The following is a 144,179-nucleotide window of genomic DNA, read 5'->3' as shown; positions in this document are numbered from 1 at the left end:
TTTGTGAAGCGTTGCTCTATCTTAAAATATATAGCACTCCCTCTCTAGAAACATCCTCTTGTGTTTTTAGTACAGGGATGGATGTATTTGAGTGCCCACTGGGCAAAAATTTGGAAACTGGTTGAATCGACATTTCAACCAATAATGTCAATGTGATGACGTTGAATCAACGTGGAAAACCGATTGGATTTTTTAAAAAAGTTATCAATGTAAGGGAATTTAGACTTTTTTTTCACAAAACTTTTCACCTAAATCCAATGACATGGAAATGTTTTGTTGATATGACATTGAATTCACGTTACTTGACAACTCAACCAAATGTAAATCAACGGTAGACGTTGAACGGTTGTCTGTGCCCAGTGTGGCACATTCTTTTTTGGTAACACAAAACTGCAACTCATTACTATCTATAGTACATAGTCAGGTAAGAATTTAGCAGACATTACTCTTTTGAATAAAGATTATTACAACAGGAAGTTGCACTTTAAATTATGAACTTGAATGTAATGTTACCACATTACCTGAAAAGAAATCAAGAAAAAGAGGGATTTACTTTTCAACCTTTCACATTTCATTAATACAATCCACAAAGTCTATCAGCAAATATGTCTCATGCAAGCTAAAACAGAAGATTAAAATGGTATTAAAATCATACTCAGCACCATTACCCCTCATACTCAATCTAAAAAACAATATTTATCATTCACAGTATGATTTCATCACACTTATTAACTGCATCTACACTTCTATCTTCTTCATAAGCTGGATGTGACAAATACAATTGGATTTTAAACCACCCAAAGAACAATTACTGAAGTGTTATGAAGATAATGATGAAGATAAAGATGAAGATAAAGATAATGATGTACCTGTCCAGTGGATGCACATCAACCGGTCTTATAACAGGACATACTATATCCACCTCTATCACTCCAGTATCCCTGCACACTGTAAATATGGTACTGGAACTGACTGACCCTGTAAGCTTACTGACTTTCTCATGTTCTTCTTATTTCTCATGTGTTTTTATTCAACCTTATGTTATTTTCAGTATTACATTATTATTGATTACTGCATTTTGGGGTATAGGGTTAGCAAGAAAGGAATTTTAACTGTACATGTGCAAGTGACATTAAAACCTGAAACACTTAAAGTGGAACTGACGGCATTTAGGCAACATGAAATCTCATTCAAATCTGTTCATATACAACCCCAGGAAGAATTGTACCCTTTTGTTTTTGTTTCCCCCTGACATATAGAGTGGGAAAGTGGCTGTGGGTTTAGACAATTAATAGACACTGCAGTAAATAAAACCGAATAAAAACATCTGTCTTGTCCAGGCCCGGAGTCTGGGCAGACCGGTGCGCCATAGCCAATCAAAGCTACAGTAGGCCGATATGCAAATAAAACATTTGCCACACAGGCCTGCCATCATTCACTTTGAACTGGACTGTGTGTTTAGAGGCAGTAGCAACAGTGCGACTTTAGATCATTAGAACACATTCGCCAAAAGCCACAAAATACACCTGAATGGATTTCTGCAAATATGTAAATACCCCGGGAGTCCTCTTACATTTGAGAACTTCACAGTCCTATTGATCAAACATCCATGAAAAGGTAGGCTATGTTTAACTCAGTTGCCCAAGAACATCTACAACAACAAGATCACAACTAATGCTGGCCAGAGCTGGAGGAGCTCAAATTTAACGCGGGGACATTAAATAAACACTCTCAAACATTTTCAGATAGTTGGCTGTCAAAATAGCACTAATCAACGATGGAGAACAGTAGCCTGCTCGCCCTTCTGCAGCTTGCCTGCCAATACCTGCTTGTCCCAGCCCAACTGAATGGGAGCTTGCCTGCCTGCTTGCCCATTTGATCAATGCCAAATACATTTGATTGACAACTAATAGATATGCTATCTGTGGACAACGGCCATTCAAGTTCAGAATAGCTAGCTAGCAATGGGATTCACAGCTGTAGCCATTGAAAAAAGTCAGTCACTCCAATGACATGCCATCCTTACAGCAGCTAGCAAGCCAATTAACGTTAAGGATCTGTATTTTTAGCCTGCTAAATAAATAGCTAGCTACATAAATAGATACGCTAGCCCAGGGGTGTCAAACTCAGTGTTGTTAAGGTTAGGGTTTAAGTTAGGGTTACATTTCAAATCAGATTTTATGGCTTTGTGGCTGTGCTAGCTAGTGACCACTCTGCAGAGCTGCCTCCAGAACAAGATTCATGACAAAAAAAGTGTAACATGCATTGCGGGGCCAGGGTCCCAAGAAGTATTGTCCCAAGAAAGAGGAGAAAACAAAAATGGTCTACTTTTCCTCCTTTTGTGATGTATTTATTTGTGTTATGCAGGTGAGTGAGGACCCAAAAGCGATATAACGGAAACAGAGTCTTTTAATGTCCAAACAGGGAAAACATAAATCCTCAATCATTACAGGGGAAGTCCAAACAGGGAAAACACAAAGCCTCTAGTTTAACAGGAGAGTCCCCCTTCTAGTTGTTGAGGAGAGTTGCAGGGCTAGCGGCAACAGACTGCAGGTCCCTTCGGGTAGGCGCGGGCCGTAGAGGATAGAGACACCTGCTCACACGTAGTATCTGAAGACGAGGCAGAATACAACTGGACGGAACAAAAGCAAAGCAAACAGCAAACAAGAATCCGACAAGGACAGAAGCAGAAACAGAGAGAGAAATAGAGACTTAATCAGAGGGCAAAATAGGGGACAGGTGTGAAAGAGTAAACGAGGTCGTTAGGAGAATGAGGAACAGCTGGGAGCAGGAACGGAACGATAGAGAGAGAGAGGAATAGAGAGAGAGAAAGAAACCTAATAAGACCAGCAGGGGGAAATGAAGAGAAGAGAAAGCACAGGGACAAGACATGACAATACAATACATGACAGTACCCCCCCACTCACCGAGCGCCTCCTGGCGCACTCGAGGAGGAAACCTGGCGGCAACGGAGGAAATCATCGATCAGCGAACGGTCCAGCACGTCCCGAGATGGAACCCAACTCCTCTCCTCAGGACCGTAACGGGAAACGATGAAGAGGGAATCTAGTGCAATTACTATTATAAAAATGAGACACGGGTAGAGAACTGTAAGAGTTTGAGCAATCAGGACCAAACAGGCCAGGAGAGTAACAACTAGGGACAGACTGAGACACAGCAAGGCTAAGACCAGGAACAGGAGAGATGCGGTGGCTGGGGACAGACTGAGACACAGCAAGGGCAGGAAAGATGCGGTGGCAGGGGACAGACTGAGACACAGCAAGGGCAGGAGAGATGCGGTGGCTGGGGACAGACTGAGACACAGCAAGGCCAGGAGCAGGACCAGGAGAGATGCGGTGTCTGGGGACAGACTTAGACACAGCAAGGCCAGGAGCAGAAGCAGGAAGAGAGTTACCGGACTTAGTCTGTGCGCAGTCCGAACAAGCAGCCACGAAACGACGCGTATCACGCTCCTGAGTGGGCCACCAAAAACGCTGGCGAAAAGAAGCAAGTGTACCCCGAACGCCGAGGTGGCCGGCTGACTTGGCAGAGTGAGCCCACTGAAGAACGGCCAGACAAGTAGGAACGGGAACGAAAAGAAGGTTCCTAGGACAAGCGCGCGGAGAAGGAGTGTGAGTGAGTGCTTGCTTAACCTGCCTCTCAATTCCCCAGACAGTCAACCCGACAACACGCCCCTCAGGGAATCTCCCCTCGGGGTCGGTGGAGGCTACTGAAGAACTGAAGAGACGGGATAAAGCATCAGGCTTGGTGTTCCTTGAGCCCGGACGATAAGAAATAACGAACTCGAAATGAGCGAAATACAGCGCCCAACGAGCCTGACGTGCATTAAGTCGTTTGGCAGAACGGATGTACTCAAGGTTCTTATGGTCAGTCCAAACGACAAAAGGAACGGTCGCCCCCTCCAACCACTGTCGCCATTCGCCTAGGGCTAAGCGGATGGCGAGCAGTTCGCGGTTAGCCACATCATAGTTACGTTCCGACGGCGACAGGCGATGAGAAAAATACACGCAAGGGTGGACCTTATCGTCAGAATGGGAGCGCTGGGACAGAATGGCTCCCACGCCCACCTCTGACGCGTCTACCTCGACAATGAACTGTTTAGTGACGTCAGGTGTAACAAGGATAGGAGCGGATGTAAAACGCTTCTTGAGGAGATCAAAAGCTCCCTGGGTGGAAACGGACCACTTAAAGCACGTCTTGACAGAAGTTGTCATGTTTTGTCATTGATTATCATGTCTTGTCTCTGTGCTTCCCTTCTATTCGTTTCCCTCTGCTGGTCTTATTAGGTTCTTTCCCTCTTTCTATCCCTCTCCCCCTCTCTCGCTCTCTCTCTCTATCGTTCCGTTCCTGCTCCCAGCTGTTCCTCATTCTCCTAACTACCTCATTTACTCTTTTCACACCTGTCCCCTATTTTGCCCTCTGATTAGAGTCCCTATTTCTCCCTCTGTTTTCCGCTTCTGTCCTTGTCGGATCCTTGTATGATGTTCGCTGTTCTGTGTCCTTGTTCCGCCCTGTCGTGTTTTACCTTCTTCAGATGCTGCGTGTGAGCAGGTGTCAATGTCAGCTACGGCCGGTGCCTTCCCGAAGCGACCTGCAGTCTGTGGTCACGTCTCCAGTCATTCCTCTCTACTGACGAGTGGATTTCAGTTTTCCTGTTTTTGCTTTCACCTAGATAATATCCAGGATTATCGCTTTTGTCTAAGACTGGAATAAAGACTCTGTTTTCGTTAAGTCGCTTTTGGGTCCTCATTCACCTGCATAACAGAAGTAAGGGCTGTGAGAGGAGCTGCCACTCGACCGAAATTACGAATGAAACGCAGATAGAAATTCGCGAAACCGAGAAAGCGCTGCAGTTCGACACGTGACTTAGGGACGGGCCAATCGCTGACAGCATGGACCCTAGCGGGATCTATCTGAATGCCTTCAGCGGAAATAACAGAACCGAGAAAAGTGACGGAGGAGACATGAAAAGCGCACTTCTCAGCCTTCACATAAAGACAATTCTCTAAAAGGCGCTGGAGGACACGTCGAACGTGCTGAACATGAATCTGGAGTGACGGTGAAAAAATTAGGATCTCGTCAAGGTAAACAAAAACAAAGATGTTCAGCATGTCACTCAGTACATCATTCACTAATGCCTGAAAGACAGCTGGAGCATTAGCGAGACCGAACGGCAGAACCCGGTATTCAAAATGCCCTAACGGAGTGTTAAACGCCGTTTTCCACTCGTCCCCCTCCCTGATGCGCACGAGATGGTAAGCTTTACGAAGGTCCAACTTAGTAAAGAACCTGGCTCCCTGCAGAATCTCGAAAACTGAAGACATAAGGGGAAGCGGATAACGATTCTTAACCGTTATGTCATTCAGCCCTCGATAATCCACGCAGGGGCGCAGGGTCCCGTCCTCTTCCTTTAAAAAAAAGAACCCCGCTTCGGCGGGAGAGGAGGAAGGGACCACGGTACCAGTGTCAAGAGCTACAGACAAATAATCTTCGAGAGCCTTACGTTCGGTAGCCGACAGAGAGTCTAGTCTACCCCGTGGGGGAGTAGTACCCGGAAGGAGATCAATACAACAATCATACGACCGGTGAGGAGGAAGGGAGGTGGCCCTGGACCGACTGAAGACCGTGCGCAGATCATGATATTCCTCCTACTACCCCTGTCAAATCACCAGGCTCCTCCTGTGAAGAGGGGGCAGAAGAAACAGGAGGAATAGCAGACACTAAACACTTAACATGACAAGAGACGTTCCAGGAGAGGATAGAATTACTAGACCAATTAATAGAAGGATTATGACACACTAGCCAGGGATGGCCCAAAACAACAGGTGTAAAAGGTGAACAAAAAATCAAAAAAGAAATGGTTTCACTATGATTACCAGAGACAGTGAGGGTTAAAGGTAGCGTTTCACGCTGAATCCTGGGGAGAGGACTACCATCCAATGCGAACATAGCCGTGGGCTCCCCCTAACTGAGCTGTGAGGGGAACGGCACCTCAGTACCTCCAGGCTCTGATCAGGCCCTACACCCAAATAAGGGCACTGCGTTCATCCACCTCTGGCCTGCTCGCCTCCCTACCACTGAGGAAGTACAGTTCCCGCTCAGCTCAGTCAAAACTGTTCGCTGCTCTGGCTCCCCAATGGTGGAACAAACTCCCTCACGACGCCAGGACAGCGGAGTCAATCACCACCTTCCGGAGACACCTGAAACCCCACCTCTTTAAGGAATACCTAGGATAGGATAAAGTAATCCTTCTCACCCCCCCTCCCCCCCCTTAAAATATTTAGATGCACTATTGTAAAGTGGTTGTTCCACTGGATGTCATAAGGTGAATGCACCAATTTGTAAGTCGCTCTGGATAAGAGCGTCTGCTAAATGACTTAAATATAAATGTAATGTAACTGCCTGAGAGGAATGTCATGTTCCCGAGCCCAGGCTTCGTCCATAAAACAGCCCTCCGCCCCAGAGTCTATTAATGCACTGCAGGAAGCTGCCGAACCGGTCCAGCGTAGATGGACCGACAAGGTAGTACAGGAACTTGACGGAGAGACCAGAGTAGTAGCGCTCGCCAGTAGCCCTCCGCTTACTGATGAGCTCTGGCCTTTTACTGGACATGAAATGACAAAATGACCAGCGGAACCGCAATAGAGACAGAGGCGGTTGGTGATTCTCCGTTCCCTCTCCTTAGTCGAGATGCGAATACCCCCCAGCTGCATGGGCTCAACACCTGAGCCAGTGGGGGGAGATGGTAGAGATGCGGAGAGGGGGGACACTGTTAACGCGAGCTCTCTTCCATGAGCTCGGTGACGAAGATCTACCCGTCGTTCTATGCGAATGGCGAGTTCAATCAAAGAATCCACGCTGGAAGGAACCTCCCGGGAGAGAATCTCATCCTTAACCTCAGCGTGGAGACCCTCCAGAAAACGAGCGAGCAATGCCGGCTCGTTCCAGTCACTGGAGGCAGCAAGAGTGCGAAACTCTATAGAGTAATCCGTTATGGATCGATTACCTTGACATAGGGAAGACAGGGCCCAGGAAGCTTCTTTCCCAAAAACAGAACGATCAAAAACCCGTATCATCTCCTCCTTAAAGTTCTGATACTGGTTAGTACACTCAGCCCTTGCCTCCCAGATAGCCGTGCCCCACTCACGAGCCCGTCCAGTAAGGAGAGATATGACGTAGGCGATACGAGCAGTACCCCTGGAGTACGTGTTGGGCTGGAGAGAGAACACAATATCACACTGGGTAAGGAACGAGCGACATTCAGTGGGCTCCCCAGAGTAACACGGTGGGTTATTAATTCTGGGCTCCGGAGACCCGGATTGAGGCGGAGATTGTGAATATCCTCCGAGAGGCCGGAGACTTGGACGGCCAGGGTCTCAACGGCATGTCGAGCAGCAGACAATTCCTGTTCGTGTCTGCCTAGCATCGCTCCCTGGAACTCGACGGCTGAGTGGAGAGAATCCGAAATCGCTGGGTCCATTCTTGGTCGGATTCTTCTGTTATGCAGGTGAGTGAGGACCCAAAAGCGATATAACCGAAATAGAGTCTTTTAATGTCCAAACAGGGAAAACATAAATCCTCAATCATTATAGGGGAAGTCCAAACAGGGAAAACACAAAGCCTCTAGTTTAACAGGAGAGTCCCCCTTCTAGTTGTTGAGGAGAGTTGCAGGGCTAGCGGCAACAGACTGCAGGTCCCTTCGGGTAGGCGCGGGCCGTAGAGGATAGAGACACCTGCTCACACGTAGTATCTGAAGACGAGGCAGAATACAACTGGACGGAACAAAAGCAAAGCAAACAGCAAACAAGAATCCGACAAGGACAGAAGCAGAAACAGAGAGAGAAATAGAGACTTAATCAGAGGGCAAAATAGGGGACAGGTGTGAAAGAGTAAACGAGGTCGTTAGGAGAATGAGGAACAGCTGGGAGCAGGAACGGAACGATAGAGAGAGAGAGGAATAGAGAGAGAGAAAGAAACCTAATAAGACCATCAGGGGGAAACGAAGAGAAGAGAAAGCACAGGGACAAGACATGACAATACAATACATGACATTTGTCCCAGAGGACAATTGGTTTTGCGGCAGAGGAGCATATAAAACAACATGAGACGTAAAAAAAGTACAGTACATTGAGCTTATTAGTCATAGGGCTGACAGCCATCAATACAAACACATACAGGTCTAGTGATCGACATTAGCAGCAGCACAAACGTTTAAAATAAGTACTAAGTAGTATTACAGTTACTGTTAGTAAAGTTATGTTGCCGTATTCCTTATACAGCATTGGCAACTGCAGGACCAGCATCTGTTCCTGTCCTCTCCACGTCCCTATCCATCTCCCACCTACACCCCCACATAGCCTCCCTTCTTATCCGCGTGACACCGTATTGGTGAGGCACCCTGTCCACAGGCTACATGATGCCAGGGCCAATGGCCAGTGATGTGCTGTGGCCTGCTCTCTTCCTCACCCTTTTGGGGTGTCAGATAGTGGAGAGAAGTTTCTACCTGTCCTGGCATAACAGCCTTGGAAGTCCTTGCAGAAATCTGTTGCGAAACGTCAGGATACAGACCTAGCCTACTTGTGTATTTATTTATTCCTTTTGGTTTACCTCCTGTTGACATTTAATTCGATTTGCACTCAGAGGCTTTGTTCTTTGTCTTTTGTTTCCTTTCCTTCTTCTAGGAGAATAAACGTCAGATCACAAAAATGTTAAGGTTTCTGCCAGGATGTATAATTCCAGAGCCTATGGCAGTTACACCAACACAAATCCAAAAATCGTCAAAGTACAGTACAAAGATGCCTCAGTGTGAGAAGACCACCTGCTTTGACATAATCTCTTCCTGTTGTCTCCTGAAGCTGGCTGCACGTTACATGAGAATCTCTTGGGTTGACAGCACCCGCATTCCTGACAAGCACAATGACACACCCAGGCCCTACCAGCAGTGAGGGAGGCATGTTGTGAACCCTGTCCCATGGATCCATGGACTGATCTCCGCCAGCTGCAAATGCAGACAGACTGGTAGAATAAAGAAACACCTAGTTCCTGTTGGGTACCGGCTCAGCATTCGGTCTTTATGTAGGCCTTCTCTGTTTTCCTAGATGCAGCTTGTTGGCAGTGAGACGAACACCTGGTAGACTGGCCCTGTTGGGTACCGGCTCAGCATTCGGCCTGTATGTAGGCCTTCTCTGTTTTTCTAGATGCAGCTTGTTGGCAGTGAGACGAACACCTGGTAGACTGGCCCTGTTGGGTTTGGACAAATTGTTTCACTTATACCTTGCTGTTGCATAGAATTTGTTATGGAAGAACACAGTACCTATTTGAAGTACAATTTGGACAGTTACTGTTATGAATAGACAGCTTTACATTTCAGTATGTTTATGCAACATGCCGACAAGACGATCTTGCACTACCGGTCAAAAGTTTTAGAACACCTACTCATTTAGGCGTTTGTCTTTATTTTTTATACGATTTTCTACATTGTAGAGTAATAGTGAAGACATCAAAACTATGAAATAACACATATGGAATCATGTAGAAACCAAAAAAGTGTTAAACAAATCTAAATATATTTTATATTTTACATTCTTCAAATAGCCACCCTTTGCCATGATGACAGCGTTGTACACTCTTGGCATTCTGTCAACCAGTTTCACCTGGAATGCTTTTCCAACAGTCTTGAAGGAGTTCCCACATACGCTGTTTAGTGCAAACAGGCAACTAAACATAGAATAACAACCCACAAATTATCCAAGGAATATGGCTACCTAAATATGGTCCCCAATCAGAGACAGCGATAAACAGCTGCCTCTGATTGAGAACCAATCTAGGCAACCATAGACATATACAGTAGGGCAAAAAAGTATTTAGTCAGCCACCAATTGTGCAAGTTCTTGCAATACTTATTTTCCACCATAATTTGCAAATAAATTCATTAAAAATCCTACAATGTGATTTTTTCTCATTTTGTCTGTCATAGTTGAAGTGTACCTATGCTGAAGATTACAGGCCTCTCTCATATTTTTAAGTGGGAGAACTTGCACAATTGGTGGCTGACTAAATACTTTTTTGCCCCACTGTAAACACCTAGACTAGAAAACCCCCATAAACATACAAAAAACCCTAGACAAAGATAACTAAGGTCACGGCGTGACAGTCCCCCCCCCCCCCAAAAAAAGTGCGGACTCACGGCCACAAACCTAAACCTATATGGGAGGGTCTGGGTGGGCATCTAACCTTGGTGGCGGCTTTGGTTCTGGACGCCCCCTTCTTTACTCTGAGTCCGCTTTTGTATCACTGACCCATGGATCATCGTCGGAGGCTCTGGACTGCAGATCCTCGCTGTAGGCCCCGGGCTGGGGACCCTCGCTGCGTGGATCATCGCCGGATGTTCTGGACTGGGGACAGTCGCTGGAGACCCCGGACTGGGGACCGTCGCTGGAGACCCCGGACTGGGGACCGTCGCTGAAGACCCCGGACTGGGGACCGTCGCTGGAGACCCCGGACTGGGGCTTAGTCGCTGTAAACCCCGGACTGGGGACCGTCGCTGGAGACCCCGGACTGGGGATTAGTCGCTGTAAACCCCGGACTGGGGATTAGTCGCTGTAAACCCCGGACTGGGGATTAGTCGCTGTAAACCCCGGACTGGGATTAGTCGCTGTAAACCCCGGACTGGGATTAGTCGCTGTAAACCCCGGACTGGGGATTAGTCGCTGTAAACCCCGGACTGGGGATTAGTCGCTGTAAACCCCGGACTGTGGCCCGTCGCTGGAGATTCCGTGGCTGGTTAGATGCTTGTTTAAAAAAAAATTGGTTGCTACCTGATTTTATGGTTTTGACGTCTTCACTATTATTCTACAATGTAGAAAATAGTAAAAATAAAGAAAAACCATTGAATGAGTAGGTGTTCTAAAACTTTTGACCTGTCGTGCATCTCTCAGATTATGTGGATGTTGAATATCCTATACTGTGCCAGTGGAAGACTTGGCAGAGACTCAGACCTCATTCATTGATCCAACAGGATGACATCAGTAACTGTCACCAAACTTATACTGTAGCACACCATGAAAGCTTGTGATGTGTTAAATTGAAGAGTACATGAAATACAGTGTCTTCAGAAAGTATTCAAAACCATTGACTTATTCCACATTTTGTTGTTACAGCCTGAATTCAAAATGGAAAAAACTCTCACCCATCTACACACAATACCCCATAATGACAAAGTGTAAACATGTTTTTAGAAATTTTAGCAAATCCATTGAAAATACAGAAATAATTCATTTGCATAAGTATTCACACCCCTGACTCAATACATGTCATACAATGTGTATGTCTAATCCTAGATTCTGATTGGTTAAAACCGCATTCCAGCCCATGTCTATTCCACATGTTGCCACTGGCTAAATCTATGGCTTTGAAATGCTTAACTGTGTTCAATCGGATTGTGCAATCTAGTGTTTCATCAGCAAAGCCAGACAATTCACAGTGCATTTGGGAAATATTCAGACGCTTGCACTTTTTCCACATGTTGTTATGTTACAGCCTTATTCTAAAATTGATTAAATAATTTCCCCCCTCACCAATCTACACACAATACCACATAATGACAATACATTTTCGCAAATGTATAAAAATGTTTTGAAAAGAAATACGTTATTTACATAAGTATTCAGACCATTTGCTATGAGACTCGAAATTGAGATCAGGTGCATCCTTGAGATGTTTCTACAACTTGATTGGAGTCCACCTGTGGTAAATTCAATTGATTGGACCTGATTGAAAAGGCACATCTGTCTATATAAGGTCCCACAGTTGACAGTGCATGTCAAAGCAAAAACCAAGCCATGAGTTCGAAGGAATTGTCCTTAGTGCTCCGAGACAGGATTGTGTCGAGGCACAGATCTGGGGAAGGGTACCGAAAAATTGTCTGCAGCATTGAATGTCCCCAAGAACACCTTGGTCTCCATCATTCTTAAATTGAAGTAGATTGGAACCACCAACACTCTTCCTAGAGTGAGCCGCCTTGCCAAACTGTGTAAGCGGGGGAGAAGGGCCTTGGTCAGGGAGAACCCAATGGTCACTCTGACAGAGCTGCAGAGTTCCTCTGTGGAGATGGAAAAACATTCCAGAAGGACAAACATCTCTGCAGCTCTCCACCTAATCAGGCCGTTATGGTCGTGGCCAGACAGAAGCCACTCCTCAGTAAAAGGCACATTACAGCCCGCTTGGGTTTAGGTACCTTTTGACAGTTTGCCTAAAGGACTCTCAGTTCATGAGAAATAAAATTATCTGGTGAAACCAATATTAAACTCTTTGGCCTGAATGCCACGTCTGGAGGAAACCTAGCACCATCCCTATGGTGAAGAATGGTGGTGGCAGCATCCTGCTGTGGGGATGTTTTTCAGCAGCAGAGACTGGGAGACTAGTCAGGATCGAGGGAAAGATGAATGGAAAAAATTACAGAGAGATCCTTGATGAAAACCTGCTCCAGAGGGCTCAGGACCTCAAACTAGAGCGAAGGTTTACCTTCCAACAGGACAACAACCCTAAGCACATAGCCAAGACAATGCAGGAGTGGCTTTGGGACAAGCCTCTGAATGTCCTTGAGTGGCCCAGCCAGAGCCTGGATAAGAACCCAATCAAACATCTCTGGAGAGAGAGCTGTGTAGCCACGCTACCCATTTAACCTGACAGAGCTTGAGAGGATCGCCAGAGCAGATCCTTCAATACAAGTGTGCCAGGCTTGTAGCGCCATACCCAAGAAGAATCAAGGCTGTAATCGCTGCGAAAGGTATATCAACAAAGTACTGAGTACAGGGTCTGAAAACTTACGGAAATGTAATATTTCCGTTTTTGTTTTGCAACAACAAAATTAACGTTTTTGCCTTGTCATTATGGGTTACTGTGTGTACATTGATGAGAAAAACATTTTAATCAATTTTAGAATAAGGCTGTAATGTTACAAGATATGGTAAAACTGAAGGTGCCTGGGGAATAGTGGGTTAATTGCCTTGCTCAGGGTCAGAACAACTGATTTTGTACCTTATCAGCTAGGGGATTCAATCTGGCAACCTTTTGGTTTCTGGCCCAACGCTCCTATCCGCCAGGCTACCTGCCGCGTACAATACCAATGACATACAATGACCATGGCTCTTGTGGCTGAATGGAAGCAAGTCCCTGCAGTGTTCCAACATTTAGAGGAAAGCCTTCCCAGAAGAGTGGAGGCTATTATAGCAGCAAAGGGGGGACAAACTCCATATTAATGTGAATGACTTGTTCGGCGAGCAGGTGTCTACATACTTTTGGCCGTGTAGTGTAGGTTATTCCTCTCTGCTAAACACACGTGTTTCCACTGACCCTTCCTGTCCAAACAGGGATGTCATGTGCTTGAAGGAAATGTGTTAGATGTGTGCTACATGTTACATACTTTTGGTCATGTAGTGTACTAGATACACACTATAAAAAGCATCTAGACATTATCTCCCATTGATTTTAGACCAGCATTTGGTTTTCAACAGTGGAGATTTGTAATAACCTTGCTGTCTGTCTCGCCGACATTTGCAACATTGTTTCAATATTGAAATTCGATCTCCAGCTGTCCTATGGAAATGAATGTGTCAGGAGTCGGGATGAGACAGGCAGGCTGGCAGCTTTTCTCAGCTAGTCGAAATCATTTGTATGGATATATATAAAGAAATGTCAATAGAAAACACAAAATGCAGCTAGTTTGCTGTCATTCCAGCTTCAGTTTGAAGTGACTGTGTGAGCTGTGTAGAGTTGGCCATCTCTTCTGAACAGTGGCCTGGCAAAAGAGCGCATTTTCTATAGCAGGCGAAATTGCACATTATTATTATGGGTCTTTCCCCCAAAAATCACTAGGAAACAGCTTCAACAAACGCAAGTGCAGCTACTTTTTTTTTTTTGACCTGACTGTGTTAGCCAAGGTTGGCTAGCTAGCAAGCAAGTGATAAGAACGTTGCCAGCCATCATGGCAACGGAACATGTAAAACTAATAACTGGGTCGTCCATTGTTTTTGAACAATAAGATTTAACAACCCTTAGAACGAACGACCAGCCAGCTTCGGTAGCAACCATAGATTTGTGTCGGGACTATATCTTGTGGAACGATGAAATAGTATGAATAAATTAATCAAAATAATGTTTTTTTTCTGAAAATATGTCAATCATTATTTGAATATGTTGGTAATCTGTTAAAAGTGATAATTTATCATTTCCTCGAAGCCGGTGTTTCGTCTCGGGCCTAACAACACCCATGCCAATATGTCCTCCAAACACCGCCTTCTCGAGCATTATATCTTAATTAAAATCACCTTTGGCAGTGATTACAGCTGTGAGCCTTTTAGGGGTACGTCTCTAAGAGCTTTGCACACCTGGATTGTACAATATCTGCATAATATTCTTTAAAATAATTATTTAAGCTCTGTCAAGTTGGTTGTTGATCATTGTTGGACAGCCATTGTCATGTATTGTCATAAATTCAAGCCAATTTTCAAGCCAATTTCAAAACTGTTACTAGGCTACTCAGGAACATTCAATGTCGTCTTGGGAAGCAAATCCAGAGTAGATTTGGCCTTGTGTTTTAAGTTATTGTCCTGCTGAAAGATGAATTTATCTCCCAGTGTCTGTTGGAAAGCAGACTGAACAAGGTTTTCCTCTACGATTTTGCCTGTGCATGGGTATGGGTATGCTTGAAAATTTGAAAAGTGGTACAGGGCACAGGGCGAGACCCAGATGCAGACACAGGAGGCAGATGGTTTGAGTCTCTGAATTTTATTAGTATCCAAGCGGCAGGCAAGAGAATGGTCCTGGACAGGCAAAAAGATCATAACAAGGTCAGAGTCTAGGAGTTCAGGGCGGGCAGTATTTTTTTTTTTTTGTTTTACCTTTATTTAACCAGGCAAGTCAGTTAAGAACACATTCTTATTTTCAATGACGGCCTGGGAACAGTTGGTTAACTGCCTGTTCAGGAGCAGAACAACAGATTTGTACCTTGTCAGCTCGGGGTTTGAACTCACAACCTTCTGGTTACTAGTCCAATGCTCTAACCACTAGGCTACGCTGCCACCCTAGTATGGTCAGGCAGTCGGGTTCAGAGTCAGGTCAGGCCTGGGTCAAAACTTGGAGGACTAGCAAAAGAGAGAATAGAAAAGCAGGAGCATGGGAAATACACTCTGTTTGACTTGACTTGACAAGACGAACTATCACAGATAGACAGGAAACACAGGGATAAATACACCAGGGGAAATAAGCGACACCAGGATGTCAGGATTTGGCCAGGGTTGTTCCGGTTTTTGGTCACTAGATGCCCCCATTGTGCCTTTTGATCTTTTGTTTTCCCTTGATCCCCATTATTATTTACACCTGTGCCTCGTTTCCCCTGATTGTATTTAAACCCTTTGTTTTCCTCAGTTCTTTGCTCTGTGTTTGTATGTTAGCACCCAGCCCTAGTACTCTGTGAACTCTTGTTGATCCCGGTGGACGCTCTTGTGGAATTCTGTTTTTTTTGTTCTTGTTTGTTTGTTTTTGAGTATCTTCTGAGGCTTTTTGTGCTATACCTTCCACCTTGTGGATTTACCTTTTTTGTCTTGGAGGATTACCTTTGTTCTTGTGGAATTACATGTTTTCCTGAAGAACTTCACTTTTTACTTCATTAAATACACCGTCTCAAGTACTGCTGTGTCTGCCTCATCTTCTGGGTTCTGCCGACTATTTGTGGCTCAGTTGGTTAAGTGACTGTTTCTCACTCAGGAGACCCGGGTTTGTAACCGGGTCCTGACACAGGAGGGGGTGGAGACAATCACAAGGACATGTGAAACAGATCAGGGCGTGACAAGTGATGTGTTGTGTTGGATTTCCCTCAAACATAACACTTTGTATTCAGGACATCAAGTCAGTTTCTTTGCAGTTTTACTTTAGTGGCTTATTGCAAACAGGATGCATGTTTTGGAATATTTCTATTCTGTACAGGCTTCCTTCTTTTCACTCTGTCATTTAGGTTAGTATTGTGGAGTAACTACAATGTTGTTGATCCATCCTCAGTTTTCTCCTATCACAGCCATTAAACTCTGTAACGGTTTTAAATTCACCATTGGCCTCATAGTGAAATCTCAAAAAGGTTTGCTTCCTCTCCAGCAACTGAGCAAGAAAGGACATCTGTATCTTTGTAGTGACTGGGTGTATTGATACACCATCCAAAGTGTACTTAACTTCACCATGTTTAAAAGAATATTCAATGTCTGCTTTTTTTAACCCATCTACCAATAGGTGCCCTCCTTTGCGAGGCATTGGAAAACCTCCCTGGTCTTTTGTGGTTGAATCTGTGTTTGAAATTCACTTCTCGATGAGGGACCTTACATGTTGTTGTATCTGTGGGGTACAGAAATGGGGAAGTCAGAATCAGAATCATAAAACACGGGACGAGATGTTAAAAACTGTCCATTGTGCCAATAGATGGAATGCACTCGCATGAGATTTGCCGTGATGTTGACAGAGTGTCATGGGAGGTTTATTTCTTAGACTGGGGTAAGATGTCAATTTTTGGGACACATCCTCAGTAGTGTGCCTTCGAATCAGTGGGTGTTTCGGCCTTTAATCACTAAACACCCTCATCAAAGGTGGCCAGCTAAAGGGTGATCAAGCCTTAGCTTGTGTCCCATGCCCAATTAAGATGTCCCACAGGACTGTGCAAGGCAGGGGCGTCCTCTTCTCTGAGCCAGCCATACAGCTGACCGCATACCTCATATGCCCCCCTCAAGTTGGAGGGATCTGAATTGAGTTCTCAGGTGGGGGTGAGGGGTCATGAAGTTATAGCCCAGCAAGGGTCCTTCCGTTTGATCCAGATCCACTGGCTACCTCTTTCAGCTGCTTGAGAAACTGCTCTGACGGTCTGCCGCAGAGCCTGTCCATGGATTCCAAGTTCTTTCAGCAACCTGATGATGGAAGAAGCCACGAATCCTCTGCATCCCACTTCAACTGGCCAGACTTTTGCATTCCAGCCACGCTGAGTTGCGTCTGCTGCCAACTCTGTGTAACACAGTTTCTTACGTTCGTAGGCCTCTTCAACAGAGTTTTCCCACGGGACTGTGAGCTCTATGATGTACACAGCCTTTCGTGAAGGGGACCAGAGTACCATGTCTGGCCTAAGGTTGGTAGAAGCAATCTCAGGTGGAAAAATGAGTTGCTGGCCAATATCGACAAGCATCTTCCAGTCCCGGGCCATAGCTAGGTGTCCAGTTTCTGGCTTTGTAGGAGGATACTTGGGCCTTTTCTGTCCCTCCCGGATGAATGTTGTTGTTTTGACGGGATTGCTTGTTTTTGGAGGTAATGAATTGGTTGCACTCCTCTTGGTCTCAAGTGCTGCAGCCAGGCTCTTGAGGACCTGATTGTGCCTCCAGGTGTAGCGGCCTTGTGAGAGGCTGGTCTTGCAACCTGTCATTATATGCCTGAGAGTCGCTGGAGCTGGGCAGAGGGGGCAGGTCGAGTCCTCGCCATACCATTGATGTAGATTTTTTGGTGATGGAAGCACATCATAAACAGCTCTTATGATGAAGCTGATGTTGCTTGCCTCCATTTGCCAAAGCTCACTCCAGTTGATCTTTCTCCTCTCCAGGCCTTCCCACCGCGTCCATTGCCCTTGTTTAGCAAGAGAGACAGCCTTTGCACTTCTTGCAGTCTCCTCCTGTCTTCGCACCTCCTCGACCACCAGCTTCCTGCGTTCAGATGTTGTTGCCTTATGGAACGTTGGTTTGCTTGCTGCCAGGCCAAAGCCTCCTCTTCCATGCTGGATATTCCCCACAATGTCTTGGTGTCTCAGGGCTGATGTTGCTTGCTGCACAGCATTGGATGATGTCCATTTCCGTCCAGTTTGTAGGGGAGGTGCAGCCTTGCTAATGGTCTGGTCTTTGGAGTCCTTCAATGTCATCTGAAGTCTTACTTTAGAGCACTTGTACTCCTCCGTTAGACTTGTAAGAGGTAGTTCAAGGACCCCTTTGCCATAGAGGCCGATGTTACTCAGGCATCGTGGGACACCCAGCCATTTCTTCACGTATGAGGTAATGGTTCGCTCCATCTTCTCCACTGTTGTTATTGGGACCTCATAGACGGTGAGTGGCCACATTACCCGGGGAGAAGTCCAAACTGTAGGCACCAGAGCTTGAGCCTCCCAGGCAGTAGGGTCTTGTTGATGTTCTCAAGACCGTCGGCGATGTCCTGCCTTACTTGCTGCACTTGATCTTTATCCCGGAGGCTTTCGTTGTACCATCTACCCAGGCTCTTGATGGGTTGCTCAGACACCGTTGGTATCGGGTCATCTCCAATGCAGAACCTCACATCTTTAAGCTGTCCCTTGACTATGGAGATGCTTCGAGATTTGCTTGGCTTGATTTTCATCCGTGCCCACTTGATGTTATCCTGCAGTTTTGCAAGTAGCCGCCTGGTGCATGCTGCAGTGGTGGTCAGTGTAGTCATGTCATCCATGTATGCTCGGATAGGTGGGAGACGGAGCCCTTCCTTAGTTCTCTCACCACCGACCACCCATCTCGATGCCCTGATGATGACTTCCATGGCCATAGTGAAGGCCAGAGGAGAAATTGTACAGCCTGCCATTATGCCTACTTCCAAGCGCTGCCATGTTGTTGTGAAGTCAGGTGTTGTGAAACACAATTGCAGGTCTTGGAAATAGGCCTTTACCAGTGTAGTGATGGGTTCTGGTACGTGGAAAATGTTGAAGGATTCCCAGAGGAGTTCATGGGGAACTGAGCCAAAGGCATTGGCCAAGTCGAGGAAGATGACATAGAGGTCTCTCTTGTCCTTCTTAGCTGTTTGGATCTGGTGCCAAATCATACTAGTATGTTCCAGGCAACCAGAGAAACCAGGAATGCCTGCTTTCTGTACAGATGTATCAATGTACTTGTTCCTTTCCAGATAAGTGGACAGCCTCTGTGCTATTATACTGAAAAAGATCTTCCCTTCGACGTTGAGAAGGGAGATTGGTCGGAATTGACTGATGTCTGTCGCATCCTTCTCTTTCGGGATTAGCACACCACCAGCCCTTCGCCATGCCTTTGGTATTATTTCCTTCTGCCACACTATCCTCATGAGCCTCCAAAGAAAGCGTAGAACATCCGGGGCGTTCTTGTAGAGCTTGTATGGTACTCCATTAGGCCCAGGAGCCGAGGCCGCTCTTGCTCTTCGGACAACGTTCTCTACTTCCCTCCATTTTGGAGGGTCAGTGTCCAGATTGAATTCTGGTGGTTGAATAGGTGGGATGTCATGTGGGATGATTATCTGCTCATGCCTTTTCATGTCCTGGTGGACCTTTTCCAGATCTTCTTCCAGTTCAGGCTTTGTAGTTTTTAGGATTCCGCACTTTTCCTTTGCGAAGAGATCTTTGACAAACTTAAAGGGGTTTTTATAGAACCGTGTTCTTGAGTGTTCCTTCTTCCTACGAAGTTTCCTTAAGTTTTCCGCTCTTCGCAAGGTTGCCAGCCGACATTTAATGTCTGCTTGGAGTAGCATGAGACCTTCTCTCTCTGCATCAGAGGCCTTCTTCCACTGCTTCCTCAGCTGCCTTCTCTCTCTGACAAGTATCTCGATCTCCTGCTGTCTCCTAGATTTGGCTGGTGCGGGAGGTGTCTTGCCACTTCTCCTTTCGTTTACGCCAAAGCGCTCTTCTCCGTAGTGGTAGATAATGTCTCCCATCCTTTCAAGCTTTTTCTCTGCTTTTCCTACCTGTTGTTCCAAGATTTTTGTCAGGTCGTTGTTGATTGTTTCCCACTCTCTCTTTTCAACGGCTTTGGGCCACTTCACACTCGGTCTGTGCCCTTTGATCTTTTCCTCTTTTAGAGGTCTCTGTGGTTGGGTGAGTTCATCCACCGGCATTTCTGTGCTTGTGTTATCCTCCTCAGTTACAGGGGTGCTGATGCTCTGCGAACTTTGGTTTGCGTCCGTCGCTGTGCTTCATTCGACTGATTTGACTGGCTGCTTCGTAAGAAGTACTGGTCAATGCGAGGTCCCTGTCTCTGCTTCTCTAACAAGCACCTTTTCCTCCCTTGATGGATCCTTAACCCCCTTGCCGATGTTACTCTCTCCCAACCACAGCTGCACACCTGAAGTGTGTGTCCTGCTGCTGTTATGGTTGTCTCATGTGCTGTGTTCCTACTCGTAGTCGTTTCCGTTCCTGGGTCCGTAACCGTGTGATCAGTCGTTGAGCCATCTTGCGCCCCAGCTCTCGCAGGCTCTAGGGGTATGTTCCTTTGTTGACTTTCAGTAGCACTTAGCGGGTGTCTCCAACATACTGAAACAGCGTCGGAGACTGCCAACATGGGTAGCTAACCCATGACAGCCCCAGTGGGGTCTATTCCCTCCGGTCAGCTGTCATAACAAAATCATGTTTAACTGTCACGTTCTGACCTTAGTTCCTTTGTTTGGTCTTTTGTTTTAGTATGGTCAGGGTGTGAGTTGGGTGGGTTATCTATGTTCGTTTTTCTATGATTTTCTATTTCTGTGTTTGGCCTGGTATGGTTCTCAATCAGAGGCAGCTGTCAATCGTTGTCCCTGATTGAGAACCATATTTAGGTAGCCTGTTTTCGTTTGTGTTTTGTGGGTGGTTATTTTCAGTCTTTGTGTGTCTGCAGACAGAACTGTTTCGGTTGTTATTCAGTGTTCAGTTTTTTCATTAAATAAGATGAACACTTACCACGCTGCCCTTTGGTCCTCACCTTCTTTCCAAGACAGCCGTTACAGAACCACCCACCAAAAAAGGACCAAGCAGCATGGTATCGGGCAGCAGCGATCTCAGGACTCCTGGGCATGGGAGAACGTTTTGGACGGCAAGGGTTGCTACACATGGGAGGAGATCCTGGCTGGAAGGGATCGCCTCCCATGGGAACAGGTGGAGGCAGCCAGGAGAGCGGAGGCAGCAGGTAATGGGAGCCAGCGCTTCGAGGGAACACTGCTGGCAAGGAAGACCGAGAGGCAAAAATGTATTTGGGGAGGCACACGGAGTGTGGCTAAGTCAGGTAGGAGACCTGAGCCAACTCCCCGTGCTTATCAGAGAGTGAGAGGGACCGGGCAGGCACCGTGTTATGCCGTGAGGCGCACAGTGTCCCCGGTGCATGTGCAGCGCAACTGGTCTCCAGTGCGTCTCCTCGGGCCAGTGTACAATATGGCTCCAGCCGTACGCATTGTGTCCCCGGTTTGCCAGCACAGCCCAGTGCGGGCTATTCTACCTCGCCGCACTGGCCTGGCTACGGGGAGCATTCAACCAGGTAAGGTTTGGCAGGCAGGCTCGGTGCTCAAGAGCTCCAGCGTGCCTTCACGGTCCGGTCTATCCGGTGCCACCTCCACGCACCAGCCCTCCGGTGGCAGCCCCCTGCACCAGGCTGTCTCTCAGTCTTCTCCCTACAGAGTCTCCCGTCTGTCCTGGGCTGCCAGAGTCTCCCGTCTGTCCTGGGCTGCCAGAGTCTCCCGTCTGTCCTGGGCTGCCAGAGTCTCCCGTCTGTCAGCCAAGAGGTGCCAGAGCCGCCTGTCACGCTGGCATTGCCGGAATCGCCCTTCACTCCGGCGCTGCCGGAATCTCCCGTCTATTCGGGACCCGTGGCTAGGGTCCCCAGTCCGAGGTCGGCGGCGAAGTTCGCCGCTCTTAAGAGGCCACGGAGGCGGTTAAGGAGGCGGAGAAAGACTATGGTGGGGTCCACGTCCCACGCCAGAGCCGCCACTGCGGACAGACACCCACCCAGAACCTCCCCTATAGGTTAAGGTTTTGCGGCCGGAGGGGGGTTGTTTTGTCTTTTGTTTTAGTATGGTCAAGGCGTGCGTTGGGTTGTCTATGTTAGTTTGTCTATGATTTTTTTATTTCTGTGTTTGGCCTGGTATGGTTCTCAATCAGAGGTAGCTGTCAATCGTTGTCCCTGATTGAGTACCATATTTAGGTAGCCTGTTTTCCATTGTGTTTTGTGGGTAGTTATTTTCTGTTTAGTGTTGTGTTGCACCTTACAGGACTGTCCGTTGGTTGTTTATTGTTTTGTTTTCAGTGTTCATTAAAATATTTAAAATATGAACACTTACCATGCTGCACCTTGGTCCTTCTCTCCTTCCCCAGACCACAAGCGTTACATTAACACTACTATTGCACACAGAGTGAGTCTATGCAACTTATTATGTGAGTTATTTATTCAAGACATTTCAGCATTTCATTCTTTATTAATTTGTAAAAATGAACGTAATTCCACTTTGACATTATGGGGGGGGTATTGTGGGTAGGTCAGTGAAACAACATCTCAATTCAATCCATTTTAAATTCAGGCTGTAACACAACAAAATGTGGAAAAAGTCAAGAGGTGTGAATACTTTCTGAAGGATGTGTGGGATAAATCAATAGGAATAAAACTAGGTGTATTAAAAAAGGATCAGGACCCTTCAACCCAGTGGAGAAATGTTAGAGCTCTGTCCTCAGCCTCCCATCCCCCAACGTTCCAAAACATCATTAAAAAAGTGTCTGGCAAGTCAATGGGCAGTCAACCGTGAAGGTCTGCCTCAGGCAACAAATTAAGGTAAGCTGTGAACTTTAAAGATCACATAATTTAACTAATTGTCCATTTGCCCATTAATATTGCAAGGGGAAGTCAAAAGTCATCTTTGGCAAATTGGAATGCAAAACAGTTTCTCCTTTTTTAATTTGGGTGTTCCTCCTGCAGTTTATGTATATTTATTAACCTTTCTCCCATCTACAAATGGGAACGATGAACTCAGTTGACCTTTCATGTTATAGTTACCTTTTACAGAGGCAACCATTCTAGGGCAAAAGAAATATGCAAACAGCTAGAGAGGGGTGGCAGCCATATATAAAGGTCAAGTGTGAATGTCTGACCAATCAAAAGTTGAATAAGGTTTGTGGCGTCAGGGTGATGTTAATGATGGGATGTCAAATGAAGGCTACTCGTCAGAGTACTACCTGCTTAGTACCCACCTCACACTGTTGTTTCAGGGGATAAAAGATAGGAAAGATACTGCTGTCCTAAGGCAGCCCCCCTGCACCTCTCTGGGGGTTGGGGTTAAATGCAGAAGACGCATTTCAGTTGAATGCATTCAGTTGTACAACTGACTAGGTACCCCCTTTCCCTTCTATTTGGAAGGATGTTAAAAGTATTGCAGAGCAACAATGGCTGTACTGACAACCTGTCATCCATCTTTTTGGGTGCCCTTCTTTTAAATCACTCTTGCGCCAAGGTAATATCGACTTTCAAAGTGATGTATGATCAGTAAATACTGTGGAGGTTTGATAGAAGAGAACGTTTTATGGATTTAGATTCATAGAATGCATGGCCTGGTGAATAATTTATTTCCTCTTTCCTCTGGGATATGACAACCCGTCAAGCTTGTGTAACTAGGCCAACATGTCTGACTACACAGTGAAATACCCTTCCAGAGCACTGGAAAATCTATCCAATGAATTAGACTATATCTTACTTGCCATATGAATTCATTCAAAACTTTGAGTTTTACATTTTGTTTGTGGTTTTGTTCTTTGAAGAACACAAAACTGCTATGAAATGATATATCCAACACTATGCTTCAATGGAGTGTTCAATTAAAGAATCATCATCATCATCATCATCATCATCATCTCTCCGACAGCAAGATGTGCCTGTCATATTGTCACAGGAAATTGAGGGAACCTTCTGTGTCTCTCTGCTTGTTAGTGTGGCGTTAGTGCTTCCCAGTCGAAACCATTTGCGCATATATTATGATGAAATTTTGTGACGTTTTTTGTGACGTCGATTTGGTCTTCGGCAAAAAATTAATTCTGCTGTTTGTGCACACAAATGTTTTTCTGGAGGCAAGTCATATTGCCAAAGTCTACGCCCCGTCATTGGTGATTGGTCAACAGTACTACTCCTAGTAGGATTGGGAACTATGGACAGGATTCTTCAATTAACTGTTTATTGTCATACATTTTTATTCATTTATTATTTTTTTAAACTTGAGAGATGACTAGCTTTCCTGTACATTTGTTAATTGAAATACTGCACCAATCATCTTAGTTAAATGTAAAATTGTGCGACTAAGACCCCCTAAACGTAAAAATGAATAACAGATTTCTTGATTTATCTTAGACTAATAACATTTTGGGGAAGTGTTACTGGCTATGTTGCTACGGCGTCTCAAGAGGGACAAACAGTAAAATTGCCATTTTTAAACAAAGGTCTTCTACAGGAGTATGCTAGGCACAGACATATTATGCAGACGTCTTTGGTCTTCCACAGCATGTAGAATTATTCTGTTATTATTCTGTTTCTCGACATCAATTCACTTCACAAATGCTCAAATTGGAAGTCATATGTTGCACCCGCCCACAATTGCTAATAATCCATCCGCAACCGCTCGACTCTACAGAGCATTCGGAAAACATTCAGAACTTGACTTTTTCCACATTTTGTGATGTTACAGCTTTATTCTAAAATTGTTTTTCCCTCATTCTATTCTAAAAATGTTTTTCCCTCATCAACCTACTTTTAAATGTTTGCAAATATATTCAAAATAAAAACACTTAAATATCACATTTACATAAGTATTCAGACCCTTTAATCAATAGTTTGTTAAGGCCCCTTTTTTTCAGTGATTACAGCCTTGAGTCATCTTGGGTATGACCCTACAAGCTTGGCACACCTGTATTTGGGGAGTTTCTCTCATTCTTCTCTGCAGATCCTCTCAAGATCTGTCAGGTTGGATGGGGAGCGTCGCTACACAGCTATTTTCAGGTCTTTCCAGACTTATTCGATCGGGTTCAAGTCCGGGCTCTGGCTGGGCCACTCAAGGACATTCAGAGAAGCCACTCCCGTGTTGTCTTGGCTGTGTGCTTAGGGTCGTTATTGTGTTGGAAGGCAAACCTTCTCCTCAGTCTGAGGTCCTGAGCACTCTGCAGCAGGTTTTCATCAAGGATCTCTCTGTACTTTGCTCCGTTCATATTTCCCTCGATCCTGACTAGTGTCCCAGTCCCTGCTGCTGAAAAACATCCCCACAGCATGATGCTACCAACACCATTCTTTACCGTATGGATGGTGGCAGGTTTCCTCCAGACGTGATGCTTGGCATTCAGGTCAAAGAGTTCATCAGACCAGAACATCTTGTTATTCATGGTCTGAGAGTCCTTTAGGTGCTTTTTGGTCAACTCCAAGTGGGCTGTCGTATGGTTGTTCTTCTGGACGGTTCTCCCATCTCCACAGAAGAACTCTGCAGCTCTGTCAAAGTGACCATCAGGTTCTTGGTCACCTCCGTGACCAAGGCCCTTCTCCCCCGATTGCTCAGTTTGACCGGGCGGCCAGCTCTAGGAAGAGTCTCGGTGCTTCCAAAATTATTCCGTTTAAGAATGATGGAGGCCACTGTGTTCTTTGGGACCTTCAATCCTCCCAGATCTGTGCCTCGACACTATCCTGTCTAGGAGGTCTACAAACAATTCCTTCAACCTCATGGCTGGGTTTTTACTCTGACATGCACTGTCAACTGTGGGACCTTATATAGACAGGTGTGCCTTTCCAAATCATGTCCAATCAATTGAATTTACCACAGGTGGACCCCAATCAATATGAAGAAATATCCCAAGGATGATCAATGGAAACAGGATGTACCTGAGGTCAATTTTGAGTGTTATAGCAAAGGGTCTGAATAATTATGTAAATAATGTATTTCTGTTTTTTATTTGCAAACATTTCTAAAAACCTGTTTTCACTTTGTCATTATGGGGTATTGTATGTAGATTGATGAGGAAAATTTTGAATTTAATCCATTTTAGAGTAACAAAATGTGGAAAAGGGAAGGGGTCTTAATACTTTCTGAACTTTCTGTATGTGATAAAGTGGAAATCTGAGGCCTTGCACCCGACCCTAACCCGCAAAGATAGAAAATGTACTGTCAGAGATGGCGGAGCAATTATTTATATTTTAACAGGCCTTTTTAGATAGACTTATGTTACTTTCATACAATTTGGTGCATCTTTTGTTAGTAAACTTGTTTATAATTAGATACATGCAGCTTTTCTTCTGTCATTACTTGTTGCCCTATAGGTAAGCAATAATGCACGAGGCGGTGTGGTATATACTACGGCTAAGGTATATTCTACGTAATGCGGAGTACCTGCATACAGCCCTTAGTCATGGTATATTGGACATATACTGCAAACCCCCGAGGTGCCTTATTGCTATTATAAACTGGTTACCAAAGTAATTAGAGCAGTACAAATACACGTCTGTCAGCCAATCAGAATTCAGTGCTTGAATGCTGATTGACTAAATAAACATTTCCTCAGAATAATGTCATACATCGATAGAATGAATGCTTCAATCTAGTAAACATCGGTAAAGTTTCCTTTCATATCTGCTTTTCTCCCACAGCAAATACTTTTTATCAAATAAGATTTATCATGCAAAATGTCAATATTACATCGGTTTGAAGGAAATTTAAAGCTGTAAATACTACCCAACATGTTTCTGATACCATTTGAATTCAGCTTGGATGCACATTTTATGTGGTTGAAATACTATCAGCTTTTATGATGCTAATAACGATACAGACGGTCCCTAACTTCACAATCATTATTTTAAGATGCTGAAAGAAAGAAATCATATTTCTCCACTCCTGTTCCCCAGTCAAAATGTACATTGTGTATTATTTTATTGCAAGAAATGCTTCATTCAGCAGGAGTAAATATATTAGGCTATGTGAAAGTTTATAGACCTACTGTCATGTTTGGTCTTATATTGTCTTGTCATTATGCTTTCCCTTCTGTTCGTTTCCCCCTGCTGGTCTTATTAGGTTCGTTCCCTTTTTCTCTCTCCCTCCCTCTCTCTCCTCTCTCTATCGTTCCGTTCCTGCTCCCAGCTGTTCCTATTCTCCTACTCAATCATCTAGTCTTTTCACACCTGTTCCCTATCTTGTCCTCTGATTAGAGTCCCTATTTCTCCCCTTGTTTTCCGTTTCTGTCCTGTCGGATCCTTGTATGATGTTCGCCGTGCTGTGTCTTTGTCTCGCCCTGTCGTGTCTTGTTTCCCTCAGATGCTGCGTGTGAGCAGGTGTCTGAGTCTGCTACGGTCGGTGCCTTCCCGAGGCAACCTACAGTTAATGGTCGAGTCTCCAGTCTGTCCTCGTCACTACGAGTGGAATTAAGTTTTTTATGTTTTGTTTTCTGCTCTGATTGTCCAGGAGTATTGCTTATATCCTTTACTGGAATAAAGACTCTGTTTTCGCCAAGTCGCTTTTGGGTCCTCATTCACCTGCATAACAGAAGGATCCGACCAAGAATGGACACAGCGACTACTGATTCTCGTAACACTGCCGTCGAGATCCAGGGAGCCATGCTCGGCAGACACAAGCAGGAATTGTCTGCTGCTCGTCATGCCGTTGAGAACCTGGCCGCTCAGGTTTCCGACCTCTCTGGACAGTTCCAGAGTCTTCGTCTCGTGCCACCTGCTACTTCCTGGTCTGCCGAGTCTCCGGAACCTAGGGTTAATAACCCACCTTGTTACTCCGGGCAGCTCACTGAGTGCCGCTCCTTTCTCACCCAGTGTGATATTGTGTTCTCTCTCCAACCCAACACATACTCTAGAGAGAGAGCTCGTGTTGCTTACGTCATATCACTCCTTACTGGCCGGGCTCGAGAGTGGGGCACAGCTATCTGGGAGGCAAGGGCTGATTGTTCTAACAATTACCTGAACTTTAAAGAGGAGATGATTCGGGTTTTTGATCGTTCAGTTTTTGGTAGGGAGGCTTCTAGGGCCCTGGCTTCCCTATGTCAAGGTGATCGATCCATAACGGATTACTCTATAGAGTTTCGCACTCTTGCTGTCTCTAGTGACTGGAACGAGCCGGCGCTGCTCGCTCGTTTTCTGGAGGGACTCCACGCAGAGGTTAAAGATGAGATTCTCTCCCGGGAGGTTCCTTCCAGTGTGGACTCTTTGATTGCACTCGCCATCCGCATAGAATGACGGGTAGATCTTCGTCACCAAGCTCGTGGAAGAGAGCTCGCGTTAACGGTGTTTCCCCTCTCCGCATCGCAACCATCTCCCTCCTCCGGCTCAGAGACTGAGCCCATGCAGCTGGGAGGTATTCGCATCTCGACTAAGGAGAGGGAACGGAGGATCACCAACCGCCTGTGCCTCTATTGCGGACTTGCTGGACATTTTGTCAATTCATGTCCAGTAAAAGCCAGAGCTCATCAGTAAGCGGAGGGCTACTGGTGAGCGCTACTACTCAGGTCTCTCCATCAAGATCCTGTACTACTATGTCGGTCCATCTACGCTGGACCGGTTCGGGTGCTACATGCAGTGCCTTGATAGACTCTGGGGCTGAGGGTTGTTTTATGGACGAAGCATGGGCTCGGAGACATGACATTCCTCTCAGACAGTTAGGGAAGCCTACGCCCATGTTCGCCTTAGATGGTAGTCATCTCCCCAGTATCAGATATGAGACACTACCTTTAACCCTCACAGTATCTGGTAACCACAGTGAGACTATTTCCTTTTTGATTTTTCGTTCACCTTTTACACCTGTTGTTTTGGGTCATCCCTGGCTAGTATGTCATAATCCTTCTATTAATTGGTCTAGTAATTCTATCCTATCCTGGAACGTTTCTTGTCATGTGAAGTGTTTAATGTCTGCTATCCCTCCTGTTTCTTCTGTCCCCTCTTCTCAGGAGGAACCTGGTGATTTGACAGGAGTGCCGGAGGAACATCATGATCTGCGCACGGTCTTCAGTCGGTCCAGAGCCAACTCCCTTCCTCCTCACCGGTCGTATGATTGTAGTATTGATCTCCTTCCGGGGACCACTCCTCCTCGGGGTAGACTATACTCTCTGTCGGCTCCCGAACGTAAGGCTCTCGAGGATTATTTGTCTGTGTCTCTTGACGCCGGCACCGTAGTGCCTTCTTCCTCCCCTGCCGGGGCGGGGTTTTTTCTTTTGTCCAACGTTGTGAGCGCACCTGGAGGAGGGTGAGGTCTGCACTTTGCCGTTACAGGGCACAGACTGTGAGAGCCGCCAATAAACGTAGGATTAAGAGTCCTAGGTATTGTTGCGGCCAGAGAGTGTGGCTTTCCACTCGTAACCTTCCCCTTACGACAGCTTCCCGTAAGTTGACTCCGCGGTTCATTGGTCCGTTCCGTGTCTCCCAGGTCGTCAATCCTGTCGCTGTGCGACTGCTTCTTCCGCGACATCTTCGTCGCGTCCATCCTGTCTTCCATGTCTCCTGTGTCAAGCCCTTTCTTCGCACCCCCGTTCGTCTTCCCCCCCCCCCCCGTCCTTGTCGAGGGCGCACCTATTTAGAAGGTACGTAGGATCATGGACATGCGTTCTCGGGGACGGGGTCACCAATACTTAGTGGATTGGGAGGGTTACGGTCCTGAGGAGAGGAGTTGGGTTCCATCTCGGGACGTGCTGGACCATTCGCTGATTGATGATTTCCTCCGTTGCCGCCAGGATTCCTCCTCGAGTGCGCCAGGAGGCGCTCGGTGAGTGGGGGGGTACTGTCATGTTTGGTCTTATATTGTCTTGTCATTATGCTTTCCCTTCTGTTCGTTTCCCCCTGCTGGACTTATTAGGTTCGTTCCCTTTTTCTCTCTCCCTCCCTCTCTCTCCTCTCTCTATCGTTCCGTTCCTGCTCCCAGCTGTTCCTATTCTCCTACTCAATCATCTAGTCTTTTCACACCTGTTCCCTATCTTGTCCTCTGATTAGAGTCCTTATTTCTCCCCTTGTTTTCCGTTTCTGTCCTGTCGGATCCTTGTATGATGTTCGCCGTGCTGTGTCTTTGTCTCGCCCTGTCGTGTCTTGTTTCCCTCAGATGCTGCGTGTGAGCAGGTGTCTGAGTCTGCTACGGTCGGTGCCTTCCCGAGGCAACCTACAGTTAATGGTCGAGTCTCCAGTCTGTCCTCGTCACTACGAGTGGAATTAAGTTTTTTATGTTTTGTTTTCTGCTCTGATTGTCCAGGAGTATTGCTTATATCCTTTACTGGAATAAAGACTCTGTTTTCGCCAAGTCGCTTTTGGGTCCTCATTCACCTGCATAACACCTACAGTCAGTTTCCAAATGTCAGTCTACTATTCCATTAATCCATCTGAACAGTAGTTTACAGTTCCCTTGCCATGCCATTTTAAAGTCCCCTTTTGAGGCTGTCGATTTTGTGTAGTGCTTCATAATCATCACACATAACATTGCCGAAATTGCTATCATCCTCTTTTACCACTCACCAAATCTTTCCCAAACATTAGGCTACTGTTCTGGCCCCCCTTTCCATAGCCGCAGGAAATAGGTGTGCTGAGGGTGCTGCAGCACCCCTGATAAAATGAAATCAAAAATGTATTTAAAAAATTCCACAAAATTATTGAACTAGGCCTTTATTACTCCTGTATGAGCGAATAAAAATAATCATTAGCAGAGTAAAGAAAAACACTCCTCAGCACCCATTTTGCAACTTTTCTCTTCAAGAATTAAACTTTTTGCCACAGAGGATCAGCGCTGACCTTTTTCAAAAGATGTTGGGAATTGCTGTATATTTGCGAGTTTACATTTAGGCCCTAAAGCTTAGGCTTATGCTACGCAATAACGCAAAATCAAAATAATGGAAGGAAAAACTTGATGTAGCCTATATGAATTGTACAAGAATTGTACATCTGCATTGTTTTTTCTTTATTCAACCCACCTGCCACCCGCCCGCCCTTCATCCACACAAAATTTAATGACCCTAACCCCCCCCCAACCCCCATATGTTAATAATGTTGACTACTGTGCTAGTGATATTTAAAAACTAACAGATCACCAAGCATGTTTGCTCAGCCCTGAAATAAGTTATTATTCACAAGTACAATTTTGATCATTCAATTAGACATTCGCTACTTTAAATGTCAAAAATCTTGCTGCGATCTATAATCTATGCAAAGTGAATTCAACTAGTTCTAGCTGTCAAATAGTTTTTAAAAAGAGTACACTATTACTCTTGATGCCGCTGGGAGTGCTTCATTTCAGACACATGTGCCTGATGGTTTCAACATGGTTCTCCGTTGGGCTTCTCCTTTCATTTCCTCCCCTGTAACAGAGTAGGCATCTGGATAAAATGTCACTTTTCTCCTCTTGCTTTTCTGCAGACAAAAAGTGTTGTTCCTGCACAGGAAATTCTTTCCTACCGTGACAGGAGAAACCTTGGCAGCTGTCAGACATCGTCGAGGAGGGAAAATTGAATATCTAAAATCTCCTTGGAGCACGGAGATGGGAAATTAATGTGATGGTGGCATCCTGTTGGGAGGTATGACGACATGTTTTCTCACAGTTGGACTTTCAGTGGTTCAAAACTCCTCGCGTCATGTGGATCTTTTCCTATGATAATCAAATCATAATTTCTGCAATGACGATTACTCAGAGGAGGCAGATGCAGAGCGATAACCAACACACGTGTACTCCCAAAAAGGGATAATTTATTTGGGAATGAATTAGTATGACTGAGACAGCTATACTGGGGCGGCAGGGTAGCCTAGTGGTTAGAGCGTTGGACTAGGAACCGAAAGGTTGCAAGTTCAAATCCCTGAGCTGACAAGGTACAAATCTGTTGTTCTGCCCCTGAACAGGCAGTTAACCCATTGTTCCTAGGCCATCATTGAAATTAAGAATTTGTTCTTAACTGACTTGCCTAGTAAAAAAAATAAAAATAAATACTCACTTCATAAAAATAAATACACTATTTGTGCGTGGGTATCTTTTCTGCATTAGTCTTTTTACCCAGCACCTTGACCCTGAAAATATAAAAAACTATCGGCCTATATCGAATCTTCCATTCCTCTCAAAATTTTTAGAAAAGGCTGTTGCGCAGCAACTTACTGCCTTCCTGAAGGCAAACAATGTATACGAAATGCTTCAGTTTGGTTTTAGACCCCATCATAGCACTGAGACGGCACTTGTGAAGGTGGTAAATGACATTTTAATGGCATCGGACCGAGGCTCTGCATCTGTCCTCATGCTCCTGGACCTTAGTGCTGCTTTTGATACCATCGATCACCACATTCTTTTGGAGAGATTGGAAACCCAAATTGGTCTACACGGACAAGTTCTGGCCTGGTTTAGATCTTATTTGTCGGAAAGATATCAGTTTGTCTCTGTGAATGGTTTGTCCTCTGACAAATCAACTGTAAATTTCGGTGTTCCTCAAGGTTACGTTTTAGGACCACTATTGTTTTCACTATATATTTTACCTCTTGGGGATGTTATTCGAAAACATAATGTTAACTTTCACTGCTATGCGGATGACACACAGCTGTACATTTCAATGAAACATGGCGAAGCCCCAAAATTGCCCTTGAAGCATGTGTTTCAGACATAAGGAAGTGGATAGCTGCAAACGTTCTACTTTTAAACTCAGACAAAACAGAGATGCTTGTTCTAGGTCCCAAGAAACAAAGAGATCTTCTGTTGAATCTGACAATTAATCTTAATTGCCTCGGCGTTACTCTGGACCCTGATCTCTCTTTTGAAGAACATATCAAGACCATTTCAAGGACAGCTTTTTTCCATCGACGTAACATTGCAAATATCAGAAACTTTCTGTCCAAAAATGATGCAGAAAAATTAATCCATGCTTTTATCACTTCTAGGTTAGACTACTGCTATGCTCTACTTTCCAGCTACCCGGATAAAGCACTAAATAAACTTCAGTTGGTGCTAAATACGGCTGCTAGAATCCTGACTAGAACCAAAAAAATGTATCATATTACTCCAGTGCTAGCCTCTCTACACTGGCTTCCTGTCAAAGCAAGGGCTGATTTCAAGGTTTTACTGCTAACCTACAAAGCATTACATGGGCTTGCTCCTACCTATCTCTCTGATTTGGTCCTGCCGTACATACCTACACGTACGCTATGGTCACAAGACGGTCACAAGACGCCTCTAACCCTATTACAGGGGCTGAGTCACTGGCTTACTGGGGCTCTCTCATGCCATCCCTGGAAGGGGTGCGTCACCTGAGTGGGTTGATTCACTGATGTGGTCATCCTGTCTGGGTTGCCCCCCCCCCTTGGGTTGTGCCATGGCGGAGATCTTTGTGGGCTATACTCAGCCTTGTCTCAGGATGGTAAGTTGGTGGTTGAAGATGTCCCTCTAGTGGTGTGGGGGCTGTGCTTTGGCAAAGTGGGTGGGGTTATATCCTTCCTGTTTGGCCCTGTCCGGGGGTGTCCATAGTGTCTCCTGACCCCTCCTGTCTCAGCCTCCAGTATTTATGCTGCAGTAGTTTATGTGTCAAGGGCTAGGGTCAGTTTGTTATGTCTGGAGTACTTCTCCTGTCCTATTCAGTGTCCTGTGTGAATCTAAGTGTGCGTTCTCTAATTCTCTCCTTCTCTCTTTCTTTCTCTCTCTCGGAGGACCTGAGCCCTAGGACCATGCCCCAGGACTACCTGACATGATGACTCCTTGCTGTCCCCAGTCCACCTGGCCGTGCTGCTGCTCCAGTTTCAACTGTTCTGCCTTATTATTATTCGACCATGCTGGTCATTTATGAACATTTTAACATCTTGGCCATGTTCTGTTATAATCTCCACCCAGCACAGCCAGAAGAGGACTGGCCACCCCACATATGCTCTCTCTAATTCTCTCTTTCTCTCTCTCGGAGGACCTGAGCCCTAGGACCATGCCCCAGGACTACCTGACATGATGACTCCTTGCTGTCCCCAGTCCACCTGACCGTGCTGCTACTCCAGTTTCAACTGTTCTGCCTTATTATTATACGACCATGCTGGTCATTTATGAACATTTGAATATCTTGGCTGTATCACCGCCTGGTACGGCAACTGCTCCGCCCTCAACCGTAAGGCTCTCCAGAGGGTAGTGAGGACTGCACAACGCATCACCGGGGCAAACTACCTGCCCTCCAGGACACCTACACCACCCGATGTTACAGGAAGGCCATAAAGATCATCAAGGACATCAACCACCCGAACCACTGCCTGTTCACCCCGCTATCATCCAGAAGGCGAGGTCAGTACAGGTGCATCAAAGCTGGGACCGAGAGACTGAAAAACAGCTTCTATCTCAAGGCCATCAGACTGTTAAACAGCCACCACTAACATTGAGTGGCTGCTGCCAACACACTGTCATTGACAACTGACCCAACTCCAACCACTTTAATAATGGGAATTGATGGGAGATGATGTAAATATATCACTAGCCACTTTAAACAATGCTACCTTATATAATGTTACTTACCCTACATTATTCATCCCATATGCATATGTATATACTGTTCTCTACATCATCGACTGCATCTTTATGTAATACATGTATCACTAGCCACTTTAACTATGCCACTTTGTTTACTTTGTCTACACACTCATCTCATATGTATATACTGTACTCGATACCATCTACTGTATGCTGCTCTGTACCATCACTCATTCATATATCCTTATGTACATATTCCTTATCCCCTTACACTGTGTATAAGACAGTAGTTTTGGAATTGTTAGTTAGATTACTTGTTGGTTATCACTGCATTGTCAGAACTAGAAGCACAAGCATTTCGCTACACTCGCATTAACATCTGCTAACCATGTGTATGTGACAAATACAATTTGATTTGATTTGATTTGATTTGATTTGGTCATGTTCTGTTATAATCTCCACCCGGCACAGCCAGAAGAGGCTTGGCCACCCCATATAGCCTGGTTCCTCTCTAGGTTTCTTCCTAGGTTTTGGCCTTTCTAGGGAGTTTTTCCTAGCCACCGTGCTTCTACACCTGCATTGCTTGCTGTTTGGGGTTTTAGGCTGGGTTTCTGTACAGCACTTTGAGACATCAGCTGATGTACAAAGGGCTATATAAATACATTTGATTTGATTTGATTTGAAAAATAATGGATGTGAGCATACCTCCTGAGAGGAAGTTACTAAACATTTTGCATTACACCTTCATAAGTTCATAAGTTCTTCTGTGCCTATTACAGTGTAATATTTGTGTGTTAAGATTATTGGGATTTATACAACGGGTGGGTCTAATCCTGAATGATGATTGGTTAAAACCGCATTCCAGACGATGTCCATTCCACAAGTTACTGCTAAATCTATGACGTTAAAATGTCCATTTACTCTGTTCCATCTGACTGCGCAATCCACTATCTCATCAGCACAGCCAGGAAATATATATACTTGATCTCCACTATAAAAAGCATCTAGACATTCTCACATTTCTTTTAGACTCATGTTTATTTTTCAACAGCAGAGATTTGTATAAACCTTTGTCTGTCTCTCTGACATTTGCAACATTGTTTCAATATTCAAATTCGATCTCCAGCTGTCCCATAGTAATGACCGTGTTGGGATTTGGGACGAGACAGGCAGCTTTTCTCAGCCAGTCGAAATCATGAATCAGCATCATTTTGGAGGTGATTCTGCAACTATGGGCACTTCGATGTCTTCGAGGTACATTTTTGGGATTTTATTACATTTACACTACAATCACCCCAGACTTAACACCTCTTTCAAATATTTGAGCTACTTTTCAGATGCATTTCAATTTCACTGTTTTTGCCTTTGTCCCTGACAGACTTGAGGTTGTACTGTTTTTCTATGAGAAAACATGAATAATTGCACATATGTTATCTACTTGAGAAAGTCAATTAAATAAAATACCCTTTATATTATTCTTTACACAATATATACCTGTCCTTCGGCAGTGGTGTCATTTCCACCACTGAGGACAAATTCCTCATGAATAAAGTTCACCAATATGGCTGCAGTGGACAGCTGTTCCATATAATGTCCAGAAGTTAAATAAAAATATTGCTTGTGTAGAGAATATTTGTATTGTCAGTCATTTCCAAACAGGCTATAATCTTTCAATAAAGTAGAATTTGGAAAATATGTATTTAGTGTAAACTATACGCTAGTTGTAATTCTAGCCAACGCATGCTAAACAACCTGTCATTTTTCTCTAAAAACTGTAGAACCGTCCTTTCCATCACAAACTTAACTGTGGCGGAAATGACAAAAACCCATTATGTTACTCTTAGTTTTTTTTTATTTACTTTAGGCTTATTTAATCATGTTTTAAATTATTTGAATCTAGACAATTCTCCAAGGTGTGCCCACAAGTTGAAGTAGTATTTCTTCGCATCTGTCCCTAATGCACCTCCTGATACCCCTTCGTCTGCATGTGTAATGAGATGTCGAATACTTGTTGGGAAGGAAGAAAAAGTAAAGGTCATTTAAAAACAGTTCACATGACAAATGTCAAACTTGATAATGCTTTATTGAAAAAAGTCATTGTGATTAAAACTTTAGGGCTGAGATCCTGCTAACGGGATCGATATGACAGCCAGTGAATGTGCAGGGGGCCAAATTCAAACTGAAATCCCATAATTAAAATTCCTCAAACATAGAAGTATTTCACACCATTTTAAAGATGCACTACATGTGAATCCCACCACAGTGTCAGATTTCAAATAGGCTTTACAGCGAAAGCTCCAAACGATTATGTTAGGTCAGAGCCAAGTCACAGAAACACAGCCATTTTTCCAGCCAAAGAGAGGAGTCACAAAAATCAGAACAAGTGAGTGATTCATTCTAACCTGATGATCTTCATCAGATGACACTCATAGGGCTTCATGTTACACAATACATGTATGTTTAGTTTGAAGTTCATATTTATATTTTAAAAACTCAGTATACATTGGCACGTTTTCAGTAGTTCCAAAAATATCAGGCGATTTTGCAGAGAGCCACATCAATTTACAGAAATTCTCATAATAAATGTTGATGAAAATACAAGTGTTATGCATGGAACTTTAGATACACTTCACCTTAATGTCAGATTTTTAAAAGCTTTACGGAAAAAGCAAACCATGCAATAATCAGAGTACGGTTCTCAGAGACCAAACCAGCCAAAGAAATATCCGTTATACTGTGCAGTCAACAGAAGTCAGAAATAACATACAGTGGGGCTTTCTCGGGATATGCTGTCGGAGTCGGTACAGCCACCTGGATTCTCAGTGCATCGTGCCGGCAGGAATAAACATCTCTCTGGGAAGAAGGGCAGAGGTGTATGTTTCATGATTAACAATGTATGGTGGTGTAATTGTAACAACAAACAGGAATTCAAGTCCTTTTGTTCACCTGACCTAGAATTCCTCACAATCAAATGCCGCCTGTATTATCTCCCAAGATAATTATTTTTGGTTATTATCACAGCCGTTTATATCCCCCTCAAGCCGATACCACGACGGCCACGACTCAAACAGGAAGTACCCATGTTAAGGATTATTCAAAGCTGGTCAGACCAATCGGAATCCACGCTTAAAGATTGTTTTGATCACACGGACTGGGATATGTTCCGGGTAGCCTCAGAGAATTGTATCGACGTGTATGCAGAGTTGGTGAGTGAGTTTATAAGGAAGTGTTAACCTCTCTTGGGTATGCGGGATGCTAGCGTCCCACCTGGCCAACATCCAGTGAGATTGCAGAGCGCCAAATTCAAATACAGAAATAATCATAAAAATTCAGAAAAGATACAACTATTTTACATAATTTTTAAACCTAACTTCTTATGAATCCAACCACGGTGTCAGATTTCAAAAATGCTTTATGGCGAAAGCATACCTTACAATTATTTGAGAACATAGCCCAACAGACAAATCATTACAAACTGTAACGAGTCAAGTAGAATAGTTACACAAGTCAGAAATAGAAAGAAAATTAATCACTTACCTTTGATGATCTTCATATGTTTGCACTCAGAAGACATTCATTTATTCAATAAATGTTCATTTTTTTCGATAAAGTCTTTCTTTATATCCGAAACCCTCAGTTTTTCTTCAGTATTCCACAGGCTCAAACGCAGTCACAACAGGCAGACAAAATCCAAATTGTATCCATAAAGTTCATAGAAGCATGTCAAACGATGTTTATTTTCAATCCTCAGGTTGTTTTTACCCTAAATAATCGATAATATTTCAACTGGACAATTACGTCATCAATATAAAAAGGTAAACAAGAAAGGCACTCTCTCGGTCGCGCGCATGAAAAAGCTCTGACACGGCAGGGTCCACTCTGTCAGACTGCTCTTACTCCCTCATTTTTTCAGAATACAAGCATGAAACAATTTCTAAAGACTGTTAACATCCAATGGAAGGCATAGGAATTGCAATTTGAGTCCTAAGTCAATGCATACTGTACTGTTATTGAATAGAAAACGACAAACAAACACAAAAACCCTACTTCCTGAATGGATTTTTCTCAGGGTTTCGCCTGTCAAATCAGTTCTGTGATACTCACAGACATTAATTTAACAGTTTTGGAAACCTTCGAGTGTGTTTTCTACCCAAATATACTAATCATATGCATATCCTAACTTCTGGGCCTGAGTAAAAGGCAGTTTAATTTGGGCATGCTTTTCATCCAAAATTCAAAATGCTGCCCCCTACCCTAGAGAAGTTAAGGAGATGTTGTACCCACTGTGACTAAAACCTACCCTAACCAGAAACAGTGGATAGATTGCAGCATTTGCGCAAAACTGAAAGCACGTACCACACCATTTAACCATAGCAAGACGACTGGGATTATGGCAGAATACAAACAGAGTAATCATTCCCTCCGCAAGGCAATCAAACAAGCAAAATGTCAGTATAGAGACAAAGTGGAGTCGCAATTCAGCGGCTCAGACACAAGTACAGTGGGGCAAAAAAAGTATTTAGTCAGCCACCAATTGTGCAAGTTCTCCCACTTAAAAAGATGAGGCCTGTCATTTTCATCATAGGTACACTGTCATGCAGGTGAAAGAGGACCCAAAAGCGACTTGGCGAAAACAGAGTCTTTAATCCAGTAAAGTAAATACAATCAAAAAACACAACTTTCACTCGAAATGACGAGGACAAACTGGAGACTCGATCTTGAACAGCAGGTGAACAGCAGGTTGCCTCGGGAAGGCACTTGAACCAAACAGACTCAGACACCTGCTCACCACGCAGCATCTGAGGAAAACACGACACGACAGGGCGATACACAAGCACAGCACGGTGAATTCTAGACAAGGAACCGACAGGGCAGAAACGAATAACAAGGAGAGAAATAGGGACTCTAATCAGGGAAAAGGATCGGGAACAGGTGTGGGAAGACTAAATGATTGATTAGGGGAATAGGAACAGCTGGGAGCAGGAACGGAACGATAGAGAGAAGAGAGAGCGGGAGAGTGAGAGAGGGGGAGAGAGAGGGATAGAAAGAGGGAAAGAACCTAATAAGACCAGCAGAGGGAAACGAATAGAAGGAGAAGAACAGGGACAAGGCATGATAATCAATGACAAAACATGACAGTACCCCCCCACTCACCGAGCGCCTCCTGGCGCACTCGAGGAGGAATCCTGGCGGCAACGGAGGAAATCATCAATGAGTGAACGGTCCAGCACGTCCCGAGACGGAACCCAACTCCTCTCCTCAGGACCGTAACCCTCCCAATCCACTAAGTATTGGTGACCCCGTCCCGAGAACGCATGTCCATGATCTTATGTACCTTGTAAATAGGTGCGCTCTCGACAAGGACGGGAGGGGGAGGGAAGACGAACGGGAGTGCGAAGAAAGGGCTTGACACAGGAGACATGGAAGACAGGATGGACGCGACGAAGATGTCGTGGAAGAAGCAGTCGCACAGCGACAGGATTGACGACCTGGGAGACACGGAACGGACCAATGAACCGCGGAGTCAACTTACGAGAAGCTGTCGTAAGAGGAAGGTTGCGAGTGGAAAGCCACACTCTCTGGCCGCAACAATACCTTGGACTCTTAATCCTGCGTTTATTGGCGGCTCTCACAGTCTGTGCCCTGTAACGGCAAAGTGCAGACCTCACCCTCCTCCAGGTGCGCTCACAACGTTGGACAAACGCTTGAGCGGAGGGAACGCTGGACTCGGCAAGCTGGGATGAGAACAGAGGAGGCTGGTAACCCAGACTACTCTGAAACGGAGATAACCCGGTAGCAGACGAAGGAAGCGAATTGTGAGCGTATTCTGCCCAGGGGAGCTGTTCTGCCCAAGACGCAGGGTTTCTGAAAGAAAGGCTGCGTAGTATGCGACCAATCGTCTGATTGGCCCCTCTGCTTGACCGTTAGACTGGGGATGAAACCCGGAAGAGAGACTGACGGACGCACCAATCAAACGACAGAACTCCCTCCAAAACTGTGACGTGAATTGCGGGCCTCTGTCTGAAACGGCGTCTAACGGGAGGCCATGAATTCTGAATACATTCTCGATAATGATTTGTGCCGTCTCCTTAGCGGAAGGAAGTTTAGCGAGGGGAATGAAATGTGCCGCCTTAGAGAACCTATCGACAACCGTAAGAATCACAGTCTTCCCCGCAGACAAAGGCAGACCGGTAATGAAGTCTAGGGCGATGTGAGACCATGGTCGAGAAGGAATGGGGAGCGGTCTGAGACGACCGGCAGGAGGAGAGTTACCCGACTTAGTCTGCGCGCAGTCCGAACAAGCAGCCACGAAACGGCGCGTGTCACGCTCCTGAGTCGGCCACCAAAAGCGCTGGCGAATAGACGCAAGAGTGCCTCGAACACCGGGATGACCAGCTAACTTGGCAGAGTGAGCCCACTGAAGAACAGCCAGACGAGTGGAAACAGGTACGAAAAGGAGGTTACTAGGACAAGCGCGCAGCGACGCAGTGTGCGTGAGTGCTTGCTTAACCTGTCTTTCAATTCCCCAGACTGTTAACCCGACAACACGCCCATAAGGAAGAATCCCCTCGGGATCAGTAGAAGCCACAGAAGAACTAAACAGACGGGATAAGGCATCAGGCTTGGTGTTCTTGCTACCCGGACGGTAAGAAATCACAAACTCGAAACGAGCGAAAAACAACGCCCAACGAGCTTGACGGGCATTAAGTCGTTTGGCAGAACGGATGTACTCAAGGTTCTTATGGTCTGTCCAAACGACAAAAGGAACGGTCGCCCCCTCCAACCACTGTCGCCATTCGCCTAGGGCTAAGCGGATGGCGAGCAGTTCACGGTTACCCACATCATAGTTGCGCTCAGATGGCGACAGGCGATGAGAAAAATAAGCGCAAGGATGAACCTTATCGTCAGACTGGAAGCGCTGGGATAGAATGGCTCCCACGCCTACCTCTGAAGCGTCAACCTCGACAATGAATTGTCTAGTGACGTCAGGAGTAACGAGGATAGGAGCGGACGTAAAACGTTCTTTTAGAAGATCAAAAGCTCCCTGGGCGGAACCGGACCACTTAAAACACGTCTTGACAGAAGTAAGAGCTGTGAGAGGGGCAGCAACTTGACCGAAATTACGAATGAAACGCCGATAGAAATTAGCGAAACCTAAAAAGCGCTGCAACTCGACACGTGACCTTGGAACGGGCCAATCACTGACAGCTTGGACCTTAGCGGAATCCATCTGAATGCCTTCAGCGGAAATAACGGAACCGAGAAAAGTAACGGAGGAGACATGAAAAGAGCACTTCTCAGCCTTTACGTAGAGACAATTCTCTAAAAGGCGCTGTAGAACACGTCGAACGTGCTGAACATGAATCTCGAGTGACGGAGAAAAAAATCAGGATATCGTCAAGATAGACAAAAACAAAGATGTTCAGCATGTCTCTCAGAACATCATTAACTAATGCCTGAAAAACAGCTGGCGCATTGGCGAGACCAAACGGCAGAACCCGGTACTCAAAATGCCCTAACGGAGTGTTAAACGCCGTTTTCCACTCGTCCCCCTCTCTGATGCGCACGAGATGGTAAGCGTTACGAAGGTCCAACTTAGTAAAGCACCTGGCTCCCTGCAGAATCTCGAAGGCTGATGACATAAGGGGAAGCGGATAACGATTCTTAACCGTTATGTCATTCAGCCCTCGATAATCCACGCAGGGGCGCAGAGTACCGTCCTTCTTCTTAACAAAAAGAACCCCGCCCCGGCCGGAGAGGAAGAAGGCACTATGGTACCGGCGTCAAGAGACACAGACAAATAATCCTCGAGAGCCTTACGTTCGGGAGCCGACAGAGAGTATAGTCTACCCCGAGGAGGAGTGGTCCCCGGAAGGAGATCAATACTACAATCATACGACCGGTGAGGAGGAAGGGAGTTGGCTCGGGACCGACTGAAGACCGTGCGCAGATCATGATATTCCTCCGGCACTCCTGTCAAATCGCCAGGTTCCTCCTGAGAAGTAGGGACAGAAGAAACGGGAGGGATGGCAGACATTAAACACTTCACATGACAAGAAACGTTCCAGGATAGGATAGAATTACTAGACCAATTAATAGAAGGATTATGACATACTAGCCAGGGATGACCCAAAACAACAGGTGTAAACGGTGAACGAAAAATCAAAAAAGAAATAGTCTCACTGTGGTTACCAGATACTGTGAGGGTTAAAGGTAGTGTCTCAAATCTGATACTGGGAAGATGACTACCATCTAAGGCGAACATGGGCGTAGGCTTCTCTAACTCTCTGAAAGGAATGTCATGTTTCCGAACCCATGCTTCGTCCATGAAACAACCCTCAGCCCCAGAGTCTATCAAGGCACTACATGTAGCACCCGAACCGGTCCAGCGTAGATGGACCGACAAAGTAGTACAGGATTTTGATGGAGAGACTTGAGTAGTTGCGCTCACCTGTAGCCCTCCGCTTACAGATGAGCTCTGGCTTTTACTGGACATGAATTAACAAAATGTCCAGCAACTCCGCAATAGAGGCACAGGCGGTTGGTGATCCTCCGTTCCCTCTCCTTAGTCGAGATGCGAATCCCTCCCAGCTGCATGGGCTCAGTCTCTGAGCCAGAGGAGGGAGATGGTTGCGATGCGGAGCAGGGAAACACCGTTGATGCGAGCTCTCTTCCACGAGCCCGGTGACGAAGATCTACCCGTCGTTCTATGCGGATGGCGAGAGCAATCAAAGAGTCCACATCTGAAGGAACCTCCCGGGAGAGAATCTCATCCTTAACCACTGCGTGGAGTCCCTCCAGAAAACGAGCGAGCAGCGCCGGCTCGTTCCACTCACTAGAGGCAGCAAGAGTGCGAAACTCAATAGAATAATCCGTTATGGACCGTTCACCTTGGCATAGGGAAGCCAGGGCCCTAGAAGCCTCCCTACCAAAAACTGAACGGTCAAAAACCCGAATCATCTCCTCTTTAAAGTTCTGGTACTTGTTAGAGCAATCAGCCCTTGCCTCCCAGATAGCTGTGCCCCATTCTCGAGCCCGGCCAGTAAGGAGTGAAATGACGTAAGCAACCCGAGCTCTCTCTCTAGAGTATGTGTTGGGTTGGAGAGAGAACACAATCTCACACTGCGTGAGAAAGGAGCGGCACTCAGTGGGCTGCCCGGAGTAGCAAGGTGGGTTATTAACCCTAGGTTCAGGAGGCTCGGCAGGCCAGGAAGTAACAGGTGGCACGAGACGAAGACTCTGGAACTGTCCAGAGAGGTCGGAAACCTGAGCGGCCAGGTTCTCCACGGCATGGCGAGCAGCAGACAATTCCTGCTCGTGTCTGCCGAGCATGGCTCCTTGGATCTCGACGGCAGTGTAACGAGCGTCTGAAGTCGCTGGGTCCATTCCTTGGTCGGTTCCTTCTGTCATGCAGGTGAAAGAGGACCCAAAAGCGACTTGGCGAAAACAGAGTCTTTAATCCAGTAAAGTAAATACAATCAAAAAACACAACTTTCACTCGAAATGACGAGGACAAACTGGAGACTCGATCTTGAACAGCAGGTGAACAGCAGGTTGCCTCGGGAAGGCACTTGAACCAAACAGACTCAGACACCTGCTCACCACGCAGCATCTGAGGAAAACACGACACGACAGGGCGATACACAAACACAGCACGGTGAATTCTAGACAAGGAACCGACAGGGCAGAAACGAATAACAAGGAGAGAAATAGGGACTCTAATCAGGGAAAAGGATCGGGAACAGGTGTGGGAAGACTAAATGATTGATTAGGGGAATAGGAACAGCTGGGAGCAGGAACGGAACGATAGAGAGAAGAGAGAGCGGGAGAGTGAGAGAGGGAGGGGGAGAGAGAGGGATAGAAAGAGGGAAAGAACCTAATAAGACCAGCAGAGGGAAACGAATAGAAGGAGAAGAACAGGGACAAGGCATGATAATCAATGACAAAACATGACATACACTTCAACTATGACAGACAAAATGAGAAAAATCCAGAAAATCACATTTTACAATTTTTTATGAATTTATTTGCAAATTATGGTGGAAAATAAGTATTTGGTCACCTACAAACAAGCAAGATTTCTGGCTCTCACAGACCTGTAACTTCTTTAAGAGGCTCCTCTGTCCTCCACTCATTGCCTGTATTAATGGCACCCGTTTGAACTTGTTATCAGTATAAAAGACTTGTCCACAACCTCAAACAGTCACACTCCAAACTCCACTATGGCCAAGACCAAAGAGCTGTCAAAGGACACCAGAAACAAAATTGTAGACCTGCACCAGGCTGGGAAGACTGAATCTGCAATAGGTAAGCAGCTTGGTTTGAAGAAATCAACTGTGGAAGCAATTATTAGGACATGAAAGACATACAGGACCACTGTTAATCTCCCTCGATCTGGGGCTCCACGCAAGATTTCACCCCGTGGGGTCAAAATGATCACAAGAAAGTTGAGCAAAAATCCCAGAACCACACGGGGGGACCTAGTGAATGACCTGCAGAGAGCTGGGACCAAAGTAACAAAGCCTACCATCAGTAACACACTATGCAGCCAGGGACTCAAATCCTGCAGTGCCAGATGTGTCCCCCTGCTTAAGCCAGTACATGTCCAGGCCCTTCTGAAGTTTGCTAGAGAGCATTTGGATGATCCAGAAGAAGATTGGGAGAATGTCATATGGACAGATTAAACCAAAATATAACTTTTTGGTAAAAGCTCAACTCGTCGTGTTTGGCTGCAACTCAGCATTCTTTGTCCTCCAAAGAACACCATACCTACTGTGAAGCATGGGGGTGGAAACATCATGCTTTGGGGCTGTTTTTCTGCAAAGGGACCAGGTTGACTGATCCGTGTAAAGGAAAGAATGGGGCCATGTATCGTGAGATTTTGAGAGAAAACATCCTTCCATCAGCAAGGGCATTGAAGATGAAACGTGGCTGGGTCTTTCAGCATAACAATGATCCCAAACACACCGCCCGGGCAACGAAGGAGTGGCTTCGTAAGAAGCATTTCAAGGTCCTGGAGTGGCCTAGCCACTCTCCAGATCTCAACCCCATAGAAAATCTTTGGAGGGAGTTGAAAGTCCGTGTTGGCCAGCAACAACCCCAAAACATCACTGCTCTAGAGGAGATCTCCATGGAAAAATGGGCCAAAATACCAGCAACAGTGTGTGAAAACCTTGTGAAGACTTACAGAAAATGTTTGACCTCTGTCATTGCCAACAAAGGGTATAAAACAAAGTATTGAGATAAACTTTTGCTATTGACCAAATACTTATTTTCCACCATAATTTGCAAATAAATTCATTAAAAATCCTACAATGTGATTTCCTGGATTTTTTTTCTCATTTTGTCTGTCATAGTTGAAGTGTACCAATAATGAAAATTACTGGCCTCTCATCTTTTTAAGTGGGAGAAGTTGCATAATTGGTGGCTGAGCAAATGCTTTTTTGCCCCACTATAAAGATTCACTTACCTTTGATGATCTTCATCAGAACTTACTCCCAGGAATCCCAGTTCCACAATAAATGTTTGTTTTGTTTGATAATGTCCTTCACTTTTGTACAAATAGCTACTTTTGTTAGCACGTTTTGTAAACAAATCCAACCTCACAAAGCACGTTCACGTTACAGTCCGTAGAAACATGTCAAACAATATATAGGATCAATCTAGGATGTTAACATAAATCTTCAATAATGTTCCTACCGGAGAATTCCTTTGGCTGTAGAAAAGCAATGGAACGCGAGCTACCTCTCACGTGACGAGCATCACGAGCTTCTAAGACTGTTTCTAAAAACTGTTGACATCTAGTGGAAGCCTTAGGAAGTGCAACATGACCATTATCCCACTGTTTCTTCAATAGGGAGTTGAAAAACAACCAACCTCAGATTTACCACTTCCTGGTTGGATTTCTTCTCAGGTTTTTGCCTGCCATACGAGTTCTGTTATATTCAGACATTATTCAAACAGTTTTAGAAACATCAGAGTGTTTTCTATCCAAATATACTAATATGCATATATTACCAAATGGGACTGAGTAGCAGGCCATTTACTCTGGGCAGCTTATTCATCCAAGCTATGCAATACTGCCCCCAGCCATAAGAAGTTAAGAAAATGGAGACAAGATTCCCCAAAGACAAACACAAGGAGTGGGCCGGTCCAGGTGGAAAAGATGGAAGTCACGGATGTTGGGTTCCGGTGGACTGGGAGGGGTACGGTCCGCTCTTCTGGACCGCACCTCTCCTAGTCCACCAGGTACTGGAGCTAACCCCCACAACGCCGGGAGTCCAGTAGGGATCTGACGGCATAGGCAGGACCTCCCGTGACATCCAGGGGGTGGTAAAAGAGTGTCGTGGGGGACAGCCTCAGCCAGGGGACCAGGAACCACTTGCCTGAGAAGGGAGACATGAAAGGAAGGTGAGATGCAGTAATCACTGGGGAGCTGTAATCTATACATCACCTCATTGACCCTCCGGAGAACCTTGAATGGTTCCACAAACCGGGGGCTCAGCAGGCGGAGTGGGAGATTCTTGGCAGAGAGCCAGACACGAAAGCAGGATGGAACACAGGAGTCTGCGGATTGTGGTCTGCCTGCTTCTGGCGGTGGGCAGCACGCTGGAGTCTCATATGAGCATCGCGCCACAATTCTGCGCGCCTGAACCACTCATCCACCGCAGGAGCGTCGGTCTGGCCCAGGGTCCACGGAGCCAACTTCTCCTCCTCTCTTCCAGACGGCCGTAGCCCACTCCAACACCCACCCAGTCAGCAGAGAAATAACAGTGGCAATCATTGACCTCTGTGGTCAGGGCTCCCATCTGATGCACAAAACAGAGGGAGCACTGGAGTAGGAAGCCACAGCATTCAGATGGGGTTCCGTCATATTTATCCAGAAGGGACAAACGGGCATCACTGGCCTGGGCGGACTGCTGATGCACTGGCTCGACTGGTGGCAGAGTATCCTCCGCTAGTGGAAGGCAACGCCTCTCAGGCATGTGCAAGACATTGAAGAACCTCTTCCATAGCCGTCCCCAGTTGCGCCAGCTGGTCGTGGTGCTTACGAAGTAGGTATCCCTGTTCGTCGACTATCTGGAAGATGTTCTGACTTCCTGCTGTTTCCATTTGTTGAGGCAGTATTCTGTAACGACGATGCTGTGAGACGGGAAGCAAGTGCAAGTAGTAAGTAGCAAGTCTAATAATGAAAGGTAACAGAGAACACTGTAAGACACAAGTGTGGTGTACAGACATGGAACAACATTAAGACCTAAGGGAGTGCCAGACCTAAGGGAGTGCCAGATATAGGGGAGGTAATGAGAGAAGAAATGGAGTCCAGGTGAGCCTAATCATGAGGAGCAGGTGTGCATAATGATTGATGCCAGGTGCGCATAATGATGGTTGCCAGGGCAGGTGATTAGTAAACTGGCGACGTCGAAAGCCGGAGGGGAGGAGCTGGAGTAGATGTGACCGCACAAGACACTTCTGAGATCAGGGATGTGAACAGATAGAACCTTTGTGCAGATGGAACCTGGACCCAAGGTTTGGAAATTGTGGTATGATTTATTGAGGGTGGTGGTGGCTTGTTCTGACAGCTCGTTCATCCTTCAGCCCTGTTTAGGGGGAGAGAGAGAGAGAGAGAGAGAGAGAGAGAGAGAGAGAGAGAGAGAGAGAGAGAGATGGTACCAGGAGGCTTGCATGTGTGCCTTCCACATAAATGTTTAAAGATCTGCTCACTCCACTGTCCCCCTGGGCGACTAAAGCACTGCAGGCTGTCCTCCTCCGTGGCTCTGTTGATCACACTCTCTACTGTAAGGTTTTAAAGTGCACTGGAAACTGAGCGTATTCAAATGCAATGTAAAAGTATTTTTAGTTTGCTATGCATGCATCAGGTTTGCTCTGCACCAGGTGATCTCAGACTCACACAGAAACAGGATCAGCTCCAATTCTGAGGCGCCAATTCAAAGCCAGGAAAACCGCTGGTTCACAAGAATGTTACTTAACACTGTATCGGACATGAACTGTATTAGAACTGACGCCCTACAAGCGGTTGCTCTTGCAAATATTGTAATTGCAAATCGACACCTGTCCTGAAAACACTTTGCAAACATTCCAAGTGAACTCCCAGTGCATTGACAGAATTGGGGCTTAATATAGACAAACAAGACATTCATTTTGAAATGTATTTTTACAGCCTTGTTTACAGTTGCCACTGGGCTGAGTGAGCCCCCTCTTAAAATGGTATTTCACATTTAATCAGTCGGATGAATAGCTTGATTTATTCATCAGTGTTGACATGAACAGTACTGTAGATACTGTAGCGTAAGATACACTGGGATTCACACACCCTGCAGTGTTAATTACATGTAAGTGTTTAACACTCGATTATAATGAAGATAATTATGGATGAGTTGAATATTTATGTTTTTTTTTTTTTATGGGTTATCGTGCAAATATACCAAGACTGTGAGAGCATCATAAATTCAGATTAGATTACCAATCAAGCTTGATTTACGTACCTGTGTTGAGACAAGTACGTAAGTAAATTACAGTCTTATATTTTGTTCCCCTGAGTGTTCAACTTAATTATCAAAGTATGAATCTGCAAATAAAATTGAACAGTATGTATGTGAAACAAGAATCAATCAAAGCAGCATGATGAACCCCCCCCAGAAATAAGACTGAATCCCATTAGCTATTATTGAGGTTTGATATTATTTCGTGCTGACGATCAAAAAGAGCAGGAAATGTGGAGTTTGGAGTTTGGCAGCACTGTGGTAAATACAGAGTGCTTATCTCATCGGTTTCTTTTTCCAGGGCGCACAATGCTCTCTTTCTCTGGAGGCAACAGGTGAAGACTGCTGAGGCCATAGTAAAACTATGAAATCATACCAGAATGGAAATTACTTAGCCCCGATGTCACAGAGGAGCAGAGTAGTATGCTAGAATAACGAGACTGGAAGCAGTACCTTTCGCACAGGCCTATGTTGGTTATTTGTGGGTGTAGAGCTCACGAGAGCTATCATAATGCATTAGCCTCTGGCCTCTGTGAAAGGGGGTATACTTTGGAAGTGGTGTCGCAGTGTGTTTTGTGTACACTGCTACTATAGCTGGAACGTGTTGAGTGTTGGGCAGACTTTCACATATTCAGGAACATTGTACAGGGGAACGGCATGCACCATTGTATATGGTGAAGGCCAGTAATTCCCTGCTTTGGAAGGCAACCAAGTTAAACTCAGCCTGCATTCTGTATCGTGTCTTAATTTACACAATTGGCATGTTGCATGCTGTAGGCTAAATGGCACTAAAACAAACTGAAACAACCCTAGCACTGTATGTAATCAGGAGTCCAGCTCAGGGTACAACTTCCGGTGAAACATTTATGTATATATAACTGTCTTATATCGGCTGAAAGCTTAAATTCTGGTTAACTAGCTGCACTGTCCAATTTACAGTAGCTATTGTGTCACATTTTATGAATCACGTGTCCTCATTTTGAGTGTCATCTTGAGAATGGAATTACAAAATGAGTGACAATTAAGTTTTATAAGAATTAGGTTCTTAGACTAGATAAGAATTAGGAATTAGACTCTGGTTCAGAACGACAAATACACTAAGGTACATTAAGCTACCCTCTCCTTTTTACGCTCTGTGGTTTATGTTAAATTATTCTAAGGACTAGTATGTGTTCTTTGCTCCCAGGGGTTTGTGGGACTGTGAAGTGCTATCTTGTCTCAGTTTCTTCTTTTTTCCTTCCCAATTATATCTCCTCAATTCATGCCGCTTATTTCCACTGATTTGGTGTCACTTTAACAAGTGGAGCATGCCCGTCCCCCATGCCCTCTTCACCCCAAGCTTGTCAACTCAGCTGTTTTATTTGAGTACACTTTATAATTTGCTATTCTCGTGCTCTTTTTCTTGCTTTGTTGCTTGTTTTTCTACCAATTTGGATGGTGAGAAATTGTATTGTTGTGGTGTTCTTTTGAGAAAATTGCTTGTGTTTCGGGCAATGTATTACCAAGGTCAGGATTGAGTAGGTTACTTTCTAAATGTAATCCGCTACAGTTACTAGTTACCTGTCCAAAATTGTAATCAGTAACTTTTGGATTACCAAAACTCAGTAACGCAATCTGATTACATTCAGTTACTTGTAGATTACTTTCCCCTTAAGAGGCATTAGAAGAAGACAAAATGTATGTTACCAATTGAACCACATCTATTGCAGAATAAATCATTGTAAAAGTTTACATAGCTGGCCATTTATGGATTTTACATTTTACTTTATGGGTTGGTTATGTATGCTAATTTTAGACCACCGCTTTCTACTACATAAAATAATACGATTAAAGGATATCTTTACATGAAAATCCAAAGTCTATCAGAATTCCAGTCATTTCAACAAATGTCCCCTTAATCTTCAAGAATAGGAATTAGAAATATGGAAGTATAGATTAGCAAAATTGTTCTACCTTCGCATATCCCCAAAACTAAGGATTTATTAGCCAGCCTTACTCTGTTGTTTATGCTTTTGTTTTAATGAGGACTGATTGGGCTCAATGGTTCGAGTTGAAAAAGAAATGCTGCGCTCATGGAATGGCATGCTTTGAACACAACTGAAAAGTGCAATTTACATGTGAAAAATGAACACCATATACTGCATTTTCTATAGGCCTATTGTTAAACGTTTTGCTGGTGACACTTTGATATCTTGATCATCCACAGATGAAACAATAACAAAACAGTTACCCGCCTCTGTTTTGGTAAAAAGCTGAGGGATGGACCTGGAGAAATGTAACCACTCTCAGATTAATAGACAGAGCAATGGATGCAAGGACTGACCATCCATGATATCAAATTATTGTTCTCATAGAGTGTGACTGACAGTTGAACTAAGCTCATGAGGCATTTATAAGTTATATTCTTTCAGAATCAATGGATATATATATATATATTTTTTTTATATACAGTATATAATTTATAAATCCAAAAATGGATGTACAGTAGATAACAATAATAAGTGATATCCGTATCGCCGTTGACTACACCACTGCTGTCATCCTTACCTCCAAGTGTATATTCAAGTTGGATAAACTTTGAATGTAGCCTACAAAAGCCTATTCCTGCTCTTTTCCCACGATCCATCAAACCCATTTGGTGTGTCATCATAGTGGTCTCTGACTTGTGCTCAGACTCGCTCAGGTGGACAATCTTAAACGTGTGCTTTTTTTAAATGCTGATTTGAATGTCTTTGAGAAGACTGAGAAGTGTCAAATGTTTTTTCCGCAAACCTCCTTCCTGAATTTAAAAGTAATCCTCGAAGTAAATATCTAGTTTTTCAAAAGTATCTGTAATATGACTACAATATTTTTGCAGGTAACAAACGGATTACCATTTTTTGTAATCCCTTACATGTAACTAGTCACATGTAATCCGTTACTCCCCAACCCTGAACAAGGTAATATTGGGTCTCTTTGACTCTCTAATCTACATAACAATACATGTATGCTATTTATGATCTTTAAATTATTTCCTAAAATAATGTGTTGATTCTATTAAAAGTACAAGGAGCTGTTCAAGTGAATGCATCTTAAAAAATATATACAAAATTAGCTAAATTATAAATAAGATCTACTCATTATATGTTTAAAAAACCAACCGCATTGAAGAGATTGAAGATATCAGCATTCCTTATTGTAAAGGCTTTAAACAGTCAATCAATTTGAAGGCAATGTTCTCTTCAATAGTCCTGTCTTGCGACGAGAAACGATAGATGCGATATTACGAACTCGGGCTAACATTGGAAACTTCTGAAACAAAAGCCTGAATTTCAATTTCATAGCTACTCATTTACTTTGAATGGGGCACAGTTCACTTTTCATAAATCCAGTCTAGTCTCTTGGCTGTGGAACAAATGAGTGTCTTCCATTCAATGTCAGGCAATTAGGCTACAAACAAGTAGGCCTAATTGGTATTCTGATCGGATGAAAATGCTTTGGTTTAGGCCTGGGTGGGTGGAAGAGTAGGTGGATGGAGGGTTGCGGAGAACGTGGACTGAGTGGCCCAGACGTTTCATCAGTCAGTTGGATAATAAGATCTCAACGGCTTTCCTTTGTGGACGAGATGCTCCTTACTTCAACTGCCGACCGCACTTTTAGTTTCTTTTTTTCCTACATGCCCCAAGCTTTTATCGCCATTACTTAACGCTCTACTCCGATTCCGCTTTCTAGTGGAAGTTAAGATGTCAGGTTCAGAACATTACCCTCAGTTATCATATCTCCATAGATGGCTGGCAGTTCAATTTTGCAGCTCAGTGGAGCTTAATCCCGAGTACCGCTTTCTGAGAAGTAAAGAGGAGAGATTTACTCTGGGAGAATGTACAGCAATATTTAGTTGGTCTGTGTTTAAAGGTAATAAAGCTTGTTGCAGAAATACACTCTGGATAGCCCGGTGAGGAATCCACATTTAGGGCTCCCGAGTGGCGCAGCTCTCTAAGGCACTGCATCTCAATGCAAGAGGCATCACTACAGTCCCTGGTTCAAATCCAGGCTGTATCACATCCGGCCGTGATTGGGAGTCCCATAGGGCGGCGCACAATTGTCGCCCGGGTTTGGCCGGGGTAGGCTGTCATTGTAAATAATAACTTGTTGATATTTGACTTGCCAAGTTAAATGAAGGTTAAATTAAATAAAACATATCAAATGGCATACTTCAATAGCGCACCAACTGCATCCCACTGCTGGCTTGCCTCTGAAGCTAAGCAGAGTTGGTCCCTGGATGGGAGACCAGATGCTGCTGGAAGTGGTGTTGGAGGGTGCTGCCCCCCAAAATATCCCAATCCCTAAGGGAAGTGATTGGGGACATTGTCCTGTGTAGGGTGCTGTCTTTTGGATGGGAGATTTTAAATGGGTGTCCTGGATCTCTGTGGTCACTAAAGATCACATGGCAGTTAACATAAGTGTAGGGGTGTTAACCCTGGTGTCCTGGCTAAATTCCCATTGTGCCCACCTGATCATCCCCAGCTTCCAATTGGCTCTTTCATCCCCCTTCCTCTTCCCTGTAACTATTCCCCAGGTTGTTGCTGTAAATGAGAATGTGTTCTCAGTCAACTTACCTGGTAAAATAAGGAGGGTTAAACATAAATAAAAATAAATAAACAATTTCATCTACATGTGATTGTTAGTGATAAATTGGAGTTGTGAAAAAAATAAGAAAGCTGAAGCATTGTAAAATACAAGTAGATTGACAAAAAGGCTGAACTTTCAACTATATCAGCTAAGTAGCCATACAGGTAACATTCCGTGCATGTGGCAGAGAGTATGTCTTCTGATACAAAGAACGATATAATTATACTATATATTGATGCAGAGATCAGAAAAATAATATGTTGGTAATCCATTGTATGTATGGAGAAACATGCAGTATTCTTCATCTAGTGTACATAGTTTATTTATTGTGGATGTTTCTTATGCATGGCTCTAAATCAAAATCGGGCCAGGCACGTCAGAGGAGGTGACATAGTCGTGCCATCATCTTATGCCAGAGCCTAAAACTCTGAGGGGACACACTCACTAATTGAGGTCAGAAAATCTCTCAAACGTGACTTTAAAAAAAATCTTTCCCAGCCATTTGTTGCTCCTTTTAACACGATGAAATAGAGAAAGTCCTCCAGGGGTCCAATCTGAAACTAAACGCTGTATAATTCCACAGACTCCTGTCACTGGGGAATGGAGAAGGGTTCCCACACCTGTCCCTATTGCGGCGAAGGTCTCTGGGATACTTGATTCATTAACTGGGCCCATTATAGCTTCATCTGAACCGTCGCTGCTGCTCTAATCTCCTGTCAATTGAGTTGTCAATCTGGGCCTCCCCTGGCCACACTGATACCTATCTAGCTCCCATGGTTCAGAGTTGTGGGGGGGAGTCCCTGGACGTCTGACGACGTTAAATGGATGTCTGATGGGTTTGAAATTAAACGAGCTCCCCTCGATCCACCGTTTACATTCAATCAATATGCAAAACAGAGGAGAATCTGTGCAGATGCACACTAAGCTTATCTGGTGTGCACATTTGGAATAGAGAACAAAGATGTTGATATTTGCAAGGACGACCGCCATTCCTTTGTTTTCCTCTCTGACTCAAGACGAGCATCTAATATGGTCTTCATGAACAAAACCAAACTAAAATATACACCAACTGCTGTACAGTACACCAGTGGTCACCAACCTTTTCTAAGTCGAGATCACTTTCGAGGTCAAAAAGCAAGCCGAGGTCGACCACTCAGATTTGTATTTAAACATGTCTTAAACAATGTCAAATGTACCTAATAAAAACAGTTCTGTGGGAATGAGGTTTGTGCACTAGGCCTAATACATTATCACAGCATATTGGCGATCTGCCTGGCCTGACAATATTGCTCTTCTCAGACCGTATTGCATTTCAAAAGAAAATAGATCAGTTGGTGTAGCACTTGTGAGGCATAGCTGAGCATAAATTGCAATAATTTGCAAATCAATCGCTTTTTATTTTACTGGACTGACGTTACCTGCATCTGATGGCCATGGTGCTTTCAAGACAACTGGGAACTCTGGGGGAAAAATTAGGTCAAATCATGACGTCGGTAATCTTCAGGTCGGAAAGTTGGAGCTCCTGAAATATACCAGAGTCTCCCGCTTGAAATTCCGAGTTGGATGGCCGTTCAAAGTTTTTTTTTTACAGTTCCTGGTTGTCCTGAATGCAATGAAGTTGGAGATTTCCCAGTTCCCAGTTGTTTTGAACACGGCATTAGTCTCAGCAGAGGGAGAGAGCAGCAGAGGGTCCGCCTCTCCCGGTCCCTGCTCTCTCCTTCCTTTCCTCCAGTGAGACTTATGGGTTTTATGATGGCGAAACTCGAGCACCATATCTGCATCATACACAAATTCATGTTGCTATTATGACCAGAGAAATTGAAATATTCCTCTAAATTAAGGGAGACATGACACGCATTTAATAATAATAAAAAATGCAGGCCTATCAAGACACTAGGCTACTTATTCATTTGCAGCAGTGGCTCGATTGGAAGTAGGGAGAAGTGCGTTTTATGTTTTGTAATCATTTTGAATAAAACCAGTGTTGACAGTGATGAATAAAAATGTAAACATGAACTCAAAGCAGCTCTTTGCTGTATTCTTTGACAGTCTCTCCCTGGTCACGGTTTTAAAAGTTATGAAATCTCACATAGGCTAGTATCAAACTTTGCTGTCGCCGAGGTCATGGAAGCTATAGGCAATGGGATTTGAGCTATCCGACTGATTTAGCCACAGATCTACTGGTCCACCAGGTAGGCGGAGTTTGTCTTTTCAGACTAAGGAAAGGGTTCAAAATGGGAACACTATGCCTACCTGGTGCGCAGGGCTTCTGAAGTGGAACTACCGCCAACAGCGCAACACAAATAGAAAGGCTTTTCAACAAAAACGTTTGGTGATCGACTAGGATTGATCGAACAGTTGGTGACCACTGCAGTACACCGTAGGGAATCTCCTTGACCATGGAACACTAAACTGAATGTGGTTATTGCACAAATTAGATCATTACTGGAACTTTCCTTTGCTATCGACTTGTTTTTGAGTCTGTGGGGAAACCCATGCCTTTGGAGTAGGGAGAATTCCTGGGCAAGCCTAAGTGATCAAGAGTGAAATAATTTTCCATAGAGCAGAAGCCTAGGAGCCTAGGCGCACAGCCATTCTGTGGGCTGGCTTCTGTGGTGCCCAGTGGAGAACAATTAATTGACATTGATTTTGCATGTCTGCAGGACACCAATAGAGGCCCGGCTCCCCCATAGCTCTGAGTGGTGTTTGGAGAGTGGGGAGGCAGCTGGGTATGAAAAGGCCACCCCTGAGTATGAATGCTAATGGAATTGATTCATTTCCCCGTCTCCTGCAGTGAGACCTCAGGCTAATAATGCGAAGGAGTGGACAGAGACTCTGCTGTGTGCTAAACAGTACAGTTTGCTGAATAATGATGTGGAAAACCAGTCTTTATTTATCGACTTAACAGTGTGGATTGTCTCCATGGAAGTCCTCAAATCAGTACAAAACCGTTGTTGTGAGGAGTTTACTGAATGTTAATGATACTTTATTGATGGTTTTGTCAAGGCCAGCCGTGCGTCTCTGTTGTTGTTTACAGTTTTGATCCAAAGGAGGAGCCATGTTGCACGTTAGCAACCTTTCGAGACGAGGGAAATCTCCTCATGATAGCTGGCAGAGCCTACAGCCGTGAAACATCTGTTGACGCAGATACTGCAGAGGGTTCTGTTTTCCCACCATTAACCGAAGGGCGTGTAGTTGGTATATCATCAGCTACTTTCTTATAAACAAATAATGTGTTCAATTAAATCTGAGAGGTTAACAACTTGTGAAATGTCCACGGAAAGAATCCGATTTGAAATGCAATAATTGCAATGCTAAACCTCCACAGGGTAGAGTCATAGTTGTGTAGGACAGAGTTCGGTGTTCATCTTTTTATGTCACTGTAAAACGGTCTAATTAATTCATTAATTCTAAAACATGAGAGGGTTGAACATTGAAGCAAAAGACAATTACATTGGAAGATATGGATACAATGGCACCTGCTCAAATGGAGAGCTTTTTGAGTGAGATGATAAACAACTAAATACAATTGCTAAGTAAATGTACGTACACAAAAGCCCTGCTGCTCTCTATACATAGAACTCTGTACAAACAGAAAGCTACGCTTGGAACCTTTGAATGTTCATTAACCCATTACAGTCTAAGCCCTGTCTAAGCCGGGGGGGTTCTACAAAGCTATTTCGAATTGTTTTAAGAAGGTCATAACAAAGATCATTTTGCTATTGGATTTTGGATTTTAAGACCCTTTGAGGTATAAAAATATATATTAAAGAATGATTTGATGAAAAATGGTATTTGCCTTATTATTGCTATTAGCCCATACAAATGCATTGAATAATATATTCACTACATGGTATAGCAGATAGTCCCCCCAAAAAAATCTAAAGGAAGTTTGTTCTGAAGTACCTGTCCTATAGCTGAGAGATATCAGAAATATCAGGAAACATTTGTTTTTGTACATGTATTTAACCCTTTTACCTTTTGGCACTAAACAGTCTCCATGTATACTTCCATACATGTTTTCAACCGGGGGGCTTTCAGATGACTTGTGAGGCCTGTGGGCATCCGAGAGCAAAAGACGGGGCATTTTAGCGTGTAGACCAAACTGTTTCGGACGCAACAGACAGACGTTGGCAGATCGCTTGTGGGGGACGTAAAGAAAAACAGAGAACACCATTGTGTTCATGAGAGTAATAGTGGTTGACTCTTCCAATCCACTCCACCCTGAATTCCAGCTCCTTCCCTCTGGATGCAGGTACAGATTACCTAAAGTTAAAAATAAAATAAAAACTGGGCCAAGATCTCTTTTATTCCGAATGCAATTCTGAAACGTAACACATGTTGGAATAACTGCACTTAGCACTTCCACTATGAAGTTGCACTTACCCTGCCTATTTGGTTGTAAATATCCTTTGCTATTAACAATTGCTATTCATTGTTTTTAGATGTTAAATGCTTTATGACTCATGCAAGATGAAGTGCCACTTTGAGGACATTAAAGTTTTCTGAATCTGAATCATTTTTCCATAGAAGAGGGGTTAATCATTTATAGGCCATACCGCTCGGACGCTACAGAGGATTTTGTAAGAAGAGCAATTTTCGGGATGTCTCATGGTCTGAGAAACACCGCTCTAGAGGAAGCGGAAGTGCGACATTGGCGGATGTGGTGGATTGAGACGCATCCAATGCGGAAAAATCTGATATCTCTAGTTTAAACTTGGCAGATTTGTATGGGTATATTTTTATTGTGCTAATTAAATGTACACGGGGGTGCAGACATCATCTCCAGGGGGTTCATTAAGAATCGAACCAAACGCTGCTTGCATAAGAGTCATTTTCCTTCCTGTCAGGTAAAACGCTAGAAAATATCCCATCATCGAGTCCTATGCTCGGCATTTAAAATAATCCCCCAAATAATGTATTTATATAACCTTTGCTGGGCATACTTCCGTCATCTTTCTAGTGGATTCGTTTGATGTACAGATGTAGAATCGTAATCTGATTACTCTGCAAAGCAGGAAATGTGAACTTGTATTGTATTTGAGTTTTAAAAGGCTTCCATTTTAAATGTTTTTGACTTGATTTACCCTAACGGAAAATGTATCAACACCTACAAAAAATAACCATTAATTATTCAAATCCACATAATAATTCACATTTCCTGTTACTGCAAGATTACTTTCCTGCTGTAGCAAACTGGCTCAAATGACTGTCCTACATCTGTACGGGGTTTCTTGTCATATCAGAGACCCTTTGCTATAAGACAGACTTTGCTATAAGAGGAGCAGCATTTGCATGGCATTGACTTCCCTATTCCATTCTCCCTGCGACATGATTACCAGGTAAATCTTTTGGAAACAGAATCCAGTCACCATTTGAACGACACAGTACATTCTGTTCACAGCCCTTTCGCTTTTATTGAATAGATGTCAAATTTCTTGGAAAACGTGAAGATGCGGAACAGCCATGTTGAGATGAAAACGAACATCAGCAATGGACAAAAACTGTTACAGGTGATACATTGTTGTCTGCAAACGTAATGTAGTTGCTTTACTCAAATAAGACGAGAATAATTTCATATTGAGGTTTTTGGAGGTTTTTTTCTTCTTGCAGTCCTAAGAAATATTGTATGTCTCATTCCCCTATAATATAACTGCATTGCTTTTGAATTATTGATGAGAATTATGATATACAGTGAACCATTTAGAAACACAAGACAATGAACAATTATACGAAATCACTTTATTCTCAGAGTGTGCGGTGATTCCATTTTGGCAGGAATGTTACAGAGACTAAAAGATCAGCCTGAAATGGCATGCAGCGAGGCTGTCAGGTGGAGCTTATCGACACGGAAGACACAAACAACTATCTTAACAACCTTGCCTACATCTCACACCATATGCATGCATACAATTGTCAACAAATAGATGGATAGAGAGAGAGAGCGAGAGAGAGAAGGGTGAGAAGATTTTACAATACAAAAAATACAAAAGATACAGATTTCTCGAAGAACAACCAACCACCAGTGGACGTAAACAGGAATGATACAGACATAAAACTGCACCAGAATAAGCATCTTCTCAACACAGTTATAAACAGTCAAAGACTATGCGAAGATAGAAACATCAGACAGTTACATTCAAGTCACAACAAAGGAATATTTTAAGTGGCATTTTTGTCAGGCAGTTTTTTTATCATATCAATGGTTAATTGAGGGTTAAAATGAAAGAATGGTTTAACTTAAAAAGTGAGAATGAGTGGATGAACAGTAATCTGACATGTTTTATATTAGGTTGCGTCGACACAGGCAGACCAATTCTGATATTTATTTCCCACAAATTGGTCTTTTATCCAATCACATCAGATCTCATCACATCAGATTTTTTTCAGAGTTGATTTGATTGGTCAAAAGATCAATTAGCAGAAAAAAATAGTATTGGGCTGCCTGTGTAAATGCAACCATAGAATCGCTAACACATTTTTATTAGACATGTGACTTGTTTCTTCAGGCAGTGGTCAATAAGTGGCTATTTCTTTTGCGCAATGTGGAGTAATTAGGTGATGATGACCATAAGGCAGTGATGCCATTTTGTAGTTAAAAGGTGAGCACTTTCAGAAATTGAATAATGTTCTACAACATGTTCCAAGAAGGAAATCTGGAACTTTGACAGAATTTCAGACTGTAAATTGCTGGAAAACCTTGTCGGGATGGGCAGTTCCAGTAGCTTTGTATTCATGGACAAGGGTCAAACCAGACGCTATCTGTCCATTATCCTCGTGAATGAAAGACGCTATGTGCTTGGGTGCTAATAATGAAATACTACATTTTCTAAATCTGTTGTGATCATTACGTGAACACTACAAAATGTAATGGGTAAAAACGTACAAAAGAAAAGCTAGAATACCTGAGAATTTCAATTAACAAAACATGACGAAATGTCAAATATGAACTTGGTGAGACAGTCTATCACTAACAAGACTATTCTTTGGTTTTTGATAGAAGAAAAACATGTCAATGATTAATTGACGGCTGTCGATGCATGCATGTGCCAATGACAAATAAAGAGAAGTGGTATAATTGTATAATCTCAACAAGTATTGGTCGTTAATCAGCCACGTTTTACCACATTGATAAATTAGAGGCCGAAGGCAGTTCACAAGTACATAAAAGTCACAGGAAGTTCAATAAATGTGCTCTATAAATGACCTTAATGTTGCGTCTTTCATATGTCTATCTACACACTTTGTAGGCAATTGGCATGAAGGTTTAAGAGCATACTATGTAGCTAGGTTTTACATCATGCAGATTTTATTCTCTATTCCACAGCTACTACAGGCCCCAGAATCACACTTGGCAGGTTTCTAAAGGCTAATCTTGAATCTAACTAGCATCAACGCTGGGCTGATATAAACAGTGGCAGTTTCACAAATGCCATCGGTAAACTGCTTGATACTTGCCTAGTACACTCAACATCCATTGGTTTGTAAGCAAATTACAATGGCACTGAAAGCAAACGGTTACTCGGATTGTGCGTCATTGAAAAATGCTAGCTAGCTAGCTTGTTCACTGCCAAAATAAAGGCTTAACAATCTATCTGTTAGCCAGCACTCTATAAGTTAGCTAGCTGCTGTAGCACATTTTGTATTTCTCTTTGATTACATGTTGGACTTTTTTTCTGTACATGGCAGGCTAGTTAGCTATTGACATTTACTTGGTCATGTGTTGTATCTACCTCAACACAATAAAATAAATCCCCACAATTACAGAAGAGCATCAAAGCCATTCTCTTCATACTAACGACAAAATTGTCATATTTGTTGTCCTAGATCCTATGAAGCCTGCACAGGCCCTATGGAATGTCTGAAATATTTGGAATGTACACTACAGCTTAATGCATTTTAAATTAAGAAATTGAAGGAAAGGGATGAAAGAACTTCAAACATTTAGAGTTCTGTGGTACAACTGACAGAAACGTCTGGGGAAATGTACATATTGACCTCTGGGGAAAACATTGGCAACACATAGAGGAACATGTCGAAGGACAACTGTTTCCTATGGTGTACGCATGCCTCTCAAGTTATTAGCAGAAACGGCCTTGTCCTGCAATCTCTGTAAAGTTTAGAACACAAATTCATGGTATGGAAGAACCACAAACCAAATCCCACTGAGAGACAATGACCCGCACTGGTTGAAATGATCAATGCGATAAAACACCCTACACTAAACAAATCGTCCACCTCTTTCCCCACTTTGCAAAATGAAACACTTCAGACTGAAGTCATATGCTTCTCCGTTACGAGTTAGACAACGTTGTGTCTATACACACAAACACACAACATGTATTAAGCTCAACACATAACAATGAAGATTGTCTGTCTTTGCTGATTCGGGATTGCACTCCCTTTAGTTAACCAACGGACACAGGACAACTTCATTTCGAACAATATATTGCACCATTGTCACTGTCTGTTCACATAAAGTGTGTTCACAACATAGTTGTGGTTGAGAAAACTAAAAGTACATCAAGTAAATCTATTTACAGATATGGAAATTAGAATAGTTAACATATAGCCCTCTACGTCCAATTGTATTTGCTGGATTTGATTCTCACAAGTCCTACTGTTTATGAGCCAAGCAGATCGAGTTAGCAACAAGACATAGAACTATGGCTTTATATTAAGCACAGGTATATCATTGTTTTTTTTTTGTTGAGCATTTTTATCGAGGACATCTATCATCTCAAGGAAGAACAGTTAGGATGTCTATGTATAGCCTACCGTACATAGTAGTGTCATCGAAACAAAATTGAAAACCAGAGTTATTGCCTTAAATATTAATGTATTTCACTTAATCATACCAAATGTAATGGAATTTGTAAATGTACTGTACTCCACAAAATCTATCAACGGCATGCTTGAAAAACATATGTTGTTGAGTGAATGATCCATTTTCTTTATGGTTTACAACATTGTTACAATTACCAGTATCATTTTCAACATTAAAACCTATGAATGTTTTGGGGCAGAGAACAGTATTAAAATGATCAATGAAGAACCAATAAAAACTACATGGATATATCAATATTGTAAGTCGCTCTGGATAAGAGCGTCTGCTAAATGACTTAAATGTAAATGTAAATGTAATATTATCAAGAATAAAACAGCTAAATGTAATCAAATGTTTATCTGATTTGGAGAATGTCTTAAATGTTTAGATTATGGCTTATACTCTTTATATATTTTCTGGTACTCACATATATTCATTTTAATCCAGTGGCTATTATTTACAAACAAAAATGGTGGATTATAGTTTATCAGATCACATTCTAAGGCCTGGACACCTTGAAAACCTGTCATCAAATTTGTCTTTAAGTGAAGGTATTGGATCTATGCAGATGTTACACAGGTTCATACATCACGTCATGGTATCACCAATCAGTGGTCTTCCTTCCAAACAAGACAATGTAACACATGGATAGATCGGATCATTTATCATTTAAGTTAAGGACAAATATTACGGTGCGCTGATCAAATCCAGGGCTCTTAGAAACAGGGATGTATGGGTGAAGAACGGTTGGTTGAGGTGGTGGCCTTGGTTATGTATGTTGGAAGGTTAACAATCTAATATCGCCAACGCTGTTACTTTTTATTGAACATATCCATAAATGGGCCAGGGAGGAATTTCATGACCGTGTCCATGATACTTTCCTCTTCCTCCTCCTCATCACCACAGCCGGCTGGGACGGCCTTCTTGGGGCGGGTAAGACTTCCCTCTGCTGCCTGATCCAAAGCAGCCTGGGCCTCGGCTTCCTTCTCCTCCTTCTTCTTGATGCCGTACTGGAACAGCAAACAAACAAAGGCGGCCGCTTTAGGCAACAAATGTCAACTTCACTTCACACATGCACTTTAGTCATTTCTATCAAATGTGGGTCCCTCTTCAGTCGCAGTGAAGTTTTCTGCACCTCACCATGACAACACACTACTCATACTAATACATTAATAGTAGATTTTATGTTAGAGAATTACAGGGAAAATCCACTCAGCCTGTCCTGGATTACACATAATGTAGACCCACTTGGTATTGAGACGTCTGGCACTCAACCTTGCCTCCTTCAACAATTTGCATAGTAATACAAAGACCTTATGCCCCGCCCCTTTCAAAGAATTAATGAATAAAGACTAATGGACAACATATCTTAATGGCTGTCTGTACCCATTATTGTTAGAAAATATCTCAACATTCTCTTGTCTTTGATCAAGCAGTGTAAAACACATGATAGAAAGTGGAAATAATTTCTTCTTGCGGGACAGTAAACAACAATCAATCAACCAATCAACCCATTAACCAATCAATCAACCAATCACCCCATTAACCAATCAACCCATTAACCAATCAATCAACCAATCAACCCATTAACCAATCAATCAACCAATCACCCCATTAACCAATCAACCCATTAACCAATCAATCAACCAATCAACCCATTAACCAATCAATCAACCAATCAACCCATTAACCAATCAACCCATTAACCAATCAATCAACCAATAAACCCATTAACCAATCAACCAATCACCCCATTAACCAATCAACCCATTAACCAATCAATCAACCAATCAACCCATTAACCAATCAATCAACCCATTAACCAATCAATCAACCAATCAACCCATTTACCAATCAATCAACCAATCAACCCATTAACCAATCAATCAACCAATCAACCCATTAACCAATCAATCAATCAACCCATTAACCAATCAACCAATCAAACCATTAACCAAACAATCAACCAATCAACCCATTAACCAATCAATCACCGTGATATACAACAAGAGAGCCTATTATACTGCACAGTATGATCAAAACAGGAGTGCTTTCTCTGAGACCAGCCAGGTTAGCCTCCCACTAAGTGAGCAAGGACTTGGCCTCTACAGTAGACCACTGGCAGGGAGAGCTCCTGGTGAGTTACTGCCGGATGCTGAGGAGGGGAGTACATGTAGACTGCCTGACTGATGGAACATCCTAGGGCACGGATGCGGAAGATGCGTTGTTAGTCTCCTGTGAGCCCTTTGCAACTCTCCCAAGCATAAATGCATGTGATTCTCAGGCAGTAAACATCTTAAAGGAGGATGGATCTCGTCATTTTAGCCACAGAGAGGATATGGTTTGTGAACGGGGACTCAAAGAAAGGGGGAAGGCGGCGGAGTGCTCTCAGTACTGTCTAATGCGTATTGAAATAATTTTTACATTTCACCTTTATTTATCCAGGTAAGCTAGTTGAGAACAAGTTCTCATTTACAACTGCGACCTGGACAAGACAAAGCAACGCAGTGCGACAGAAACAACAACACAGGGTTACAAATGGAATAAACAAGCATACTGTCAATAACACCAATAGAAAAAAATTAAGTCTATATACAGTGTGTGCAAATGGCATGAGGAGGTAAGGCAATAAATAGGCTATAGTAGCAAAGTAATTACAATTTAGCAGATTAACACTGGAGTGATAGATGAGCAGATGATGATGAGCAGATGATGGTGTGTAAAGTAGTGATACTGGTGTTCAAAAGAGCAGCAAAGTAAATAAAATACAATATGGGGATGAGGTAGATAGATTGGGTGGGCTATTTACAGATGGACTATGTACAGCTGCAGCGATCGGTTAGCTGCTCAGATAGCTGATGTTTATAGTTAGTGAGGGAAATGTAAGTCTCCAGCTTCAGCGATTTTTGCAATTCGTTCCAGTCACTGGCAGCAGTGAACTGGAAGGAAAGGAGGCCAAAGGAGGTGTTGGCTTTGCTAATGCTAATGATCATGTTTTGCCTTCTTTTGTCATAATTACACAAATCAAAAGTGTGTAAGACATTCATTGAAATGTATCAGACTGATCGTATTTTATCTTCCAATATGAATTAGCTCAGTTTTCATGATTCTTTCATGTTAGGCCTCCTAGAAAATGTGTTCTCTCATCTTTGAGGCTTGAATAATGAAATAAGCTCACTCACTTGATTTTCAAAGACAATTCCTCACTGCTTTACACAATACACAAGAGAGGCAGCACTAGCTTTCCAGAAGTTACTGGAGGAGCCGTAGCTTTTTGCTGATGCCAATAGTGGTTGTGCATGTTGCAGAAGATCAACAGAGATGTTGGTGCATTTCAGTCACATTGTGGAGCGGAACATGGAGATGCATTTTTAATCCTGGTGTAAATTAGGCCCGCTGGGTGCCAGTGCCGCCAATAAGATGCTGCGTCTTTAGCCCTCTCTCTTTGCATAGCAATTGATCAGCATCAAATAGGAAGTTGGTTATCTCACAGCGGGTGATGATTCCACGCATTACTCTATGCTTAGTAATATTTACAGATTCCATACATCAAGGAAACCTTTAAGTCTGGTTTAAAGACTGATCACATCTTTTATGTTGGGAGTTAAGGTACATTCCTCAGAAAACAAAGTCTGTTAACATTGTGGTTTTAGAGCCCGATGCCATTTCACTGCTTTAGCTCCCTTGTGTTGGACTCGTATTCCTGCTCTCTCTCATATCTCTCTTATTCAGGGTCGCACAAAAAACCTGTGTCAGTTTCAGTGAAGTCTTCCACAGTCTTCGGTTTCCAACGTGTGCTGAAGCTGCACTGTAATTTCTGGCTTTTTCCAAAACGAGGGCCCTCAGGATTCTCCAAACTAAAGTCAGTTTCTTTGAGGTTATATCAAGTCAAGCTTCTCCTACCAGGTTCAAAAGACACCACCACTGAACCAAGCTGCCATACTCTCAACATTGGATGGCAGTGAGAAGTAATGATCAAATAGGAATTTGACAAGCATAGTGCATTGTTTGGTTCTGCACAGACAGACGGACAGTCAGACACACACATAAACACACACACCACACACACACACACAGCGGCTTTACATTATGATAATGCATGCATGAGTTTTGCATCGGAAGGCAATCACGTGTGAGTGTGATCCGTGCAACGGGGTCGAAGCTATTTGCATAAGATTCAATGTTCAACGTGATGCCATTTTTACCTTATCCCTGATGCCCTGTCGTACGTTTTCTCTCTCCGATTCCATTTTTGCATATTTTGCCTTCCTCTCCTCCTCCTGTTGTCGAAGTGCCTCTTGTCTTTCCTCCTCCTTTTTCTCCGCATCAGGGTCCTTCTCAGCCTCTTCCCCACCCAACATTTTCCCCATGTCTTTGGTGGCTCCTTTAGAGGTGAATGAAAGTGGGGGAAGAAATGTCAGCCATGAGTCTGTGATGCGGGAACCTACAGTACAGTACTGAACAACAGAGGAAACAAGAAGTGACCAGCCTGAATGTGAACCCAATAAAAAATAATCTCCTCTTCCTTTTGATGGGCTTTGTGTTGGTTTCTTTGGCCATGACTATCTCTGTCAGAGGCTGAGCCACACACAAATGTTCCAACTGAACAGTGGGTCAAGACCCGAGAGCAAAGGGATTTGGAGGTGGCTGATTATAAGAAGACACAGTAATAGAAACACATCCTTGACCCCTGGCATGGCTTCTTAGATATGATAGACAACTGAATTTTATTATGGAGAAATAGCTATTGGGTGATTCATTGGCTCACTTTTATTCAGTGAAAAGAGGCTGGGGACAGAGTTGCCAAAAACCAATTGAATAGGCCTTCCCTCAGAGATGAATTGCTTATACAAGCTCTGCATTGACCACGCAGATGGACATTTTCATATGTCAACATATTGGGGAGGAATATGATGAAGAGAATGTGATGACAATAACTCGTTCAGAAATGATGAGACATAGGCAGATGGTTATTATAAATGGAGAGGAGGGGAGTTCATTAACATCTAGTGGTTTACTCCATGCAGAGATTTGGCTGAAGTATTCGATAGTGGGGCCACAGGCAAAGTCATATAGATCACATCTGGGCCGTGCACAAGTTTTCCCAAGTTTAAAAAAAAAGTACACATCATAATCAATCAGTGTGCTGAGCCTACGAAACTAAATCTACTTCCGTCCCTTTCCCATGTCTCTGAGGATGCGTGTGTATTTACCTAAAATCAAGACATCATACTTCAGCTAAACATTCCCATGAATAATGGATTAGAGAATATCTACGTAACTTTTAAACTTGTAAAAGCCCCCATCCTACATTTAGAGAGAGATTAAGCCCTGTATAGAGTCAGACTGCTGAGGGCTGCTCCAATATGCATTCCCCTCACAATGAGGTCTGACACAGAGCATGTTGATGAATGAGACATTGTGTATTCAGTCCGGAAGCTTCACCTCCTCTCCCCCCAACCGCTGGAGGCATGCCAGTGCTCTCTCTCTCTCTCCCAGCTGCCTATGGATAGTCAGACTCCCTGACACACCACACCGCTCAGGCCCGACTCGCTTTAAATGGATTTTAATGAGGACTGGGCCAACCTGATGGCGGATTAAGATGCGGTGGAGATGGCTCCACCACAGCCCATCCGTTATGAGCCTTTCCCGTCCAAAAGGCTTACTCTTTCAGCATTTGCCCCTCTGTCTTGATCCAATTTGTGCGAAGTTCCAACAAGCCAGGCTGCATCCAGCTCTCCAGAGGAGGAAGCCGAACACACGGCCATCTGGTCTCCACCCGAAATTGATGAGCGATTGCCCGCCATGACCTTGGGGGTCGCTGGCTACTCTCCACTTTGCATTCTGATACTGGCAAGTGGGAGTTAGGCAAAGCTGCAAAACCTCGTCCTGACAAGAGGACCGCTAATTAATAAACGCATTTCTGTTTGGTGTTACATTAGCGAGTTACATAGCAAACAAACGGCTAGGGCTAGGGTATGTTGACATCTCACAAAGGGTCAGTCTTAAAAATCTTTTGGGATAGGGGGCAGCATTTTCACTTTTGGATGAATAGCGTGCCCAGAGTGAACTGCCTCCTACTCTGTCCCAGATGCTAATATATGCATATTATTATTAGTATTGGATAGAAAACACTCTGAAGTTTCTAAAACTGTTTGAATGATGTCTGTGAGTATAACAGAACTCATATGGCAGGCGAAAACCTGAGACAAATCCAATCAGCAAGTGGGACATCTGAGGTTTGTAGTTTTTCAAAGCTTGGCCTACCGAATACACATTGAGATATGGATGAAGTTGTACTTCCTACGGCTTCCACTAGATGTCAACGGTATTTCGAAACTTGAATGAGGATTATACTATAAAGGAGGGGCTAATGAGACCTCTTTGAGTCAGTGGTCTGGCAGAGTGCCTTGGTCTCATGACGCGCGATCCCGACAGAGTTACCTCTCGTTCCAGTGCTTTTCTGAAGACAAAGGAATTATCCGGTTGGAACATTATTGATGTTTTATGTTAAACACATCCTAAGATGGATTCCATACATCGTTTGACATGTTTCTAAAGGACTGTAATGGAACTTTTTGAGTTTTTGTCTGGAGGAAGTGCCTGCGCCTCATGAAGATGGATTACTAGGCTGAACGCGCTAACAACAAGTGGCTATTTGGACATAAATGATAGAGCTTTATGGAACAAATCAGTCATTTATTGTCGAACTGGAATTCCTGAGAGTGCCTTCTGATGAAGATCATCAAAGGTAAGTGAATATTTATGGTGTTGTTTCTAACTTTGTTGACTCCAAAATGGCGGACATTCCTCTGGCTGTTTTGGGTTCTGAGCGCCGTTCTCAGATTATGCTTTTTCCGTAAAGTTTTTTTGAAATCTGACACAGCAGTTGCATTAAGGAGAAGTCTATCTTTAATTCTGTGAATAACCCTTGCGTCTTTTATCAATGTTTATTATGAGTATTTCTGCAAAATCACTGGATGTTTTGGAATCAAAACATTACTGCACTTAAGGCGCCAATGTAAACAGAGATTTTGGGATATAAATATGCACATTATCGAACAAAACATACATGTATTGTGTAACATGATGTCCTATGAGTGTCATCTGATGAAGATCATCAAAGGTTAGTGATGAATTTTATCTATATTTCTGCTTTTTGTGACTCCTATCTTTGGCTGGAAAAATGGCTGTGTGTTTTTTCGACTTGGCTATGACCTAACATAATCATATGTTGTGCTTTCGCTGTAAAGCATTTTTGAAATCGGACATGGTGGGTAGATTAACAAGATGTTTATCTTTCATTTGCTGTATTGGAATTGTTAATGTGTGAAAGTTACATGTTTCTAAAAAACATTTTTGAATTTTGCGCACTGCCTTTTAGGCGGAATGTTGTCGAGGGGTTCCGCTAGCGCCTGCCCTAGAAAGGTTAACAGTCTTAACAGTGGATGTCTTATAATGCGCCATTGAACACCAATGTTTACGATACGTAACACACAGGGGTGAAATATAGGGGAATGGAATGAAGTTTCACTCCATAGTATTAGAGACAACGTACAGTAGATTTGAATACTGTTTAAAATTGCACAATCCCCCTCCCCCAGCTATGATATTGTAATCTTGTGACACTTCCAGTTACAATGATGGTCTATCTTCCACTATATTAATTGTATTATGAGTGGGATGTGATGTTATATATTTTTTCATCTTTATTTAACCAGGTAGGCCAGTTGAGAACAAGTTCTCATTTACAACCGCGACCTGGCCAAGATAAAGCATAGCAGTGCGACAGAAACAACAACACATAGTTACACATAAACAAACGTACAGTCAATAACACAACAAAAAAGAAACATAGAAAAATCTATGTGCAGTGTGTGCAAATGTAGAAGAGTAGGGAGGTAAGGCAATAAATAGGCCATAGAGGTGAAATAATGACAATTTAGCATTAATACTGGAGTGATAGATGTGCAAGTAGAGATACTGGGGTGCAAGAAGGTAAGTAATAATATGGGGAGGAGGTAGTTGGGTGTTCTATTTATAGATTGGCTGTGTACAGGTACAGTGATCGGTAAGCTCCTCTGACAGCTGATGCTTTAAAGTTAGAGAGGGAGATATAAGACTCCAGTATCTCTACTTGCACATCATCATGTGAGATATTGTGTCTTTAAATGTAGACCATGCGGAAGCTAGCTGAATACAAAGCTGAAAAAGACTATTTAATGTACCTTTCTACAAAACCTTTGTAATGTTATTAATTTGCAGCTGTACAAAATGATTACTTTGGGAGAACTCATGACAGGCAAGGCCGTGATAAGCTCTACTGAAGAGCAGACTCATTGCAGTGACTTTATTCTACAAAGGACAAAAAAGAATTGGAGAATTAAGGGGACAAATGATTTTACACGAACTAATATTTTCACTCAAGGTCAGAATAAGCAAAAGTCTAAACAATTTCTTGAACGTCTCTACAAGGTACAGTAGGAGCCACTGTCAGTAATTTCTCTCTAGTGTGTGTGGGACCAATCATTTGAGTGAACTCTCTCCATGGTTGCCAGTAGCCTGGGGAGATGTTTCCAACTCGCACACACAGTATTTTCTACTGACTGTTTGAGGCCTGTCTGCCTCAAAATAAATACGCATGCCAATGTTTCACACTGCAACAAGTTCTCAGTCAAATTTCACTCTAAATACATTATTTTGTCATGGTATTCTCATATCTGTGTGTGTAATGCTGTAATTCGAATTTATTTCACACATGATGGCCCTTTCCTGGCCTATGGCTGTGGTAATAAACCAGATAAATTACATGGAAATAACATGATTTCTCAGCCCTGCCTGCCTCTATATTATTGATGATCTGCACGTGAGCACTTCTCCTTTGTGAAATCCTGTGTGCTTCATTATCTGTATTTAATTAACTACATTTGATCCTAGCAATGCTGCATGCTCTGTTCCTCTTCTCCCATCACACCGTACGCTTTATCTCCGCACCCGAGGCTAATTAGCTCATCTGTTTGTGACAAAGTTGCAGCGGAGCAGCATGAGACAGCCACAATCCCTTTAGTCTTAGTGGTGACATCCCCTACCAGCTGTGCAGCCTAAGCGCTAACGGAAATGGTCTGGTTGCTGAGGCCTTTTGGGCGCATTCACTGAGAGGATTCTCTGTGTAGAAGCTAGCTAACAGGCGCTAACAGGCGCTAACAGGCGCTAACAGGCGCTAACTCAACAGAGCTTGAAAGGGTCTCCTCAGCTCAGCTTGGGCCACTGTCAGAGGAGAAGAGGGTGAGTGTGCATCGTAGCACAAAGAGTTGAAATTGAAAGGGATCAAGAGAATTTGAAGTTGAGGAAGGGCAAGGTCACATGTTGGCTTAAAATGTGCCATGTTTCGTATAGGCATGCAGTGGACTTTGTGGAGAGTGAGAGAGTGAGAGGAAGAGGGGAGCAAATGGTACACTTGACAGGATGTGTGTGTGCGTGTGTGTGTGTGTGCGTGTACACAATAGGTTTCTTGTCCTTGTGTGTGTTGGGGGGTGTTTGGAGGTGGCTCCGTGTGGGTGTTACCGGCAGAGAACAAAATGTACCATAGTTGACAGTATGTGTGTGACACTCTGTGTGTGTGTGTGTGTGTGTGTGTGTGTGTGTGTGTGTGTGTGTGTGTGTGTGTGTGTGTGTGTGTGTGTGTGTGTGTGTGTGTGTGTGTGTGTGTGTGTGTGTGTGTGTGTGTGTGTGTGTGTGTGTGTGTGTGTGTGTGTGTGCGTGTGTGTGTGTGCACGTGTGTGTGCGTGTGTGTACACAGTATGTGTTGTATCCTTGTGTGTGTTGGGGGGTGTTTGGAGGTGGCTCCGTGTGGGTGTTACCGGCAGAGAACAAAATGTACCATACTTGACAGTGTGTGTGACTCTCTATGTGTGTGTGTGTGTGTGTGTGTGTGTGTGTGTGTGTGTGTGTGTGTGTGTGTGTGTGTGTGTGTGTGTGTGTGTGTGTGTGTGTGTGTGTGTGTGTGTGTGTGTGTGTGTGTGTGTGTGTGTGTGTGTGTGTGTGTGCATGTTTGGAGGCGCCAGGTCAAAATGCTGTTGACCCTGTGTGTGTGTGTGTGTGTGTGTGTGTGTGTGTGTGTGTGTGTGTGTGTGTGTGTGTGTGTGTGTGTGTGTGTGTGTGTGTGTGTGTGTGTGTGTGTGTGTGTGTGTGTGTGTGTGTGTGTGTGTGTGTTGAAGGCCCTGTTGAAGGACTGTGGGGGGGGGGGGACACCAGCTCAAGGACTGTGTTCCTTCTCCTCCATCTGTCATCCATCACACCTGTCCCAGGGCTACATGCCAGCCCTCTCTTGCACCGTTAACTTCTACTCCCAGGACAGACACCACCTTGAATTGGCTCTGAAAGATTGAGCCTCTTTTAATTGTGATAGGTCAATAGCATGGTGAGATGGGGTGTGGAGTCAAGTAAAAAAAAAGGTGATATGCACATTCAAAATGTTCACAGGTGGTGCTAGGTGATTTAGCAATGTATCAGAAAAATAGGAATCATGCAGAGAGTCTTGCTACTTCCAGAATGTTGTTCATAGTTACATTGTTATATTGTGACAGTAAGGCTCTTCAACAGAACATCAAATTTTGGGTGGAGTAATACTGTGTGGTTCCTTCAAAACTACCTCTGAAGCAGGGTCAAGTGGTAGGATATTGTAAGAGCAATTGCCTTTGTAGAGCTAGTCACATAGCAGACACCAACCTGAAGCACACCAGTTTGTTGCCAAGAAATAGCTTGGTTGGTTCAATAAAATGTAAAAAAACACACCAACCACTGAGAGAGGTAGATCAATTTTCCATTTTAGATTTTATAAAGCAATCTATTGGTCCTCCCCAGCCAGCCTCCCAACACATCCCCCATTTCCCACCCGTGATGCAGCTCCCAAAACCATAACAGCATGCAAGGTATAACTGATGGTCTTTTCTGGAATTATATATCTATCAGTGGTGGATGAAAGTGGGAAAAACGACCATATAAAAGGGCTGAGGGATTTGGCCTGCAGACAGGTCGGTAATGAGACTTGGGTTTTTTATGTGTTGGCGAGCGGGATGGGTTGGAATGGGAAGGGGGAGGTACAGTGGACCCACAGCCACCATATCTAAGGTAAATCTCCCAGGGAAGATGGAGAACGAAGACAGAAGGTACATCATTGCTGCGTTGTATCACCCATTCTCCGCCACAGACTCTCAGAATGGAAATGAGCTAGCAAGACCCAACGCATGTATCACCATGCGGTTCACACCAACAACCCGGCGCCCCATTTATCTACAGAGGACGCAGGTCACCCACGGCCCATTGTTTACCACAACCAAGATCTACATTTGCATTAAGGAGGAATTCACCCACTATAAGGGACTAAATGTAGTATTGTCAAGGGAGCACAGAGACAGAATCATAAGCTTCACAATGATGATGTCTGCACAATGTCATTTGAACAGCTGTGTTCTCTTTACGCCACAATCATAGGAGGAGTAGGCGTATCACTATCTGCCTTTAAATAGAGTTTAGGGCTGATTGATTTTCTCTGCTTCCTCAGATAAGCACTGTCTTTAGCGGAGCGTGCTGTAACAACCACGGGCAGCCTAGGGTGGTTCACTTGGTTGTCTGCCAGAGATCATAGAAGGCCATTGCAGACCTTCATAAGTGATTACGCTCGTGTCACTGGGTAAAAAGTCACGGACGGCAGCGAAGCGGAGAACGCCAACCCACTGACACTGCGGATACCGAGGACCCACTTCACAGGAAATGAGATAAAAACCACTGCCATGCTGGGGGAAATGCTAAAGGCTGTGACTTTTACAAGCTTTCTGCTTAACGAGACCCTTCAGTTCTTAGGAGATGCAGAAAGATGAGATGGTTCGGCCAAGCTGAATGAGACAGTGTGACAGACTGGAACTGTGCAGCTGAAGGGCACGACTGTACCCTTTAGCGAAAAGGTTTCTAAACTCAAACGGGGCATAAAGTAGCCCTCTATGGAGAACAGCAGTATAGTGCAGAGTGGAGTGTACAATAACCAAATGTATTACTATCTATTACCAGTGTGTATTAACATTAACATTTTCTCCTGTGCATTTATTCTAAAGAGAAATCTAGCTCATTAGCCCATTGCACCAGGGTTGTTAAAGGGCCCAGCTGTATGCTGTAGTTGACTACTCAGGACTACTCTGTGTGCTCCTCCTGATCCAGAGAAAGCAAAAACAGCTCGAACAATTCAACCTTGGGGGATGCCATTTTGCTGGGGTGCAAGGGCTAGGATTAATACCATTTGCTAGATTCAGCCCAGATATGGCGAATGGCAGTTAAGTGCTGTAACTGCCTTTCAACATATCTGAGCTGAATCTAGCAAATGGTGCCCTTACACCCCAGCAAAATGGCATCCCCCAAGGTTGAATTGTTGTGCACCTACTTTTTGCACCTTTAATTCCCTAGACTCTGCCACCTCAGCTAATTTCTGTGCTTTTGATACTGCGCTGTTCGTCACCATTCTCAGCATCCTCCACGTGCCCCTGTCTTTTTGAAAACTAGCTCAACCTGAACTTATGTAGAAGAATGAATAGAAAAGTTCTGAATAAGTTGCCAACGTTGTTTTGAGGACTGATCCCCCTATAATGGAGGAGGTCAAATAAGGGTTACTGTCATTAGATCAAGCTCACCATTAGCATATTGTGTGCAATTTCCCCCCAATTCGGGAATCAAGATGTCAATTAGAACACCTATTCAGATGGGTTCATCTGGATGTAGCTAGTTATGGACGCCCACACCCAAGAATTTATGCATTAGCTGATTCCGAGGGTCATGCAGCTAGCTTACAAATTATAATTTTAAATTGCTTGACCAAGTGTTGTTGTATGGTCCTATTACCTTGTTTTGCCAGGTGTGATTGTTAAAAGCAATTAGGTTGATGTCTCCACAGTCATATTTGACACAACTCATACTTCTCAAAACGTCCATATAATTGCATCTGAAACATGATTAGATTGGAATGTAAACGCAACGGGAAATAGGCTTCCAAATGAAAATGACAGGTAATCAAATCCATACGAATGAAATTACAAGATAAAATAGGGTGATAGAAAATGCATTTGAAAGATATACATAGACACATAGATTCACCGCTGCGTCTAGGGCTATAACCTCATACCACTCACTGGCAGAACTTGCACCTCACCAGCACACATGCTATTACCTCACACCTCACAAATAGACACCTCCCAATAGGCACCTGTGAAACACATTTCACAACTCTACGTGCTTTGTGATTACCAACTCCACATGTACATTTGTGTCATCCTCTTAATCATCACAGAACTTTGATTAACTGACATGAAGGTTTTAGGTTTCATACTTAGAATAGGTTTCTATTATACCTATTTGAGTTGTTATTATGTGTACTATTTGTATTATTTGCAACCCAGAGTTGAGGTCTGTCGCCCTCCCTTGCATCTTCTTGTAATGTTTTTATTTTATTTTATCTATGTGAGTGGAGACAGTGACGTTGCTCCCAGTCCAGCTCAGCTCTCCATCAAATCTATTTGTACAACCATTTAATTCCTTCGACAACTGACGCAAGCTACAATTGCAATCGCCTCTGAGGTGGCTTTCCTCTCTCAATATTTTCAAAGCCATCGCTAAACTACTTAGGTGGATGGTTCCGGCTCTACGTTACAACCATTCTTCTCGGTTTGAAAGGAATTCACACGTGAAGCTGAAATGTGAGCAAGATATACAGTAGGTACATTTCACTGCAATCCACAATCCAACCGTAAATCCACAATGGTGTCAGGTAAGAGGGTAAATCAAAGAATTCCTAGAATCTAGAGCCTGTGGACTAGCATAAATTGTCCTCAGTTGGAATCACTAGCTTCCATCTAGAAACCGGTTGTTAGGAACTAGGTTGGTGTTCACTTTTTACTGCAGTGGGCTAAATCAGGGTCACACAGTGTTTCTTGGTAGTCTTAAACAAATCTACGTTGAAACAAAAGTATACACCTCACTCACATGGTTATGGGCTTTAAAAGAAGAACCATGTGAGTGTAACGGTTCTCTTCTATCGCCTCCTCTGACGAAGAGGTGGAACAAGGATCGGACCAAAATGCAGCGTGATGATGATTCATGATATTTTAATGAAGGAAAAAACTATACATGAAGAAACTACAAAATAATGAAATGTGAAAACCGAAACAGCCCTATCTGGTGCAAACACAAAGACAGGAACAATCACCCACAAAACACTCAAAAGAATATGGCTGCCTAAATATGGTTCCCAATCAGAGACAACGTTACACACCTGCCTCTGATTGAGAACCACTCCAGACAGCCATAGACTTTGCTAGATACCCCCACTAAGCCACACACCCAATACCTAACAAAACCCCAAGACAAAACACACCACAATAAACCCATGTCACACCCCGGCCTGACTAAATAAATGAAGACAAACACAATATACTTCGACCAGGGCGTGACAGTGAGATATAGTTTTCAATTTTGAGTTTGAGTTTGCATCACAGAAGACTGAAATACAACAAAACCGTTTCACATATAAACATCGGATTTTCTGTGTTTTTTAAATGTATTTATTAATTATGAAATTGTAAAAAATATCAATGACATTCCACCCATGAGGCCACTAGAAGGTGATTTGGTCATTTGGCTGCAGGAAAGGGGGTCACATTTTAAAACATAAGGAATTTGTGAGTGAGGTAATTGATATCTATTTGTGGGTCTCTATTTCACGTTAGGTTGAATTTCACTTAATGAGAAGCTACTGAGTGTAAAGGTGGAGATGCGAGACCAATGTAGGCCTACAAGCATCTCGGTGACCAAGACAACAAATAGCATCACCCTGTAAAACATCTGAATCTCAAACCCATTGCCCACACAATATGTAAAGCGCATGTACCTTGTAAAGAAGTGTAAAGATGTGCTTTAGAATATCTCTCTTTGTTGGATCATGCTGCTTACAACACGACCAGGGTTGTGTGTTTGATTCCTGCATAAGCAACATACAACTTTTGAATATGTGTTTACTGTAAATCACTTTGGATGAAAACCTGTGATAAATGACTGTATTATTGTGGGCATATTACACATTAGAAAATTACAGAATTTTCACTCTCATTCATGCACATTTAATCGCAACTCTTAAGGCTCCAGTCCCTTCCAACTTTCCCCAGTCCCTTCCTAGTGGCTTTGCCTTCAGCTCCCGTCTCACTTCCTGGCTTCATGCTAATGTCAGATGGTATGATTCAACCCTCGCCTCTTATCCTTGTGCTTCCGTGACTTTGGAAGACTCGTTCCGTGAATTAGTCCATTGAATCCAAAGCTCCCTTCTGTGCATAATCACGTCTCCTCATCCTCTACGCGACTCCTGAGAAACACTCTGATTTCTAAGATAACTAACACCATTATTCAAACATGAGATCACTTTAACCTCACCGTCATCCATGGGCTGAATTTGCATAGCTTTGGCTATGCGTGGGATATATGAAAATCCAATTCTTGCCAATCCCTTTCACAGCATGTTGCCTGTGTGTGAGCACTGAACTCGGAAGGTTGTTGCATCTATGCATTCGGAGCATGTGCCACTAGAATCCACACAGTTTGATTATATTGGTTTTCTTCATTTTATGTGCTCTTTTCTTGGGCTCTTGGGTGTTTATGTAGCATATGGGGGATGTGTGAAACTAACTGTTCAGCCTGAAGTGTCACACTTGCACTAGCAAATAGTAAGCTTCTCGCGTGGCGCCAACTGGTGAGATGCTTCAGAAGGGCAGTCATGTGCACTAGCAAGGCAGAAGTCCAGAGTTTGCACCAGGTATGGGTCCAAATTGAGAGGAAGCGGTAGTCGCTACGCAAGCAGCGTGATGTTTTCTACATTTATGGTCAGTCATATAGAACATATCGGCTATGTTTAATGTCCACTTGGGTAAACTAACCCTAAATTCACCTCCTGTATCTTCCTGCATGCTTTTTCATAACCACTAATGCTTGCTGACGCAAATGGCAAATAATGACTTGAAAAGGGAAATTCCTTTTCGAGGACATTCATCGAGCAGCGTCTGATTGTTATGGAGATCAAACCCATAAAGCCATTTGCGATTCATTTCATGGATGATGGAACATTTCAAGAGGTAACGTTTGTGACAAGTTCATGTATTCTGAAAGCACAATGACAGTTAGTAATAGAACTGAATTGATTCATTTCGCTTAGCCCTTAAAAATAATTACAGTCCTTCCTGTTCTCCTCATTCTCTCCTGCAAAGCCAACAAGCCCTATTGTAATGATGAAACACTGTATTATAAAACATCTCCTCTCTCACAAGGGTCGATGGCCCATTGAATTATTGAGAACTTTGTCACATGATGCTGATTTCAGCCGCTCTACATTAAACGTCACGTGAACTATTTCTGAATGCCTGATCAAAAATGCCTGATAACAGTGTTATTCACCAGACAGTCGAAACTCCGTAGGAGGCTAGTGTTTTTTTCCCCCCAAAGGGCCTGAAAAGAATACAGAAAATGATGATGACCAAACATCATGCATTTATCTTAAGTCAGTGTCAGTATAACCTGTGCTCTGCCATTCTTTAACACCAGGGCTGATGTTTGAGTGCCATCAGGCATTTCCTATGCATGCACAGCAGTGACCAGACAGACTGCTGCTCCGAGTCCAGAGTTTTATTATGTGTCTCGCTGGAAGCGAGCAAGCGAGCAAGTGAGCTGAGAATTGAGGTCACCGTCGGCTTCTGTAACAGTTTTCCGTAACTGGGAGGACCTCGCGCTCTAAATATCAAGCACGAGCTGGTAAAGGGGATCAGCCGAGGAGGAGACCGGAGAGAGGAAGCAGAGTGACCTTTGCCTTCCGACTAACACCAGGTGCAGAATAAGAATCATCAATCAGCATATCAATCTCTGTGATTGGCTCCCGAGTGGCGCAGCGGTCTAAGGTACTGCATCTCAGTGCTAGAGGCATCACTACAGACACCCTGGTTCGAATCCAGGCTGTATCACAATTGGGAGTCCCACAGTGTCACCGTGATTGGGAGTCCCATAAGGCGGTGCGCATTTGGCCCAGCGTCGTCTGGGTTTGGCCAGTGTAGGCCGTCATTGTAAATACGAATTTGTTCTTAACTGACTTACCTAGTTAAATTAAGAAAATAATTATTATTCCAGCTCCCCAAGCCAGGCTATGAATGGTTTCTTATGGGAGACAGTCAAGGCTGGGGCAGTTTGAATGTTGCAGGTATAAATAGCCACAGTACAAAGAGATGGTTCTATTATTGAAGCTTGTAGTTAGATTAGAGTGTGGGAAATTAGTCAGAACATGGACCATGATGAAGAATGCTAGTGGTTATACAGCATATTACAGAGAGATAATCCATGCCAAATGAATGGCTGCCATTCAGATGGGCACTCAAGGCATTCATTTGAAGTCATAGTTTGCACCAGAATGCATGGTAACTCTCCCCGACATAATGTGCACTAAAATGAAAAGTGAACGAGAGAGGATTTGCAGTAGTGGAATACTTTCAACAGAGAAGAAGGCACTGATGCAGGTTACTAATTTTTCTATCATGGTTGCATCCATTATTTATCGGCATTAAGCAACACAGAATTTCAGCTTCGGTTTCTGTTCCTGTTTCGTACTGGTCAAAAGTTATAGAACACATATTCATTCAAGGGTTTTCCTTTATTTTGGCTATTTTCTCCATTGTAGAAAAATAGTGAAGACATCAAAACTATGAAATAACACATGGAAACATGAAGTAACCAAATAGTCACCCTTTGTCTTGAAGACAGGTTTGCACACTCTTGGCAGTCTCTCAACCAGCTTCACCTGGAATGCTTTTCCAACAGTCTTGAAGGAGTTCCCACATATGGGCTGCTTTTCCTTCACACTGTGGTCCGACTCAACCCAAACTATTTCAATTTGTTTGGGGTTGGGTTATTGTGGAGGCCAGCTCATCTGATGCAGCACTCCATCACTCTAATTATTTCTAAAATAGCCCTTACACAGCCCGGAGGTCTGTTGGGTCATTGTCCTGTTGAAAAACAAATGATAGTCCTACGAAGCACAAACCAGATGGGATGGCGTATCGCTGCAAATGCTGCGGTAGCCATGCTGGTTAAGTGTGCCTTGAATTCTAAGTAAATCACAGACAGTGCCACTAGCAAAGCACCCTCACACCATAACACCTCCTCCCCCATGCTTCACAGTGGGAACTACACATGCGGTCTCACAAAGACACAGTGGTTGGAACCAAAAATCTCCAATTTGGACTCCAGACCAAAGGACAAATTTCCATCGGCCTAATGTCCATTGCTCATGTTTCTTGGCCCAAGCAAGTCTCTTCTTCTTATTGGTGTCCTTTAGTAGTGGTTTCCTTGCAGCGATTTAACGATGAAGGCCTGATTCACACAGTCTCCTCTGAACAGTTAATTTTGAGATGTGTCTCTTACATGAACTTATTTGGGCTGCAATTTCTGAGCCTGGTAACTCTAATGAACTTATCCTCTGCAGCAGAGGTAACTCTGGGTCTTCCATTCCTGTGGCGGTCCTCATGAGAGCCAGTTTCATCATAGCGTTTGATGTTTTTGCGTTCTTGAAATGTTCCATATTGACTGACCTTCATGTCTAAAACATAATGATGGACTGTCATTTGTCTTTGCTTATTTGAGCTGTTCTTGCCATAATTTGGATCTGGTCTTTTACCAAATAAGGCTATCTTCTGTATACCACCCCTACCTTATCACAACACAACTGATTGGCTCAAACGCATTAAGAAGGCACACCTGTTAATTGAAATACATTCCAGGTGACTCCCTCATGAAGCTGGCTGAGAGAATGCCAAGAGTGTGCAAAGCAGTCATCAAGGCAAACGGTGGCTATTTAAAAAAATCTCAAATCTCAAATATAACCCTTTTTTGGTTACTATATCATATTATTCTACCAATAGTAAAAAATAAAGAAAAACCCTGGAATGAGTTTGTGTTCTAAAACTTTTGACCAGTAGTGTATACCTCACCTTGTTCTGGTAATGATAATAAAAACAAAGTCCTCTGTACTTGACACTAAATTTGGGTAACAAGGGTCTCTATAATGGATTTATAAATTGTGTTCACCATTATTAATCATTACTCCCATATTAATAAACCATTTACTAATCATTAGTAAAATATATATATATATTTTTGCAGTTCCTAATCTAAAGTGAGTGCAATTTTCACTTCATAAATGTTTTGAGTGACCAGTGTAATTTCTCACAAAAAGATGGGCATGCCATTGGTAGACATTCCAGCAGTACCTGGTAAAAGAACAAGCACACATCACAGGATGTTACGGGAACAATATATACATGTGTGAATAACTAGCTTACTAACATTTACAAATGTGGGAGTAATGAATAAGAAATGGTGAGCAAACAGTTTTTAAATGCCTTATACACAGCCTTCGGGAAGTATTCAGACCCCTTGACTTTTTCCACATTTTGTTACGTAACAGCCTTATTCTAAATTGGATGAAATAAAAATAAATCCTCAGCAATCTACATAAAATACCTCATAAAGTGAAGACATATTTTTTGAAATGTTTGCAAATGTATTAAAAATAAAAGTATTCCGCTGTGGAGATGGGAGAACCTTCCAGAAGGACAACAATCTCTGCAGCACTTCACCAATCAGGCCTTTATGATAGAGTGGCCCAACAGACGCCACCCCTCAGTAAAAGTCACATGACAGCCCACTTGGAGTTTGCCAAAAGGCACCTAAATACTTCATACAGTGAAGCATGGTGGTGGCAGCATCATGCTGTAGGGAGGTTTTTCAACAGCAGGTACTGGAAGACTAGTCAGGATCGAGGACATGTGAATGGAGCAAAGTACAGAGAGATCCTTGATGAAAACCAGCTCCAGAGCGCTCAGGACCTCAAACTGGGATGAAGGTTCACCTTCCAACAGGACAACGACAGCGAGCACACAGCCAAGACAATGCAGGAGTGGCTTCTGGACAAGTCTCTGAATGTCCTTGAGTGGCCCAGCCAGAACCCGGACTTGAAAAAATACTCGAGTCTGTAATTGTAACCAAAGGTTCTTCAACAAAGTACTGAGTAAACAGTCTGAATACTTAAGTAAATGTGATATGTGTTTTCTATTTTCTTTAAATAAACAGTTTTTGCTTTGTCATTATGGGGTATTGTGTGTAGATTGATGAATGGGGAAAACTATTTAATACATTTTAGAATAAGGCTGTAAACTAACAAAATGTGCAAAAGGTCAAGGGGTCTGAATACTTTCCAAAGGCACTGTAAATGCCTTTCAAATGGTTTATTATGGAGCCTTAAAATAAAGTGTTTCCCTAAATGTATCCTCAGAAATCCTCAACATGAGAAAGTGGGAGGATTTGACAATACTAGAAAAGATGACAAATCTCTCCTTGTCCCCTTGCAGACCATTAGAAGGGATTGCTCAGTCCCCCTCGAGGACTGGCCTCAGGGCTAGAATGAGCATCAGGTGTTGCAATCACTCACACGCAGTGTACTCATCATCAAGACTCACCACCCCGGTCAACTCCCTACCGCTTCCCTCTGCTCTCCAAGACCGTGCATGTTAGTGCCAGCGATCACTCAGGAATTCGGGTGAGTTTGATAGCCTCATCGTGCCTTCTCGAAGGCGGCGGTGGCAGCGGCGTCTGTGACACAGTGAGTCATGATACAGGAGAGACGCGCAACCCGTCATCCTGAGAATTCATAGCCCAACATTGCCCCAGTCCATAATATGAATCAATACTGTAATGTATCTGACTGGAGTTGCTTGCTCGGAAAATTAGCCTTTTATCCTCTTGGATTGAATGGCAGTTCGTGTTGACCCTTGGAGGTTTTTTTGTGTCAGGTCTAAAGGAGAGGAGTGTGAACTGGAATGTTGCGAGTTTTATCTGGTGTCAAAGCTTCTTAGACGCTCAGCTCGCTGGTGATAAAATGCCTAGATGAACACCAGAAGGGCTATCTGACCCCAGGCTGTAGAGACAAGACTCCACCAACCGGCTGGTGCTGTGTACCCAGACAAATCACGGATGAGTTCATCTATTAGCCTACAGGACTGTACATTCATGTTGTTTCTTTTTCCCTCTGCTAGAAATGCACTGGTTCAATCCATGATTAAGGATGCAAATGTTATTGGGTCATTGGGTTATCTGGAATCTGCTGCATTTGAGTGATACGCTACGATTCTATTTGACTTCAGAAGGCTATAGTTTCATCTCTTTCCACTTCCTTCAACACATAACACTCCAGGTGCTGTTTTTGTCCCCTCATCACTGAATAAACCTTCCTCGCGTCACATCCTCTCTGTTTGCAACCCAATTGAAGCCTTAAGTAATTAGCAGCTTTAAGATTAGCATGCCATCACCGCTGTTTTCCAAATTAGTCCTGTTCTCACCCCGAAACCTGCCTTTCACTTCTATTCATGAATGTCTTTGAGCACAAAGCACACTGGAGAACCTGGGCCAGCTTGACCAAGAAAAACCACACAACTACAGAAGGTAGCTAGCTTGTCATAGTTCTTTTCTTATAAAAAAAAGATGTATTGTCGTATTAATGATTTATCTTGTGTTATTTTCATTGCATCTAATGACATTTTAGCATTTTTCAACAACAACAAAAATGTCCTGTATTGTTTTTGTATTTTTCATTTTGAAACTCATGGCTGCTTTTGAAGGATTCATCTCGTTTTGCTGTGGCTATAATTGCATCATTTATCATTTGGAGAACAAATACATTGACCCTGACTTGGATGTTTAAGGAAAGCCATTACCTCAACAGTATGATGGACTGAGTGGAAAAACAAGACAAATTACACAAATTACACAACATTTTATTAATGGGACGTCCAATGTTGGCGTGATTGAAAACGGCTCATAGTTGACGTTGATATGAAGTACTTGACGTTGATATTTTGACACACTCGCCTTGAGCCAACTCTACTGTTAATTAATCATTCATTTCCAACACCTTTCAGCTAGGTAGCTTGTGTAGTAAGATAGTGCTAAACTCACACACCAGGTGCTAATGTTAAAATAAGGAAGGAGTTAAGGGGTGAGCAAGATAGCTTCAGACATTTTGTGAGAGCCATTAATCTTTCTCGAACAGACATTCTTCATTTGGGGCCCTATTTGGAGTCATTACATTGTTATGTCTGCATTAGTGGTTAATGGATAACCTCAATGGAACCTCAATGATTCTATGATTCTAGCTGACCCTATATTTCACGCCTTGACTTCAGTGAGAATCCCTTCAAACTAGAATTACTGTTCTTGAAAACAGAATCGATGTACTGTGGCACTTCAAATAGGTCACGGTAATAGTCCGAGTATTGAAAATCTATATTGAAATTGGACTTGGCTCTACATTTATGTGCTAGCAATCATGAGTTCACTGCTACACCATAATGTTGACCTGGGATACATTATTTTTCCTCTAGCCATTGCTTGACCACTTTCAGAGTATAAAAGACATAAACTGTAGCCAATAAAGTTAGTCCTGCTTTGTCGTTTCATCTTTCATTCTGTGCATAGGGGCTGCAGGCTGCACATCCAGAAGACCAGAACCCTAACCCAAATTCATCAAAACCTTATCTTATCCAAAACCCACAAAGGCCTTTCATTCAACTCATTTGGCCTATAGGGCCAATACTCTTTGTACTGGGTATGGATTGGAGAGATACCCCAGTGCTGTTGTCCTCCGGGACAAAGCCTGGCATTGATTCCCTCTCCTGTAAATTCCCTCTCCAGATGATCCCTGTGTCCCGATACAAAAGCCAAAGGCGTTCCATTCTCAAAGACATAGGGCCCTAAAGCTGATGTTGATTTGACAAGTTCATCCCACCAGGGATTCAATGTATGAGCGTGACATTCAGCCAGGTCACGCTAACAATAAACATTGTTGTCTGTCAGGTGGGAGTGCTGAGGCACAGGTTGTGCATTGCCCTGTGTTAGAGTCTTGGAGACTACCTGTACGCCAAGGGCTGGTCTCCCTTCACATCTAGAATGGATCAAAAGCACCGTTAGAAAAAGTGGTTCCAAAAGGGTTCTTTGGCTGTCCCCGTAGGAGAACACTTTTTGGTTCCAGGTAGACCTCTTTTGGGTTCCATGTAGAACCCTCTGTGTAAAGGGTTCTACTTGGAATCATAGCTGTCACGGTTTTCATATGGTGAAGGAGAGTCGGACCAAGCTGCAGCGTGTCGATTGCGATCCATGTTTATTTAAACAAACGTACACACGACTAAACACGAACACTACAAAACAATAAACGAAACGAAAACAGCCTATGCTTGTGTCAACTAACATCAAACAAGGACATCAAGACAGTAAGGACAATCACCCACAATACAACCAAAGAATATGGCTGCCTAAATATGGTTCCCAGAGACAACGATAAACACCTGCCTCTGATTGAGAACCACTTCAGACAGCCATAGACTAACCTAGAACACCCCACTAAGCTACAATCCCACTATCTACACACCACATACAAAACCCATGTCACACCCTGGCCTGACCAAATACATGAAGAAAAACACAAAATACTACGACCAGGGCATGACAATAGCGGGTCCTTCAAAGGGTTGTCCTGTGGGAACAGCGAGATAAGCCCTTTTTAGGTTCTAGATAGCACCTTTTTCTCTAAGAGTGTGTCTCTCTGTACGTCAGCACAGAGCATCTCTGTGTGCACCACTGTCTGCCATCCCCTCTACCATGTCCCACAGATACATTTGACAAAGGCCTGTGATCAAACGGACAAGAACGCCGTCCTTGATTTGGCTTCATGTGGCTCATGTGGCAAAACAATCTCATTCAACTTGTGCTCTCTCCTTCCCTATCATGTGAGCGTTTGGTTCATTCATCCTCTACCGATTTGTGTCAGTCACAAGTAGGTCCACTTATAACCTGTCAACAACTTGCGGCTGCAATTTCAATCCAATTGATGAAGTGATCTGATGTGTTATTTGTATCTCCAGTCTGTGCTAAAACAGGTCTAATTTTGGACTGTTCTGTGACTCATTGCCAGGATGTAAGGGGCCAATTCCATCGACTTTCCATCCCAAGTCACTGACACAATTAACCATCCCCAAATTGAAGCAAGGGTAGCATTTGCCTTGCAATTCACGTCCGCTAACTAATTATTGTTCCTTTGTGTCCGATGGCGAATATTTTACAGATGTAGGATCTTCATTTCTGCCAGTTTGCTACAGCAGGAAAATAATCTTGCAGCAACAGGAAACGTGAATTATCATCTGGATTATAATTCATCAACATTTTTACAAGGGTTGATACATTTTTTTTCATTAGGGTAAATCAAGTCTGAAATTTCATTGTGGAAATGACAAACATTAGAAGCTTTTAAAAATAAAATAAAATACAAATTCACAGAAACAAAAGAGTGATCAACTTAAGACCCTAAATCTGTATTTTGAGGAGTATCTCCCTTTGTAATGGCACAGACTCTTCCAGAGAGTGTTTAAACCTTCTCATGCTGCAGGGTTTCCTAGTCAACCTATTTGTTTTTCACAAGCTATACAGTGAGTGTTAAGTTGAGAACATTGTCTTCAAAAGCATCTCATTTTCTTTGGCCTCAAGCCAGTACATCAAAATATGACACCGTAGAGCCCTTTCCCTTCATTTGCATTAGAGAGGGATTTGCTGAACTATTTTCAGAAGTCAAAGCAATAACAACAGCAGCAGATACCCTTTGAGCCTTGAAAATGAACCGATCGGCGTCACAACCTACTGGGTACACCAAGTCATTTCAACGTGGAGAATTGGGTAATATTTGGTAGATACGCTGATCAATGAGATTCCAACCAATTTTCACCCACTCAAAAAGACAGGCAAAAATGTGTTGAATTATCACTATGCTTTCAACCATCTAAAAGCATAACAACGTTCAACAGGGAATACAACGTCAGATATTTTGTTTATCAGTACAACAACTTAATGTGTTATCACTGTGCTTCATCTAATAGCACAACCAAATGACCTGGATTGCAGTTGAGATTATATTAAAGTTCATGGTGCATGTGATCAATGCCGTTTGAAATCCTGTGCAGATTATTACAGCAATTGGGAAGATTTCCACAGTCCTGCAAACCTGAACATGCATGCTTTCTATTATTACATAAGAAGGCATTTATTGTTACAGTAACCTCAAAAGGTGGCCATGGATGTGTTACTCGTTTTAAGGTTGAATAAATACTGTTAAATTGTCTTACAAAAAGTAATATTGAATTGTGTTTGGTTAACAACGCAAACAAATTGTCACGACTTGTTCGGGCGGCGTTCGGCGGTTCGGCGTCGCCAGCCTTCTAGCCATCGGCGATCCACCTTTCATTTTGTCTCGTCTTCCCACACACCTAGTTCCAATTCCATAATTACATGTTGTGTATTTACCCTCTGTTTCTTCCATGTCCTTGTCCGGAATTGTTTATTGTAAGTGTATGTTCACGTTATGTCTGGCGTGCGAAGGGGTTTGTTTGTCCCATTGAATATATTGTTTTTGTTCACAGTGATTTGTATTATGAAACTGCACCGTTGTAACACAGCCTTGGCTCTCCTGCGCCTGACTGCTCTGCCGCCAGTATGCACTCCTTATTAAACAAATATCAAAATGTAAATATCCAAATCTCTACTGCTCGGATGGTTATAGTGACTTCAGAAAGTATTCACACCAATTTACTTATTCCACATTTTATTGACTGACAGCCTGAAATCTAAATGGGTTAAATAGTCGTTTTTTCTCTCACCCATCTACACACAATACCCCATAATGGCAAAGTAAAAACATGTTTTTAGAAATGTTTACAAATGTATTAGAAATTAAATACAGAAATATCTCATTTGCATACTGTACGTATTCACATCCCTGAATCAATACTTCATAGAAGCATCTTTGGCAGCGATTACAGCTGTGAGTCTTTCTGGGTACGTCTCTAAGAGCTTTCCACATGTGGATTGTGCAATATTTGCCCATTATTATTTTTTTAATTCTCCAAGCTCTGTCAAATTGGTTTTCTCATTGCTAGACAACCATTTTCAGGTCTTGCCATAGATTTAAGTCAAAACTGTCATTCGGCCAATCAGGAACATTCACTGTCTTCTTCATAAGCATCTCCAGTGTAGATTTGGCCTTGTGTTTTAGGATATTGTCCTGCTAAAAGGAGAATTCATCTCCCAGTGTCTGGTGGAAAGAAGTATGAACTAGGTGTTCCTAAAGGATTTTGCCTGTGATTAGCTCTATTCCATTTCTTTTTTACCCTGAAAACTCCCCAGTCCTTAACTAACACAAGCATACCCATAACATGATGCAGCCACCACTATGCTTGAAAGTATGAAGAGTGGTACAGTACTCAGTAATGTGTTGTATTGTATTTTCCCAAAACATAACACTTTGTATTCAGGACAAGAAGTTAATTGCAGTATTACTTTAGTGCCTTGTTGCAAACAGGATGCATGTTTTGGAATATTTGTATTCTGTACCGGCTTCATTCTGTTCACTCTGTCAATTAGGTCAGTATTGTGGAGTAACTACAATGTTGTCGATCCATCCTAAGTTTTCTCCTATCACAGCCATTAACTGTTTTAAAGTCACCATCGACTTCATATTGAAATCCTTGAGCGGTTTCCTTCCTCTCTGGCAACTGAGTTAGGAAGGACATCTGTATCTTTGTAGTGATCAATAGGTAAACTTCTTTGCAATGCATTGGAAAACCTCCTTGGTCTCTGTGTTTGAAATTCACTGCTCGACCGAGGGACCTTACAGATAATGTATGTGTGTGTGTGGGGTACAGAGATGAGGTAGTCATTCATGTTAAACACTATTATTGCACACAGAGTGAGTCCATGCTACTTATTATGACTTGTAAAGCACATTTTTACTCCTGAACTTATTTAGGCTTGCCATAACAAATGGGTTGAATACTTATTGACTCAAGTCATTTCAGGTTTTAATTTGCAATTAATTTGTAAAAATATCTGAAAATATTTTGACATTACGTGGAATTCTGTGTAGACCATTGATACAAAAACCACATGTAATCAATGTTACATTGAGGCCGTAGCACCACAAAATATGGAAGAAGTCAAGGGGTGTGAATACTAGATCTGTGCCAACTGGCTTAATCCTATTCTTTTATTTCATTAACTTGTATTTTTGGTTGAGATGGAGATGTGAATCCAACACATCAATGCCTGGCAATGCTTTCAGCCAGAGAACTTTAGAGAATCCATCAAGCTTCAGCAGGTCAGCAGAGGTCCCTACACTCGCCCACAGCAAGTATTTTCTTACTCGCCCACAGCAAGTCTTTTCTTACTCGCCCACAGCAAGTCTTTTCTTACTTGCCCACATTTCTGGTGAGTACACCTTAATAAAGGTACTTGTTAAAAGCCACAAATGCAGCTTGAAGACATTCAACTAAAAAAAATGAAGCACCGCTGTTAATCTCGGAATATTGGTGGAAAGATAGTAGTAGATTGCCAAATAGTAGTATGCTGTACACAACAATAAAGACGTCTATTTCTAAATTGGACACCTAGGATAAACATGCTTTGTGCTACCGCACAATTCAGGCCACACAACAACAGCCACATCTGTCCCTGGGAGAAAAAAAAACACATTTTGAATGCAGTCTATACAAAGATAGCCACCTCCATCCTTGGAGCATATCAATTCCACTCTCTTGGAACGCTATCATCAACGTTGCCACAAGCAATTTCTTATCCTATCCAACTAATAGTACCAGCTCTGAAATGCTATAAAAACACAGTCTCAATATTCAAAGGTAATCCCTTTCGAATTTGAGCTCAACTTCAAACGAATGCCTGTGAATGAATCTGTCATACACACACACGGACGATGGTGATTATAGGTGGAATGGCATTTTGATAAATACCACCAAGAGTAAGTAATGGGCTCTCTCCCCCTCTTTGAGAGCACATGATTTCAGAGAGCAGATTCGTTGAAGGGCATATTTGATCAAGTGAGGCTGAGGCGTGGAAGGCAGAAGGGCTCATTTTAATATTTTCATCACATTCCGTTAAAGAAACACAGTAGGGCCTCCAAATTGTTTACCATGCATGATAGGAACTGGCTGCCTCATAAACAGGTTGCGGGATGCATCCATCACGCCCAATCCAACAGCACGTCTCTCAAGCGACGGGAGGAGTTAGTTATGGAAACGGGCAATTTTTGACTCGAGAGACAGCGCCTAATCTGCTCAGATTTCTACAACGAGACGGATGAATCATACCTGTGACTGAGCCCTGGAGGGATGAATGTTAAAGTCAGCATATCCCCCAAAACAAAATCCAATTTCCTCAATGATCCCCACTCTCTATACACCTAACTCCTAAGTCATTCGAAACAGACCCTCCCATTCACTACAGTTGATGGCCAACTGAGCTATCCACAATGAAAATGCTATTCCCTCCTTTTTCAGGAGCAAATGAGGAGAGGAATCTCCCTTGGACAGATGGCGCGTGACGCAGCCGCCGACATTATCAGCAGAGACCAGGGCATTGCTATGGCCACTCTGGCCTCCAACGGCGGAACCCAGCCCAGTCCACATGTCCCTCTCCCCAAGCCTTCAAAGCTATGGGGCCAAAGAGCTGCTCAGCACACAAAAGACCAGCCAGGCACATTGCTGGAAGTAGAATGCCCACAGGGCACCATATGGAGATACATGTAGAATGCACAATATGAAGACTCCTGAGCAGAGCAATTGTACAGGCTTTGGTAATTAGTTGATTAATTGGCTGATAGACTCATTGACCTTCATCTGAACCTGGGGTTCCTCACTGAATAAATTATTTGAGGGAATTCCTGCTTCAGAATCGCTCCACGAGGCTAACTCTCCATTGCAAATCTTGATTTCAGCAATTGTATTTGGTTACAGCAAACACATGCTAGACTGTAACACCACAATTGCAGTTGCCAATTTCACTTGGTAATCCTTTTGTGAGGGTGAAAATGCAAGCTGTGGGTGGACTGTTATGATTCACAAAAGCATTCTGCTTGACCTTACATCTTGCACATATCCACCCCCTAACCCACTCTCTTTATCTGTCCCTCCTTCTCTCACTCTCTCTCTCTCTCTCTCTCTCTCTCTCTCTCTCTCTCTCTCTCTCTCTCTCTCACACACACACACGCACACACACACACGCACACACGCACACGCACGCACACACACATACACACGCACACGCACACACGCACGCACGCACACACACACACACACACACACACACACACACACACACACACACACACACACACACACACACACACACACACACACACACACACACACACACACACACACACACACACACACACACACACACACACACACACACACACACACACACACACACACACACACACACATACACGGAATGGGATCCAGACACCAGAAGTGTACATGATAAATGGCCTAGCACACCAAACAGGGCCGGGCGGTTTAATAGTCTGGGTTGACATAACTGATTAGCCTATATGTTTGAGTTAAGTACAGGAAAGGAGCAAGGAGGAAGGTAAGGGGAAAGTGAATGCATGGAGAGACCTGAATATCCTATAACATTAAGGGAACCACATCTCACATTTTCAATTTCAAAGGCTTAAGCCTGGCATGGGGAGAGATAGGGATTTTCTGCCAAGATGACATACAAATGAGGTGGCCATTTTGGAAGCTGGTCAAGGAGGCACAGCAAGGATAACCAATGCTCTGGCCAAAAGACCTTCGCACACTGCCTGCCAGTAACGCACTCGTCTCTATGGGTGGTGCAGGGTAGCATACTGTATGGAGACCCGAGCTGAAAATGTGAGGTTATCTAACTGCCAACGTCACAGGCCTATTTTTGACGGCTGTGGTTCCTTTATATAATCATACCAGATACTAGCTTTTGAAGTCTCTTGAATGAACTTTTCACTTTTCACTTAACTGTGAACTTTCAATATTCGGGAACGGAAGTGAGGCCCAACATTGTGGGTGTCTATTTTTGTGGAAGAAATTTTGCTCAATTAGGTCAAATGATTTAAATCGCCAAGAGGATAAACAGAACTGAAATACTATGTGACCATAAATAACATTTTTGTCAGAGATAAAATGAAGATGAATTGATTCCAATAAATAAATAATGTTAAGATTAGTAACAAAAAAAGACAGTTCTGTTATTTTCAACAATACTGCTCTGCTGTAAACCAATGGTACAATTATATTCATTCCCCTTCGTTGATTCTGAACTTTGCACTTCAAAACAATGAAAGCATCCTCAAAAATGACAATGTTAGGCAATTGTTGATGATGATAAAGTGAACTTAATGAAATGTCAAGCAGATTCAAATGAGACAAAAACACGATGGCATTGAAATAACTGGTAAATTGGTTCCCAAAACCAAAAATATGTAACCGTAATCAGGAATAACAGTTGATAACAGTGAATCCATACCTAACCCTGTTGTAACTATGTGAAGAAGGTTTGTATGTTTTTCTCACTGAAACAGATTCAAAACTGAAGTGTGAGCGTTTTGTGTTAAATTGCCGTAAACGCAAAAAGATGGTAGACAAAGCGCTACTGTGTAATATAGGTGCAAATATCAAGGCCAAACAAATGAGTCACTCCCTCACGGCACACTCAGATGCACCAGAGGAGAGTAAGCCCATCTGTGACGTGCACATGAGACAGAGTAATGTGTGTATGTGTGTCTGGTATTTGTTTGTGTATGTTTAACTTTTTCTGTGCATGTGAATAATGGCATTGTTATAGTGCATCTGTTGGTTTGTTGTGCGTGTGTGAGTCTGTGTGTTTCCTGTGTCTCTGTCTCTACACTCTGCTATCTAGAACCTAAAAGGGTTCTTCCGCTGTCCCCGTAGGAGAACCCTTTTGGGTTCCGGGCAAAACCCTCCCCACAGAGGGTTGTACATGGAACCCACAAGGCTTCTAGCTGGAACCAAAATGGGTTCTACCTGGAACCAAAAAGGGTTTTCCTATGGGGACAACTGAACATCCCTTTTTTCTAAGTGTGTGCGTGCGTGCGTGCGTGCGTGTGTGTGTGTGTGTGTGTGCGTGTACCCGTACGGGTCTGCTGTGGAGGTTGTTTTCTCTCTGCACCAGGGCCCCAGGATGGAATGAGGGGACCACAGCACAATCCCAATCGTAATTGCTACTATTAGGAGCCAAGAGCCAAGAAGGGGCCGGCACTGCCAAGTGGACTGTCCAGGAAGAGAATGTACAGCTGCTGACCCCTAAAGAACCCAACACATCTACCTCAGCCTGTTGTGTACATGGTGTGAGTAAGTGAGTGTGTGAGAGGAGGTAAAACTCTGTGAGCCATAAAGAAATTAAATTCAGAGCAAATTAAGCCATTTATCCATTTCCTTTTCACACGCTATCTCTCATTCATTTCCGCAGCTATTTCTTCCTGATGCTGCTGTCACAGGAGGTTAGTGGCACCTTAACTGGGGAGAACGGGCTCGTGGTAATGGCTGGAGTGGAATCGGTGAAATGGTATCAAACACTTCTAACACATGGTTTCCATGTGTTAGATGTCATTCCATTCCCTCGGTTCCAGCCATTATTATGAGCCGTCGTTCCCTCAGCAGCCTCCACTGTATCACTCCTCATAGAGAGCAGACGCGCTACATCAGAAAACCTCCTGTTGACAGAAGCGGATGCACATTAAAAGGGACACATTCACTATTAAAGGATGATGTCACCATTTGCTGAGGCACCTGCTTGTTAGTGCCCAATAAAAGCGTTACCTAAGTCCATTATCTCCCAGTAACCCAACCTCTCCATCTTATCTCTCCATTGAACCCAGGCGGATCCCCTCCTGGCTAGCTCGTCATGGATGCTGTATTGATTCTTCCACCCCCCTGTGATACTGTTGCTCACCTCCCAGTCTCATTAAATAGTAAAAAATTGCGCCAGCTAAGCACACACTATTAGCCGTTTCTAGGTCAGCACATAAATCAATAAGCGCCAGCGCTTTTATAGCACACACACAATCGACTCCCCGGAGTCGCAGGTAGACTGTTTTGATTCCCACTCCCTGCTTAAAGAAAAGAAAAATAATCATAATTAGCCACCCGGAAGCTAAGGAAGCAGTTTTGCTATTGTACTGTAGTTATGGTAAGAAACCCTTATTTGACTTCACGGTCGGCTGAGCGTTGGTTGGGATTATTGTAATAATGATAATGGTGGTGATGATTGTACTGACGGCAATTCTAATAGTGCCACAGCTATTGTGTTTCTCCATTTTCTAATTAATGCATGACTTCCTCATTTGATTTATTTAGATGTATAATCCAGGGTTCATTCACAAACTAATCCAAACAACCAGTTTTTCACACCAGGAATCCAAATTAGGAGCATTGATTGACAGCGGCCCGCAGTGCACCCCTCTTGGGGATATACCTCCAGTGGTCATTGGTCAATTTCCCACTCTCCCAGTACAGCTGAGAAAATCCCTCAGGTGGAAGGAATCTGTCATTATTATTTCATGAGCAAAGGACACACACAGTAAGCTTAACGGAACATGCCAAGGACAGACCTCACAGGATTGATGAGGGCAGATGCCAATTCATCAATCATTTAGAGATTGCTGTGTTTTTCTTCCACCCAGCACATTCTATTCTACACTATTGTAGCTCTAGATTTATAGGAACTATGTCTCGCTCTATCTCTTAGACTGAGCCTAGATAGCAGTGGATCCCTTGCTGTGTCCCTTAGCCTTCTAGTGAAGGATGGCAGTCAGTGGAGCCCATGCGTGCAGCTCACAAGGACATGCCACATGTCAGCCTCATTAGAAGAGAGGGCCAGGACTGGGCTATTTCCACGTGGCTGCACCCAGAGACCTAGAGAAGGAAAGGAGGAGAGGGAGAAGGTGGTTAAGGGTAGGGGAAAGGGGCTGCTTGGAGTGTGGTTGATGTTGTGGCTGATGTTGGAGAGGAAAAGGTTTACCGCTTGTGGGTCCACATATATATTTTGGGTGGTGGGGTGTGTGTGTATGTGTGTGTGTGTGTGTGTGTGTGTGTGTGTGTGTGTGTGTGTGTGCGTGCGTGCGTGCGTGCGTGTGTGTGTGTGTGTGCGTGCGTGCGTGCGTGCGTGCGTGCGTGCGTGTGTGTGCGTGCGTGCGTAGTTGAGTTTCTAAGAGCGTACAAATGGCATGCATGTGAAAATCTAGCTCTGTGTGTGTTTAATACATTTCGCATATTTTCAAGTGTCCCTGTTGTGTGTCCACGTCCACAGTGATTCCAGTTGAGTTTCAGACAGTGAAGCGTACAAATGGCATGCATGTGAAAATCTAGCTCTAAATATTTGTGCTGTGTTTAGTCCCATACATTTACTGCACATCCATTTTGCACATCTACCATTTGTTGTATTGAATACACCATGGCCTATTTATTGCCTTAACTCCTTATTTGACCTTATTTGCATTCACAGACTTTGTTTTCCTTTTTTTTACTGTATTATTGACTGTGTGTTTTGTTCATTCCATGTGTAACTCTGTGTTATTGTATGTGTCAAACCACTTTATCTTACTCCAAGATTGCAAAGAGAACTTGTTCTCCCTCCCCTTCTAGTTAAATAAAGGTGAAATAAATTACAACATTTTTTAAAATACAGTAATTTAAATCCCACTTGGGAGGCCTGATGACGTAAAATCCTGTTTAAAGCTCAGTATGTCATTATCTCAGTTCAGCCCCGAGGGATGATGGGTAGAGTGTTGATTCCTTTTTCCAAGTATATTTTGGAAACGTTCAACAGCCCCATTATATTACACAGTGTATTTGTTCCATCTGTACGGCCATGAGCTCTGTGGGACCCACAATGCATTGTTCCTCTGTCTGTAGTGCATTCTGTACTGTAGTTGTGAACATGTGGCGTTTCAGCCGCAAAAGAGAGTCATATGAACATCCTGTACGCCTGTATTTTGAACAAAGGCTGAAAATTTCATCACTATTTATTTGATTTATTTTCTATTTGATGTATTAGGTTCACCATGGCGACAGCTAGTCTTGCTGGGGTCCGACATATAATAAAAAAAGACATTAAAGACAAAAGACTACAATTTACATACATTGAAAAACATGAACATGTTGTGTCTTCAGAATAATCAGGTAGACACAAGTCAAGGCTATTAAGATGGGGAAACAAGACTAACTTCATCAACCAAAGGACAGTCTTCTTCCTTACTCATTTCCCATATATGTCGGAAAGTAATAACGAAGAACATCTCTCCAAACTGCTGACGGTTAGGACCGTTGCACCACTGCTCAATTTCCTCAAGTGTGAAATCCCTTTGTATACAGTGGATTCTACTATACTTTATCGATACAAGGCTTACAAGGCTTCTTTGGGAAGGGGGATGGTTCTATGTGGAACCATAATGACTCAGAGAACCCTTTCAGCTCTTCAATGGTTCTTTGCAGTTCACAAAAGGGTTCTTTGCTCTTTTAGCAACAGCTCATTCAAATATTTTGTGGTGTGGTTTGCTCACATCTTTTTTTGGTGAAACCGTGAGTGAGAGTGTCCTTCCAGTTGATCTAATTGTGTAATGTTGTGTTATGCCATTACATGTTATATGTGACTATGTTCAGTGACGGTGTTTTGTGAAAGAATGGTTGACTAAATCGGTGGTTCTCAATTCTCTCCTCAGGGACCCCCAGCTGTTCCAGAGGTAGCTCACTTGATTCAACTTGTCAATTAACACAATGATAATGCTTAAGGGAATGCAACAATATAATAAGGCTTACAGAGTGAAAAAAGACCTGTATGGTTCTTCAAAAGAATCTATAAAGATCCAATCTAATTTTATTCGTCACATTCTTTGTAGAAAACAAAGTGTAGATGAACAGTGAAATACTTACTTACATACACAAATAAAAAATGTGTCACAGTAAATAACAAATTAAAAGAAAGATTAAAAATAACATGGCTATATGGCTATACGTATACACAATCCATGTCCATGGCATGATGACTCCTTGCTGTCCACAATCCATCTGGCCATGCTGCTGCTCCAGTTTCAACTGTTCTGCCTGTGGCTATGGAATCCTGACCTGTTCACTGGACGTGCTACCTGTCCCAGACCTGCTGTTTTCAACTCTCTCGAGACAGCAGGAATGGTAGAGATACTCTTAAATGTTCGGCTATGAAAAGCCAACTGACATTTACTCCTGAGGTGCTGACTTGCTGCACCCTCGACACCTACTGTGATTATTATTTATTATTATTTACTGTGATTATTATTATCATGTTCTGTTATAATCTCCACCCGGGCACAGACAGAAAAGGACTGTCCACCCCTCATAGCCTGGTTCCTCTCTAGGTTTCTTCCTAGGTTTTGTCCTTTCTAGGAAGTTTTTCCTAGCCACCGTGCATCTACACCTGCATTGCTTGCTTTGGGGTTTTAGGCTGGGTTTCTGCACAGCACTTTGAGATATCAGCTGATGTACGAAGGGCTATATAAATATATTTGATTTTATGTCTTAATTGTCACAAGGCTTAAACATGTTTTTTTAACCTGTCTCCTCCCCTTCATCTACACTGATTGAAGTGGTGACATCAATTGAGGTGACATCAATAAGGGATCATAGCTTTGACCTGGATTCTCCTGGTCAGTCTATGTCATGGAAAGAGCAGGTGTTACTAATGTTTTGTACACTCAGTATATAGGGAGTAGAACCTTTGAGATTGAGAAAGGCTGTTTATAGAACTATTCTGTCATGTTTTGTCATTGATTATCATGCCTTGTCCCTGTTCTTCTCCTTCTATTCGTTTCCCTCTGCTGGTCTTATTAGGTTCTTTCCCTCTTTCTATCCCTCTCTCTCCCCCTCCCTCTCTCACTCTCCCGCTCTCTCTTCTCTCTATCGTTCCGTTCCTGCTCCCAGCTGTTCCTATTCCCCTAATCAATCATTTAGTCTTCCCACACCTGTTCCCGATCCTTTTCCCTGATTAGAGTCCCTATTTCTCTCCTTGTTATTCGTTTCTGCCCTGTCGGTTCCTTGTCTAGAATTCACCGTGCTGTGCTTGTGTATCGCCCTGTCGTGTCGTGTTTTCCTCAGATGCTGCGTGGTGAGCAGGTGTCTGAGTCTGTTTGGTTCAAGTGCCTTCCCGAGGCAACCTGCTGTTCACCTGCTGTTCAAGATCGAGTCTCCAGTTTGTCCTCGTCATTTCGAGTGAAAGTTGTGTTTTTTGATTGTATTTACTTTACTGGATTAAAGACTCTGTTTTCGCCAAGTCGCTTTTGGGTCCTCTTTCACCTGCATGACATATTCTCTATAAAGATTCTAAAATAACCATAAAAAGGGTTCTATATAGTCCCAAAAAGGGTTGTTACCATAGCGGAAGCCCCCATGCAGTATTTTTATTTATAAATCATGTTTATTTCACAAAAATATATTTTTCATCATTTTAATAATTTATTTCCATGATCCTCTTTTTGCCATTGAAATGCTCAGTCTGATCGTTATGGGTGTGATACAAATGTAAATATATTTAGCACTTATTGGCAGATAGGATCATCTAGAACAGTGGTTCTTAACCTGGGTTCGATCGAACCCCAGGGGTTCGGTGAGTCAGTCTCAGGGGTTCGGCGGAGGTCAAGACACACACCCGACTCATATGATTCGTGATGACACGCCCCGCTTGGCCATCATTGGCTGCAGGTGATCACGCTACATCGGTTGGCCTATCAGTGCTACAGGGAATTTGGTGCGCTCAGTAGTCGACTTGTGACTGTTGTGATGGTACGTCTTGTGATTTCTTTCTTAATATTTTAATCCCTTCATACTTACTATGTCGAGCAAAAAAAGAACGTGTTCGGACGAATATGTACAATATAAATTTACATGTATAACAGAACATGATGGCAGTCAGTGTCCTAACTGCATGATTTACAATGCCAAGTTAAGAAATTCTAGTCCTGCACCGGCAAAACTAAGAGAACACTTCTGCGTGGAGATGGAAAATACAAGAACACAATGCTTGCTGAATTCAACGTGAAGAGAGCCAGATTCGATGAAAAGGCTACTCTGCCTGTTCTCGGCTTTGTACCCATCAACAAACCGATCCTCACAACATCGTACGAAGTTGCTTACCTGATGGCAAAGCAGGGCAAACCACACACCATTGGTGAAACACTCATAAAACCAGCTGTGTTGAAGATGGCAAATATCATGCTGGGAAAAGAGGCTGAAGTTAAGTTATCCCAAATTCCTCTTTGAAATGACACCATCAGCGACAGAATAGAGGACATGAGCAAAGACATCTTGGCTCAAGTAGTTGCAGATCTGATTTCAAGCCCGGCAAAATTCAGCCTTCAACTCGACGAGACCAGAGACATTTCTAATCTAAGCCAGCTTGCTGTATTCGTGCGCTATGTGAAAGACGACTTGATAAAGGAAGATTGTTTATTTTGTAAGCCTCTTACAACAACAACTAAGGCAGCCGATGTGAAGAAACCTGTGGATGACTTCTTCGAAGACAACAATCTTTCGTGGGATATGGTTTCTGCAGTTTTTCGGACGGAGCTCCAGTCATGCTGGGAAGAAAGTCTGGTTTTGGTGCGCTAGTGAAAGCCGATGCACCACACATCATTGTTACGCATTGTATTCTGCACAGGCATGCATTGGCAACAAAAACCTTGCCACCAACACTAGCAGAAATATTAAAAATTGTAGTGGAATGCGTGAACTATGTGCGAACTAGTGCTCTGAGGCCCCGCATCTTCAGTGAGCTGTGTAAAGAAATGGGCTCTGAATTCGAGGTACTTCTGTACCATTCTATCTTTATGCCGGGGACACGTGCTGAATCGTGTTTTTGCCGTGCGTGTGGAATTAGCCCTGTTTTTGCAAGAGCACCAACATTGTCATGCAGATTGCTTCAAAAATCCTGAGTTCATTCTCATTTTAGCATACATGGCTGATATCTTCGCAGCTCTCAATCATCGGTGGAGTGCAGGGCGGTGGAGTCAACATCATCGAAGAGGAGGAAAACTTGAAGGCTTTTCAAAAAAAGCTACCGTTATGGAAACGACGAACAGAGAACGATAACTTCGCAAACTTTCCCTGCTGGACGACTGTGTAAGTAAGATCGAAGATGTATCTGGAATCTGAGACATTTCTGTACCCGCTGAACTGAAGCAAGCAATTGACACGCACTTAGATGAGCTCGCAAAGTCTCTCGACGGATACTTCCCTACAAGAGAGTCATATCCAGCATGGGTGAGACAGCCGTTCACGTTTAGTGTTGAGACAACAGATGTCAATGATGAATACCTCGATGAAATCATTGAAATTCAGCAGAGCCAGGTTCAACAGCAACTCTTCAGAACAACAACGCTTTCAACGTTTTGGTGTCAACAACGTAACGTAGTAACGTGGTAACGTGGTAACGTGCCCTGTTATTGCTAAGAAAGCTCTGGAGATTTTCATACCGTTTGTTACAAGATATCTTTGTGAGCAATCCTTTGAGAATGCTGGACATAAAAACGAAGAAAAGGAACAGACTTTGTAGTGAAAATGACATGAGTGTGGCACTTGCCAAGGTGAAGCCGCGCATTTCTGAACTGGTCTCTGAAAGGCAACAGCAGAAGTCACACTGATTTGCAGTAAATATTCATTATTATGTTTTTGTTTTTGTGTGAAAATCATGTTTTGATTATTTTGTTCTTTGAACACAGTGATGTTGATGCACGGTTCATTTTGTGCACCAGTAAAATATATACCTATGTTTTGAGTTAATAAAATCACATTTTATTTTTCCAATTAAGAAGGGTTCGGTGAATGCGCATATGAAACTGGTGGGGTTCAGTACCTCCAACAAGGTTAAGAACCACTGATCTAGAATCTAGAGCCTACCCAACTTACCCCTTCAAAGTAAGAGGAAATGTCTACAAATAAAAGATGACTGGTCATTGGTCAGGAGAAAACAGATTGTGATGTCATGCTGTGGGCCAAAAACTCCATTCCACCTGAACAGGCTGAAATTCCAGGCGTTTTTTTTTCTCAAAAAGCTCTTTACACTAAAAGGGCATTATCCTAATTTAAGCAATTTCAGTGTAATTTCGACCTCATAGTATGGATTTTTGATTTACAGTAAAATTACGGTTTTGTCTGCATTGCTCCTTTAATGGTTATTTATAGAACCTTAGAACATTGTTCGTTATAGCACCACACAGTTTCCATTTAGAATCTTATGAGCACTTGTATAACCCGCTATGGTTACAAGCTAAATAACCCTTAATTGGGACTATAAAGAACCATTTGTTTTTAGTGTGTTATCTGTTAAATGAAACGAATCCCATCCCTCCTTTGTGCCCCCTGCTGTACCTACTCAGCCAGGGTTGGTTCTCCCGCATATCCATCATCGTGACTCAGAACACACGGCTGTAAAAAGCCCCCGATGACACGAGTAATGGGGATGCAAATGGTAAGTCACGTTTTTGGGGGCGGCAAGGGACACTGGTGTGTGTGTGTGTGTGTGTGTGTGTGTGTGTGTGTGTGTGTGTGTGTGTGTGTGTGTGTGTGTGTGTGTGTGTGTGTGTGTGTGTGTGTGTGTGTGTGTGTGTGTGTGTGTGTGTGTGTGTGTGTGTGTGTGTGTGTGTGTGTGTGTGTATTACTGTATGACAGTCTATCTCTAGGTTTAGCACCTCTCCATACAAGACACTTACTTCACCATCCACTAGATTGATTAGCATCTTGATGATACAGCGGGATCAATTTGTTACATTCGTGAAAAAAATACATTACTCTATATGTTAATTAAACAATTATCAAGAGAAAATCATGCATATTTAATGTGCACTAATGAAATTGTTGAAGATTGAATTTGCAGTTGGTTAGGCTTTCGCAGCTGGGAAATGTGTAGTCAGCATGTCAAGATGAGGAGCAGTGCTGCAAATAGTCAGGATGTACTGTACTGCACAGTGATTATGATCGGCAACAATCAGTTACACAGCCAAACTGGTGTTTTGTTACGGTGCTCACTGGAAAGGCTACAGGTAGGATACCACTCAACATGTTCAACCATTATGCTCCAGCTCACCTTCGTGGTAGAGTAAATAGTTCTTTAAGGGTTCGGGCTTCATAACGTGTGCAATGTGTCGTCTTCCGATACTGAAATGCAAGAGCGCGCAAAAAAAGGGACTAACCGCTGTAGTGGCAGTGCGCATTTGCGCATAACCAAAACAGTGTTTATTCAAAATGTTATGATCCGTTTGACATAATCTATCAATAAACATCCAAACATTCTAAATGTATAAATTACCGTGCTCAAATTTCACAAAGAAACATATCTCGCCTTCAATGATCAACTGGCATAGCTATTACTCCAAGTGCACATTGGCAGATTATACACGTGATAAAAAGGTAACAGTACAACGTGCTAACTGTTTATCCCCCAAAAAACATTAACCAACATGAAAAAAAGTTGTTTCAGTCGTTTTAACGGACCCCATCATGCCCCATAGTCTGACACGCATGATCACGCTCCCCCCTATCTCCCCATAGACAAGATCCATAGACTGGCTGTATGGTGTCAACAGGCAGTAGTAGCGTAAGGTACACTTACCTCCCAAAGCTTGCTTCATAACAAAATCCATGATAATGGCTTTAAATTCCTGCCTTTTTTTATCCTCGAGGTCTCCAGCAGGAGAAATAGTCCTTTGTTGCCAGATCTGAAGTAAAAAAAATGAAAAGCGGTCAGTGTTAAGTTTCCCACTGAAACTTGTAACTCGTCTTAACCGAAACCCTTTACTCTGAGGAATCTTTTAAAAACGATATTCAGCCGTATTTCCATAACAATTCATTGATATCAGTAATTGAATAGGAAGGACACCAAGGGCCAGTAGGCTATAGGCTACCAGAGCTCGAACATAAAATAGAGGCGCGCACAATCATGCATGTACCGTTTGTCACGAGCACAAATGACAATATGGTCACACTTGTCCTGTACCTACTTAGTAGGATTTTCTTTGTTGCCTAAAACATCAAATGTGATCATTTCTGTTTAGGGATAATGCAAATTATGAAGCAACGTGTGTTCTTATTGGTAGGCTACTCAAAGTCAAAAAGGTTTCACCGACCCTGAAAATCAAAACTATTTTTTTGAGGTCTCCAAATGTATCTGGAGTAGCACAGAGGTGAAGGATGATGACCAAAACACCATAACCCTCATAATTCTTCGGTTATGAAACTATATACCTGCTACTGGTACTATATATGAAAACTTCCATCTTCCAGTAGCCGACACAGAATGTATCTTTTTACGATTCCAAATGTTTTGTCAATCTCCGATCAATGTTCGTACGGTTCCTATAACCTACGGTGTTCTTTCATGCACAATAACCATACCGTTTTTATTTTATTTAGCCTATTGCAAGAATAGCATATGCATTTAGATTATAAGTGAATTTCAACATATAACCGATGAATAAACGCGTTGCATTTGTGAACGCAACATGGAAATGATCGCGGTGATACAGAACCACTTCCCTGTTCATCAAAGGCAGGTTTCAGCACCATTGCTAGTGGAGAGCCCCGTTATAGTCCTACAACATAGTAAACCCGACAGCAGGGTTTTCGTCCGTGCTCATAATTACCTGTCCGGCGATTGGAATCTTCCAAAAACGACAATAAGACTCAAGGAAATGAAGTTATCTTGCAATGGCAGACTATTATATTAAGTGCACACGCTTGGCATCTCCGGTTTGCTTGCGAAAAGGGACGTCCTTGCTCCTTCTTGCACACTGGCTTTATGAGTGTGTTTATGAGGGGAACTGCAGCTGCCTTGCCTGCCGCTGATGAAGAAACTCACGGAATCAATCACATGGAGAGCTCCCTTCTGAAACGTCCCACGTTCTGACCGAAAGAGAGCGATTATTATTGACGCGGTCCAGTGAGTCTTTGTTCATCCCTCCCCTTTCGGTCTAATAGCGTCTTCTTGAGTAGTTTACTGGAATATAGCCGACAACCCAGCCTCAGCCCACAACCATGAAAAGGATACCAAGTTTAAGCTTTTATGACCACCTCTATACCTGCCTTGCTAAAAAATTTTTTTACCATTTCTGACCTACATTTTAATTTGCCATGCATGTTTTTGTGTACTTATGTGGTTGAATGAATCATTTTGAAGGTGACATCCATAGATGTTTTATATATACGGCGACATCCATCTAGGGTAGGCTTTCATTAGGCTACACATAGACATTGCATTTTGCTTCAGTGCTGGTTGTGAATGGAAAGAATAACGTGTAGACCTACTTACCATTGTCAGGTATTTCTTGAGTACCTCTGTTATCACATCATTGACACATTAGACTTAACCAGATTGCACCGGTTTCACATTACGTTAACCCATCACTGGCAACCAGTTGATCTAGTTCAAACCTTATAAAGGCTTTCCTCCAACATTGTATTGCCCATGTACTGTATTAATACTGTAGCTACATCATGTATGGGTTTGTGTCGATATTTCAACATGACAATGATGTAATTTACTGCAATTGAAAATGAGAAGCAGGATATTGGCCACCATTAGCAAATAAAATGGCGGAATTAGTAGTTCATTCAGTTGATCCTTGTTGCCTGTTAAACTTTAACTGACAGATTAGAGAATGGAATTCTATGTTCTCTCATCTGGAGTCTTGCAATATTTTCTTGGTCTTGTTAAATTCACATTGACCTAACCTTTCTTCCACTCAGAGTAGAGATGGGTAGGGTTGAGTCATCCCCCATTCAACTAAAAGCTCTCCCAGTTTAAAAGTAGAATTAGCAAAAGGCATAGGTACAGGTCTTGAGTTGCGGCCATGCAGACATACAGTACCAGTCAAAAGTTTGTACACACCTACTCATTCAAGGGTTTTTCTTTATTTGGACTATTTTCTACATTGTAGAATAATGGTGAAGACATCAATACTATGAACGAACACATATGGAAGCACATAGTAACCAAAAAAGTGTTAATCAAATTAAAATAGATTTTAGATTTTAGATTCTTCGAAGTAGCCACCCTTTGCCTTAATGACAGCGTGGCACACTTTGGCATTCCTTCAACAAGCTTCACTTGGAATGCTTTTCCAACAGGAGTTGGAAACTCTTGAAGGAGTTCCCACATATGCTGAGCATTTGTTGGCTGCTTTTCATTTACTATGCGGTCCAACTCATCCCAAACCATCTCATTTGGGTTCAAGTCAGGTGATTGTGGAGACCAGGTCATCTGATGCAGCACCACTCTCCTTATTGGTCAAATAGCCCTTACACAGTCTGGAGGTGTGTTGTTTCATTGCACTGTTGAAAACCAATTATAGTCCCACTAAGCAAAAACCAGATGGGATGGTGTATCACTGCAGAATGCTATGGTAGCCATGCTGTTTAAGTGTGCCTTGAATCCTAAATAAATCACAGACAGTGTCACAAGCAAAGCACCCCACACCATCACACCTCCTCCTCCATGCTTCACGGTGGGAACTACACATGCAGAGATAATCTGTTGACATACTCTGCGTCTCACAAAGACAAGACAGTTGGAACCAAAAATCTCAAATTTGGACTCAACAGACCAAAGGACAGATTTCCACCGGTCTAATGGCAATTGCTCGTGTTTCTTGGCCCAAGCAAGTCTCTTGTTGTTAATGGTGTCCTTTAGCGGTTATTTCTTTGCAGCAATTCGACGATGAAGGCCTGAATCACGCAGTCCCCTCTAAACAGTTGATTTTGAGATATGTCTTTTACTTGAACTCTGTAAAGCATTTATTTGGGCTGCAACATGAGGTGCAGTTAACTCTAATGAACTTTTCCTCTGCAGCAGAGGTAACTCTGGGTCTTCCATTCCTGTGGCAGTCCTCATGAGAGCCAGTTTCATCATAGGGCTTGATGGGTTTTGCGACTGCACTTGAAGAAACTTTTAAAGTTCTTGACATTTTCTATATTGACTGACCTTCATGTCTTAAAGTAATGATGGACTGTTGTTTCTCTTTGCTTATTTGAGCTGTTCTTGCCATAACATGGACTCTGTCTTTTACCGAATAGGGCTATCTTCTGTATACCAACTCTACCTTGTCACACAACTGATTGGCTCAAACACACTAAGAAGGAAAGAAATTCCACAAATGAACTTTGAACAAGGCACACCTGTTAATTGAAATGCATTCCATGTGACTATCTCATGAAGCTGTTTGAGAGAATGCCAAGAGTGTGCATAGCTGTCATCAAGGCAAAGGGTGGCTACTTTGAAGAATCTCAAATATAAAATATATTTGGATTTGTTTAACACATTTTTGGTTACTACATGATTCGGCAGGGTAGCCTAGTGGTTAGAGCATTGGACTAGTAACCAGAAGGTTGCAAGTTCAAATCCCCGAGCTGACAAATCTGTTGTTCTGCCCCAGGGGCAGAATAGGCTGTCATTGAAAATAAGAATTTGTTCTTAACTGACTTGCCTAGTTAAATAAAGGTAAAAAATTCCATGATTGTTATTTCATAGTTTTGGTGTCTTCACTATCATTCTACAGTGTAGATAATAGTAAAAATAAAGAAAAATCTTTGAATGAGTAGATAGTAATTGACTGGTAATGTATGTACACAGTAGAACCTCTATAGTCTTTAAAGTACATCATTCATAGGAGAGAACACACAGCAACATGCCGCCAGCTTGTGCTCAAACAAATCAACAAGGTGCCATGACTATAAAGTACCCTGGTGCTGCAGTACTCTCCCAAGACTGGTTTCTAAGCCACCTGTTTGTGTGTGCATGGCAACCCGAGTGATGAAACTAAAGCTCTGTAATAGCCAGGATTACAGATCAACGTGGGTGTCAGATTCCTATGAAATTCAAAACCTGACATTTGGAGATATTCCTTTCTCCACCCACTGAGTGCTGAACGGGCACCGCTGCACCATCCGTTGCTTTTAGTGAGCCCTTGCCCACGTGAAAAACATAGGCTCACAGAGTAATGGACAATGTAAACAGATTAATTGATGGGCTTTGTTAGTACTGTATTATCCTGATCATTGTTACTATCGTGGTTGTACTTATTTAGCATCAGGGTGCCTTGGATTTGCTATACAGTACTGTACTAAGTGCAATTTCTGTGCATTGCATTAGCCCATTAAAACTTTGGCTTTTAATATTAAACATACACTCACCCTGTTGATTCCAATCATGGTCAAAGGCTGTTTGTTTGGAGTTGCTAACCATGTAAGTCTACCACAATAAGCTGTAATGTCATTCATCGTTTGTACTATAGTTCGCAAGCTAAATATCATTAGGGACCTCTACAGATCTACAGAATTTAAGGCCTCCTTTCACGTGCAATTGAAGTTTGAACATGTGCATATACAGTACCAGTCAAAAGTTTGGACACACCTACTCATTCAAGGGTTTTTCATTATTTTTTACTATTTTCTACATTGTAGAACAATAGTGAAGACGTTAAAACTATGAACTAACACATATGAAATCATGTTGTAACCAACCTAGTGTTAAACTAATCCAAATATGTTTTATATTTGAGATTCTTCAAAGTAGTTCTTCAAAGTTTGCCTTGATGACAGCTTTGCACACGCTTGGCATTCTCTCAACCAGCTTCATGAGGTAGTCACCTGGAATGCATTTCAATTAACAGGTGTACCTTGTTAAAAGTTAATTTGTGGAATTTCTTTCCTTCTTAGTGTGTTTGAGCCAATCAGTTGTGTTGTGACAAGGTAGGGGTGGTATACAGAAAATAGCCTTATTTGCGAAAAGACAGTCCATGTTATGGAAAGAACAGCTCAAATAAGCAAAGATAAACAACAGTCCATCATTACTTTAAGACATGAAGGTCAGTCAATCCGGAAAATTTCAAGAACTTTAAAAGTTTCTTCAAGTGTAGTCGCAAAAACACCAAGCGCTATGATGAAACCGGCTCTCATGAGGACCGCCACAGGAAAGGAAGACCCAGAGTTACCTCTGCTGCAGAGGAAAAGTTCATTAGAGTTAACTGCACCTCAGATAACAGTCCAAAAAACTGCTTAACAGACTTCACGTAAGAGACATATCTCAACATAAACTGTTCAAAGGAATCTGTGTGAATCAGGCCTTCATCGTCGAATTGCTGCAAATAAACTACTAGTAAAAGATACCAATAAGAACAGGAGATGTGCATGGGCCAGAAACACGAGCAATGTACATTAGACCGGTGGAAATCTGTCCAAATTTGTGATTTTTGGTTGCAACCACCTCGTCTTTGTGAGACGCAGAGTAGGTGAACGGATGATCTCCACGTGTGGTTCCCACCGTGAAGCATGGAGGAAGAGCTGTAATGGTGTGGGGGTGCTTTGCTGGTGACACTGTCTGTGATTTATTTAGAATTCAAGGCACACTTAACCAGCATGGCTACCATAGCATCTGGTTTGCCCTTAGTGGGACTATCATTTGTTTTTCAACAGGACAATGACCCCAAAACAAACCTCCAGGCTGTGTAAGGGCTATTTGACCAAGGAGAGTGATGGGTGCTCAGCGTTTGTGAGAACTGCTTCAAGACTGTTGGAAAAGCATTCCTCATAAAGCTGGTTGAGACAATGCCAAGTGTGCCAAGCTGTCATTAAGGTAATTAGACTTACCCTGAGATTCCCCACAGAGGTTTTCCCCAAACCTCACAATTTTAAAAGCGGACATAAAACCGGAGTTAACTCAAACAGCATTATTGCTTTGTATTGACTGAAATAGGTTATAGCTCCACAGTCAAAACCACTAACACATTAGATGAAAATGAATATTAGATGGAAAATTAATTATTTTCATGATTACAATTAACCGGTGTTATCAGTTGCGTTTGTATTGTTCACACATTGAAGTCACATTCGAATAGGTTATTAGGTATTCAAAGTCCATTTATTCCAACTCAAAGAAAAAACTGCTCATAAATATAATTTAAGGTTTCCAACCAATCCAGAGGCCAACTCAGGTCAGTACTAGACTACCATGCATCCCTTCCAATATCTCACCACAGATATTGATTACAGATTAATTGATTTTGCCACTCATTACAATATTGCTTTGCAATTTAAATTCTATGACTGACATGATTTCTCTAACTTGTTTTTTGAACACCAGCCATATACTTTTCTTCATAATTATGCACCAGTAGGCAATATAGACCAGTGAAATTCCCAATTGTAAGCCAAATCCCAAGGTCCTCTTGCTTCTTAAGAATGTAGGTTGCTGTTTTTTGGGGCTTTCTAGCCATTTACCTGTCCAGATTTGCGATCATCATCTTGTTTACCTGGTTACCCATCTTCAGTTCTTCTAGAAAGTCTCTCATTTTAATCCAAACACTCAACTGTTCCAAGAGCACTTCCAGTCAAATGTATACAATCTACATACTGTATATAAAATTGGTTTAACACTAATTTAAAAACGACTCCCAATGTTGCAATGTTTGGACCTGGTAATACGACTTCAGGTTCCTTATTCATTAAGGCATCAGCATCCTTCAGTTTGGTTAGGCGAACCGAATGAGTGTGCTTCCATTCTCCCTTAAAATACACCATTTACAATGCAGTTGAGCAATGACTAGTGTGGACGGACTGGAGCTCCAATGTCAAATAAAATTAAGTTTTTGTCAAAACTTAATTTGATTCCAGCACCCATTGGATTGCATGCAATTACACATGACCGTTTTTGATAAAAACTTCATTTTATGTGACGTCGGGGGCTCCAGTCTGTCCACAGTCGCCACTCAACTCCATCGTAAATCGTGGAGTTGAGTTTAGTCAGCTACAGTTTCCTGGGTATTACAAAAGACGAGAGACGCGGTCATCGTGATGGATGCCCTGCCCAAGCTAACTGTAACACGATTCGTCCTCCTCAGACGAGGCGTATGAAGGATCGGACCAATATGCAGCGTGGTACCTGTCCATGTTGATAATTTATTAACATTGAACACCAAAAACAAAATAACAAGTAGAACGAACGAAAACGAAACAGTTCTGTATGGTGAAGACACAGAAAACAGAAACAATCACCCACAACTAAAATGGGGAAAACAGGCCACCTAAGTATGATTCTCAATCAGAGACAACGAATGACACCTGCCTCTGATTGAGAACCATACCAGGCCAAACACATAAACACAACATAGAAAAAATAATATAGACTACCCACCCCAACTCACGCCCTGACCAAACTAACACAAAGACATAATAAAGGAACTAAGGTCAGAATGTGACACTAACCTTTGCCTTAAAATGGTGAGTTGGCTTCTAAATTAAGGTGGGTAATTCACAGACACTGCTGACATGTGTGTTCCGTTGCCCGTTCCACCTTCTGGAGCCTATGATCCCACTTGATGTGTGAAATTCCCCTGGAGATTGTGTGTTTAATATGATCGCCTAGTGGAGGACACAGGGTTGCTATAGGGTACTGTTGGAATGAGGCTCACCTCAGCTGTCTAATCCCTGCTCTCCTGTTACCTCTGGAAAGGATAGGGATGTTTGGTTGCTGTTTGCTGACCCATGACTGGAAGGATGGTGGTGGGTACATTAACCAGGAAGTTGATATCCATCAGCCTATCATCAAGGCCTAATCTCCAACCAATGGAGGACATTATAGTGGGCATATTACATCCTGGTATTTGGGTTTCCTCCTAGTGGAAACCCTATGCTTCTACCCTTGGGGTTCTTCGTTGAGCACACCTTGCAGATCTGAAATGACTGAATATGAGTAAGAAATGTGGTTGACAGGTCATGCTGTAACCATATAGTATTGCGTACACCCATCCATTCATTTCAGATACATAAGGAGTAAAAAAACAATACTAATAATACTAATAATTATAAACTGGGTGGCTCCAGCCCTGAATGCTGATTGGATGACAGCCTTGATATATCAGACAGTATAACACAGGTATGACAAAACATTTATTTTTACTGCTCTAATTACATTGGTGGCCAGTTTATAATAGCAATAAGGCACCTCTGGGGTTTGTGATATATGGCCAATATACCACGGCTAAGGGCTGTGTCCAGGCACTTGTGTATAAGAACATCCCTATCCGTGGTATTTTGCCCATATACCACACCTTCTCTGGCCTTATTGCCTAAATATAATAGTGTAATTTAATAATAATATTTTTGTGGGTAAGAATAAGGAAATCAATTAAGGTGCAATGATTAAATGGCAATCTGAGTCAAGTAATATAATATCAAGCTGATACTTTAAGGTGGATAGTTACTGAATAGTAATCCCTAGCGTGTCAATCTCTTTGGTGCTGTTGCGTATTATTGGAGTTGGACTTGGCTTTATTAATATGCATTATTGAGGTTGCGCTATTAAATGAATGATACCTTGCAGCATATTGCGTGGAAGATGTGGGGGGTCTCGATTTAATAAGGAAAGTGTGCTAATAGGTCGTAATATGACACCCAAATGCCTCCTTGAAATATGTTGGCATTTTCTTGGCGTCATTAGCATTTGAGTTATTTACATAATATGCCTTAAAGGACAGGGTTTGCATTTCCATTCATTTTTTATGATGCGTCGGACGACAAATATTGTAATGCTAAATCCAAATAGCTGCCTTCCAGTCAGCAGCTAGCTAGCATATGAAAATGTGTGACTAACAAGTACACTTAAAATAATTCGGAGTCATTATGCCTGCATTGACCCTGTTTTGCACGAACTCTCTTGCACAGACTCTACGCACACACACTGGACTCTACCCAAACATACTTACACTGACACCCAAACACACACACACACACACACACACACACACACACACACACGCACGCACGCACGCACGCACGCACGCACGCACGCACGCACGCACACACACACACACACACACACACACACACACACACACACACACGTTCACAATTACCACATATGCTGCTTCTACTGTCTATTATCTATCCTGTTGCCTAGTCACTTTATCCCTACCTATTTGTACAGTACATAGTTATCTCAATTATCTCGTACCACTGCATATCTACTCAGTACTCTCTGTACTGTATGTACAGTAGACATGTTATTTTCTACTCCCTGTATACAGCCACGCTATTTTCACTCATTATGTTTTATTTGTTATTCACTGTGTCACTATTTTACATGTTTTATCTTATCTTTATCTCTGCATTGTTTGAAAAGGACACGCAATTATCGAGGAACTTTCCTTAGCCACGCACACACACACACACACACACACACACACACACACACACACACACACACACACACACACACACACACACACACACACACACACACACACACACACACACACACACACACACACACACACACACACACACACACACACACACACAGTGAGTCACTACATACCTTTTATTTAAACACCTTTGCTGCCATGATTATTCCACTTCTGAGTCATTTCTGACATGCTTCTGAAGGAGCACATTGTGCTAAATGTTATGTGTCAGACCACATAACACATTCACATACAATATACTGCACCAAAACGTCACTTTAAAAAAATATATATTTCATGTGTTTTTATACCCGTCTCAATAACCCATTATTGATCAAGTGTATTAATTTGACATTTTATTGAGGAACTATTTACAGTATATACATGTAGGCTAAGTGCCTCCTTATTGGCAGAACCTCTTCTGGGAGCAGAGAACTCCATTTACATTACATTTAAGTCATTTAGCAGACGCTCTTATCCAGAGCGACTTACAAATTGGTGCAGTCACCTTATGACATCCAGTGGAACAGCCACTTTACAATAGTGCATCTAAATATTTTAAAGGGGGGGGGTGAGAAGGATTACTTTATCCTATCCTAAGTATTCCTTAAAGAGGTGGGGTTTCAGGTGTCTCCGGAAGGTGGTGATTGACTCCGCTGTCCTGGCGTCGTGAGGGAGTTTGTTCCACCATTGGGGAGCCAGAGCAGCGAACAGTTTTGACTGGGCTGAGCGGGAACTGTACTTCCTCAGTGGTAGGGAGGCGAGCAGGCCAGAGGTGGATGAACGCAGTGCCCTTATTTGGGTGTAGGGCCTGATCAGAGCCTGGAGGTACTGAGGTGCCGTTCCCCTCACAGCTCCGTAGGCAAGCACCATGGTTTTGTAGCGGATGCGAGCTTCAACTGGAAGCCAGTGGAGAGAGCGGAGGAGCGGGGTGACGTGAGAGAACTTGGGAAGGTTGAACACTAGAAGGGCTGCGGCGTTCTGGATGAGTTGTATGGGTTTAATGGCACAGGCAGGGAGCCCAGCCAACAGCGAGTTGCAGTAATCCAGACGGGAGATGATAAGTGCCTGGATTAGGACCTGCGCCGCTTCCTGTGTGAGGCAGGAACTCCGATGTGCTGATGCTACTGGTGTCATTCCTCTTGTTCAGAACCCTGGAAGGAGACATCCCAGGGGCTGGTTCCATTTCTTTTGTTCAGAAGCCTGGAAGGAGACATCCCAGGGGCTGGTGTCACTCCTCTTGTTCAGAGCCCTGGAAGGAGACATCCCAGGAGCTGGTGACATTCCTCTTGTTCAGAACTATGGAAGGAGACATCCCAGGGGCTCGTGTCATTCCTCTTGTTACGAACTATGGAAGGAGACATCCCAGGGACTGGTGACATTCCTCTTGTTCAGAACCCTGGAAGGAGACATCCCAGGGGCTGGTGTCATTCCTGTTGTTCAGAACCTTGGAAGGAGACATCCCAGGGGCTCGTGTCATTCCTCTTGTTACGAACTATGGAAGGAGACATCCCAGGGGCTGGTGTCATTCCTCTTGTTTAGAACCTTGGAAGGAGACGTCCCAGGGGCTGGTGACATTCCTCTTGTTCAGAACCTTGGAAGGAGACATCCCAGGGGCTCGTGTCATTTCTCTTGTTCAGAACCTTGGAAGGAGACATCCCAGGGGCTGGTGCCTTCCTCCTCCCTCTCCAGGCCCCTTTGCAGGCCATGAAGTGACAGCACACTGAGAACACCTGCAGTTTGGTCAGAATCTGAAACTGTCCACTTCCCCAGCACCTCCTCTCCCGTGGAGGAGAAGAAAGGGGAGAATAACCGAATGCACTCCGAGCCCTTCTTTTCGACCAAGGTAAAGCCATTATTTTACGCCCATATTAGGCCCACCCAGTGTAGATCCTCAGGCTGGTAGGGGATAAATGATGGCGCCGGAAGAGATGGCTGCCATTTTATCGGCTGCTAACCAATTGTGCTATTGTGTGTTTTTTCCACCTACGTGAGAATGCTATTCACTGACTAAAGCTAAAGTGTTCAACACCATTGTGCCCTCAAAGCTCATCACTCAGCTAAGGACCCTGGAACTAAACACCTCCCTCTGCAACTGGATCCTGGACTTCCTGATGGGCCGCCCCAGGTGGTAAGGGTAGGTAACAACACATCCGTCACACTGATCCTCAACACAGGGGCCCCTCAGGGGTGCATGCTCAGTCCCCGCCTGTACTCCCTGTTCACCCATGACTCCATGGCCAAGCACGACTCCAACACCATCAGTCCTTCTGTAGCTCAGTTGGTAGAGCATGGCGCTTGTAACGCCAGGGTAGTGGGTTCGATCCCCGGGACCATCCATACATAGAATGTATGCACACATGACTGTAAGTCGCTTTGGATAAATGCGTCTGCTAAATGGCATATATTATTATTATTATTAAGTTTTCTGGCGACACAACAGTGGTAGGCCTGATCACTGACAACGATGAGACAGCCTATAAGGAGGAGGTCAGAAACCTGGCAGGGTGGTGCCAGGATAACAACCTCTCCCTCAACGTCATCAAGACAAAGGAGAGGATTGTGCACTTGTTAAGTTAATGGTTATGGTTTGGGATAAAATGAACCATTTAGGTATTAATTTGGCGTGGTTAAGGTAAGGGTTCATATTTGGGGTAGGGATAAAACAGAAAATAAAAAAATAATAACAATTGAATCCATGATCCTCTGAGCCGTAGCTTGCGGTGTAAGCCCATCCTCAACCCCATTTCCAGCGCCCAAACATGTCGCAAGCCTACTAGATGTTAATAGGCGCTTGCGGGGACGGTAGGAAATTGCTATGTGTCACATTCTGACCTTAGTTCTTTTGTTATGTCTTTGTTTTAGTATGGTCAGGGCGTGAGTTGGGTGGGCTGTCTATGTTCCTTTTTCTGTGTTGCGTTTTGAGTTTGGCCTGGTATGGTTCTTAATCAGAGGCAGGTGTCGTTAGTTGTCTCTGATTGAGAATCATACTTAGGTAGCCTTTTCCCACTTGTGTTTCGTGGGTGATTATTTTTGGTTATGTGTATGTCACCTTTCAGAACTGTTTAATTTAGTTTCTCCTTTGTTATTTTGTTTAGTGTTCTCTGTTTAATAAATATATGATGAACACTCACCACGCCGAGCTTTGGTCCTCACTTCATTCCAACGACGATCGTGACACTATGGAAATAAAATGACCCCCGAAGCAATAATTTCACCATTTCAAATAATTAGGTCCTAATACACTACAGATTGGCCTGTTATTTAGAAACCTTATTCTGTGACAGTTAACTTCATAATAATTGAGATCTGAGCTAACTATGTGGTTGAACATTGTTCAAGGGGAAAACTGTGGATTATCAGTTAGTGTCACGACTTCCGCCGAAGTCGGCTCCTCTCCTTGTTCGGGCGGCGTTCGGCGGTCGACGTCACCGGCTCCATTTTTCATGTATCCATTTGTTTTGTCTTGTTCCCGGCACACCTGGTTTTCATTCCCCAATCAATCTACATGTATTTGTTCGTCTGTTCCCCATCATGTCTTTGTGTAAGATTGTTTGTGTTACGTGTGTATTGTTGACGCGCCAGACTGGCTTGTTTTTTCCGTGTTCTTTTTTCGCGAAGATGTTTATTGTTAAACATAATTCTTGTGACTGTTTTGCTCTTTTTGCACTTTTGCCAAAATAACGTGTGCGCCTGGTTCACAAATCTCTGCTCTCCTGCACCTGACTTCGCTACCAGTACATACACATCTGACAGCTAGCTCCCACACACACACCATAGTACAGCAATAGCTCAGGATCCCCCTGCCTCCACAAACACCATCACCTAGTTCCTGCTCCCATTCCTCTGTCCCTCCTGGGTCTCCTCTTAATATTTCTGGGTCACACCGCAAAACACGGAGTCATTCTTTCCCCTTAACCTTGCCACAACCAATTTCTCCCCATCATTCATAGATTCATTCTAGGATTTTACAATCCTCTGTCAGTGGAGTCAGCAGACATTCGGGAGACTTTCTCCTTTGTCATATTTTTTATTTGGTCATGCACCAGAGGTCTTAATCACGGGGGAAAGGAAATAGCATGGTTAGTCATGTGAAATAATGCCCTGGGAGAAATAGGTTATTCAGGGGAACTGCAAATATATTTTCGCTGCATGTGGGCTGTGTTCAACACACCTGTGATTGCATGACAGTATTGTTCTAATGTTAAAGGGAGACATATTGTCTTACACATTATTTCTAGGTCCTTTTAATCTCCTTGGCAACTAGAATGGTCCCTGAATGTGCCAACTAAGATATTCTGTGCTGTGGTATCATCATAAATCGCAAGCAGATATTTTTACAAGATGTTTCTGACAACCTGATGCGTTTACAACAGAAAAACATTTACAGCATGATAAAACCTTAGCTGCGCTATTACTGTACATACAAACTATGTGGACACCCCTTCAAATTAGTGGATCCGGCTATTTCAGCCACATGTGTTGCTGACAGGTGTTTAAAATCGAGCTCTCAGCCATGCGATCTCCATAGACAAACATTGACAGTAGAATGGCCTTACTGAAGAGCTCAGTGACAGTGACCATGCGTTCTCTGGTGTGATGAATCACACTTCACTATCTGGCAGTCTGACGGACAAATCTGGGTTTGGCGGATGCCAGAAGAACGCTACCTGCCCCAATGCAAAGTGCCAATTGTAAAGTTTGGTGAAGGAGGAATAATGGCCTCAGTCTGTTTTTCATGGTTCGGGCTAGGCCTTTTAGTTCCAGTGAAGGGAAATATTAATGCTACAGCATACAATGACATTCTAGGCAATTCTGTGCTTCCTACTTTGTGGCAACAGTTTGGGGAAGGCCCATTCCTGTTTCAGCATGACAAGGACCCCATACACAATGTAAGGTCCATATCACTTTCCTATACCATAGGCTGGCCCATAGAATAGATTACCGTGCCTGTGTCTTTTCATAGCATAGTCATGTTTCATACAAAACTCTATTTGCTCTCTTTTGGTTACCTTGGTCACCGGCAATGTGATACAAATAAATCATTGATCACAAATGGCTAGCATTCTTTTCCATTGTTTTATGATACAATGACAAATTCACAGGACCACGTTCCTTCTCGGGTTCAAATTGTTTTCTTTTTAACAGAATAGCAGTAAACTGTCATGTTTGTCATTTATTATCATGTCTTGTCCCTGTGCTCCCCATTCTATTCGTTTCCCTCTGCTGGTCTTATTTGGTTCTTTCCCTCCTTCTATCCCTCTCTCTCCCCCTCCCTCTCTCACTCTCTCGCTCTCTCTTCTCTCTATCGTTCCGTTCCTGCTCCCAGCTGTTCCTATTCCCCTAATCATCATTTAGTCTTCCCACACCTGTTCCCGATCCTTTCCCCTGATTAGAGTCCCTATTTATTCCTTTGTGTTCCGTTCCTGTCCCGTCGGTTCCTTGTTTAGTATTCACCATGCTGTGATTGCGTTTCGCCCTGTCCTGTCGTGTTTTTGCTGTGATTGTGTATCGCCCTGTCCTGTCGTGTTTTTTGCCTTCATCAGATGCTGCGTGTGAGCAGGTGTCTCTGTCAACTACGGCCTGCGCCTACCCGAAGCGACCTGCAGTCTGTGGCCGCTTCTCCTGTTATTCCCTCTACAGACTAGAGGATTTCTGTTATTCCCTGTTTGGACTTGAATAAACTCTGTTTCTGTTAAGTCGCTTTTGGGTCCTCTTTCACCTGCATGACAGAAGGAACCGACCAAGGAATGGACCCAGCGACTTCAGACGCTCGTTACACTGCCGTCAAGATCCAAGGAGCCATGCTCGGCAGACACGAGCAGGAATTGTCTGCTGCTCGCCATGCCGTGGAGAACCTGGCCGCTCAGGTTTCCGACCTCTCTGGACAGTTCCAGAGTCTACGTCTCGTGCCACCTGTTACTTCCTGGCCTGCCGAGCCTCCAGAACCTAGGGTTAATAACCCACCTTGCTACTCCGGGCAGCCCACTGAATGCCGCTCCTTTCTCACGCAGTGTGAGATTGTGTTCTCTCTCCAACCCAACACATACTCTAGAGAGAGAGCTCGGGTTGCTTACGTCATTTCACTCCTTACTGGCCGGGCTCGAGAATGGGGCACAGCTATCTGGGAGGCAAGGGCTGATTGCTCTAACAAGTTCCAGAACTTTAAAGAGGAGATGATTCGGGTTTTTGACCGTTCAGTTTTTGGTAGGGAGGCTTCTAGGGCCCTGGCTTCCTTATGCCAAGGTGAACGGTCCATAACGGATTATTCTATTGAGTTTCGCACTCTTGCTGCCTCTAGTGAGTGGAACGAGCCGGCGCTGCTCGCTCGTTTTCTGGAGGGACTCCACGCAGTGGTTAAGGATGAGATTCTCTCCCGGGAGGTTCCTTCAGATGTGGACTCTTTGATTGCTCTCGCCATCCGCATAGAACGACGGGTAGATCTTCGTCACCGGGCTCGTGGAAGAGAGCTCGCATCAACGGTGTTTCCCTGCTCCGCACGCAACCATCTCCCTCCTCTGGCTTTGAGACTGAGCCCATGCAGCTGGGAGGGATTCGCATCTCGACTAAGGAGAGGGAACGGAGGATCACCAACCGCCTGTGCCTCTATTGCGGAGTTGCTGGACATTTTGTTAATTCATGTCCAGTAAGAGGCCAGAGCCCATCAGTAAGCGGAGGGCTACTGGTGAGCGCTACTACTCAGGTCTCTTCATCTAGATCTTGTACTACTATGTCGGTCCATCTACGCTGGACCGGTTCGGGTGCTACATGCAGTGCCTTGATTGACTCTGGGGCTGAGGGTTGTTCTTCATGGACGAAGCATGGGTTCGGAAACATAACATTCCTTTCAGACCGTTAGACAAGCCTACGCCCATGTTTGCCTTAGATGGTAGTCATCTTCCCAGTATCAAATTTGAGACACTACCTTTAACTCTCACAGTATCTGGTAACCACAGTGAGACTATTTCTTTTTTGATTTTCCGTTCACCGTTTACACCTGTTGTTTTGGGTCATCCCTGGCTAGTATGTCATAATCCTTCTATTAATTGGTCTAGTAATTCTATCCTATCCTGGAACGTTTCTTGTCATGTGAAGTGTTTAATGTCTGCCATCCCTCCCGTTTCTTCTGTCCCTACTTTCAGGAGGAACCTGGCGATTTGACAGGAGTGCCGGAGGAATATCATGATCTGCGCACGGTCTTCAGTCGGTCCCGAGCCAACTCCCTTCCTCCTCACTGGTCGTATGATTGTAGTATTGATCTCCTTCCGGGGACCACTCCTCCTCGAGGTAGACTATACTCTCTGTCGGCTCCCGAACGTAAGGCTCTCGAGGATTATTTGTCTGTGTCTCTTGACGCGGTACCATAGTGCCTTCTTCTTCTCCGGCCGGGGCGGGGTTCTTTTTTGTTAAGAAGAAGGACGGTACTCTGCGCCCCTGCGTGGATTAAGGGCTGAATGACATAACGGTTAAGAATCGTTATCCGCTTCCCCTTATGTCATCAGCCTTCGAGATTCTGCAGGGAGCCAGGTTTTACTAAGTTGGACCTTCGTAACGCTTACCATCTCGTGCGCATCAGAGGGGGGACGAGTGGAAAACGGCGTTTAACACTCCGTTAGGGCATTTTGAGTACCGGGTTCTGCCGTTCGGTCTCGCCAATGCGCCAGCTGTTTTTCAGGCATTAGTTAATGATGTTCTGAGAGACATGCTGAACATTTTTGTTTTTGTCTATCTTGACGATATCCTGATTTTTTCTCCGTCACTCGAGATTCATGTTCAGCACGTTCGACGTGTTCTACAGCGCCTTTTAGAGAATTGTCTCTACGTAAAGGCTGAGAAGTGCTCTTTTCATGTCTCCTCCGTTACTTTTCTCGGTTCCGTTATTTCCGCTGAAGGCATTCAGATGGATTCCGCTAAGGTCCAAGCTGTCAGTGATTGGCCCGTTCCAAGGTCACGTGTCGAGTTGCAGCGCTTTTAGGTTTATTTCTGTTTCATTCGTAATTTCGGTCAAGTTGCTGCTCCTCTCACAGCTCTTACTTCTGTCAAGACGTGTTTTAAGTGGTCCGGTTCCGCCCAGGGAGCTTTTGATCTTCTAAAAGAACGTTTTACGTCCGCTCCTATCCTCGTTACTCCTGACGTCACTAGACAATTCATTGTCGAGGTTGACGCTTCAGAGGTAGGCGTGGGAGCCATTCTATCCCAGCGCTTCCAGTCTGACGATAAGGTTCATCCTTGCGCTTATTTTTCTCATCGCCTGTCGCCATCTGAGCGCAACTATGATGTGGGTAACCGTGAACTGCTCGCCATCCGCTTAGCCCTAGGCGAATGGCGACAGTGGTTGGAGGGGGCGACCGTTCCTTTTGTCGTTTGGACAGACCATAAGAACCTTGAGTACATCCGTTCTGCCAAACGACTTAATGCCCGTCAAGCTCGTTGGGCGTTGTTTTTCATTCGTTTCGAGTTTGTGATTTCTTACCGTCCGGGTAGCAAGAACACCAAGCCTGATGCCTTATCCCGTCTGTTTAGTTCTTCTGTGGCTTCTACTGATCCCGAGGGGATTCTTCCTTATGGGCGTGTTGTCGGGTTAACAGTCTGGGGAATTGAAAGACAGGTTAAGCAAGCACTCACGCACACTGCGTCGCCGCGCGCTTGTCCTAGTAACCTCCTTTTCGTTCCTGTTTCCACTCGTCTGGCTGTTCTTCAGTGGGCTCACTCTGCCAAGTTAGCTGGTCATCCCGGTGTTCGAGGCACTCTTGCGTCTATTCGCCAGCGCTTTTGGTGGCCGACTCAGGAGCGTGACACGCGCCGTTTCGTGGCTGCTTGTTCGGACTGCGCGCAGACTAAGTCGGGTAACTCTCCTCCTGCCGGTCGTCTCAGACCGCTCCCCATTCCTTCTCGACCATGGTCTCACATCGCCTTAGACTTCATTACCGGTCTGCCTTTGTCTGCGGGGAAGACTGTGAGAGCCGCCAATAAACGCAGGATTAAGAGTCCAAGGTATTGTTGGCCAGAGAGTGTGGCTTTCCACTCGCAACCTTCCTCTTACGACAGCTTCTCGTAAGTTGACTCCGCGGTTCATTGGTCCGTTCCGTGTCTCCCAGGTCGTCAATCCTGTCGCTGTGCGACTGCTCTTCCGCGACATCTTCGTCGCGTCCATCCTGTCTTCCATGTCTCCTGTGTTAAGCCCTTTCTTCGCACCCCGTTCGTCTTCCCTCCCCCTCCCGTCCTTGTCGAGAGCGCACCTATTTACAAGGTACATAAGATCATGGACATGCGTTCTCGGGGACGGGGTCACCAATACTTAGTGGATTGGGAGGGTTACGGTCCTGAGGAGAGGAGTTGGGTTCCGTCTCGGGACGTGCTGGACCGTTCACTCATCGATGATTTCCTCCGTTGCCGCCAGGATTCCTCCTCGAGTGCGCCAGGAGGCGCTCGGTGAGTGGGGGGGTACTGTCATGTTTGTCATTTATTATCATGTCTTGTCCCTGTGCTCCCCATTCTATTCGTTTCCCTCTGCTGGTCTTATTTGGTTCTTTCCCTCCTTCTATCCCTCTCTCTCCCCCTCCCTCTCTCACTCTCTCGCTCTCTCTTCTCTCTATCGTTCCGTTCCTGCTCCCAGCTGTTCCTATTCCCCTAATCATCATTTAGTCTTCCCACACCTGTTCCCGATCCTTTCCCCTGATTAGAGTCCCTATTTATTCCTTTGTGTTCCGTTCCTGTCCCGTCGGTTCCTTGTTTAGTATTCACCATGCTGTGATTGCGTTTCGCCCTGTCCTGTCGTGTTTTTGCTGTGATTGTGTATCGCCCTGTCCTGTCGTGTTTTTTGCCTTCATCAGATGCTGCGTGTGAGCAGGTGTCTCTGTCAACTACGGCCTGCGCCTACCCGAAGCGACCTGCAGTCTGTGGCCGCTTCTCCTGTTATTCCCCCTCTACAGACTAGAGGATTTCTGTTATTCCCTGTTTGGACTTGAATAAACTCTGTTTCTGTTAAGTCGCTTTTGGGTCCTCTTTCACCTGCATGACATAAACTGAAACCTTGGGGGAATTTGATAAACAACCCATTTCTTTCTGGAGTGTGAACAAAGCATGGGGGACTGCATGGCTAATGTTTATTAGAAGTGTAAGTAGAGTGTGTAATTTTTTCCTTTTTAGCTTTAGTGTCTCAAGGAGAAAGAGAGTGGTGCTGAGTCTAATGTCTCTCAATGGGCCCCATTGTTTCTCCCTGACAACTAATTAATACAGCAGAATATCATCTCCAGACAATATATTCCCCATAGCGAGAGAGACCTTATTGTACAGAGGATGACATAGCCCATCTGCTCGTCACTGAAAGTTGCTCCCATGACTGTTGCAAAAACTATGTAGGTACATGGTTATTACATAATTATGTAACTTTCGGTACCTATTCTTATTTACTATGATCCTTTTGCGCTTGGTACACAGACTAGATTGACAAACTCAAATGAATTGTGCAACAATCTTTTAAATGTATTGTTGCTTCACATAGCAAGCCTTCCATAGGGTCAATGTGAGTTGAGATGCTAATCTAGCTCCACGGTTGTGCTGTCTCATGGCTGATGGGACTTTTGTCTCTGTTATTCACGCGTCAGGAACGAACGTTGTGCTCTTGAAAGAGAGGAAGAGCTCAAATGAAACAGCTTGATGCCTGATTATTTAAGTGGTTGATATACAACCCTTTACTTTGTCTAGTACATTTACGTTGTCTAGTTAGAGACGAGACGGAGCACCTCAATTAAAATGATTAGGCAATCAGAAATGGGATCAGTGCTCATGGGATTTGAAGCTCTTTTTAAAGCTGCTGATTGTACGAGCAAGTCTCAGGTACTCATAGAAATCTTGGATTAATATATCGTGCAGCAACTGCTGAGCTGCAGAAGCTCAGTCAAATTCAGGGTCCTAAGGAATGGAACTTATGAAGCATGGCACTTGCAACACCAGGGTTGTGGGTTCAATTCCCACAGGGGGCCAGTATAAACAATGAATGCGCTCACTACTGTAAGTCAGTCTGGATACGAGTGTCTGCTAAAAAAAAAGAGAAATTCAATGAAAATATCAATTCAACATGTGCAGTTTTGAATCAAGGTCATTGTGATATCTTTCATGGAAACTGGCGAAATAGACTTCCATTTCTGGGAATAGTGGCAAACGACAGCATAGCAATGAAAATAACATTAGAAGTATAAAGCATATTGTTACCGGGGCTAGTTCGGTAGTTTACCATGCACATAGCTCACTTCAGGCCCCCTACATTAAAGTAATCAATCTCGAATAGATGCACTCAGCCTCATATTTTTTTTTTTTTTACAAAAATAGTAAATATTTAAATGACTCATAAGTACAATTGTCAAACTTGGATGGGCCACAACCCATAAGTGGGGGAATAAAGGGTTGCTTTAGTGTCTGATCAGCTGCTAATGCGTGCCGCTGTTGAACAAATAAACATACTGTACTACCGTGTCCCAATACTCTCAATCCACTTCCTTTTCTTGACAACTGCTGTTATTTCAAAGGAATACATAGCTTTCTGCCATATTGCTTTCAAGTTCTCTACAGATCAGTGGTCAGTCATGACAATATAAATCAAGGAAAGGAGTTTATATGACTATAGAGACAGAGAACATGACCAAAATTAACTGGGTTTAAGGGAAGCTAGTAAACTTGAGGGAGAGTTCAGGAGATTAAGGCTATGGGCCTTCACTGGCAAAGAAAGCAGTTTATTCACATTGCAGGTGCACTGAGAATAAAATACGGTGGATTAAATTAGGTCTGTGCCAGGTCAGCTCCAACATTGCAGTGGAACATTAATTAGCATCCCTGGATAGGTGTAAAATGTTAATGGTTTGTCTGGTCACATCTTCACGGAGCACAAGAGGCGAGGCACGCGATCAGCGGTAGGCTCATTCAACCTGTACGAACCACTTGGAAAGCACAAACTCAAAAGCAAGCTGCATGAAGCATATAGGCGAGGTAGATGCTGGCAGTTTCAAACTCGAAAACAAACTGAATATAGCTAGCAACAACCAACCCTTGTAGTATCAAATAATCCTACAATACATACAAAATTACAAAACTGCTGAAAATGAATGTAGCAATCTTACATCTATAAATCAAATCCAATTTTATTTGTCACATACACATACATGGTTAGCAGATGTTGATGTGAGTGTAGCAAAATGCTTGTATTTCTAGTTCCGACAATGCAGTAATAACCAACGAGTAATCTAACCTAACAATTCCACAACAACTACCTTATACACACAAGTGTAAAGGGATGAAGAATATGTACATAAAATATATGAATGAGTGATGGTACAGAACGGCATAGGCAAGATGCAGTAGATGGTATAGAGTACAGTATATACATATGTGATGAGTAATGTAGGATATGTAAACATTATATTAAATTGCATTGTTTCAAGTGGCTAGTGATACATGTATTACATAAAGATGGCAAGATAAAGTAGATGGTATAGGGTACAGTATATACATATGAGATGAGTAATGTAGGGTATGTAAACATTATATTAAGTGGCATTGTTTAAAGTGGCTAGTGATACATTTTTACATCAATTTTTCCATTATTAAAGTGGCTGGAGTTGAGTCAGTATGTTGGCAGCAGCCACTCAATGTTAGTGGTGGCTGTTTAACAGTCTGATGACCTTGAGATAGAAGCTGTTTTTCAGTCTCTCGGTTCCTGCTTTGATGCACCTGTACTGACCTCGCCTTCTGGATGATAGCGGGGTGAACAGGCAGTGGCTTGGGTGGTTGTTGTCCTTGATGATCTTTAGTTATATACACAGTGACATGTACAAAATGTACAAAATGTAATATGACAAAATGGAACAGACAAAATGTAGTAATAAAATGGCAATCTGTCTCACATGGCACCACAAAGGCATTGGAGAGCAGAAAAACAGCAAGAACCAGACGAATATCGTGAGAGAAAGAAAGAATAGTGTCCTTTGAAACTCATTAAGGGCCCTCAGGTCGCAGAGGCCATCATCAAATACTCCATATTTGATTTGGGAAGAAGGGCGAGATCGTGCTATGTTCTCTAATGAGAGGAGAAGGGGCATGGAGCACCGGAGAGATGGTCCCCGTCTGCCACTTCGTCTTGGTGACATTTTGTACCCTCTCACGGTCAAGCTCCAGAGAAAGGCAGGACAAGGTTAAGGACATGCACTGTGCAGAGAATCTGGCAGGGCTACAGTGTGGACCAGAGTGACTGGACTAATGAGAGAGAATAATTTCACAAAAACTCTAATTTACAACTCAGTTCAGTGTCATCACTGTGCATGCACTATGGAGGACATAGCAGGGAATATTCTGATTGTGTTGAATATTGAATATTGAATGAATATTCTGAGTGTTTCAGTCTATGGACAGATTATTTGTTTAGTATTACTTAAATTTAATTATTTAAAGTCTCTGTCAGCAGGTAATCAGTTACCTATTTTCTAAACGCTCAGGTAAGTATGCAAGGTCATTTCCTGTCTTGGCAGTAAAGTTATACAAAAATAAAGACTAAATAAAGAACTAGCATTAGGTTTCGTTCATGAGTAGCCTATATATGCCTATAAATGTCTTACATGCTGTAGATTACGACACATTCATTTGCTGGTATTCATGAGCTTCTAATAATAATCAAAAAAAGACCATAGAAATAGCTCCAAGCACTCATGGATATTACAATATTTACATTCAATACATTTTTTGCATGAAAAAAGAAAACAGAGATCAGCTTTTTCCCAAGCATGTATCCATTTTACGAGGCATGGCCTTTGTTTGGTGCCATTGCTCTCCTTGCAGACACCCTTTAGGTCAGGTCCTGTGGTGATTCTCTCTCCCGGACGGTCTCATACAAGTGCAAATGCCCTCTCTCCGAAGAGCTGTGTACACGTCATCATACTCATCTGGGTCCACATAGATGTGTTCTACGTTTTCATAGTCGGAGCTGTAACCCTCCTACATGTATATAAGCGTCATCAGTATTAACAGTTTGGGCTTTTGTTCTAATATTATATTATCCTTTGGTTCTCCTTTGTAGGGTGTTGTAAATTAATCCCAGAAGAGTAAAAAAAACACTATGTCACGCCCTGATCTGTTTCACCTGTTCTTGTAATTGTCTCCACCTCCTCCAGGTGTGGCTTATAAAACAGGAAGCTCCCGCTCTCAGGTCTGTTCAACACTGGTCCGACCAATCTGATTCCACGCTCCAAGATTGCTTTAATCGCGTGGATTGATTAGCAAGTGCATTGGCGATGTCGTACCCACATCAACTATTAAAACATTCCCCAACCAGAAACAGTGGATTAGGTACAAACAGTGTAGCTATTCCCTCCGCAAGGCAATCAAACAAGCTAAGCGTCAGTATAGAGACAAAGTAGAGTCACAATTGAACGGCTCAGACACAAGAGGTATGTGGCAGGGTCTACAGTCAATCACGGATTACAAAAAGAAAACCAGCCCAGTCGTGGACCAGGATGTTTTGCTCCGAGACAGACTAAACAACTTCTTTGCTCGCTTTGAGGAAAATACAGTGCCACTGACACGGCCCGCTACCAAAACCTGCGGACTCTCCTTCACTGCAGCCGACATGAATAAAACATTTAAACGTGTTAACCCTCGCAAGGCTGCAGGCCCAGACGGCCACCATTGTTCCTGTTCACAAGAAAGCTAAGGTAACCGAGCTAAATGACTACCACCCCGTAGCACTCACTTCTGTCATCATGAGGTGCTTTGACCATATCACCTCCACCCTACCTGACACCCTAGACCCACTCCAATTTGCTTACCGCCCCAATAGGTCCACAGACGACGCAATCTCAATCACACTGCACACTGCCCTAACCCATCTGGACAAGAGGAATACCTATATGAGAATGCTCTTCATCGACTACAGCTCAGCATTTAACACCATAGTACCCTCCAAACTCGTCATCAAGCTCGAGACCCTGGGTCTCGACCCCACCCTGTGCAACTCGGTACTGACTCGGGCCGCCCCCAGGTGGTGAGGGTAGGTAAAAACATCTCCACCCCGCTGATCCTCAACACTGGGGCCCCACAAATGTGCGTTCTGAGCCCTCTCCTGTACTCCCTGTTCACACACGACTGTGTGGCCAATGCACGCATCCAACTCAATCATCAAGTTTGCAGACGACACTTCAGTGATAGGCTTGATTACCAAAAACGACGAGACGGCCAACAAGGAGGAGGTGAGGGCCCTTGGAGTGTGGTGTCAGGAAAATAACCTCACACTCAACGGCAACAAAACAAAGGAGATGATCGTGGACTTCAGCCAGTCTTTAGATATTTTTGTCAGATGTTACTATGGAATACTGAAGTATAATTACAATCATTTCATTAGTGTCAAAGGCTTTTATTGACAATTACATTAAGTTGATGCAAAGAGTCAATATTTGCAGTGTTGACTCTTCTTTTTCAAGACCTCTGCAATCCACCATGGCATGCTGTCAATTAACTTCTGCGCCACATCCTGACTGATGGCAGCCCATTCTTGCATAATCAATGCTTGGAGTCTGTCAGAATTTGTGGGTTTTTGTTTGTCCACCCGACTCTTGAGGATTGACCACGAGTTCTCTATGGGATTAAGGTCTGGGGAGTTTCCTGGCCATGGACCCAAAATATCAATGTTTATTTCCCTGAGCCACTTTTTCCTTATGGCAAGGCGCTCCATCATGTTGGAAAAGGCATTGTTCGTCACCAAACTGTTCTTGGATGGTTGGGAGAAGTTGCTCTCGGAGGATGTGTTGGTACCATTCTTTATTCATGGCTGTGTTCTTAGGCAAAATTGTAAGTGAGCCCACTCCCTTGGCTGAGAAGCAACCCCACACATGAATGGTCTCAGGATGCTTTACTGTTGGCATGACACAGGACTGATGGTAGCACTCACCTTCTCTTCTCTGGACAAGCTTTATTCCGGATGCCCCAAACAATCGGAAAGGGGATTCATCAGAGAAAATGACTTTACTCCAGTCCTCAGCAGTCCAATCCCTGTGCCTTTTGCAGAATATCAGTCTGTCCCTGATGGTTTTCCTGGAGAGATGTGGCTTCTTTGCTGCCCTTCTTGACACCAGGTCATCCTCCAAAAGTCTTTGCCTCACTGTGTGTGCAGATGCACTCACAACTGCCTGCTGCCATTCCTGAGTAAGCTCTGTACTGGTAGTGCCCCGTTCCCGCAGCTGAAACAACTTTAGGAGGCGGTCCTTGCACTTGCTGGACTTTCTTGGACACCCTGAAGCCTTCTTCACAACAATTGAACCGTTCTCCTTGAAATTCTTGATGATCCGATAAATGTTTGATTTAGGTGCAATCTTACTGGCAGCAATATCCTTGCCTGTGAAGCCCTTTCTGTGCAAAGCAATGATTACGGCACGTGTTTCCTTGCAGGTAACCATGATTGACAGAGGAAAAACAATGATTCCAAGCACCACCCTCCTTCCAGTCTGTTATTCGAACTCAATCAGCATGACAGAGTGATTTCCAGCCTTGTCCTAGTCAACACTCACACCTGTGTTAACAAGAGAATCACTGACATGATGTCAGCTGGTCCTTTTGTGGCAGGGCTGTAAATGCAGTGGAAATGTTTTGGGGGGATTCAGTTAATTTGCATGGTAAAGAGGGACTTTGCAATTAATTGCAAGTCATCTAATCACTCTTCATAATATTCTGGAGTGTATGCAAATTGCCATCATACAAACTGAGTCAGCAGACTTTGTGAAAATTAATATTCGTGTCATTCTCAAAACATTTGGCCACGACTGTATATATATATATATATATATATATATATATATATATATATATATATATATATATATATATATATATATATATATATATATATATATTCACAATGAGTGTACAAAATATTAAGGACACCTTCCTAATATTGCCTCATTATTCGTTCAAACCCAAAGTGCTAGAGTATAGAGTATTTTCCTCTTCTTGAACTGCACTGTTGGTTAAGGGCTTGTAGGTAAGCATTTCACTGTAAAGTCTACACTTGTTGTATTCGGCGCAAGTGAAAAATAAAGTTTGATTTGATTATAGAGTCCAAAAACAATTTTGACATCCATGTCCAAATACTTCCCCAAAGGTAGTCACAATTTGACACAATTTACACTGTGTACATTCTGTGAGCATGCATCTTCATAATTGTGACACTTTAGATATTCTGGATTTCCCCTGACTGTCTATGTGATTCAAATGTGGGTCAAAAGAAAAGGGAAATAAAAGTATTATCTGAGTTTTTCGGGTGTTTGAGAAGGTTTGAATCCTAAGCAACCTGCATACACATTGTTTGAAGAAATAGACCAACATACAGTAGCTTCTGTAGTAGGTCAAATCTGTGTGCTGGAAAATCTTGGTAGAGCATGGGTGAAGTATGCATTATGGTGCTCATGTGAATTCCCTTTTTCAACTTCAGAACAATTCTTATTTCACACTTAAACCGTAGTTTATTGTTTTTAATATGAACGGGAACTACATGATGTATTATACATTAATATTCCACAAATGTCAAGATCATTTGCTAGCCATCTTTTTAAGAACGTGGAGGTCTATACAAGACCACTGACAAGGCCAGTATAGCTCCTGATGCCTTATGTGGAATATTGCAAGTGCAGTTGTCTTGGGATCACTTTCTTGTGATCTTTTCCCAAAGAAAACAGTGAATTTGGAGCATAACAAACTAAATGATACGCCTTGTTATGGTAAGGACCTTTTTGGGTAGTAGTAGCTTCAAGCCATTTATTCTCAGTGTTGCAGATGATGAACGGAATGCGATGAATCTTTCTTTGCCCAATCATTCCTAATGTGCACATATGGTTTTGTAGATGGATTATAATAGGTTGTGGGAACAAAATGTGAATCCTTGTGTGCATGACAATAGACAAATGTGCATAACGCCTTCTGTAGCTAAATTATACTTCTAAATTGTGTGTGTGATTTGTGAAACAGATGGGACACTTACGCCTTGGAATTAGCATAACTAATTCCCTCTCAGAACCTCTGGCACAAACACATGTCAGGAAAGCAGAGTCAAACATGCAGAAGATAAGTCTAGCACACAGAATATGATATAGTAGCTTTCAAGGTTTGTTCGTTGCAATATTTCTGGATTTTCATGTACATTGAGAATACAAAACATTAAGAACACCTGCTCTTTCCATGACATAGACTGACCAAGTGAATCCAGGTTAAAGATACGATCCCTTATTAATGTAACTTGTTAAATCCACTTCAAATTGGTGTAGATGAAGGGGAGGAGACAGGTTAAAGAAGGATATTTAAGCCTTGAGACAATTGAGACATGGATTGTGTGTGCCATTCAGAGGGTGAATTCAGAAGACAAATGTAAGTGCATTTGAATGATGTATGGTAGTACAGTAGGTGTCAGGAGCATCGGTTTGTGTCAAGAACTGCAACACTGCCGGGTTTTTCACACTCAACATCTTTCCGTGTGTATCAAATATGGTCCACCACCCAAAGGACATCCAGCCAACTTGAGGGGGGACAAGACAAGTTTCCTCTGATAGCCAGGTGTATCAGTGGTATTCACTCCATGGTGCTGAAAAGAAAGCTCTGCTGTTGGGACAGCTTTATGTAGGCCCTAAAAGTTTGTGGGCACCGTTTGTCACCGTTATAGTGCAAACAATGTATTGTTTAGTGTTGTGTTGTGTATTGGCTTTGCTGGCATGCATCAAGTAGAAACAAACATTTTGCCCTTAGTTTGCCCCACCAATACTTACATGCTAAAATTGCCTCTGTAATACATTAATATAGCCTATGATTAATGTAGTCTATGATTAATGTAGCCTATACTCATATATATGTAAAGCACAGGGTTTCATGGAAAGGTCATTACCAAGGAAGGGGTGTTAGGCGAGGAGTGAAACAAGATGATATGAGCAATATAAATATTGATTTCATACTTTTACATTTTTTGGTTCTTAGTAAGATCGCCTAAGTTCATTTCTCAAGTTCATCTTTAGGTTTCAAATGGCTTTGACAAAAAAAATCTGTATTAATAGTTGTAATAAGAGTCAAGAGGACACTTCAATAATCAATCTGCTATAAGAGCCAAATCATCTGTGGCTCTATCCCCCCCCCCCCCCCCGCGCTATTTCCCTAGCCATCCTGGACAACAACAGACCTTTTGCCCTGGCAGTGAATCCCTTTAATCTGAGTGCCTTTATTTGCCACTTCCCCTCGTTCCAAGTGTTGCCAGGTCCAAGTCGTCCAACTTGCCAATATTCTTCTCCTCTCCAGAGCCTTTGTAAACAACACAGAAGTAATGGGAGATGTAACTGCGAAGTGAATACCAATGATCTTGTTTAGCCATGACCCCCCCACTTATTTCATCATTAGCCTTCCAGCCTCCAGACCCACAAAGGGGTCAATTATCTATTAGGGGCAGACTCCCCTTGGATATGATCTGGTAATTTAGGTGTATTTGTGATCAGGCAGGCTTAAGTGCTAATTACACTGAAAATGTAGCTTTCTCTGTTACTCACCAGTTCCTGTCTTCCAGTCAAGGCTGCAGTGCCTTGCAAAAGTATTCATTCCCCTTGGTGTTTTTCCTATTTCGTTGCATTACAACCAGTAACTTAAATGGATTTTGGGGGGGGTTTCATGTAATGGACATACACAAAATAGTCCAAATTGGTGAAGTGAAATTTAAAAAATAACTTGTTTTAGAAAATTCTAAAAAATAAAAAATGGAAAACCCCCTTTGTTATAAAGCCCCTAAATAAGATCTGGTGCAACCAATTACCTTCAGAAGATTGCACACGGGTGGACTTTATTTAAGTGTCACATGATCTCAGTACATGTTCGGTTCTGAAAGGCCCCAGAGTCTGCAACACCACAAAGCAAGGGGCACCACCAAGCAAGCGGCACCATGAAGACCAAGGAGCTCTCCAAACAGGTCAGGGATAAAGTTGTGGAGAAGTACAGATCAGGGTTGGGTTATAAAAAAAATATCTGAAACTTTGAACATCCCACAGAGCACCATTAAATCCATTATTTAAAAATGCAAAGAATATGGCACCACAACAAACCTGCCATGAGAGGGCCACCCACCAAAACTCACGGACCAGGCAAGGAGGACATTAATCAGAGAGGCAGAGACCACTTTAATCAGAGACCACTTTAAGCCGTAAACTCCACAGAGATGGGCTTTACAGAAGAATGGCCAGAAAAGGGCATTGCTTAAAGTAGAAAATAAGCAAACACGTTTGGTGTTTGCCAAAAGGCATGTGGGAGACTCCCCAAACATATGGAAGAAGGTACTCTGGTCAGATGAGACTGAAATTGAGATTTTTGGCCATCAAGGAAAACGCTATGTCTGGCTCAAACCCAACACCTCTCATCACCCCAAGAATATCATCCCTACAGTGAAGCATAGTGGTGGCAGCATCATGCTGTGGGGATATTTTTCATCGGCAGGGACTGGGAAACTGGTCAGAATTGAAGTAATGATGGATGATGCAAAATACAGGGAAATGAACCTGTTTCAGTCTTCCAGAGATTTGAGACTTATTTGTTTCATAATAAAAAAATATGTTGCATCTACAAAGTGGTAGGCATGTTGTGTAAATTAAATGATACACCCCCCCCCCCACCACCACCAAAAAAAAAAATACATTTGAATTCCAGATTGTAAGGCAACAAATAGGAAAAATGCCAGGGGGGTGAATACTTTCACAAGCCACTGTATGGTAGATACACAATAGAGGGTAATTTTGTTACTTAGAACGAAAACCGATAGCTCAGTAGGTTACAACATACTGCTTGCAACACCAGGTTTGTGGATATATACTGAATATGGTAACTGTAAGTTGCGTTGGACAGAATAAATCTTAGAAATGGCCATATTATTACAGTATAACCTGCACGAGATCATGAAATGACTCCATAACATCCCAGATGACACCTTTAAGCAACAATCTGTAATATGTTTCCTGTTTCCTACTTTTCAGAGTTAATATCAAGTGAACCTGAAATTACAGCCTGGCCTGTAAAATATACGAAATATACTTTACTTACTGTATTTCTGAGCACCTCCAAGACGGATGAAACCTACTAATGGTCTAGTTACATGAGACATGGAACAAAAGTAGAAAGGTTGGTCAGGGAGGATGGGTGGAATTAATCCACAATAGTCTAGAAAACCAAAGGTTGCATGTTTGAGTCGAGTCGGGGACAATTACTACTTTTCATCGAACACTTCACCTAGCCCATATTCTAAACCTAACCTGCTTGGTAAATTAACCTCACCTTTGTAATTTTAGTTCTCCTAACCTTTGCATTTACATTACATTTACATTTAAGTCATTTAGCAGACGCTCTTATCCATTAGTTACCATAATCACCAACATAAATTATCTCCGTAATTCTCCTTTGCTACAGTGCAACAAGCAACCTGGTCTCAGGTAAAGACGTGCAACACTTTATGTCCCCCAAGATGTATGATAAATTACTTATTCCATTTCGTATGCTATTGTAAGACTGGGTAAGGCGTATGATACTATATGTCCTCTAATTCGTATGATATTGTACAACTGTTATTCGATTCATAATGTAACGGAACATATCATACTAAATGGAGTGTCACAGATTTACATACAGAATAATACAAATTGCCCTGAGACCACGTTGGAAATTAAACTACATTCTTTCATATTTTCTCTACATTCTCCCGCTCAGAAATGGTGTGGCCAAAAAAGACAGATGTGGCAAAATGTGTAAGGTACAGTATATCAATTGCTCCCATGCATGAAGTCACCTGATGGTAGGTGAAATCAGGGCGTTGTTGTGAATGATTTATTATATTGTTCTTCACGATATCATAATTAATATTGTTTTGAGAAATCAATGAAGAGGCGAAGTATCCAAGATCATAGACACTGAAGCTGTGACACTAATATATCAACTTCTTTTTCAAATGTATTGAGTAATTTACTTGATGAAGATTGCATAACCCGTGCAAACTGGTTTATTTAACTAATGCACTGTTTGCTCTTGAGAGGATTGAAACATCAGTGGCTTGGAAAAGCATACATGTATTTCATTTTATCAGAGCAAACTGTTTTCCCTGCAGGCACCAAATGTTGCAATTTACATTCTAATTTGCTCTCTTACTATAAATACAATTGTCCTAACTCTTGATGGCAACATGGAATCCATTAAATGTTTTACTGTTAAACAATTTAATAATAATAATATTATTATTATTACATTTGTAATGCGTGCATAAAATAAAAGTAGAACAAAAATAAATGTGTTAAATATATATACATACACAGTATATACAGTTGAAGTCGGAAGATTACATACACCTTAGCCAAATACATTTAAACTCAGTTTTTCAAAATTCCTGACATTTAATCCGAGTAAAAATTACATCTTTGGTCAGTTAGGATCATCACTTTATTTTAAGAATGTGAAATGTCAGAATAATAGTAGAGTGATTTATTTCAGCTTGAATTTATTTCTTCACATTCCCAGTGGGTCAGAAGATTACATACACTCAATTAGTATTTGGTAGCATTGCCTTTAAATTGCTTATCTTGGGTCAAATGTCAAATGAGGTCTTGGCTGATTTCTTTTGATTTTCCCATAATGTCAAGCAAAGAGGCACTGAGTTTGAAGGCAGGCCTTGAAATACATCCACAGGTACACCTCCAATTGACTCAAATGATGTCAATTAGCCTATCAGAAGCTTCTAAAGCCATGACATAATTTTGGGGAATTTTCCAAGCTGTTTAAAGGCACAGTCAACTTAGTGTATGTCAACTTCTGACCCACTGAAATTGTGATACAGTGAATTATAAGTGAAATAGTCTGTCTGTAAACAATTGTTGGAAAAATGATGTGTCATGCACAAAGTAGATGTGGTTTGTTAACAAGAAATTTGTGGAGTGGTTGAAAAACGACTTTTAATTTTTTTTATTTTTTTTATTTCACCTTTATTTAACCAGGTAGGCTAGTTGAGAACAGGTTCTCATTTGCAACTGCGACCTGGCCAAGATAAAGCATAGCAGTGTGAACAGACAACACAGAGTTACACATGGAGTAAACAATTAACAAGTCAATAACACAGAGAGAAAAAAAAAAAAAGGGGGAGTCTATATACAATGTGTGCAAAAGGCATGAGGAGGTAGGCGAATAATTACAATATTGCAGATTAACACTGGAGTGATAAATGATCATGTACAGGTAGAGATATTGGTGTGCAAAAGAGCATACAAGTAAATAAATAAAAACTGTGGGGATGAGGTAGGTGAAAATGGGTGTGCTATTTACCAATAGCTCCAACCTAAGTGTATGTAAACTTCCGACTTCAACTGTATATACACAGTGTGTGTCTATATATACTGAGTATACCAAATTCCTCCCCGTCCTCTACACCGATTGAAGTGGATTGAACAAGTGACATCAATAAGGGATCATAGCTTTCACCTGGACTTTCTGTCATGGAAAGAGGAGGTGTTCTTAATGTTTTGAATACTCAGTGTATACACTCAGTTGGCAGTTTATTAGATACAGGTGGAGCTGGTTGAGAGAATGCCAAGAGTGTGCAAAGCTGTCATCAAGGCAAAGGGTGGCTACTTTGAATAATCCAAATTTAGAAAAAGCAGAAACCCTGAGCTTGTTGGCATCTTGTGTGAATGAGAGGGTATTCACACAATGCATGGTAAGTGAGTTGATCTCTCGTAGTGGATCCATTGTCTGCTTGGTACGTCTTTCTTTTTTGTGTTTACTTACAAGATTCCAAATTTAAAATATATTTTGATTTGTTTAATACTTTTTTGTGGAAGGTTCTCCCATCTGCACAAATGAACTCTAGAGCTCTGTCAGAATGACCATCGGGTACTTGGTCACCTCCCTGACCTAGGCCCTTTTCCCTCGATTGCTCAGATTGGCCGGGCGGCCAGCTCTAGGAAGAGTCTTAGTGGTTCCAAACTTCTTCCATTTAATTGTGATGGAGGGCACTTTTCTTGGGGACCTTCAATGCTGCAGATATTTTTTGGCACCCTTCTCTAGATCTGTGCCTCAACACAATCCTGTCTCGGAGCGCTACAGACAATTCCTTTGACCACATGGCTTGGTTTTTGCTCAGACATGCACTGTCAACTGTGGAACCTTATATAGACAGGTGTGTGCCTTTCCAAATCATGTCCAATCAAATGAATTTATCATAACAGGACTGAAATCAAGTTGTAGAAACATCTCAACGATGATCAATGGAAACAGGATGCACCTGAGCAAAATATTGAGTCTCATTGCAAAAGGTCTGAATACTTATGTAAATAAGGTATCTTTATTTTTTATTTTCAATAAATTATCCCAAAATTCAAAAATCCTGTTTTCACTTTGTCATTATGAGGAATTGTGTATAGATTGCTGAGGATAAAAAAATATATATATATTTTAGAATAGGGCTGTAACGTAACAACATTTGGAAAAAGTCAAGTGGTCTGAATACTTTCCGAAGGCACTATATACACATTATATACTGTACATATGCTACATGGCTTTGCAACATGTTTTTACACAGGTGGGCAATCCAGTACGTCCCTTGAGCATCCATTAAATCCTACTTCTTAGTACTATAACCCAATATGTGAAAGTTTGCCCTAGGTGAAGAACCTGTTTTCTTTCTACCTCCCTCGAGTTGCTGTAAAATATGCTCCTGTATCTCTCTTTTACAAGGGTTGTATACTACGCCCAGGGCACTCCCCATTTCCACGGTCATATCAGAGTTCCTCTGCACTAGGAGATGCCAATGACTAGAAAGAGGCCACAGCGGGATATTACTGTATTTGGTTTTCACTTTCCCTTCATGCGACACATACCACTTCCCGGGTCTTCACCCACACTGTGCCACTCCAGCGCTTCCAAATGGATGTGTGGTCGGTGGTCATCCGGACAAGGCTGATTGCTCCTGCTGAGGAATATGAACTCATCAGTGTTTTAATGGAGTGCCAGGGAGACAGATGTGCCACTCACTTCAAACAGTTGCCTGTATGATTTATTTGGCCATCAGTGTAACTGAATCCATATAAGTAACTCTTCCCAGTGCGTGATGTGGTGAGGAAGCCATCATCATACAAACAGTCATTATTAAAAAATTTAAAGAATTTGGCACCACAACAAACCGGCTATGAGAGGGCCGCCCACCAAAACTCCTGGACCAGGCAAGGAGGGCATTAATCAGAAAGGCAACAAAGAGACCAAAGATTACCCTGAAGGAGCTGCAAAGCTCCACAGTGGAGATAGGATTATCTGTCCATAGGACCACTTTAAACCAGACACCCCACAGAGCTGGGCTTTACAGAAGGGTGGCCAGAAAAAAGGCATTGATTAAAGAAAAAGAAAAAGAAACCACATTTTGTGTTCTCCAAAAGGCATGTGGGAGACTCCCCAAACATACGGAAGAAGCTACTCTGGTCAGATGAGACTCAAATTTAGATTTTTGGCCATCAAGGAAAATGCTATGTCTGGAATAAACCCAACACCTCTCATAACCCTGAGAACACCATCCACAGTGAAGCATGGTGGTGGCAGCATCATGCTGTGGGGATGTTTTTCATCGGCAGGGACTGAGAAACACGTCATAATTGAAGGAATGATGGATGACGCTAAATACAGGGACATTTTTGAGGAAAACCTGTTTCAGTCTTCCAGGATTTGAGACTGGGACGGAGGTTCACCTTCCAGTAGGACAATGACCCTAAGCATACTGCTAAAGCAACACTCAAGTGGTTTAAGGGGAAACATTTTAAAGGTCTTGGAATCCAATTGAGAATCTGTGGTATGATTTAAAGATTGCTGTACAACAGCGGAACCCATTCAACTTGAAGGAGCTGGAGCAATTTTGCCTTGAAGAGTGGCTTGATGTGCCAAGCTTATCGAGACATACCCCAAGAGACTTGCAGCTGAAATTGCTGCAAAAGGTGGCTCTACAAAGTAATGACTCTGGGGGGGTGAATAGTTATGCATGCTTAAGTTCTGTTTTTTTGTTTAATTTCTTGTTTGTTTCACAAAAATATATTTTGCATCTACAAAGTGGTAGGCATGTTGTGTATATCAAATGACACAACAACCCCCCCCACCAAAAAAAAAAACTACTTTAATTCCAGGTTGTAAGGCAATAATAAGGCAATAATATATCGAGGCACTCCATTTAGTATGAAATGTTACGTTTCCTATGGTGTGTATTAATTTGTGGCTGTCCATCACCCATTTCTTATTTATTTACATTTATTTAACTAGGCAAGTAAGTTAAGAACAAATAAATATTATGATATGTTACGAATTACAATTCATATCATAAGTTACGAATTCGCAAAATGTACTATGTTACGAATTTGCTAAACGCATTACATATTACGAATTCTAGCTTGGTGCCTAACATTAGCTCACTGGGGGTTTAGGAGTTAGGGTTAAGATTTGGGTTAAATTTAGGAGTTCGGTTAAAGGGTTCATGTTAATGTTAGGTGAATGGTTAGCTAACATGCTTAGTTGTTGCAAAGTTGCTAAATATAGTCAGAAAGTTGCTAAAATGCTAAAGTTGTCCGCGATAAGATTTGAACTCGCAACCATTGGGTTACGTTCGGGTTAAGTTTTGTATGGTATGTATTCATTTGTGGGTGTCAATCACCAATTTCGTATGATATTGTAGCGACCCGCACAGACAGCTGTGTGTTATGTGTTAGGCTAGGAGGTGGTTGTGTTGTACTGACCAGTACCCGGTGTTCGCGGGGTCCGACATGTCAATCAACCTGCTATATCTGCCAATCACGGGAATGCCTGGAATGTTCTGATGCCGGGCATCCTGGTGGTTGGCGGAGTGGCGTGGAGGGGGGTTGGGCAGGGGGGTGGAGCATTGGAAGTTAAGACCAGGTTCAGCCTTTGTTCTCTCTCTCTCTTACGTCTGGGCTTCACAAGAGAAGGTCACGATTGGCTTGTGGGTGATCTGTCATCTATTTGGCGTGTGCTACGGCCCAAACAGTAGCCTGTGTAAAGTTGGTTTAATAAACCGTCAATTCGCAAACTCAAGCCTCTGTCTGGACAATTGTTCATTTATGATCTAGTCAGGTCTTTACAATATGTTAAGAATTCCAATTTGTATTATATGTTACGAATTTGCAAAATGCACAGTATTTTGCAAATTTGCAAAACATGTTATGACATTTTTGCTGCAACCTTGTCTCTGAGCATTTGTTTTATTATTATATATGTAAATCAGACACCCATTTAGTATGAAATGTTATGTTTCGTATTGTATGTATTCATTTGTGGATGCCCATCACATGTGATATGTTCGGGATTACAATTAATATATGTTACTAATTAGCATAATGTACTATATGCCACAAATTTGCAAAACGTTTGATATGTTACCAATTCTAGCAATTTGGCTAGGTGGCTAACGTTAGCTAGAAGGCTAGCGCTAGCTAAACTAGGGATTAGAGTAAAGGTTTGGGTTCAATTTAGGTGTTAGTTTAAAGGGTTACATTAGGGTTAGCTAAAATAGTTAGGGTGAGGAGAAGGGTTAGCAAACATGCCAAGTAGTTGAAAAGTAGCTAAAAAAGTAGTAAATACTTGAAAAGTTGCTAATTAATTAAAATGTTAAAGTTCGAACTCACAACCTTTGGGTTGCTAGACGTTCACATTATAGGCTGATCCACTTCTGTGCCCTTTTATAACACTTGCCCGTCTCTTTGTCAGTACCCCAGACCATTTTTAGGTCCATTGTTTTGAGTATTTCGATTTTTGTATTTTTATATCAAAATGCAGAATTTCCGACCGTCATTGAAAATAAGAATTTGTTCTTAACTGACTTTCATAGTAAAATAAAGTTTAAATAAAAAAAATATTTAAAAAAATGGTAGCTAGCAGTTAGTAATCGAGTAGCTGAGTTACGTTGGCTAAAATGAAGTACAATAATGTTCCGGTCAGATACAAATACTCTACACATTTCCACTCTTTTCCTGACCACGATGGAGCTTTGTATCATGCATAGCTGCAGGCCATCCCACATTCTTCTTATGGTGTTGATACGACACCCGAAGTCATACACCAGCTGTGGTTGACCGTGTCAAGTGATCACTTTGTGGCCACTGACTACAACGTCGACCGGTTGAAACCGGGTTCTGTTCCCACAGTCTTTCCACCATGGACGGGAAAGCTCCAACCATTCAAGGTATGTTGCTAGCTAGCTAAGTTGCTAACACCTGTAGTTCGTTACCGCAACGTAATTTAGCATGTTATTTGTTTCATGGTGTTTTTAGCTTAGTTACTACTGTAACGGTAACTTTATCCTTCTGGCTGTTTTGCTTATTTAGTTTTGTGATGCAATTCCCTCTTTCATTATAACGTTACTGATAAGAAATAGTATAATTTTCCACTAGGCATCACAGTTTTCTGTAGTGCTATTGATTGCATAAAATGACTTACCCTAGTTAAGGTCAATGAGAAGGACACAGCCCTAGCCAGGGCCATATATATACAATAGATATGACAACAAACTAGCCCACCCTTTTATGTAATTTAAATTAAAACATTTAGAATATCAGCTCATGCCCTGAATTGACATGTAATGTCTGGCGCTGTTTTATACCAGCCAACACTCTCTGTTTCTACCTGCCTAGAAGGGAACGGAGGAAGGAGAGGGGTGGTGGAACAGACATGAGGATAGGACTATGAACTATACTGTCTGTGATTTTTCTTTGTTCAGTGTCTCACATTTTCTTTGTAACCTTTTCATACCCTTTTCAAAGAGGGAGCCCAATGTTCCTCCATTCATGCCTCCCAAAGAAATTCAGGAGAATGCAAGGAAAGACGAATTAGGAGTCATTTATATTTTTTTGTTATTCTGTTACACATCTTTCAGTAGATCCAGAAGCCATGTATAATATTTCACACGGGCAGAGGACTGGGAAGAGAAGAGTGTCTGAACAGAAGACATTCAACTTTAGAACCCGATTGGTCCAGCAGACTGTCTAGAACCGGACTGGTCCAGCAGGCTGTCAAGAACCCCATTGGTCAAAAAATAAATAAATAATCAAAATCCAATTTATTTATATAGCCCTTCATACATCAGCTGATATCTCAAAGTGCTGTACAGAAACCCAGCCTAAAACCCTAAACAGCAAGCAATGCAGGTGTAGAAGCACGGTAGCAAGGAAAAACTCCCCAGAAAGGCCAAAACCTAGGCAGAAACCTAGAGAGGAACCAGGCTATGAGGGGTTAAAACAGCAGTTCTGGGACAGGTAGCATGTCCGGTGAACATGTCATGTTTCCATAGCCGTAGGCAGAACAGTTGAAACTGGAACAGCAGCACAGCCAGGTGGACTGGGGACAGCAAGAAGTCATCATGCCAGGTAGTCCTCAGGCATGGTCCTAGGGCTCAGGTCCTCCGAGAGAGAGAAAGAGAGAATTAGAGAGAGCATGTAACGGCTTTCTTCCGTTGAAGGAGAGTCGGACCAAAATGCAGCGTGGTTAGTTCGATACATCTTTAATAAAGAAAAAACACAAACAATACAAAAACAACAAACGGAACGTGAAAACCTATACAGCCTATCTGGTGACAACTAACACAGAGACAGGAACAATCACCCACGACATACTCAAAGAATATGGCTACCTAAATATGGTTCCCAATCAGGGACAACGATAATCACCTGACTCTGATTGAGAACCGCCTCAGGCAGCCATAGACTATGCTAGACACCCCACATATACCCCATGACAAAACGCACCACAATAACCCATGTCACACCCTGGCCTGACCAAATAAATGAAGACAAACATACATACTTCGACCAGGGCGTGACAGGGCATACTTAAATTCACACAGAACACCGGATAAGACGGGAGAGATCCTCCAGATATAACAGACTGACCCTAGCCACCCCGACACATAAACTACTGCAGCATAAATACTGGCGGCTAAGACAGGACTGTGGCCCCGTTCGACGATACCCCCGGACAGGGCCAGGATATAACAGGCAGGATATAACCCCACCCACTTTGCCAAATCACAGCCCCCACATCACTAGAGGGATATCTTCAACCACCAACTTACCATCCTGAAACAAGGCCGAGTATAGCCCACAAAGATCTCTGCCACGGCACAACCCAAGGGGGGGCACCAGCAGGCTATCAAGTGGCGGAACGATAGGCCTGCATAAAATATAGCAGGCTCAGAGATCAGTAAGCATATTAATATATAAGTCGTATTGATGATGGCACAATACATTTTCATGTAGGTAATTTAGCAGACACTCTTATCCCGGAGCGACTAATAGGAGCAGTTAGGATTAAGTGCCTTGCTCATGGACACAGACAGATTTTTCACCTTGTTGGCTCAGGGATTCAAACCAGCAACCTTTCGGTTACTGGACCAAAGTTTTTACCGAAAGGCTACCTGCCCTAATGCTATTGATGTCTTTCTTGGTCTTCTATACTTGAAGACTGCATAGCAAACTCATTGTTCAAAGGTAGACGGTGGTTATAGTGTGAGACTCTTTCTTCCTCTTGTGTGTGGGTTTACAGGCTCGTTGGGAGCTTATTGGTATATAAAAGCTAGACTGGCAATTGCAAGCGACATGTTCTTCTCTACTACCTCTATTGACTTTCTACCTCTAAAACGGTTTGGTAAGTAATATAAATCATTTTTTATGTAGACCCAGATTGTGAAGTCCACGTCCATTACACTCTATTTCGATGGCGCACATCCACTAGTTCTAGACACGGTCTACCTAGCCAGCATGTCATCGTTGTCAGACAAACTTTAAGGGGACTATTTATTTTCATTTTAGAAAGGAATATAAATATCCTGTGGGTAATATAAGCCCCCAAAAAACGTGGGGTGTCACGTTGTTTCCAGTTGATCCTGGGCATTCTGAAGAAAGTCTCTCAACACACCAGGAATGATGAGAGACGAGACATCAGAGTGTTTAGTTTCGCACACCCCATCTTCTGCTGCATCGTCAGTCTGATGTTCTACCTCCTCCATTATCGGAAATAAGCTGGTCCCATTCTCAAGGAGGGGTCCTTCAAAATTAAGGCAGTTATACATTTTATTTAAACATTACAATACATTCACAACATATTTGTTTGTGTGCCCTCGGGCCCCTACTCTACTACCACATATCTACAACACAAAATCCATGTGTACGTGTGTATAGTGCGTATGTTATCGTGTGTTTGTATGCATGTGTCTGTGCCTATGTTAGTGTTGCTTCACAGACCCCGCTGTTCCATAAGGTGTATTTTTATCTGTTAAAAACAAAAATCTAATTTCACTGCTTGCATGAGTTACTTGATGTGGAATAGAGTTCCATGTTGTCATGGCACTATGTAGTACTGTGCGCCTCCCATAGTCTGTTCTGGACTTGGGGATTGTGAAGAGACCTCTGGTGGCATGTCTATTGGGGGATGCATGGGTGTCCGAGCTGTGCGTTCAAAATCAAATCAAATCAAATTTATTTGTCACATACACATGGTTAGCAGATGTTAATGCGAGTGTAGCGAAATGCTTGTGCTTCTAGTTCCGACCATGCAGTAATATCTAACAAGTAATATAACCTAACAATTTCACAACAACTACCTTATACACACACAAATGTAAAGGAATGAATACAAATATGTACATAAAAATATATGAATGAGTGATGCCCGAACGGCATAGGCAAGATGC

The 144,179-nt window shown here is 43.0% G+C and overlaps 1 protein-coding gene across 1 annotated transcript; it reads right to left on the bottom strand.

The window, feature by feature from the left end:
- Nucleotides 1–59,052: 59,052 nt before the first annotated feature.
- LOC124011449 (complexin-1-like) lies at nucleotides 59,053–104,130 on the bottom strand. Its single transcript, XM_046324847.1, has 4 exons — nucleotides 103,835–104,130; nucleotides 102,805–102,910; nucleotides 66,363–66,541; nucleotides 59,053–63,167 (listed from the first exon to the last, which is right to left on the bottom strand). The coding sequence occupies exons 2-4, from the start codon at nucleotides 102,833–102,835 to the stop codon at nucleotides 62,970–62,972; spliced, it is 408 nt and encodes a 135-aa protein (XP_046180803.1). The 5' UTR covers nucleotides 102,836–102,910; nucleotides 103,835–104,130; the 3' UTR covers nucleotides 59,053–62,969.
- Between the last annotated feature and the right edge of the window lie 40,049 nt (nucleotides 104,131–144,179).

The sequence above is a fragment of the Oncorhynchus gorbuscha genome, linkage group LG23, assembly GCF_021184085.1.
Source record: "Oncorhynchus gorbuscha isolate QuinsamMale2020 ecotype Even-year linkage group LG23, OgorEven_v1.0, whole genome shotgun sequence".
NCBI lineage: Eukaryota > Metazoa > Chordata > Actinopteri > Salmoniformes > Salmonidae > Oncorhynchus > Oncorhynchus gorbuscha.
This window is presented reverse-complemented; position numbering and strand designations above follow the sequence as displayed.

Coding starts and splice junctions, on each gene's coding strand:
- LOC124011449 (XM_046324847.1), bottom strand. CDS start 102,835: ATGGATTTTGTTATGAAGCAAGCTTTGGGAG. Junction 66,542..102,804: donor TATGAAGCAAGCTTTGGGAG/GTAAGTGTACCT, acceptor TCACCTCTAAAG/GAGCCACCAAAGACATGGGG. Junction 63,168..66,362: donor GACAGGGCATCAGGGATAAG/GTAAAAATGGCA, acceptor TTGCTGTTCCAG/TACGGCATCAAGAAGAAGGA.